The 141,132-nt window shown below is 44.2% G+C and overlaps 5 protein-coding genes across 9 annotated transcripts in view; 1 reads left to right on the forward strand and 4 right to left on the reverse strand.

The window, feature by feature from the left end:
* Positions 1 to 2,593: 2,593 nt before the first annotated feature.
* On the reverse strand, positions 2,594 to 15,163 carry bsk146 (brain specific kinase 146). The gene is made up of 4 exons (XM_012814514.3): positions 14,764 to 15,163; positions 7,299 to 7,566; positions 6,944 to 7,146; positions 2,594 to 6,816 (listed from the first exon to the last, which is right to left on the reverse strand). The coding sequence occupies exons 2-4, from the start codon at positions 7,468 to 7,470 to the stop codon at positions 5,983 to 5,985; spliced, it is 1,209 nt and encodes a 402-aa protein (XP_012669968.2). The 5' UTR covers positions 7,471 to 7,566; positions 14,764 to 15,163; the 3' UTR covers positions 2,594 to 5,982.
* Positions 15,164 to 16,454: 1,291 nt separating this feature from the next.
* On the reverse strand, positions 16,455 to 63,646 carry wu:fj29h11 (protein NO VEIN). Of its 4 annotated transcripts, none has more exons than XM_031560622.1 (47): positions 63,536 to 63,646; positions 62,512 to 62,756; positions 62,038 to 62,298; positions 58,341 to 58,901; positions 57,573 to 58,009; positions 57,071 to 57,196; positions 56,553 to 56,750; positions 56,231 to 56,371; positions 55,864 to 56,133; positions 54,371 to 54,572; positions 53,933 to 54,099; positions 53,506 to 53,634; positions 52,709 to 52,884; positions 52,067 to 52,236; positions 51,196 to 51,420; positions 50,877 to 50,983; positions 50,094 to 50,291; positions 49,585 to 49,696; positions 48,965 to 49,193; positions 48,167 to 48,314; positions 47,477 to 47,654; positions 45,142 to 45,319; positions 44,599 to 44,725; positions 43,981 to 44,100; positions 41,800 to 41,962; positions 41,413 to 41,525; positions 38,830 to 38,983; positions 38,248 to 38,496; positions 37,668 to 37,862; positions 35,587 to 35,765; positions 34,678 to 34,864; positions 33,410 to 33,552; positions 29,800 to 29,987; positions 27,185 to 27,447; positions 26,378 to 26,603; positions 25,882 to 26,062; positions 25,540 to 25,663; positions 25,190 to 25,273; positions 24,766 to 24,954; positions 24,112 to 24,383; positions 23,688 to 23,833; positions 23,151 to 23,235; positions 21,321 to 21,432; positions 20,207 to 20,356; positions 18,314 to 18,517; positions 17,762 to 17,936; positions 16,455 to 17,247 (listed from the first exon to the last, which is right to left on the reverse strand). In XM_031560622.1, exons 2-47 carry the CDS (start codon positions 62,633 to 62,635, stop codon positions 16,668 to 16,670), a joined length of 8,946 nt encoding a protein of 2,981 aa, XP_031416482.1. In that variant the 5' UTR covers positions 62,636 to 62,756; positions 63,536 to 63,646; the 3' UTR covers positions 16,455 to 16,667. The 4 variants fall into 4 exon arrangements, with proteins under 4 accessions (XP_031416482.1, XP_031416481.1, XP_031416479.1 ...); XM_031560621.1 differs by having other exon boundaries at positions 20,207 to 20,353; positions 37,668 to 37,863; positions 38,234 to 38,496; XM_031560619.1 differs by having other exon boundaries at positions 37,668 to 37,863; positions 38,234 to 38,496.
* Positions 63,647 to 64,290: 644 nt separating this feature from the next.
* Positions 64,291 to 67,258, reverse strand: sult2st2 (sulfotransferase family 2, cytosolic sulfotransferase 2). The gene is made up of 6 exons (XM_012814565.3): positions 67,017 to 67,258; positions 65,987 to 66,198; positions 65,594 to 65,720; positions 65,121 to 65,215; positions 64,785 to 64,965; positions 64,291 to 64,695 (listed from the first exon to the last, which is right to left on the reverse strand). Exons 1-6 carry the CDS (start codon positions 67,153 to 67,155, stop codon positions 64,586 to 64,588), a joined length of 864 nt encoding a protein of 287 aa, XP_012670019.1. The 5' UTR covers positions 67,156 to 67,258; the 3' UTR covers positions 64,291 to 64,585.
* Positions 67,259 to 69,387: 2,129 nt separating this feature from the next.
* si:ch211-176g6.2 (ras-associating and dilute domain-containing protein) lies at positions 69,388 to 90,636 on the reverse strand. The gene is made up of 14 exons (XM_042703357.1): positions 90,123 to 90,636; positions 86,923 to 87,243; positions 85,657 to 85,889; positions 84,663 to 85,039; positions 81,703 to 82,401; positions 81,474 to 81,511; positions 81,081 to 81,295; positions 80,599 to 80,711; positions 74,451 to 74,670; positions 74,067 to 74,239; positions 71,798 to 71,942; positions 71,048 to 71,292; positions 70,313 to 70,709; positions 69,388 to 70,002 (listed from the first exon to the last, which is right to left on the reverse strand). The coding sequence occupies exons 1-14, from the start codon at positions 90,236 to 90,238 to the stop codon at positions 69,854 to 69,856; spliced, it is 3,441 nt and encodes a 1,146-aa protein (XP_042559291.1). The 5' UTR covers positions 90,239 to 90,636; the 3' UTR covers positions 69,388 to 69,853.
* A 9,049-nt stretch (positions 90,637 to 99,685) lies between these two features.
* The window catches only part of abcc3 (ATP-binding cassette, sub-family C (CFTR/MRP), member 3), a 47,207-nt gene continuing 5,760 nt past the window's right edge, over positions 99,686 to 141,132 (forward strand). The window contains exons 1-24 of one of the 2 annotated variants that reach the window (XM_012814537.3): positions 99,686 to 100,350; positions 114,174 to 114,350; positions 114,741 to 114,869; positions 115,681 to 115,818; positions 116,986 to 117,111; positions 117,623 to 117,684; positions 117,880 to 118,011; positions 119,191 to 119,433; positions 122,263 to 122,440; positions 125,993 to 126,154; positions 126,527 to 126,619; positions 127,266 to 127,469; positions 128,079 to 128,225; positions 128,584 to 128,671; positions 129,006 to 129,072; positions 130,600 to 130,726; positions 132,102 to 132,278; positions 132,714 to 132,881; positions 133,354 to 133,537; positions 133,933 to 134,044; positions 134,296 to 134,452; positions 135,299 to 135,506; positions 136,462 to 136,772; positions 140,680 to 140,879. In XM_012814537.3, the coding sequence (XP_012669991.1) occupies positions 100,315 to 100,350; positions 114,174 to 114,350; positions 114,741 to 114,869; positions 115,681 to 115,818; positions 116,986 to 117,111; positions 117,623 to 117,684; positions 117,880 to 118,011; positions 119,191 to 119,433; positions 122,263 to 122,440; positions 125,993 to 126,154; positions 126,527 to 126,619; positions 127,266 to 127,469; positions 128,079 to 128,225; positions 128,584 to 128,671; positions 129,006 to 129,072; positions 130,600 to 130,726; positions 132,102 to 132,278; positions 132,714 to 132,881; positions 133,354 to 133,537; positions 133,933 to 134,044; positions 134,296 to 134,452; positions 135,299 to 135,506; positions 136,462 to 136,772; positions 140,680 to 140,879 (3,626 nt within the window). In that variant the 5' untranslated portion in view covers positions 99,686 to 100,314. Of the gene's footprint in view, positions 100,351 to 114,173; positions 114,351 to 114,740; positions 114,870 to 115,680; positions 115,819 to 116,985; positions 117,112 to 117,622; positions 117,685 to 117,879; positions 118,012 to 119,190; positions 119,434 to 122,262; positions 122,441 to 125,992; positions 126,155 to 126,526; positions 126,620 to 127,265; positions 127,470 to 128,078; positions 128,226 to 128,583; positions 128,672 to 129,005; positions 129,073 to 130,599; positions 130,727 to 132,101; positions 132,279 to 132,713; positions 132,882 to 133,353; positions 133,538 to 133,932; positions 134,045 to 134,295; positions 134,453 to 135,298; positions 135,507 to 136,461; positions 136,773 to 138,351; positions 138,666 to 140,679; positions 140,880 to 141,132 lie in introns of both variants that reach the window. The other variant, XM_031561278.2, reaches the window with a different exon arrangement.

Genomic DNA, 141,132 nt, shown 5'->3' on the forward strand with positions numbered 1-141,132 from the left:
GGCTGATGCTATAACACACCAATGGGCTATAGCTGTGATCAAGCAACTCATTTACCTTACCATAGCCTACCACCCAAAATCGATGGAGCAGTCGTGTTTACGTTAATGTGGGGTCACTGGCCGTGGCCTAGTAACTCCATCATCTCCCAATGCAGAGACAATATGGATGCCCACGGATCCTTTAGCCCATATGGGAATATGGGTGCCTCCTTTTAAGTCTCTTTCAAACTTGCCTATAGTCGAGGCTTAAGAAATCTCTAGTACGAGGTACATGCTTTCTTCTACGTCCTGTGTAGTTCACAAAGCTGACTTACAAAGCTGTGTACTTGTCTTGTCCACTTGTTGATGGAACATCGTATAGAGCAACTAAAAGAACTGACTGCACAGCTAAACACTATGTTGTATGGCTAAACACCAGCTCGTAATTTTCTGTCGTTTATGGTCTGTGTATCTGTCTCTCTCTGTAACCATCAGTGTTAATGCTGACACGTCCTTTACTCTCTTCTGTCTGTCATCACCTCTTCGGATGGCTACTCAAGTGGTCATACTAGCCCTTTCGAGGAATATATGCAGTTGTTACACACGCCAACATGACAGACTTTTGAAGTAGGATATTCAAGAACTAAATAATTCCTCTATAAACTGGGGAATCTGCCACAGCATTGTTGTACGTGCAACAAATATCGTATTTCTACCCTCTTTTTTTTTCTCCTGGAGACCAACTCAGATGGCCAGTTTACCAGCCTTGTGGAAGACAAATCAGATGATGTACATAGCCTTTGGTTTCTTGTACAGTTGACAGGAGGCTTGCATGCACTTTTTTCGTGTAAGAGATCTGTTTGAACCGATGCAGGCTTGATACTTGTCTGGTGGGGGTGGGGGTGGGGGTGGGGGGGGGGGGGCGACTAGTGCATATAGGAAGTGTGTTTATAGTCCATGTCAGTGATGTCTGCCCAAATGTGTCCATTGCATAGCAGCACTAGACCAGTGTTTGTGTACCTAATGAACTTTGTGTTTGTCTGCGGGGAAACATAACCGCAGTGAATGTTCCTTACATTTTGTGCCAATGACACAGTTGCTGTCCCAGTACGACGTATGGAGAAGCAAGCTGATCGCTTTAGTTACGGTGACGCCGATCGGGGCGTTGCATTCGGAGAAAGCGGTAAACCTCCAATAGAAGAGCCCTACAGCAAAACAAAGCCATAGGGCTCTTCTTCTAGGAGCCTTACCATTAACTCTGAGTTAACTTACCCTGGTCATTAAACCATGTACCTGGAACCCCCTCCACCCCCCTGATATCCTGTTGATCTTGCTGTGTACAAGCAGTGTGCCATATTGATGTTCTTTGTCATTTTAGTTTCTTTTTACTTTTGGAAATAGTATTTTTGTTTTCTTTCTGTACCTCGTGTTTTAAGTGAGTTACATCACATTTTGATAAGTTTTGAATATCAGCCAAAGTCAGCCACATGCAACTTCTCAAGATTCAGACGTCGTTATTTTTACCAGTGAAACTGAAATGTACCAAATGTTTTACTTGTTTGACTTTGTTTTGTTATGTTTCTTATGTTTTATGTGTCTCTCTCTACCTTATTTTGTCAGAATCTAAAACTCAGGGTTAAACCTCAGTCTCTGATCAGTATATCCTCATTTTCTTCACACCATACAGGACTGGAACAATACTACAGCTTAAAAATCGGTAAAAACAAATAAATTGCATTCTGTTCAGTCACTTTGCATACATGAAAGCTCTATTTCTTGTTTTCCCTCAAAATACTCTAGTACATCACTTTTGCACAGATTTCCTTGCCTTGGCCGTGTGTCAGTGTTATTTTGGTAGTGAGTTGGATTGAGAGCCGACACATTGAAGGCTGGCCAGAGGTACAAAACTGCACCAGCCTTCTTTGCCGTTTTCTGTTTGTGAGCGCGGCTACTTTGAGGTCTGCCATCATTAAATATGTGATGCATCACAAAGTCACAGAAGTATCACTGTAGTACTGCTGAAAGTAATTAAGTACCTCATAATTATGTCAAAATTAGAGAGACCTTTTCATATGATGGCCCTTACAGAGGTCAAAGTGTCGATACAGTGTCAGTATAGAAATCAACAGAAACATCGTCATATCGAGACGGCCGTTTTGTGTTTGTATGAGCACAGCTACTTTGAGGTCTACCACCATTAAGTGTTGGGTTGAGTGTTCCAAATAAATGAAGTATGCTAATCATTCCCACCTATAATCAGACCAGATTAGCCCACTATCTGGTTTTCTCCATATGTCTTAACGAGACCATTCACATTGCCTTTAGGGCTAGGGATTGCCACCTTCCCAACTGTTTGATGCATGATATTATAATAAATATGTCATACATCACAAAGGCGCAAAAGTATCACTGTAGTACTGCTGAAAGTTATTAAGTACCTCATAATTATGTCAAAATTAGAGAGACCTTTTCATATGATGGCACTTACAGAGGTCAAAGTGTCTACAGTATGGTGAAAAACAGTATTGTAATCCACAGAAACAGCCATATCGAGACTGCTCTCATTTGTATGCATTTTATTTGTAAGAGAAGTAATAGATGGCCAACACACAGGTCTTAAAGATTTCACTTTATTTTTGCTTAAATCCGTCAACAGGAAGACAGTTGTATTGCGAAGACAGTTTGACAAGAGTTCTATTGTTGATTTTTCTACTGATTGAAACATCACTGACCCACAGAGCATCTAAAGTCTGTCACTGAAGAGAAACACAATGAAATCACACAACTTGCAGCACAATACACAAAAGATCAGTCCATGAAGGTTGGAGTGTCAATTCTTGAAAATCAGCTGGCAGAAATGGAGAGAAATGGCATTAAAGCCAGGATGTTTCTAACAATTGCTTTGAAAATCCATTCAGTTCAAAAATGATCCTTTCAAATTCCAATCTGTTTTTTTTTTCCCACACTGTTTCACCCATTTATCTAGGTATGACCCACAGTGCCGTATTCTGGCCTCTCGAGTCTAAGGTAGATGCATAACTACCTTTCTCTGCAGCACAAAGCTGTGGCTTGGCCATGTTGTCTTTGTCAAGAGACACATGAAACCCTCTTCCAGCACTCTCTTCACATAAGGCTCCCGCACACGTCCTAGTCATGCAGCTATATCAGGACAACAACATAAAACACTCCCGTCCTCCTTTTCCCCAAGCTCTCTTTTTCTTTTTTTCTTTTTTTGCTCAGAAGCACTTGTGTTGAAGTGCTGGACTTCCTCACAAGCACTAGAGTATTGCAAGACTCGGATAACATCTTATTAAAAAATAAAATAATGATAAAATCGCAGCTCTGATGATGTCCTTGGTTTTGTCAAGACAGTAACACAACAACAACAACATGATACAAATACAACACACTGGAAAACCATCAAGTATTATTATTTTTTTGTCATTATATTTAGCCCTAGATTGTTTTAAGAGGTCATAAAGATATTTTCACTCTGGAATATTTTGCAAGTATTTGTGCTACAGCAAAATTTCACATTACAACAATTCTTGTGTATTTTGAAGACAGATTTTTTTTTTAAATATATAAATGTTTTAGTTGTATCTCTTCATGCAATTCAAAGACGAGATTGTGTACGTCTGAACAATTATTTTCTGTTAAAATCAGAATGAAAAATAAAATAAATAAAAATCGGGCAGCAATTCTGAATTTCCCACCTTTAACGGAAAACCACTAAATAAGAATATGTAAAAATACACTTTTAATATATTTTTGTGAGATAGAAACTAAATTGAAGCTTTGAATTTGTAATTTGTTTTTGTTTTTCTTCTACTGATGAGTGATATAGGCTGACCTTTAATTGGGCAGTTTTGACACCTACTGAAGTACATTATCAGTTGACTGAAATACATACATGTCTGACTAAACATCAGCCTTGGTTTTATGGAAGAATCCTACCAAGCACTTCAGCTTATAAATGACATCATGACATAAAAATGACAGTGACATTTTCATACTAGAACACTGGGTAGAACTAGAATAGCTCCAATGACTTAGTGTCTGAGCACTTCAATGCAGCTTGGTTTCAGTCACCCTGTAGTCATTCCATCTGCATGCAGCTTAGGTCATACAAAAATGACTAAAGCGTCTTCGGTTTTGACGACAATAAACAACCAATCTTCACATTACCAAATTACGTCTTCAAATTTTAACTTAAAAGCATTTGTCAGCAGTTATTTTGAACAGTTTTTCACCCCATATAGGAAGAAAAAAAACTAGCTTGGTACACCAGCTAAGGGCTTTGGACTGGAATTTTCCATTCCATAGCCTCCCTTGTATCCCCCTGGACAGAGCACCCCCACTCACCCACAGCTACTGCTGAGATGGGCTCACTCATGAAGTGGTCATCCTCAGTTGGTCTGACATTGACATCATTTTTTTTTATGTAGTCAAGAACCCCTCGATGGTGTGGTGTGGTAAATCATCGCATCTAAATGGGGACGAGAGGCATCAGAGTGGTCTCGCTTCAGTGCGTGGGACGAGCTGGCTGGCAGTGACACACAGCTTAAGTCTGTTGTGTTTCCACTGGGATGGACAATCATTTGCACTAATAACCCCAAATATAGGGGGACTAAGAATGTCCATGTCACTTCAGATGTATCCGCAGGGATAGATAGAATAAAGTAATTTTTTTGGGGGGGGGGGGGGTTGTAGGTAGGCTCTCTTTGGAATCTGACCCACAATGTAAAATGCTAAAAATGTATAGTGATCTCTGCTTTTGACTGTAAAAATAATGATAGTAATAGCTTCATAGGGAAATAGAAAATAGGTGATGGTTTCACTGTGCACGTAAGCAGCACTTACTTAAGCAATACTAAGTACCATTTGGCGCAAGTGCATCAACATTAGCTATGTACGGCAATAAACAGAAAATAAAAAACCCCTTGGCTAATTACAATATAACCAATTGAAAAATATATATTTCGCTGTCAAATAAATTAAATAAAGCAATAGGAATTAAAAACGCTGAATCATTATGCCCCAGTACATAGTACAAAGTAAACAGTGTCTTTCATACCACATTTTAGGGTCAATGTTAAAGTGCCTACGACACACTTCAAAACATTTTCTTCATCTTTTCTGGTTAAAATGGATGGGCCCATTTCAAATAAAACTACCGTTTTTTAAAGAAATAACTGCATCTAAATTCAAGTTTCAGGAAGAATTTTTGAGATATTCATGTAAATGGAAGGTACATAATTCAACATCCTGAATATCACAGAGAGCTCAAGGTTTCAATCAATCATTAAATAAAACCGTTGTGTGTTTTTTGGCATTGTAAAAATGTGTTGGGCAGTTTTATGTGTTGGCTTCCTAGCATCTTAGATTCTGTTTAAGAAAGTTTTTCCAGCGTTGAATTTTAGCAAACGCCAACATTCTGCCATAGTTTGGACCAGTTCACTAAATTATCCCTGTAAGGGGTCTTTTTTGCTTGATATAGGTATATTGCTCTCAAAAACATTTTTTGCTAAAGGTCTCCATCTTTCGCATTTTCAGAAATTTCAGCTTTGCAACTTTCCATTATTCTAGGTAATTTATGTATTAGAACCTTTCTGTCTAATTCTGCTTACAGGTATGTTTTGTTTGATTTATACAGTTGGAAAGGTGACACTGCCTTCTATCGTCATGTAGTCCCTACTGAGGTTCTATAGAGATATTTATGTCACTATCAGGAATGTTAACAAGAGAAAGCCGGTCACCATTGTGTACCAGGCCATTGTAGCTCGGAGTCCTGCAGTCCCAGATCCCAGAAAGGCTGACTAACAAAATCAGTCTGGAACTGAAGTTCTGTGTCCACTGTGAGAGTTAAAGTTTGGAAATATACGTGTTCATTTTCTGTCCTTTCAGGTATTGTGTGTGTGTGTGTGTGTGCATGTGTGTGAGAGAGAGAGGATGAGTGTTGACATTTGTGTACATGTTGTCCGTTTTGTACACTGAACATCCTTACACGCAAATCTCGATGGGCGTGGTAACCAGGATGCGGCTGCCAGATGTGTTGTCTCTGGCCACGCGCTCGTACCCGGTGGGTGCGACAGCGGCATATCGATGACCCTGTGGTGACCCCGTCTCCATGGTGCCCATCTTGGAGCCTCCACACACCGCAGGCGAGAGCGTCTGCTGCTTCATGCGGTCCACCAGCAGGTCCTCGTCCTCCTCGTCCTCCTCGGAAGTGGAGCTCAGCGCCCCCTGGTGGTTTCCGCTGCCAGCAGCAGCGCCTCCGGCGATCCCGACCTCGGTGTCCAGCATCCAGCGCCGGCCGAAGTGGCGGAACACCTCCTTGACCGAGCAGCGCCGCTGGGGGTCCAGCGACAGAAGCTTCCGGAACATGCGCAGCGCCTCGTCGGTGAAGCGGCGCCACTGCGAGGGCACGGGACCGCCGGAGCGTCGGGCGCGCTGCCAGCGGGCGAACTCCTCGTAGAAGGCGTCGGTGGGCAGCGCCTTCTCCCAGGGGAAGTTGCCCGTGAGCATACAGAACAGGAGGACGCCGAACGCCCACACGTCGGTGGCCGGGTCCACGCAGAAGCCCTCCGAGGGCTCGGCGGCGCCGCACAGCTCCGGCGCCGTGTACGGGATGGTGCCGCTGACACGCTTCACCGGCGAGCCGGCCCGCCGTGTCATGCCAAAGTCGGACAGCTTCACCTTGCGACACTCGCGGTCAAAGATGAGCACGTTCTCAGGCTTGATGTCGCGGTGCACCAGCTTCTTGTAGTGCATGTAGTCCAGGGCGATGGCCACCTGGTGGACGCAGCGCTTTGCCACCGGCTCTGGAAGACCCACCTGGAAGATTTAAAATCAAACCAACAATTGATACATTTGAGCATGAACGTGTGCCTGTTGTTGTTTTTGTCAGGCAAACTGTAAACAAACAAACAGTATAACCTACTGGATGACCAGTTGACCGTACCTGAGGGGGAATGATGTCGAACAAGTCTCCCGCCACAGCGTACTCCTGCGCGAAGACGTAATAGTCATCTGTCTCGAAGGCGATGCCAAACATGTTGATGATGAAGGGACAGGGAGAGAGGTAGAGCGAGATGCTGTACTCCCTCAGGAAGCTCCTCAGCTTTGTAGTTTTTTTCTTAAGGAACTTCAAGGCCATCTTTGTGCCTAATTAAAGGGGGGGTGGGGACGAAATATACATATTAATGCGTTCTTTGATGAAAGGATTGAAAACTCATATGTAACACCACATAACCTATTTCTAAGACACATAACAGTGGGGGCTGCAGGTGTGTGTGTGAATGTGTATGTGTTCTCACCTCTCATTTTGTGAATAACCAGGTCCACCTTCCCATAGGTGCCTTTGCCGAGCTCCCTGATGACCTCGTAGTACTTGTTGACCTCCAGTTTCTCCAGGTTCTGGGCGGTGATGACCTGCAGCTCCTCCACAATGTTGATGGGAGGGCTGGACACCACAGGGGAGGAGCTCATGATTCCGAACGAGGGAGGAGGAGGAGGAGGAGGAGGTGAGGAGGCAGGGGAGAAGCTGGCGCAGATAGGAGTGGAGCGGGTCACTGGTGGCTCTCACTGAAACCACAAAAACACCAGGTCAGGAACCATGGACGACTTGAGGAGGTAGTTAATTAGGCTTGGGCAGACATTACATGTAATAGGGAATATTTCAGGACCATGTGATACAACAAATGTTGCCAAGAGGAATGCTTTCTAAAGGAGATTCCAACTTAACTATTCTCTTGACCACCTTATTCAGTTTGGAGAACGTATTGTCTTCAGTGACTGTGCCACTTCAATCACATCGCATGTAATTACTGGTAAACATGCATTTAGTGAAAGCATCATCATCATCATCATCATCAACATAAGCATCACACGTCAGCGCCTCTAAAGCAAACTGGATGAATGACCTTCCAGACACACTGTAATGAAACACAACCATAATTCCCCAGCCTCAGCCAGAGCACTGCAGCAAAACAAGTAATTAGTCTGAGGCGATCATTTTTCTTGACAAAGCAGGACCCCGTTGCTGAAGCACGCAAACACACACATCTGTGAGGCAAACACACTCATCTGTGAGGCCAAACAATAGACCTATCCTTGTCATCCTTGCATCAAAGAAATCTAGCTCTGCAACGTGTAATTAGTCATGATTCTCATATTCAGATTTCAATCGCACATGACCTGAAACTGGCTGTTCCCTCTCTCTGTTTTGATATGCTGTGTGTGTGTGTGTGTGTGTGTGTGTGTGGGTGTGTGGGTGTGTGGGTGTGTGTGTGCCGTCCCAAATTGTAATTTCACTGTTCACTTTCATTCGGGGCTCAATGATCTGCCTAACAGACTATGCAATCTGTCTCGCTTCGTCAACTCTTATGTAAGCGTCCTCTTCCTTAATATAAATCAGAACGCCAGGAAACTGGATATGCCATGAATTAAATTAAAACAGCATCATGTCCGAATCTCCGAATCCCAGAGCAGGTCACACTGACATAAAGAAGAACGGAAGTGTGGCAAGCACTAAAAAAGCACAAGGGCCTAAAAGGGAGTGGACTGGATGTGGATTGGTACGTCTTCCCTCTCTCCTCCCCCGGAGCAGGGATGTGCGGCTGATTATGGCAAAGTCGCACAAATGGAAAGCCGGAAAAGTGTGGGAACGGAAACCTTCTCAAAATACTGCAGTTGTTTCTGCAAAGCAGTAGAGATACAGAAGATTCAGCTGTGTTTGCAGGTGGTGTGGGCTGAGAGTGTGTGTGTGTGTGTGTGTGTGTGTGTGTGTGTGTGTGTGTGTGTGTGTGTGTGTGTGTGTGTGTGTGTGTGTACTAAGTTTCCTCAAGAGACACACTTGAGCATCACCTCTCTACATTTCCATATATGTTTTTAGTTTTGTTTTATCTGCATCACATGCATTTCACCACCAACACATCCATCCAATAGAGGGGGTGGATTTGTTGAACAGGCGTCAACAGCCAAGTTAGCAGCTAGCATAAACATTTACACAACCCCCTGCAAAGCGTGAAATGGACCCATGACTAAACTAGGAGAGGAGACGAGGAGAGACGGATGACTCCTCGAGGGTCAGAGAAAGTGTCAGGGTCTGGTGTCTCAAAAACAGCGTGTGACGCACAAGAGTTACCCACAACTCAGTGCCTCAGATATTCTTTAAGCAGTTCCTGCCAAAACAGACCCAAAGTCAAATCGCTTTCAGTTTTTAGCTTCATAACGGCCTATTTTTAAGACAGAGGCAGATGGTCAGTGTGCTGAATGAATGGAAAGGGTTTTACATGTGGTCACTGCAGACAAATGTAAAGTTACATCTGGGCAGCATTGTGTTACAAATCAAAGCAAAATATGAAAGGATGAGAAACAATGGCTGTCAATTCAAAAAAAATATGGAGGAGGAAAACAATGGTTTAAAAATGCATTAATTAAATCAACCATCATCTTCAGTTCACTTATGTTCAAAAGTTATTTATGCATGATGGACCTTATGATTGGATTTCTAGAGCTGTTACACTGACAATGCTTTCGTTCACAGGGCCTCTTTCACTGATTAGTTTTGATTAGCATGATAACTGCGTTATCCACAAGCCAGCCGTAGCAATCTGTTTCAGTCTATCTTGACCTGCGGTTTCCACGGCAATTAACCTAGCTTAACTGTACAGTGTGCTCAGGAGAATAAGCAGAGATTAGAATGATGGCCCAAATATAATTCAGATTATGAAATACATTGATTAAAATGAGTGCCATTATTTTCAATCGGATCCAATAGCTCAGGATTAAACTGAATATTCATCTGTGAGTGTGGACATGTTTTGCCAGGTACAAATATAGATTTATAGTTAAATGGAACTGAGTGAATAGCTTATTTTCCATTACATCATATATAACCTTGGTCTGATTTTTGTAGCCAGTGGCAAAAACTAGTGCAGTTCTGTGACTGTTGCTGTTGACATAATCAATACTTTTGATTGGGATCAAATTGCATCGGAACTTTGGAACCCAGTCACGGGGATCACTGTGATCATGGTTTATAACCTCACAGAAATAATACACAGGTGTTTAGATCAAACCCCAAAAACTCTTGGAAAAAAAACAAAAGAAAAGAATCACTGGATCGAAATGAAAAGCTGGCGCGCGGCCAAGTCCTGGGAGAGCGCGTTACGCAACAGTCTGAAAAACCCACAGGTTTCCGAGTCACACAGTAACTCAGGCAATTTTTCTAAAACATCCACACACACACAAGAGAGAGAGAGATAAAAATGACCAGGACCTCAGAAGCCCCCGCTGTCCTTCCTCCTGAGCCTCTCCCTGTACCCGTCTCACACATACACTCTTCCCTCATTAATCAAGAGCTTTATGTCATTCAAAACTGAAGCAGACCTTAGGGGGAAAAAATAGCGTTTTTTCTGTGTGCTGATGGCCACTGGGTCTCTGTTATGTAAGGTCTTATGGAGCCTGTTGGAAAGGTACGACAGGTACTACTGGAAAGAGAAAGGTTGAGTGTGTCGATTTTTTTGTTTGGTGTGGGGGGGGTGTTCATTATCGTGTAATGATTTTTCTGTGTGTCAGAGTTCTGTGTGTGTGTGTGTGTGTGTGTGTGTGTGTGTGTGTGTGTGTGTGTGTGTGTGTGTGTGTGTGTGTGTGTGTGTGTGTGTGAGTGTGTGTGTGTGTGTGTGTGTGAGTGTGTGTGTGTGTGCGCGCGTGCGTGTGTGTGTGTGCATGTAGGTGTCTGTGCTGCTCTAAAAGCAGGCATGAGCACTAGTCAATGATACATGCTCATCACTCTGAATTCTGTCTGAATGTTCTGTCAGCAGGCGGAAAAGGAACATTCAGTAATCAGTACACACACACACACACACACACACACACACACACACACACACACACACACACACACACATCCAAAATGCCACCCAGGTGCTGGAAGAAAGGAACACTCAGACCCTGACAACGAAAGAGAGAAGAAAAAAAACAGCCCTACAATGAAAATAAATGTGAGGTGCAAGCGAAATGTTTAGACGCCCGAAGTCTCTGCAGCGCTCTCTTTTCGAATGCTCACATGCACGCACACCTGCACATCCACACACCCACACACTCACAGAACAACAGACAATGCTCAGGCTCAACATTTCCCTCTCACACACACACACTCACACACACACACACACACACACACACACACACACACACTCACACACACATTCAGACTTTACCGAAGGGACTAATAAGGAGCCTTGTCACGATGACCACAGAGGACAGGAGAGAGAGAGAGAGAGAGAGAGAGAGAGAAAAGAGTAGCCTGCGAGGTTAGCAGCACAGTGATACATGCCTGCTCCTCAGACTGTGCCTATGAATCAACAAAGTAGCCCTGCAGACATAAGCTAAACAGTGGCACCACCACCATGGCTCGAAAGTGTTTCAAAGTCAAACACACACACAAGCACAAGACACATGCACAACCACACGGACACAGACAGACACAAACACACACACACACACACACACACACACACACACACACACACACACACACACACACACACACAGACACACACACACACACACACTCATGCAGAGACATACACAAAAAACACACGCGGAATGGGAGGTCACCGAGTAAGCTTCACAAAGCAAGGTCGACTAACATCCCTGAACAGCGCAGATAAGGCACCACATGGGTAGAAGAAATGCTTTCCCCTCCACACACACACTCCAAAGCTCTGCAGCTATACGCTCTGCATGAGAAGGGATCAAATAATTGCTTTCGTGGCAGTAAACAGTACAACTGACCTACATTTTAAGACTGTGTGGGTGTATGTGTATGCGTGGGTCTGTGTGGGTCAGTGTGTGTGTGTGTGTGTGTGTGTGTGGGTCTGTGTGGGTCAGTGTGTGTGTGTGTGTGTGTGTGTGTGTGTGTGTGTGTGTATGTGTGGGTCTGTGTGGGTCAGTGTGTGTGTGTGTGTGTGTGTGTGTATGTGTGGGTCAGTGTGTGTGTGTGTATGCGTAGGTCAGTGTGTGTGTGTGTGTGTGTGTGTGTGTGTGTGTGTGTGTGTGTGTGTATGTCATGTGTCATCATGTGTATGCTTCAGTCTACGGTAGTCTTATTTGCCTTAGTGTGGGATGTTGCTTGCAGAGCTGACCTCCTCTACAAGAACAAAGGAATTTTATGGTAATATCAGAGAAGGAAAGGATGTCAGTGCATGTCACTCTTGGATTGCAGGCATCCTCTTCAGAAGATGAGAAAATAGTGACCTTAAGCATTTTAATCCCATGTATTCCTTAATTTTAGGGTCAACAGAATTGAAAAGTTATTTGCTTCAAGTTCAAATTAACTTGCATCATGTAGTGCCCAAATCTTATCTTATCTGGCCATCACCGAATCAATGAGAAACATCCCTGATACATCTTTTGATCATTGTGGGTTATTTCTTCCTCAATATCCATTTCCATAATGAGATTTCAGTAAGCTCACTGTTCTGAGGTTGCAACTGAGAGCTCTCCTGGCCTTGAACCCCCTTCCTGTGTCTGGGGAAACTACACATTATTTCGTTAGCCATTTAAGGCACGAAATCCTTCAATTGGATGAAGCCCTCAGACTCCAAACCAAACAAAACAAAACGAGACAGGACAAAACAAACACTATACAAGGCTGAGCCTGTGCAAGTCAAAGCTCTTCAGGTTAGGTGCGTCGGGCGCGTTGCACTGCAGGTCGCTGTCCACCAGGGGCTGATGAGCCACATCGTCAGAAAGCGCTGCCTGCTCTCCCAAATCCAGACTGCAAGATGACCCTCACCCGCTGTCTGTAGGGCCAGGGATGGATTAACGAACGGGCCTACCGGGCCCAGGCCCAGGGGCCCATGAGCTCAGGGGGCCCATGAGCTCAAGGGGCCCCTAAGCCAGAGCCTCTGCGTGAAGTCGCTGTTATGTATCTCTTATTTGTGGTTGAAAAATGTGTATTGTGTTCATTTGGTAATGGCTTTAATTGAGTGTACCTGTGTTGTGTTAGAACATGTGCATGTGTCCCAGGGGCGTAATTATAGACAATGCAGCCAGCGCGGAAGGTTCGTAGGCAAAGCAGACACTGCTTTCTAAATTTTTTCGAACATATGGAGGTCAAAGTGTCGCTGGTTTTAAGCAACAGTGATCAAGGATGATTTTTTTCATGGACTATCTATGTTACCTTATGTTATATATTCCCCCAAAATGGCAAACCTGTCTCTGTCATGGTATTCATAATTTTTAGGGGGAAATCGTCAGTAGCAATCTATAACACAATTATATGCTTATCGTACATACACTATATAAACTATTAAAAAGCCGATTCAATTAAATAAATATATAATTTCTAATTTAATTTGTTATTTTTGTCATATACAGATATGCAATGATGATTGCTGTCCAATGTCAAGTCTCTATTTGATCATGTGACGAGACGATACCTACAAGCTGACTGAGCACAGCCAGAGCGAACGACGCCTTTCAAACATAAAAGTGGTGATGCATGATTTGCTATTTCAATGGACAGGATAGCCAGCCCATTAAGCTTCTCCTGCCCCATGCTGCTCAGGTAGGTCTTCAAGTTTCAATTAGGAAAAGAATCACTCGGCTATTGCCCTGTCACATGTAATGTCAGAAACAATAGCAGGGCAGTGCACCGAAGGTGGATGTTACGTAGTAAACTTTGACCTGTTTACTTCCCCAATACAATAGCCAAAGTATCTATTTCGACCGTTAAATCCAACACATTGTTGGTAAAATATATATATACGCCTAATGGTGCTTGTGTGTGTGTGTGTGTGCGTGTTTTGCGAGTGCACACTTTTTTTCCTCGGGGGGGGGGGGGCTTTAACATGTCCAGGCCCAGGGGCCCGTGGTTTCTTAATCCGTCCATGTGTAGGGCTACCCCCTTTGACCCACTCATACCCCCAACATAGCACCACCTCACCCCCCAGCTGTCTGACTGACCGCGCCCATTCAGCACCGCCGTGCTCCGAGTGACCCTGCATATACCTGACTCATCCAGTCCCGTTCTCCCTTCTCTCTCTGCTGCTGCTTGCTTCTCTGCTCAGCGCCCCATTAGACAGACAGGCAGCTCTCTGCAACCCACCCCACCCCCCAAACCCCCCTCTCCCTCCACGCAAGGACCCAAAGACAACAGTGGCTGCACTGTGGATACAGGCAGAGCAATGTTAGACGGACCGGAGCAGCCTGCAGCTTTTAGAGGGTATCCACTGTATGAATGTATGTGCGTGTGAGAGAGAGAGTGTTCACAAGCAGACAAGTACATGTATGTGTATGTAAATGTATGTGTATGGTGACGTGTGTAGTTTAAGGTTTAACGTTTATAAAGACTACACACTCAACGACAGTCACTGAATATGTACAAGCCTGGTATTCTGGACACGGGCGCAGTTGTAGAGAACAGCGTATGCAGAGCCGCTGGCGGAGTCATGTTGATGTGTTTATAGCATACACATGCATGCAAGACATGAGATCACAACACAAGAGGTAGCCTACTACCGCAATCAGACGTAAACGCATCAGGCTGCATTCTGCCATTGTTGTCACCACAAAGACCCCTTTAACAGAGGCATCAGAGGTGGTCTTATTTTTACATTTTATTCAGAATATGTATTTGAATATTCTCATTATGTGAAGATAAACATCTTTATCATTCCTTCAGTGTAAGGTTAAGACATACCAAAGGAAATGTTCTGTTTGACGTGCAGATTCACAGGGTAATAAATTATAGCCAATACGTTCACTCACCATTCAATCTGTCCACTGTTTCCTTAATGTGACCAAACACGCCTGAAGGATACCGCCTTGGGAGGCTGAAGACGGAACATGTTACAGCGTTTTAAGGTGATTTGTAAAGGCTCTCACATCTGTGTCCTACCGACTGTAGACCAAATCCCGTTAACGACTAGTTGACGGTCTGGAGTAATTTCACTTGTCTCAGCAGCCCGATGGATTTCACCAGCTGTCCTGCGTTCCCCTATTGTCTCCGTATTGGCCCTGGTTGAAAACCATAGCTCTCTAGCCAAAGGTCCTGCCCACCGCTCTTCTCAGCCAATGGGAGCTGAGGGCGATCGGTACGGTACTTCTTTCAGCCAATGGCTAAGCAAAGCGCTCAGCACCATCCGCACTCGCACTCCAGTCTGGGAGCCGCTCTTGTCTCCATACAGATTATCAGTGCCTAATGAGCTGTAGATTAATCCTCTGGATGTGTAAAAGATGCCAGGCCATTTCTACACAAAGGTGCTAAATCACAGAAAGTTGAACAATAAATCAGAAGATGTGAATCGTTATAACAACGGTATTAACACTGACTGTCCATCATAAATGGAAATATCAGATGCCCATACCATAGGCTATGATTTAATTACATTACACATGGGATAGGGGATTTAGGAATTATGAATTGTTCATGTGGAGCGCTTAATTTGTTTCCTCCGGATGAAAGGAACGGGTTGCATCACATGGTTAATTGAGAAGCCTCCGGAACTTTCTGCATTTTGCTTATGTTCCCCCGTGTCTGCGAAATGAAGGAATTAAGTGGGTCACATAGCAACTCATTGAATTTTATGAAATTCATAGCCTGAATGAATTCAGCACACCCGATGCTACATTCATGTATTTTTTGGGCTAAGAGTAAATTAAATGTTGAAATACTTATGTAACATCCCTACAAAACTATTCCTTTCCAATTGCATGGGCCTTTCAAAGCCTTATGGACAACTGCAAATGACACTGGTTTAACCTTAGAACAGCTATGTGATTGGCCAGTCCAAGTTGCAATTAAACCCCTCTAATCCTCGACTTGGATTGAAGATAATCAGTCGCGCACGAAGTGAACTTTTAGCACTGATTACACAAACAGCTCTTCTTGGATGGTGATGGGCGCGCTATCAGTGAGGTTGAGGAATCTGATGTAGTTGCAAGTGATGTAAGACCAATCAAGTGTAGGTCATGCGCTTAGAATCCCTTTGGATGCGTCGGTGCGAATTTAAGGCATCGGAAGTAAGTCACAGTGACGTGTAACGTGGGGTACAAGACTAACTTTTATTTGTCAACATTAACCAAAGCTACATCAGCAGCACAGCAAGTGGACATGCAACGTCACAGCATTGCACTAAAGGGAAGACAGACCAACCAGATAGATTAAAATTCTGAAAATGCATTAAAAAAAAGGTTACCATTATTTGTTTTGGAAGAGGATGTTTAAAAAATAACCCAATTAAAGATGCTCAAAGTCAATAGCTAGTAAACAATGAACAAATGTTACTGCTGGGTACTGGAAAGAACAGCATCCTATTATGAGCCTAATCCCAATTAGCCAATTAATGAATCTGTTATCTTATATGTTACAATCACAGTTGATTACAGAGGTTACTAACAGGCAGTGCAACTTAAAATACGTTTACGTGATGTTGTCTTGCATTACAGTTGAGTAGGAGTACATTACAAGTAAGTATAAAATTACAAGAATTTTTTTTTCAAGTTTAAAAACTGGCCACATGAACAGTGCATATGAAAGGAACAAAATATGTGGTCACTTGTTTTCATAAAAAAAAAGGAGGTTAAAAAAATGTAAAAAGTCTAAGCAATTCTTATCGAATAAATAGCAAAAAATAAAAGGTGCTTCTTTAAAAACACAGAAGGAATGACGTTTACACAAACAAAAACAGCTCCAGTGTTTTGGAATGCAGGTGCTGGGCGAGGTTTCGGATGCGGCAAATGCGGACGCTTTGGGCGTCCCCGGCGCTGTAGACCCGGTAGATGTGGTAGCGCTCCTTCTCTTTGAGAGCAAAGTCCAGCTCGTTGGCCGAGAGCCGGATCAGGTGCCGGTCCTGCTTGGTGGTGGTCTTCACCTCCACGTAGACGACCTCGGCCGAGCCGTTGGCGCCGAACGTGAGCTTGAAGTCGCACGGCCGCCCCGTCTCGCCGTCCTGGTTGTACCAGGTGACCTCCGCGGGCCCGGACGGGCCGTTCTTCTTCCAGTGCGCCAGGAAGGAGTGGACCAGCCGCTCCCCCCACATGCCCACGTCCAGCAGGTCGCCCGGGTCGTCCGTGATCTCCACCACGGTGCGCGGCAGCGGGCAGTCCAGGGCCAGGTCCTTCAGCACGTCCTCGCCGCCCAGCGGGTGGGCCCACACGGCCGAGTCCAGAGCCAGGGGCACGCGCTGCATGTGACCCGCGCCCTGGAACTGACTGGAGATCACCTCAGGAGGTTCGACCAGAGGAGCATTTCTGAAAACCACCACACAAGACACACGAGAGAGTTTAGAGTTAGTCAGAGTCAGAGTATACTCCTTCAGTATATTACATTTTGTCTGCTAAGTTTTGCATACATTTCATTCAGTGAAATTTAGTTTGCTGTAAATTTTGGAGGAACTCTGGGACTCTCAGATGAATGCCTTCATGAGAGGCCTAGGTATCTAAAGATGTTATAAGCATTTGGAAACACATATTTGTAATAATAGAAATGAAAGTGGAAGACTGCAAACATTTGGGGAGCATTAGGCAGCATTCATTTGCACAGCACGTCAGAAATGAAACACTTCCGAGCTTCCTCCTGTCCCGCTGGGCATAGCAGGAGAACAAGCATTAACACCTTCAGATAACCCCAAAACTGTGACTTCTCCCGGGACAATCCGCCACCGGTGCGGAATACCAATGAAGTGTGTGAGGCTGATAATTGCTGTAATAGCCCCAGTTTAGACTAGCAAGTACTAGTCGGCTCGGCGGAGCGCGGTGTTCTTACTGCTGCGTGGACGGGGAGTCCTGCTCGTCGTGAGGAGAGCTGTGGGCGTGGGAGGCGCCGCTGTATCCAGCTCCACTTCCACCTCCACCTCCTCCTCCACCACCTCCTCCTCCGCTCGGCTGGCGCGGAGCCACTTCGGACGGGGAAGACGGCACGACACCCACCGCGCTCTGAGCTGTGAGGGAACGGAAATATTGACGACTGAACGCAACGGGCCGATCGAGCAGAAACACACACTGCACAGTCTGGTAATGATCATAGGTATTTCTGTGAACAAAGTGAGTATTATCCTCCAACATTCATGAACATTGAGCAAATAAAAGTATAACTATTTATGAAACCGTATCAATAAAATCTGTGATTGAGTGGGACTTGGAAGCCTTCTCATTTCTGTAGGCAAAACATAAGAAATTACTAAAAAAATTACCAAATAGTATTAAGACAGATTTCTGCATTTCTTAAGATTAGTAAGAACAGTAATCCCCTTGAATAACCTCTACCACCTCTGCAGGGAAAAAAACTGATCTCCAGCTTCACTGCCAAAGGCCTTACCTGGGGCTTGCGTGTGGCTGCCGGAGAGCCTGGAGCCTGGAAGACCTGGAGGACCTTCAGACCTGGGGGACTGGGGCTCCCCAGACAGGGGCGTGGCCCTGGTGCTCCCCTCCATCATGGAGGGCGGTGTGCCTGTCCACTCGGCTGAGGGGCTGGGTGCGTTTGGAGGAGGCCACATCTTCATCACCGCCTCCACTGCGGGGTCTGTAACAGCATGGAGGACAGAGGGTTGGTACTGGAGGAGGGATGAACCAATCACCTCATTACACACACACACACACACACAGACACATTCATTTAACAAACACACAATAACACTCACACACAGACACAGATTCACACATGTTTACAAGGACACAGATTCACACACAAAGACAAACATTCACACACATCCCCTCACGTCATGTCACATCACATCAATCACACAACACAGTCCTCTCAGAGGTTGTGTGCATCTCTCTGCTGTCGCTTCTCTCACTGCCCTTAGTGGTAAGTGACTGATAAGTTGTGATCGGCCTCAGGACACACAGCTGGTTACCAAGGGAACAGTCTCTCATATGGAACGTGTGCTCCGTGACCTCTTCCCCGCGGTACACCCTCAGGCCATCCTTAAAATGATGTCGGTTTTCCGTCACCCGACCGACTCAATCAAATTGGACCCGACCTCATTTTTTCCCCACTTTGTTTGATCTGCTGTCTTGTTGACAATAACATTCAGTTACGACCAAGTCAAATATTTGAAAGTAATAATTGCCTTCCTGTGTGGCTCTGAAACTGCTGTGCAGGGCTTGCAGTGATGGTTGATGCTGATTGGTTAAACGAGACGTGAGTAGAAGTAGCTCATTTATAGCTCACAGAGTTCAAATGTTAAAGTTACTGTCACTGAATGAAGATGCGCAAAATGTTGGCTGAAATATAGTCTTTAATTAATGAACAGTGGTGCTGGTAGATTCATTTATCAAGTAATTCTGCCATGAAGCCATTTAACCGAGTGTCGACCTTGTAGTAATCCCAGAAATTCTCTGGTTTGATGGTCTAATGTTGGTCCTTTCGCTGGAGAAATATATCGTTATTTTGTCATGCTCAGAATTGATGTCGTGATCAAAGAGCATAGTTTCATCAACATGTGAGAACATAATTTTTGTGTCTACCCGGTGGACACCGTGATTAGGGCTTAATTAGGAAATAATTATATGATATGACAGCAACAACAAGTTGTTTGATAGAATATTCAAAGCTAAAAACAGAGAGCACACAGTGCCTTGTGCTATTTAAAAATAAGCTTGAGGGAAGTATTTTCTGAAGTTATTTTCTACAAAATGTTGGCTTTGAAAATATGGCAGATAAAAAGTAGTAGAGCGTGAAAGAGGTATACACAACATCTTGTTGCTATTTTTTTGATCTATCAAATGCCCTTTACGCCTAACCCAAGGTGAACTCCCTTCCATGTTTTTCTTGTAGTGAGCTACCTTTCATAGTTGTATTGGGGGTCATGCTTTTAATATTCATGTCTGAAGATTATGATAATACAGAGAGAGAGAGGGAACTAGACGAACAGCAGGGGCTTCTCAAGCAAAGCAAGGGCAATGGATGAACAGGCATGGTGTTGAGACGAGGACGATCAGCTAGAGAACTTTGGGCTATGGACGGTAAACGCATTCAAATCATTGTCGGAGCCACTTATGATGTTCCTCCTAACTCTGCAGAACCTCAGTTAGTAGCTGGGTGAAGACAGACCTGTTCGAGTTCCACAGTGTATCATGGTGACAGCTATGACACCCGACATGGTGTTGTAGTGTGTCAGCATGTTGTTGATTTATTGAGTTAACAATGCTCTCTGAAGATGCGATTAAGGAAGCCTTTATGCAATCCGACATTTTTTTAAGGCCTCACCTGTGCCTCTGGGTTGGCCGGAGCCTCCACCGCCGCCGCCGACCGCGAGGGCCGACTGGGGCGGCCAGCAGAAGAGCCCGTCCTCTCCGCCTGCTGCCGGAGCCTTTCTCTCCTCATCCGGTCGGCTGGCTGGCCACGTCACAGGAACTGCTGTGGACAGGAAGTAGCAGGAACGCGTCACTCCGGCAATCATCAGTGTGAAAATTCTCACCCAGTGTTTCGCACAAAATGTTGAAAGGTCACTCAATCCACCACAGCAAAAAAAAAAAATGATTCACTTCGTAAACATGAGAAAGAGGCTACACCTCAAGGTTTCTCTCTCACTCTGTGAAAACAGCCTTCTGTCCAAAATAGCTATTTAGGGATCTAGTAGGGGTCTGAAATCACCCTCACACTTACTAATGTAACTAATTCTCATTACGCTTTTCAAACGAAACACACTTCCCAACTCAGTTCATTACATTGAATGCACTTATCAGGATGATGCTAATTTGTCAGAGGAAGCAGGGCTGGGTGTCGCGACAGCTGAAACATTACTGCAAAGCAGAGGTGAGAAATCTGAGCACCGCTGCATAGCAAACACACACACACACACTCTCACACACACACTCTCTCTCTCACACACACACACTGGCTCCCAGCTCTGGCAGCAGCTGTGCTTTCATGTCAAAGGGTGGGACGTGTATGACGAACAAACCCAAATTAGCATGTCTGCCTTGTCTCTGACGCACTTGTGTGTGTGTGTGTGTTCGAGAGATATGTCAGTCACACGGCGGAAGAGATGAACCCAGGGCAAAATGTCAGATATTCAAACTGAGAGATGGAAAAAAACTAGACAGCACTGTGATGAAAGGAGGGATTTTTTTTCTTCATATATCCAACTGAAGAAATTTTAGGAAGACCATTTGCCATATGGCAAGTCTAGATTGGGGACGAATAGATAAATAAATAAATAAGGTCTATTTGACACATCTGACTGCGTTCACCAGATGATTCCCAAATGCTCGGCTGACTAAGTCGGGCACATCTGGAGTGACCTAAATGATGTGGTCCCGAGCGTCTGCGAGAGGAGGGTTCTGAGGTTCTGAGAAGAACTATTTTTATGGGCACGTACCCGAGGGTTCAGGCTTTGTGTCCACAGGCATAGGGACCTCCCACGGTTCCTCCTCAATGGGAAGTTCTTTAATGCCCTTGATTTCCAGGAACCTCTTCAGCGCGCCTTGGTCCTGCAACAACAAAAAAAGAAAACAAAACAAATTAGAACCTGGGGAATTACTTCTGACTTTGCTTAATCCAGATGCTTCACCATCACTCCGGAAGCCATCCTCTCCTGACTTGATTCACCGACTTCAGTGAATCTCTATCCAGGGGAATTACATATAGCCCAACCTGAATGAAAGCGGGACATTTCATGGGCTTTGAAGTCAGAGCTTCAGGGGAACGCAGTCCACACAATAATCCACTAGACACAAACTGCTGAGAAACATGAGGGAATGTTCACACTAATCACACACACACACACACACACACACACACACATCCAGTTGCCTTATTTTCCAGTCTCCTCAAATAGCATTGGTGGTGCGGATCAACAGCGCCAAGCGGGCCCTTATCTCCAGAACTTCTCTGTGGACTGAGCCCACTAATGTTAGCTCTCCTCTCTTCTGATCTCCATGACCTCGCTGCCGATGACTCACCTGCGTGTCGGTGTCACAGGGAGCGATCGGAGCCCGGCGGTGAGTAATATACACTCACTTCACCGTGGCTGTGCAAATTCTATTCATAGAGAGGCACTAGTTCGCACATAACTGTTTTTTGGGGGGTCTTTACTTGTATTTAATGATTTAAAGGAATCGATCTGCTCTGGCAGTAAGGTATGCCAGTCAGGGTTGGAATGTCTAGCCAGTGGAAGATTAACATAAATCATTTACCACAGACATGAGTACACACACACACACAGACACACAGACACACGCAGACACACACAGACACACAGGCACACGCACACCTTTAGACACATTCCCACACAAAGCTCTCCCTTGAATATGAAGTTTGTGATTGATTGGTTATGCCTCCGACGTCAACACGGAGGATCAAGTGTCCCTATGGTAGAGCAGTGACATCATAACTCACAGGGTGAAAACAGCTCACAGACTTGTCTTGCCTACCTGTCTACCTGTCTTGCTGAATGTATATAACACGATGTCATTCTGAATGTACATAATATGACATTATTCAGCCAATTACGAGGGTTGTGATGGATTGGCCATACCTCCCACTTCAGCAGAGGGGTCATGTCCCGACTGTAAATCAGTGCAATCATAAGTCACGATGAGTGAAAACAGATCACAGATTGATGCCATTCTAAAAGCACTGTCATGTTATATCATCTGTCTCACTGAATGTATATAGTATGACAAAATGCAATCAATTATTTAATAACCCACCTCTACTTGAATAGGAATTTGGGGGGCAATTAAGAAGCTACAATTCTAATGCTAATTAGCTGTGCTGACTGAACAGGTACTGAACTCAGGTGAACTCTGATTACTGCAGATCTCTTATCAAGTCAGGTTAGACCGCTGATCTTCTGGGTTTTTGGAGAGAGATGTGTGGGTTTGTTGTGTAAACAAAACCCTCTGAGCAAGCAATGGAGATGAGATGGATTTGTATCAGTCCATGAGCTCCTCCCGGACAAAAACAAAACATGACCTTGATCTCCTTTACTCTCAGCGACAAGTTTAGGAATCTTTTAGCCAATGTTTTATATGTAAACAATACCACAGTCCTTGGGCTCTCTCGAAGCAACACCTTCGCTAGAGTGAAGGCCATTGTCTAAGAAGTAAGGCAAGATTATCCAGTTGATCATCCAGTTGCCATCCAGTTGATCGTCCAGTTGCCTAGCATTTGCTTTTGAAGGGCCTTCAGCAGTCTGTGTACTTACATTTATGGAGCCCATCAAGCTCTCCAGGAAGGTCTGTAGTTTCTCTGCCAGGGTTCCCTCTGGGCTGAACAGCTTCACCAGCTCCCTGCCATCACAGACCCAAACCCCCGCGTCAGAACCCACACAGAGAAGGCAGTTCAGTTCAAAACCCAATCTTTCTAACTTTCACTCCAGGGCCTGTTCCTTTAAGGACCCAGAGCAGTGGAAGGGTGAAGCTCCTCTGTAACACACCTATCAGTGGTCTCTAGACAGTCAGCTGTGCTGAAGGGCAAAGAGACAGAGACAGAGACGGAACATTGGGTTCTCTGGAGTTGGACTGTAAAGAACCTGCTCTTGGTGGAGCCTGTAGAACCTCATTTGCATGTTGAAACAATTCTTCAAATAATCAAATTCGCTAATTTTGCCAATGTAACCACTACTAAAGAACTAAGTTCTTGTTTCCTGTTATTGACTAGATTAATAAAAAGAACAAAGGACAGGTTTTTGTTGTAACCCAGCCCCTAACATGCCTCCTTCACCGGGGCGATAAAACAGTACCTGCAGATGTCCAACTTGGATTTGAGATAATCCTTTTGGATGTACAGCTCCTTCCTGTCCTTCAGGAGACAGATGACATTCTCCTGCTCATACAGCTCCTCTCCGTCAGGCACTTTCAAGTGGTAATGAATGTACAACTCCCCCACCTGCACACACGAGACGAAAGAGAGCGAGAGAGAGAGAGAGAGAGAGAGAGAGAGACCCTTCACTCAACTCCTTGTCTTATGTAACATTGGGCAATACCTTCATTAGCGCCTATTCTTACTCATTTGTTAAGGCTTGCTATGTAAAATGAAAGGCAATATTAAAGTCCACGATTCTGGCAAAAGATTGTTGATATTTGAGCTCAATAACCAGTCAAATGACATCCTCCCTTCTCTCAAATGCATGCGCGATGAGACAATAACGCATGGTGCGGACGTACCTGCCCAAAGCTGAGCGCCTTGATCTGCTGAGCGATGGCGTTCTCCTTGAGCTCGGCGTAGAGCTCGGCGAACTCCTCGTGGGAGCAGAGGAACTGCTGGACGTAGGGCACGGCGTCGTGCACCAGAGCCTGCAGGGCCGGCGAGGGCCGGTAGCTGACGGTGTGCGCCTCGGTGCTGACGCTCTCCGAGAGCCGCGGCACGCCGCAGATGTCCAGGAGGAGGCCACGCTCTTCCTCGCTGAAGGTGGGCTCACTGCGCGGCTGCTTGAAGGCTGGTGGCGGGAATACAGGGGGGGGGGGGATATCAAACCGCAGCATGGCGGGACATTTGATCTAAATTCTCCTTTGACCGTTTCTAATGTCATGCAGCTTTACGTACACACCAACAGCAAAAAACAACTTTAAAACCTATGCTCGTCTCACACGCACGTTTCAGTAAATTGTTTTAATTTGACCATATCCGTATTTTTTATTTACCCATACCAATGTGTAACTACTAAAACACTCCTAGACAACATACCCAATTCATTACCAAGACCTAAGCAGACTTGTCATGCTGAACCAAAAATAGATATTAGTTTGCACCACTAAACAAATAAGGACATGTGTGTGTGTGTGTGTGTGTGTGTGTGTGTGTGTGTGTGTGTGGGCCACCTGTTGAGGTTCCAGGTTTAGCGCGAGTGGGGGTTTTCTTCTGGGCAGGGGGCAGGTTGAGGAGACACACTTCGGTGTGATCCTGGAAGATCTTCTCCAGGTGTTTGTCGTCTGGGATCATGGGGCTCTGAGCCAGGGACACCCAGCAGCTGCGTTTGGAGGGGAACACTCTCTTGTTCCACAGCATATCTGTGTGAGCCAGACAAAGGGAAGAGCGAAGGGACACGGTGACAAAGAGACGAGAAAAAAGACAAGAGACGTGATTTTGCAGAAACCGTGAAAGTGCTCTTAATCTGGATTGCTCGTAGCATCGAGGCTGAGCCTTTGCTAAGTGGTCTATAGATGCGGTGGTTATTTTTATGCTTGAGTGGCAGCGTGTGGCTTAGGGATGCGAGTTCAGAGTTCGCGGCGAGCCTCAGCTTACCTCTGAGGGAGAGGCAGTAGCTTTGATTCAACTGAACCGTTGGCTCCTGGTCTCCACCGGGGCACCACATCTTACACTTCTCCGCTGGAATGGAAAACAGGAAGTAGTTCATTTCAGTTCAGTTAATGCAACCCCCCCCCCACACACACACAGACATACATCACCCCAAAAAAACACATAGCAATGAAACACATCTTAACTCCCAAGGGACCTAAGTCACTGACTAAGCACAACGAGATCTCCTCCCATCCGATCAATTAGATCGATCAGAAACCTTGCAGCAGCACACCAGCCCTGCCATCCAATACTTTCCTGTGGGGGAACGACCGGCTATTTCTAATGCTACCCACCCAGCTTGGCATAGATGATGGAGACGTCCTGGAGGATGAGGCCTGCGGCCTGGGATTCGGACTCGCACACCAGCTCCAGGAGGTCCACGTACTGCCTCATGGACGGGTTGCGCTCCACACCCAGCTGGAGAAGCAAGAGTGTTTCTTAGACTCACAAATACATCACCAACCTCACTGACCTTTCTTACTTCATCAATTACATTACAATTTCATTATTCTTCACACAACATTCATTATTGCAGTTTATTATGGCAGTCTTTTGTGGACCTCCGAGAATTAAATGATTCCCATCAATTGACATTTGTAGACATTTGTCTGTAAGAAACCATGCGTGAAGCTTACCTTTAAGAACAGAGCTTTCATGTCCGGAATGCTGGTGTAGAAGATTGCCAGAACTTTAGGTTCTTGAAGACCATTGCTGGAACGGACCATTTCCTTGTATCGTTGGAACATTCCGGTAGGGTCGTTCCAACAAACATCTTTTAGGTGGTAGAACTTGCCGGAGCACCAGTTGTCTTTCATTCTAAAAACATCAACACAACCATAATGTATTTGTTTCTCATATCTAATACATGTATCTTAAACGGAATTACTAAATGTATAGTTAAATATACACACAATATACACTGTCTTACATTACTGCATGGCCTACAGAGAATAATATTGTAATATATTTTTGCATGAGCATCAAGTCCTCCTTAAGAATGTGACTTTCGTTATGTTCCTGGTCCTAGTTTCACCTTGACTCTAGTCTATAATCCCCCCCACACACACAGCCACACACTCTCTCTCTCCTACCCCTGATCATTACCCATAACCCCTGTGACCCCCAGCTGACCTCTCTGACTCGACAAACACGGCAGGGGTGTGCTGGAGGAGCTCCTTGAGCTGGCCTGGGGGGCAGTTGGTCTGCAGGTAGCTGTAGACGTTGCTGATGTGTTGGACGGTGGTGGTGAACCGCGGCTCCTCCGCCCCCTCGGGTGGCGCGATCTCGGCTGAGGCCTGTGAGCTCCACCTCTTCAGGTAATCAATCATCTCATCCACGGACACAGTGTGCTTCATGCCTGGAAAATATACCACTCACCATTACAATTCACCGTTCACCATTCAAATTTACCATTCACCATCAATATTCACCGTTTCACCATTAATATTCACCGTTTCACCATTAAAATTCACCATTAACCATTAAAATGTACCATTCACTATTAAAAGATTGAACAACTGAGAGGAACATTTTTCATGAAAAACGCCTGTGAGCCTTCATGTCAGTCCCCATCCTGATTCAACACAAGTCACATACTGAAATCTTGATGCTATGATTCATGCAAGTCTACAGAGTTGAAACCATCTACTGTCACTTGAAAACAAAACTCAAAGTCTTTTACACTCATCAGTGCAAATATCCTACAATGGCCCTATAAAGCCAAGCTAATACTCATCAATATATTCAACCCCCTGATTGGTCTATCCAATCAATAATGTAGAAGGCATTGACTCTCTGCACATGAAGGCATCCTCTTACTCTGACATTCACTGCCCTCGTGTACACCACCTACACAATACACACATCATCTAAAATATTAACATCCCACTTAAAAGCTAACTGCTTGGGCCCACTGCCAGTGCATTCTGGGTAGCGTACCGATGGCCCTGGTGAACTCGCTCGGGGCCATCTGCACGTAGTCCACGTGCGCCCCCAGCAAACTGTGCACCTCCTGCGAGTGGAGGTAGACGGAGCCTGGGCAGCGGTAGGCGGTGGCGGACCGCTGGTCGTCCTGCTGGGCGCGGAAGGTGGGCACCCAGGGTAGGCAGGTGAGGGAGATCAGGAAGGAGGAGCGGGTGTCGCGCAGGGAACGGCCATCGGCATCAACAACCTGGGCACTGAGGTACTGGGAGTATTTCTCTCTGAGAGGGAGAAAAGGAGGGCAAAACTGCATGTTGGTGCTGATCTGTGTGTGTGTGTGTGTGTGTGTGTGTGTGTGTGTGTGTGTGTGTGTGTGTGTGTGTGTGTGTGTGTGGCACTGTCTCTCAAAATTAGAATACTGCCATTACACATCAAGATAAGGAAAAACTATGATCATATTCAAAGGCAAGTGTCTTGCTCCTCTTGTCAAAGGGGGGGGGGGGGGGGAGATCACTGCCAGGGGGAGATACCTGATGTACAGACTGCATTGTCAATCACTGCTAATCAGGGTTTTTATAGCCAGGCTATGCAGAGAGTGCGTGCCAAAGCCGGGAGCTCTGCATCAGGATCACAGAGTGATGAGAGCGAAACGGAAGGGCACAGCACAGCAGTGTGAGTCATAGACAGCTGAGAGAGAGAGAGGGAGGGGGAGGAAGAGAGAGAGAGAGAGATAGATGGATTGATGGGGGGAGGGAGAGAGGAGGACAGAGGGGGATAGAGTGGGATAGAGAGAGAGACAAGAGGACAGAGGGGACGTAGAGGCGGACTGGTGAGGACACGTCTAATGACAGGCGAGCTGAGGCTGCTCTTTTGGGGAGTTATCAGTTGGGGGGTGGGATGGGGGGGGGGTTGCCACTTGAAAATCTGCTCATTCCAATCCCGGGGGGAAACACTTTAAAACGACTAAGGTGCTTAAAAACTAACGTTCCAGCGAGGCTCGTTTTCAGCCATCCAGACATCCCTTGCTGCTACGGCACGACAACGACCCTTTTAAACGTGACACAGGGGTGGCCGATCAGATTTCAGCGAGCCGACGCACAATTAGAAAAACAAAGAGGCAAAGCAGAGGGGGGTGGGGGGGGGGGGGGGGTAGTGCGGCATTCAGTGCTGTGGTCTCACAGTGACCCAAACAAGGCAGCATTTAGCATCTTCGAAGCTAATGTGATCCTAGCGGACAAAAGGCCCTCTGCCCAGCCTTCTGGTGGAATGTGTCGAGACAGAGGTGCAGGGGAAACTGGATGTGGACTCAGAGAGGAGGGAATGAAGAGAGGAAACAGAGAATAAAAAGGGAAAAAAAGGTAAAACAGATAGAAGCGAGAGAAGCTAAGAAAAGGCCAAAAAGACAAAAGGACAGACACAGGGAAAGAGGACAAATGAAAGAGAGCCAAAGGACAAAATGATGCCAAATCCCAAGTGGACTGGGTGGACTTTAGGGCGAAGAGCACTGGGGCACATGGTGGACAGGCGCAAGAGTAATCCCTGAGGCCGGGTGCAAGACCACTGGATTTCCAGATACACACCCTCTGTGGATTCTGGGTAGGGGGGCTAATGGAATATGTGTGTTTGTGTGTGTGTGTGTGTGTGTGTGTAGAGGGGTGGGGGGTAAGGGGGTAGGATAAGGGCGGATTAAGGCAGCTAGCCGGCAGACTGCAGGGGTATTTTGTCTGAGGATAACAGGACCCGAGTGCATTTATAGTTTTTTTTATTTATTTATCTGTTTGTTTGTTTGTTTCTGCCGGTAGCATAAAAGCCTCCAGCCGATGAGTAGGATGGTGTGGGATGTGTGTGTGTGTGTGTGTGTGTGTGTGTGAGTGTGTGTGAGAGTGAGTGTGTGTGTAGTTCAGGGCTGGGGCCTGGAAGGGAGGAGTGTTAGCAGTTAGCAAACGCTGGACAATAGCAGCCATGAAGGGTTTGGTTGGTGGCAGGAGTTACAGAGCTGATCTGCTAATCCACCCCCTCATGATGGTGCTCCAGATAGCCGCTAGAAGACGGCATCCTACACTCCAGCACAGAATGGTGCCAGTTACAATCTTTTAAGCTACGTTTTTTAAGCTAGTCTCAATAAAGGTACTTTGAAGAACCACTTCTTGTGATCTTGTGGTCACTGAAAAGATTTCGCTTTGAAGGACTCCTTGAGGGATATAAAGAACTTCTTCAAATGAAGGATTCTTTGACGCGAAAGGGTTTCGCTCCTTGACAGTACACAACAAGTAGCTTGGAAGCGCTAGGAACTGATGACTACAAACGGAACACACAATGTAGCTCGGCAGCAGAGAGACAAGAGTAGAGCTGACATCTTGGTACTTTCAAGACTATCTAAGGAGGACCACACATACTCCTCCTGGAACACACACACACACAGAGTAGACACACGCAAACACACACACACAGAGCGCACGCACGCACCCACCCACCCACCCACCCACACACCCACACCCACACACACACACACACACACACACACACAAACACCAGTGCGCGGCTAATGCCCCGTCACGCGCGGTGAGATGCGGAGGAGAAATGCAGCGTGGCACATAATCAATAATGTATATGCTGCTGAATAGCCCAGTTACCCAGTGTCCCAGTTCTTGTCCAGCAGGCTGAGCAGCGCCTGCCTCTGCTCCAGCTTGGCCTGGGCCGACAGCTCCTCCGTGGTGGCCAGGCCCTGGAACTCCTCGCACTGGTAGTCCTCCAGCGTGTACACGCCGCCGCCCGCCGGCTTGGGCCACAGTCTGCCCTCCTCTGCCCATGGACTACAAGCCTTTGGTAGAGACAGAGAGGGGAAAGGAGAGGAGTGGAAGGGAGACAGAGAGGGAGACAGAGAGAGAGACATGGAGAGGTAGGGATGGAGAGAGAAAGAGAAGATAGGTAAGAAACTCATTAAATCTCATCTAGGGAAACATGTGTCATCTTTAGCCTATAGCTGTGTCGAAAGACTCCGGTGAGATTTGGCTTTTTTTTTTTCATCGCAAGCATGAGGCAAGAAAAGAAATATATTTGAATGTGGTTCTTTTCTTTTCTTTTTTTTCTCCGTCTCATGACAGCTGTGCTGATGCCGATTGCTCACTGACTGGCTGAGGGACTGGGGGGGGGATCACGCCTGGGATGATCTCCAGGGACGCCACATGCTCCCCATCAACACCAAACACTGTGAGGTGAGGTGAATGAGCAGCAGGTGCGGAGGTTTGTCAAAACTAATTTAGGCTCCGGCAAAAACAAAACCAGGCAATCCCCCCAATCTGTCAACATCACATGACACCAGAATGACATGACCTGTCACATGACTTGACATGGAAAAACAAAACAAAAATAACAACACATTCGCCATCAACAGGTGAACAGTCAGAATAATCCTCCAAATCATCCCGTGGGTGTTCCAATGAACCTGGCTTTGCTTTGAAAGGCATTCGGTCAACAGACCACCAGTTATTACTGAGAAACCCATAAACCCTGAATCAATGAATAACAGTGTCCATGGGTTCATCCTCCTGTGAGACACACTGCTGGGGTGGGGGGGGGGGGGGGGGGGTAACCTGTTTGGCATGTCACATGGCAGGGGGTCCCTCAAGCACACCGCAGTCCCAGATTATAGGCTTGTGCCGTCACGTTTGCCATCCGGCTGGATTACAAGATGAGGGCATTGTGTGGCACAGTTAATGCCGTCTTTGTTTTCCGGGAATGTGCTGGCCAATGCCTGTGCTTGGGTTCTGGCAAAGCACTTAATATTATGCAATGGCTAATAAATGAGATCCCTTTCAGCAGCGTGGCTTCTCTGACAGAGAGAGGGGATGAATTAGCGTTTCGTTCACTGTGTATGAGTGATTAGCGTGCGGCTACGGCTCTTGGCTGGCCACCTGACAAGCTGTCTGGACGAGCCCCAAGTTGGGCATAATGGTGTGTGTGAGTGTGAGAGAGAGAGAGAAAGAGTCCCTCTTGTTCCAAAACCCTTTGTCACATCTACTCAGCCCGACAATCTAGCAACAAATCTTGTTTTCTCGTGGTTATTCCATTGTCCCCCCCCCCCTCTCTCTCTCCCTCTCTCTCTCCCTCCCTCTTTCTTTCTCTCCCTCCCTCCCTCCCTCCCTCCCTCTCTCACTCTCTCACTCTCTCTGTAGCAAAGTTCAGGTCTAATGTCTCCAATCTATATGCTGTGTAATGGGCCAAATTCTGTGTTGCACTGTTTTTGAGCCAAATTGACTCCCCTCTTTCTGTCTACTGGATGTAGCATTTAGTAGACAATGTTTATCTTTGGAGTCAAGTACTCCCAACAAGAGAAGGAGCTGTGCATATGTTTACATATTTTGACAGGGCAAACTAAACTGTGTGTGTGTATGTGTGTGTGTGTGTGTGTGTGTGTGTGTGTGTGTGTGTGTGTGTGAGAGAGAGAGAGAGACAGTGATATATAGTGAGTGCATGTATGTGTGTGTGTGTGTGTCTGTCATTTTTTGATAGGGCAAACTAAACTGTCCATGTGGAACAGCAGTAGGTTGGAGCAGGAGGGGCACATTGTGACTCAGGTCAATATGTTTAAGGCGTTAGCTGAATTAGATAATTAGAGTTGAATACTCCTTTTTAGTCGGACTGTTGGACTTTTTCTTCTGTGGTCTGTTGATAATAATGGTAGTCTTTAGTTTGTCTGGTGATGTGAGATCATGTATCTGTTGTTTGCCTGGTGATGTGTGTTTATGTGTCTGTTGTTTGCCTGGTGTTGTGTGTTTATGTGTCTGTTGTTTGCCTGGTGATGTTTGTTTATGTGTCTGTTGTTTGCCTGGTGATGTTTGTTTATGTGTCTGTTGTTTCCCTGGTGATGTGTGTTTATGTGTCTGTTGTTTGCCTGGTGATGTGTGTTTATGTTGTTTGCCTGGTGATGTGTGTTTATGTTGTTTGCCTGGTGATGTTTGTTTATGTGTCTGTTGTTTCCCTGGTGATGTGTGTTTATGTGCTTGGTGCTCCTCTACTATGGTGTGGGTGGAGTTGGGTTAGGGCTAGGGATGGGTATCGTTTGGTTTTTATCCGATACCGGTACATAACCGATACTTTTAAAACGATACCGGTGCCTAAACGGTGCCGGAACCGATACTTTTATAAAAAAAAAATAATAATTACAAAACAAAGCGATGATTGACGACATTAAAGAAAGGCTTTTTTTATTTCCAAGGCAATTTTTTTTCTTCAAATTGAACCATAAGTTAACTGTTAAAGTATATTATAAATATAAATACATACAAAACACTTGGCTTCCAACTACAGCTTCCAACTTTTTAACTTCAAACTATGAACATTATATTAACTGTAAACAACAGTTTATAGTATACTTAAATAAATATAAATAAATACAAAAAACAGCTTTAAACTTCTTTTGCAAAAATATGAGCATATTTGCCTTTGGAGTCAAAAATGTATTATTTTGTTTGCATTTATTTCATGAAATTTCACCATTTTATGATTTGTTTATACCTATCTTTTCTATCTTGTTTATAGTTAATCTTGTTACTTGAACACACTGAGTACGAGAAAATGTGTACTGCCCCTTTAAGAGACTACCGTTGGTAGTTTAGCTGTCATCTCCGTGTATTTTTCAGTCTTCGGTTGCTGATCTGCCTTTGAAACTTGCCTTCTCTCCCCTCTTTTCACGCAATTATTTTGTTGCATTTGCTGCACGTTGCGTTGTTTGAATCTTTTTGTGCGAAATACAGCCACACTTTTGACCGTTTACCTTTCGGTATTTTCTCTCTTTCTCTCAACATTAAAAGGTTAATGGCTAGTTTTGTTTGTGCTTGCCTGCTCTTCACTGTCATAAGACTGTTGCTATGAAAACACCAATGAGCGTGAGCGACACAGGACAAAGTTTACATTGGGAGCTGGGGCAGTTTTACATGTGCCCCACAGAATCTGCCTAGCGACCGTGTTCAATTGGCTCAGGCACCGAAATGAAGCACCGAAATCTGCGTTGCATTTCGGTCCGGGTAGGTACCGGTTGTATTGGAACCGGTTCCATATTGGTACCGGTTCTCGGTACCCAACCCTAGTTAGGGCTCCATAGTAGCCTTTTTAGGAGTCCTTCATGATGATCCATGTGATGGTTCCATAAAGGGGGTTTCAATCAATCAATCAATCAATCAAATCAAATCAAATCAAATCAAATCAAATCAATCAATCAATCAATCAATCAATCTCTCTCACCAGCTGCTGTGCACTGAGGGTGCGCCTCTCCTTCCTGAAGATGAGCAGGTCTCTCACGCCCAGGGCCATCAGCAGCTCCCTCCAGCCCGCCACGTCACGGTCCGCCCGCAGGTAGCAAGGGTCAACCATCACCCAGTCCACACCTGAGCACAGGAAGAAGGAGAGAGAGAGAGAGAGAGGGGGAGGGAGAGAGAGAGAGAGAGAGAGAAAGAGTGAGAGTGTGAGTGGGGCAGAAAAATAATGGACAATAAGATGGAGATAATTGGGTGAAATTGATATACGGGGGAGGAGAATAAAAAAAACCCAAATGCACACACTCACCTGAACACACACACACACACACACACACACACACACACACACACACACACGTACACACACACAAGGCCAATTTGAAAGCCCCATCTCTACTGTCCACCCGGAGCAGGTCAGGCGTCCCATTATTCTCCAAGCGGTGACCCATTCCTTCAGGGCTTACATAACCGTCAGCATTCTCCCCTCACTGTTCATGCCTTCTTGGGCCACTACAAAAGGCCGAGCAGAACTTGGAACTGCTGACTTGGTTCTGCGGCCCGATCCAGGGGCTTTGAAACAATGGGTGGGCTTTGACTGAGGCATTGTGTTCCACAAGAATGCGGTTAGTAGGGAACGGGCTATGAGAGTCGGCCATCTTACATGATCCCCCCACTGCACTAAACTGCTAAGACAGCAGAGCAGGGCTCACCATCATAGTAGATCTGAGGAGTGGTGTCCAACCATAAAAGCTGTTGAATACACCTCTCTGCCCTCATGCAGGTATTCTATGAGCTGCAGTTACATTATTTTACATTATTTAAGGCTTCAGAGCTTCAAAGTGTACCAAGCCCTTACACAACACAACACAATTCAAATGATTTAAAAAAAATTGTCAAACAGACAGTTCAAGTAGAATTTCATAATAAACTCTCTCAAACTCAAACACACACACACACACACACACACACACACACACACACACACACACACACACACACACACACACACACACACACACACACACACACACACAGAGATATATAATAGTAAATGTCTTGAGCCCAGCAGCAGAGAAATTTCAAACTGTAGCTTCATTGTTGTAAGACTGTCTAGGCCTCCATGTGCGTTTCTATGTACTTTATGAACAAAGCATGTCCATGACAGTGCACACCACATGGGCACGATGGAGTTAATATAATGATCACCAAACACGTGTGCAGTGCAGAGATGAGTAGTGGATATGGGCAGTTTACCAGGCAGTTTGGTGGGCAGGTCGATGTTGCTGTATTCTTTGGAGAAATGCACTTTGCCCTGGGCCGGGCACCGCAGGCCCCGGTTGGTGAGCACGGGGACGGGCGTGGTCAGGCTGCCGTACTCCTGCTCCCGGACGTGCTGCTTGATGAACAGCAGGTAGCTGACAACCACGTCCTGCGGCTTTGACTGGGGAGGGGTGGGATGGGGGGGGGGTGTAGACACAGACATAGGGGCAGAGTGTGAGTATTTCCCATGACGCATCAGCGATGTGTGCAAATCCCACCCCCTCCCCTGCTAAAGATTCAGCTTGTGATTGTGACAGTCCTGTCTCATAAATGTATTCATGGAGGTGAGACTCTAGGACAGAGGGAGAGAGGATGGGAGGGAGAGAGAGAGAGGGAGGGAGGGAGGGAGAGAGGGAGGGAGGGACTGGCTGTCTTTGGGAGATAGACTCTATCGTGTGCATCAAAGTGAGACTGCACCCATCTCAAAGTCCAACTCCTTCGTGAATTAGTTTTCAATGTGTGGAGTGAAATCTTTAAATCAGAGTGTGCATAAAAACTTTGTGTAAAGAACGGTTTGTGTAAGTGTGCAGTTGTGTGTAAACATTTTGGGAATGCTGTGCACTGCAAGTGAATGGGCAGTATATATGGCTTAGCATACGTGTGTGTGTGTGAGTGTGAGTGAGAGAGATACTGTGTGTGTAAAAGAGAGAAAGATACTGTGTGAGAGTGGTGTCTGTGTCTGTGTCTGTGTCTGTGTCTGTGTCTGTGTCTGTGTCTGTGTCTGTGTCTGTGTCTGTGTCTGTGTCTGTGTCTGTGTCTGTGTCTGTGTCTGTGTCTGTGTCTGTGTCTGTGTCTGTGTCTGTGTCTGTGTCTGTGTCTGTGTCTGTGTCTGTGTCTGTGTACCTTCCAGGCGTCGGCGCTGAGCGCGGGGTAGATGTGCTGGCGGAGCACCTGCTGGGGCTCCAGCTCGTGGACGCCGAGGCGGCGCAGCAGCTCCCGCACCTGAGAGTTCCCCAGACCGTCCAGACTGGACAGCAGAGCAGGAGCCACCGTACACAGGTCACGGTACAGAGCCTCCAGACCTGACACAGGGAGAGAGAGAGGGGGGGGATGAGAGAGGGGGAGAGAGAGAGAGAGGGGGAGAGAGGAAGAGAGATAGAGAGAGAGTGGATGAGAGAGGGGGAGAGAGAGGAAAAGAGAGAGAGAGTGGATGAGAGCGGGGGGGAGAGAGGAAGAGGGAGAGAGAGAGAGTGTGGATGAGAGCGGGGAAGAGAGAGGAAGAGAGATAGAGAGAGGGGGAGAGAGAGGAAGAGAGAGAGACAGAGAGACAGAAGTGTAGAGAAGAGAGAATAGGGGGAAGGTTATATGAGAGAGAGAGAGAGAGAGCAGGGGTGGGAGAAGTGAGAGGAGGAGAGTGAAGGAGAAAGAGAGAGGGAACGAGAGGTCGAGAGAGGGAAAGGGGTACCAGGGAAAGAGGAGTGTGGGTGAAGCAGGAACAGATAAAGAAAAGGAGTGACAGAGAGAAAGGGGGAAGGTTGAAGGAGGGAGAGAGAGCAGGAAGGAGGGAGAGAGAGCAGGAAGGAGAGAGAGAGAGAGCAGGAAGTAGGAGAGGGTGGAGAAGAGTGGGGGAGAGGGAAAGATAATGGGAGACAGACAGATGAAGAAGGGATGTAGAGAGGCAAGAAGAGAGGAGAAGATAACGGAGGTGAAAGACAGAGAGAGTGAGTGATGAGGAGTGTGTGCGAGGACAGAAAAGACAGAAGACAGGGAGAGACAGACAGAGACGATCAATAGGACACAGCAGAAGACACGGAAGAAAGTGAAGAATCAGGAGAGAAAGGCAAAGGGAGAAGTCAGAGAGATGAACCAGCCACGGCACGGAGGGCGGCACAGGCAGAGAGGAGCCGAGCACTGACACCAAGACTAAACAAAAGCTTTATGCCTGCCTGTGTGCGTGTGTGCGTGTGTGTGTGTGTTGTGTGCAGATGATGGGTTCTGACCTACTTCCTCCCGCTGGCAGTCTCTGCGTTCACCTGACAGTGAGCCAGCCCATCTCTGCCCTACCACCTCCTCCTGAGCATGATAACGCCTGATGTACCAGGCTTCGCTCAGTCACACACGCACACACACACACATACATATACACACAAACAGAGAGACACACACGAACCTGATGTACCAGGCCTCGTTCACACACACACACTATCATTTGGTTCTAAAACTGCAAACACAGATTCACGAGCGCGGCGCGCTTCACGCTACGGTGCCGGCGACAGGAAACACTCCGGCTGCATGAAAGTTGCATTGCGCTGCTACTGAGCCGTTACTTATTCATAACTCGCCTTCCATTCATGAACTCTCTCTCTCTCTTTCTCTCTCCCCCTCTCTCTCTCACTCCTGTTTTCTATTGAGTTTTTTCCCCCCTCTTTTCTTTTCTGTCTCCCTCTCTCTTTGTTAGGGTGATGACGCAGGTGTGTATGCGAGAGCGAGGAGATAGAGAGAAAGAGTGCGTGACTCAGTGGGGTTTATTCTAGAGGAGAGTGTGTTGAAGCGAGGCCCGAGAGACGGATGTTTCCCCCGTCTGAGTACAAGGGCAGTGAAAAGGGAGGGGAACACACACACACACACACACACACACACACACACACACACGCGCACACACACACATGCACACACACCCACACGCACGCACAAAAGCCTCCCTCTGCGATGTTCTCAGTCTCAAACTCCATTAGGTTAAATTTGGACTATCTGACACTGTGGGTGGTTTTAAGTTTGGGTGTGTGTGTGTGTGTGTGTGTGTGTGTGTGTGTGAGCAAGCTTGTAGATTGATGCATTTGTCCATGTGACTGTGTACGTATGTGTTTGTCATTATGTGAGTGTATTTGAGGACATGTGTAGGTGTTTGTATTTCTGTTTTTTGTATTTATGGGTATATGTAAGCGTGTGCGTGTGTGTGTCTCCAAGATGGCTGAGCACCGTACCTTTCTGGACCTCCCCTTCCTCACTGAGGGGGAAGAAGACGCCTCCGCTGCTCAGGGTCACCAGGCGCCCGTCGGCCAGAGGGATCACGGGAAGGTCCTTGAGCCCCTGGAGTGAGGCGTGGGCCTCCCCGTACTCCTGCTCCTGGGCACGGTAGTTACACTGCAGCAGCCTGGCCAGCTGTCTCATGTGGGAGTCTAGGAGAACAAACATGGAGGTCATCATTAAAGGGTCCAAGCACCTAATCGTTATCAATTATCATCAAGCATTAGCACCACCAACATGGTGGACACAAAATCTCTAAGGCTTCTAAGCCAAGGGCCAAAAAGGGAAATGCATATAATAGCTAAACATACTGTGATAATTGGTATAAACAGTTACATACTTCCCATGAAGTGATACACTTCTAAATGGATACATCTAAAGATATGATTATATTGTATTTATTGTCACTGACCATAATCATTTTTGTTATTAGACTGAACTTATCATCTGAGCTTCTTCTAGAAGTGATAGAAGTTTAACATCCCTAAAACCTGATCGGAAAAAACACCAGAAGCCCACCGATCCGTCTGTCTGTACCTGACAAGGGCGCGGCGTTCTGCACCAGCTCGCGGGCCATGGCGCAGGTGACGGCCGCCACGTCGGCACCGCGGAGACGCCGCACCCCCAGCGTGGCCAGCAGGGAGGGGGGCAGCTGCGCCTGCAGGTGGGGGTGCAGGTAGGAGAGCCGCAGGTGCGTCTCCAGGTCCTCCGCCCCGATCACCTCCTGGATGACGGGGTCCTGGCACACGGCCAGCTCGGAGGGCTGCTTGTACTCCACTTTACCGTCTGAGCGTGAAAAACAACAGGATGGATTAGGACTAGGAGAGTCAATTAAATCACGTTTTTTCTAAGGAATGACCTAGAAAATGATCAAAGTAGGAGGTAAACACAGTCGGGGCTACTCATTGTTTTTATTCTATTTTATGTACTTTTCCTTTTGCTGTTATGTATGTAAAACACATTAAATTGCCTCTGTGTATGAAATGTGCTGTATGATAAATCGTCCATTCTGACTATGTATAATTAACAACAAATGCCACATCCTGACTAGCTGTCTAACTCAAGTCAAAAATAGCTCCACCCATCCCCACACAGGGGTGGCAGAGAGAGCAGCTGTACCTGTGCCTATTTTGGCCGGTAGGCAAGCTCTGCCTTTGAGGAGCTGGAGGATCTGATTGGCCACCGGTCTAAAGAAGTCTTGGATCTCGTCGGGAAGCGGAACGAACTGCAGGAAGTAGCACAGTCCTTCCAGACCGCTGAATTCTGGGTGTTTCTGTGAAAAACAAAACAGAGAAGACACAAGGTTTGATTGTTATTGATTTTAGTAGGTAGCACTCAGTTTGATTCTTCCTGATCACAGTAGCATGTGGTCTTGAACTCTACATTGCAACCTCACCAAAGATAGATAGATAGATGGATACTTTATTAATCCCGAGGGAAATTTAGGTCATCCAGTAGCTTATACACTTAACTCACAAACACACATACATAAATCACAGTAAAAAACAATACACATAGGGAGAACATGTTCACAGGGAGTGAGGTGTATACAGATACAGGATAGATCTGGCCCTTTATTACAGTGTGCATTGATTGTGACAGTGCTGATGTCCACGAGGAAAGTAGTGCAAAGAGTGCAGAGAGGTAGTGTTCATGTGCTTGTGTGGATAGTGCAAAGATAGAGTACTTGTGCTTGTGTGTGTGAGGATAGTGCAAAGTGATATAAATAGTAATGTCTGTGCAAGGGGCTAGTATAGCCAGTAAAAAGATGGACAGTGGGATGGGATATAATGAGATGCGAAGAGGTAACTATTAAAACTACTGGAAGTGGCGTTAGCATTTCTCGCTAAATTTCTCCATAGTTAACCACCATTATATTCCTGTGCTTTGCTTCAACATGGGGTGCAAAACATGAAAGAATTGGTAGGCGGAGATGTAAGGTTCCTGACTCTTCAACACAACTGAACACTTTGTGCTGCAATTGTCATTACTGATTACAAACTCCAGCACAGAGCCAGAGACAGTATATATATATATATATATATTTGACCAGAGCATGTAATTTGTGAGGGCTATTAGAATGCAAAGCCAGCTAGATTAAGTATTCTACAAGGAGTCTGGCTTACAGTGGTTTTGAAAATACCTCACAGTTACACACAGCTGCTTTTTAAATAAATGCAACTTGATGATTGCTGCTGCATAACACACATAAATCACATAATATGACTCCAAAAAGAAAAATGTAACTGCATCACTAGTGTCTTAAACAACTGCAATATTCTTAAGGCTTGTGGTTGGCTATTTGTGATAACATTGCAAGAAATGATTAACGTTCAAGTACAGTGGCTTGCAAAAGCATTCAACCACCCCTAAAAGTCATCATAATTGTATGGTTTACAAAAAACACAGATTACATAGATTTTCTCAATCAGCATTTCCATTGGGATCACTGGTGCGTTATATACAAGCTGTGGTATATTTCTAAAGGCTAAATACGTTATTTGTCTACTCAAATTAAATCAATTAAAAACTAAAATATTCTGCTTCCATACGACTTGGTAGAGAACCCCTTTGATGCGATAACAACCTGAAGTCTTTTGAAGTGAGTAGGTACCAGCTTTGCACATTTTTCTGCAGGCTTGCCCCCCATTCTTCTTGGTAGAATGTATATAGAACATCTAAGTTGATGGGATGGCCGTCCTGGACTGTAGGGCCACATATTCTCAATAGGATTTTGATCTGGGCTTTGACTGTGCCATTCTAGAATGTTCACTTTACTGTTCTACTGGTAGATAATCCCTCTCCCAATCCGTAGTTTTACATCAGACTACAAAAGGCCTTCTTGCGATATTGTGTAGAATTTATTTCCATTTATTCTCCCCTTCATTTCTAAAAAGTGTCCCCACTTTAACCACCCATAGGTAGTGCCTAATTATGCTCAGTTAGGGTCAAAAAAGTGACACCTCTGTATCATTTGCAAAGATGTTGTCATCTGCCCTAATCTGGAACTCAAAAGCACAGGGGGTTGAATACTTAAGCAAGTAGTAATATTTTAGTTTTTAATATCTTTATTTGTAATGTTAGCAGATGGCCGAATACTGCCTTTGGAAATAGGGTAATACAGTGTTAGCAATGAAACGGCTGATTGGGAAAATATGTGTAAGCATCTTTTGTAATTGTGAAAATGGTGATGGCTTTCGGGGGGTTGAATACTTTGAATATTTTTACTTTGAATACTTATTATAACTATATACAGTATATATACTTTTTTAGGGTGTGGTATTGTGCTTAGCTTCGCGGTTGACTTGAGTTTGATCCCCAGCAACTGCTGGCTCCCTTTGTCAGTCGCTTTGGATAAAAGCATCTGCTAAATACCTGACCTTTCCCTTTACTTCCACTGTATACACGTGTGCTACACAAAGGCAACGCTTGAACAATGGCGTGCTCTCAACGCAGCTTACAGGCGGTATCTTTTTTGTTCCTTTCGAACCCTACCGACTCAACAGTAATTACAGGTGACGTAATGTCATTCATTATTGATGTATCTGACTCCGGCTTAAAATTAACTCAGATTCAACCACCAAGGGTATATGAAGGATGTTCGAGTTAATTTAGTTCCTTGTGATCATTAAGCCTTAGGTGACAAGGGCAGATGAGGTTCGGCAACCACAGCGGCACGGAGAAGACACGCAGGTTTCTTACGCTGAAGACGTCCATGGCCTCCATGAAGAGCTGAGGCAGGTTGGAGCGCAGCCACTGATTCCAGGAGCTGTCCCTGTCCACGTCCTCGCGAGAGGACGGGATGTCAAAGTCCCCTGCAGAAGACATTCGAAAGAAATACTTTAATGAAATAAAAAAACAACACTATTCAAACCCAACTGCAACTGTGGAAATGGTTATTCTAATCCTCTAATTAAGAGAGCTTCTATCTGTGGCCACAACCAGACACGTCTTGGATTTTAAGAAAAGTGACCTTATTCAAATGCCAACACTAACTGTCAAACTGTACAAACAGCTGCACAGATGTGCATGCCTATGCCGATGCCTGACCAATATGTGTGACCTCGGCTCTCCATTGTGACCTCTGACCTTGGATGATGAAGCGGAAGCCAAAGCTGCGCAGTGGCAGGAAGGCGAAGACGCTCTGCTGCCGCGGCTGGAGAGGGATGTCGGACGAAGATGAGGATGAGGACGCAGCGTCGCTCAGGCAGAATGCCATGGCCAACTCCGTGGACTCTACTTCCTCTTTAATCTGAGGGCCAGGAACAGAGAGAGAGGTTAATACATAAACAAATGATTCCCTCAACGAAATACAACAGAACAAACAAACAAAACAGACATTTAGTTCCCCACTGAGGGGAACTGCATCCCCAACCAGATGGTGATGATATTCATAAAAGAAGAGCACTCAGAAGTATAACATGCCACCCTCCTCTTTATTTTGTACTCATGCATTTTGGCTCACATCGCCAAGAGAGACATGAAGCATCTGTCATAACCAAATGAATTTAGGAATAATAATTTAATACAAAAAAACAATAACAGTCTGTGTGCTGTTTTCTTGTTTGAAGAGCTGAGAAAAAAAATAAGCACTCTATTTAACCCCAAGAGAATACTGCTGTGTAACAATGGGGCCTAACAGATATATATATATACCTGAAACACTTCACATATGGTCTGATGATGGTATAGCTCCTAGGGTTAGACTGGAGTTGGAGATGTATATGGAACTCGTACAACAAAAGAAAAACACTTGGGAAATCTATCCAGGACTATCTTGACATAGCGTGAGTGAAGTTGTCAATCGGAAGCTGGGTGACTGCACGGGGAAATCCTCTCTCTCCTGAAAGGCTCCCTTTTAAGATGGGACTTAATTAACCAGTGCTAATTTGATAGCATCCCTGAACACCTGAGGTGGGGGAACTAAAAATGGAGGCAGATAAAAAGAGAGAGAGAGAGATATAGAATATCATACTCATGGTGAAAAGGAGAAAGATGAGCGAGAAAAGTGTGAGGGGAAAATGGCAGCGGCTGCCACAGCACAGTTGTTTTTCCTCCTTCTTTTCTCTTCCCCTCTCTCTGCAAACCCTGTGACCTGAATCGGATGCTTTGGTGTTGGGCGGGGGTGGAGACGGTCCCCAACCCCTCCAGGCGCTAGGAATTAGCACGCTACAACTTGCTAATAAGCCACGGCGCATGGCTGTCTGGAGAAGATCAGAGAACGAGAGAGAGAGGGGGAGAGAGTGAGAGAGAGAGAGAGAGAGAGAGAGAGAGAGAGGGAGAGGGAGGGGGAGCGCACAGAGCCGCCTGTGCCGTAGACTGCGGAGGGCTTACATAATGACGGTAGGGCCTCAGAAGACACGGACATGAAAAGGCGAGAACGGTCCTGATGTGAAGAGGCGAGATGGAGAGAGAAGGAAGAAAGAAAATGGATAAAGGAAAGAAAAACGGGGCCGCACTGAACAGGTTGAAAGCGGAGCAGCAGATTCTAAAGACTGGTTTTCTTTCACCAGTTAGTTATTAGAAAGAGGATAAGTGGGGCTTATAGTGGGGTGCGTGTGGGGGACAGGGGAAGGGTCGTCTTGTGGATTTTTATTTTACTTCTTTAATTAGTTCACTGTTGAGTCCCTATTCTGATTCTTGATCTGTTTCAATATTGGTGTATACAAACGGCAACGCACTCACACAGATACCACACAACATATCAAAATAGTCCTGGGTGGATTCCCCAAAGCCTTTTCATTCCACATGTTTCTCCACCACAGTCAGAGTGCAAGCGACTCTACCATGAGACCATATTTCATGTATTTCAGGTGAAGTGCTCCGACACAGTCCTATTGTTAGTAGGCTCTCTGTGGACCAGCTGTAAACAACACCCCTTGCGGGCGTGTGTCTGTGTCTCTCTGTGTCTGTCTGTGTGTCTGTGTGTCTGTGTGTCTGTGTGTCTGTGTGTCTGTGTGTCTGTGTGTGTCTGTGTGTCTGTGTGTCTGTGTCTGTGTGTCTGTGTGTCTGTGTGTCTGTGTGTCTGTGTGTCTGTGTGTCTGTGTGTCTGTGTGTCTGTGTGTCTGTGTGTGTCTGTCTGTGTGTGTCTGTCTGTCTGTGTGTGTCTGTCTGTGTGTGTGTGTCTGTCTGTGTGTGTCTGTGTGTCTGTCTGTGTGTGTCTGTGTGTGTCTGTGTGTGTCTGTGTGTGTCTGTGTGTGTCTGTGTGTGTCTGTGTGTGTCTGTGTGTGTGTGTGTGTGTGTGTGTGTGTGTGTGTGTGTGTGTCTTGCCTTCTTGGGGTGGAGCATGTTCTTGACGACGAGCCAGCGCTCCAGGCCACCGGTGTGCCGCACCTCCAGGATGTTGTGGCTCAGGTCCTGCCGACTCATTGTCACCAAGCGCCCCTCGGTCTGGGGGTCAGCACAAAGGTCAGAGGTCAGGCATGCGTCAGCACAGAAAATAGCAACACTAGCAACTAACAACAAAGAGTGAACAGTGTTAGGAGTTAGTAGCAGTTAAGAGAGTTTGCCGACAGATTAAGTCTATTGTTTAGTCTCTAAGGTAGAGTTCTCAGTCCAGCTGAAAGGTTGTTGATATTTGGGCTCAACAGCCAATCAAATGCCCCCTCCTTTCCGTGTTTCTGAAGCGACACTGTTGATTGGTTGTAACAGTGTTATGGCTCGGTCCAAGCCACTTTGTTTGTGTCCCATTAACAGAACCAGGACCGCGCACGAACACCAGAGTATTTTTGAGCTCATGAACTGGTTGAGGAATGTGAGGAAGATTTCACTGAATCTGATGCAAAGTGTATTGGATCATAATCAAGGACTGCACCTTTAAAGACCCTGAACATGGGGAAAACTACTGGGTGTGGTGGCATCTGTGAAGCTGTGAGCGGTGTCGGTCACCTGGTTGAAGATGGTGATGGAGCGCAGGCGATGGAGGAAGAGCAGGAGAGAGGGGTGGACGTCGCGGAACAGGTTCTTGGTCTGGAGGCTCTCGGAGCGCAGAGGGAGCAGGATCTTTGTGGTCCAGCTGTAGCGCGTTAAACAGGGTGAGGTATTTGTTTACCAAACGAATAAATGTAAACGTAAACATAAATGTAGATACAGCCTTGAGGTTCACATGGAACCACTCCTTAGCTGAACATAGAACACTATTGTGACTGGACTGGGCTAGACTATAATGTCAGACTATATAAGACTATTGGGTTCTGGATTACTGGACTGAATACAGTGAATTTGGTTGTTTGCACAAATAGGCATTGGCGGCAACAACAATTTACTTAACACAATACATTGCCTTGCCTCAACCATTGTCTATTGTCTTAACTGGAGAATTCCAAAGCCACTGGATGGTAAAATGGCGAGGCAATTCAATTGGGAAAAGCTCCCTCTAGTGTTGTATGTTAGTAATGCACGGTGCTGAGTGTAACGGGCCAGTGATGTCACCTCTTGTGACAGATCTCTGGGGCGTTTGCAGTCACGGGTCGCTCCTCCTCCACCCAGTGGGGTAGGATGTAGCCCATGGGGCCGCTGTTCTTGTCAAAGCAGACGTGGAAGTCGTTGGAGTGGATCTGGGGGCAGTCCGTCACTTTGAACACCGACTTGAACCCGATGCCCTTCTGCCCTGCGAGTGAGACGAGTCACAACAACTCAGTCAGTAACACCTCCGTGTAAAGACCACAACATGTTAATCGGAGAGCAAACCTCTAAACGAAAACAAACAAACAACAAACACGACCTTGATGAATGACTTTACAGATACTAATTCAAAATATATATTAGGTACAGTTTATGACAAACATGACAGGAGTACAAATGGGGGAAGAAACCTTCAAATAGAAAAACAATTCCCTCAACAGTGATAAATGTGGAAAACAAACCAATTGCCTTAGTGTCTTAGTATCACTTTGCTCGCTGAATATATACACACACGCGCATACACACACACAGATATTTTTCTGGCTGTCTGTGACAAACAAGCTGCAAGGCCTGCATTTCTTAGGGCAACCCTTTTGCCAAATTCCATTTCCACTGCCAAGAACCAAACAACTGGGCACATTTTTGCTCAGGGAAACGAAACTGCCAGATTACATTCTGATAGAAACAGATCACAGGCATGAAACAAATGGTTTACACATTTGTCTTTCAAAACACACACACACACACACACACACACACACACACACACACACACACACACACACACACACACACACACACACACACACACACACACACACACACACACACACACACACACACACACACACACACACACACACACACACACACACATCCATCCCCCTCACCCCAAAACACAGACACAGACACACAGACACACAGACACACACACACACACACACACACACACACACACACACACACACACACACACACACACACACACACACACACACACACACACACACACACACACATCTATCCATCCCACCTCACCCCAAACACACACCCACCGACACACACGTACAATGGGGGCCTCTATGAGCTATACTGCAAATGGAGTTAGTATTGTTCAGACATCAATCCCAGACCGCCTGCTTGTTCTGCGCTGAATAATTAGTCTGAAGGTTATCTAATGAAGCTTTCCTCACGGTAGGGCCTGTGGTGACCAAGCAGAACCAGTGCTGCACTGAGCTCCACACACACACACACAGTGGGTGAGGGAGTCTGTGAATGGGCTGCACACACTGACAAGCACACCAGGCACTTCACAAGGACATCTGCTCCGTTTCGGAGGCTTCTCCCAGAATGCATGAGACAGGCAGAGAACCACAGAGAGAGGGAGTGAGAAAGAGAGAAAATGGGAGAGAGAAAGAGAGAAAAGGGGAGCAGGGAGAGAGAGAGAGAGAGAAAGAGAAATGGACAGATTGTTACTTAATTAATTTACATATAATGGCAGGGTTTTACAGGAAAACCCAGGACAGAGAATTTTTCCCTCACCAGCCAAATGCTCTAAAATAAGCCTGATTCCATGATGTCAGTATCATGGCTTTCTCTGGGCCTACTTTCAGTGGAAAAGCCTTCTGTAAACAAATTCCCTGTCATCTCCATGTGAACACGAATCAACTTCACAAACAACAAGAGATCATAATCACAGACAACTGAACAGCACTGATGGCTCTGCCCAGTGTGCCAGGAAGCTGAAGCAGGGGTACTGAAGCAGGCCTGGTAAATATGTATCCATACGTGTGTTTGCCTGGTAAATATGTATCCATACGTGTGTTTGCCTGGTACCTATACATCCATATGTGTTTGCCTGGTACCTATGTATCCATATGTGTGTTTGCCTGGTGCCTATGTATCCATATGTGTGTTTGCCTGGTACCTATGAATCCATACGTGTGTTTGCCTGGTACCTATGTATCCATACGTGTGTTTGCCTGGTACCTATGTATCCATATGTGTGTTTGCCTGGTACCTATGTATCCATACGTGTGTTTGCCTGGTGCCTATGTATCCATATGTGTGTTTGCCTGGTGCCTATGTATCCATATGTGTGTTTGCCTGGTACCTATGAATCCATACGTGTGTTTGCCTGGTAAATATGTATCCATATGTGTGTTTGCCTGGTACCTATGAATCCATACGTGTGTTTGCCTGGTACCTATGAATCCATATGTGCGTTTTGCCTGGTACCTATGTATCCATATGTGTGTTTGCCTGGTACCTATGTATCCATATGTGTGTTTGCCTGGTACCTATGTATCCATATGTGTGTTTGCCTGGTACCTATGTATCCATATGTGTGTTTGCCTGGTACCTATGTATCCATATGTGTGTTTGCCCTTGGTGCTGCGGCCCACGTCACAGATGGCTCGCACGTTCCTCTCCAGGAAACCACACTCGTTGTTCAGGATGGTGATGCAGTCCTTCTCGATGACGAACGCCAGCGACGGCTGAACGTCTTGAGCCGAGGGATAGCTGTTGTCATCTGCATTCTGGACACACAAGGAATATTCAACTTTAATGTCTGGAAAATAATGCCAGGCTAATAATGAATGGAAAAAATAGGTTATACAACAAAGTGGCATGTAATTAATTTGACTACAACAAGAATTATACATTTATAAACAACAGTAACTACAATGAAAGCAATGCAAGTCAATGTGGCACAGAGAATGCATAAATATTAACATTTTAAGGAGACGACTTTATAGTAAGATAAGACCAAAGGCAGAACACCAGAGATGCCCAAAAGCAATGAAACAATGAAAAGGGTTCAGCCCATTACTGTGAAATGTTTCTGGAGCAAGGCACTCAACACAACAAAAACAAGGACACAACTCTAATCATCTTTTCTCCGTGATTGACGTTGCCTATTATTCAACACTGGAATCAACAGCCTAATTCCATAAATGACTCGGACAGGACAAACACTTCACGTGAAAAGGGAAAAAAAGAAAAAAGGACAGAAACAATGAATGTTCAGTAACGTTCAGACGTGGCAGACCTGAATGAGCTCCAGGACGAAGTGTGTGTCTTTGCTGTAGAGCTCGGTGGAGAGGCGCTGTAGGCTCCGGCCCAGACGCTCCTGGTGCACCTGCATCAGACGCTGGCCCTCCTCATTCAGCTCCACGCCCACCCCAAAATCACTCCTCCTGGAACACACATACACACACGCACACGCACACGCACACGCACACGCACACACACACACACACACACACACAGAGCAGACACACGCACACACTCACACACAGAGCAGACACACACACACACACACACAGAGCAGACACACACACAAACACACACACAGAGCACACAAACGCACACACACAGAGAGTAGACACACACAGAGCAGACACACGCACAGAGCAGACACACACACAAACAAACACACACGCACACACACACACACAGAGCAGACACACGCACCCACCCATACACAGAGCAGACACACGCACCCACCCACACACACAAAGAAACACACATAAGACACAATGGGCACAATCAGCTGGGACCACAATGTCAAAAGAAAACCGCTGCACTGCACAAAGGTGAAAGGTGGAACATTCACCATTACAGTTATTATGCATTCTTGTCATCGTCCTCTTTATAATCATGGTCATAATCTGCCTGAGCACCGGGTAGAGAACAAGTACATGTACTGGGTAGTGTCATTACGAGATGCACTGGTGACGTCTTACAGTGATCACAGGAGACCGTTATGTAACAGGAAGCAATGCACTGAAAGGTTTAAGCTCATAAGGGTTAGCATTAGCGATGGTACAGGCTTCCGTAAACAAACCTGATGTCCTCAATGACGGTCCTCTGCTGGCTCAGTCTGGACGGCTCAGGCTGCTCCTCTGGGGCGCCGGGCTCCTCGGCCGCTGCTGCCGCCACTTCACCTGGCTGACCTGCAGTCAGGTCGGCATGGCCCTCCTCTGTCTCCTCGTCGTTGCTCAGGTCGCCGCTCTGGTCCGAGGCCAGTCCGAGGTGCTCGTTATCACTGTAATCCTCGAGGTCGCTACTGTAATCTGCAGAGGGCATAGTAGTTGGTGGAGTCAAGTTTCGGATAAATACTAAGTGTTCTGCTTATTTTCCCATCATCCAAATCTGCCATTCTAAACGTTGGCTGTTCTACATAGTCAAAACATCTTCTTGTAGTAGCATCTAGAGTGATGAAATATAATTTAGTGGAAATCAGTGACAAGGATCATTTGAGCGGCGACAAAGTCCATCTCAACTGATAAACCCGATCTTAAAATTCTACTGAGTGAAGATCTTGCCAGGAAAAAAAACATGTGTACTAGTACTAGTCTGCAATGAGACTATTTGTCACTGTGTTTTACCAACATGCTTATGTACTGCTTCAGCTTTACTGTTGCAATCAGTGAGGATGTATTTGAGATAAATCTGGCTGTCTACCTGAGTTGTCAACGCCATTGAAGTCACGGACGGAGTGTTCCTCTGAGGCGTCGTCACTGTCAGACAGGCTGGCCTCAGAGACTTCAGCATTCAGGTCACTGGCCACCGCAGACTGCAGCGAGGGGAATGGAGTTTGGGCATAGAGATGAAACATTATACAGTGACAGACATGACTTAAAAACTACTCCATCAGAATCCAACATCCAATGTGCTTGTTGTCCAAAGATGAGCCAAGAATAAAGTGGGAAAAGCAGTGTGAGGCCTATCACTGACCCCTTTTGTGGACAGCAGTGTTTGGATACATTTACATTTTACATTTACATTTACATTTAGTCATTTAGCAGACACTTTTATCCAAAGCGACGTACAAGGGAGAGAACAATCAAGCTACGCGCAATAGAGACCTAGTCTAACAATAAATACTATTTTACATAAGAAATAGAAAAAAGTGCTGGAATGTAACTACTGCAAGTGCAAAATACAATCTAGAAGATCTCAGAGGGTTGAACCTGTTGGTGGGAGACGGCATCGGGGGCTTTGGGCGCGAGCAGTTTGGAGTGGTAGTCCCTCGCCCACTCGGTGATGCCCAGCAGGACGCCCATCTGGTGGAGTCTGTTCAGGTACCGCGGCTCAGCCTTGGCTCTCTCCAGGAGCGTGCCTTTGGACATGGACTGGCCCAGAACCTTGGATAGAGGCTCCAGAAAGATCTGGGGGGGGGAGAGAAGTGGCATTGTACAAGGAGATGATGAATGGTTTACTCCAAAGGGGCGATATGAATTTGTTCCAAATCACAGAGTGCTTATTGATGCCTGGCCAATTCAGTTGGCTAAGAAGGAGCTCAATCTAAACAGGAACAGAGGTGCGTGTAATTAACACCCATTGCAGTGATTTCAACACATTCTGGCGAGAAGAAAAAAAAGACATTTTGAAAAACAAGCCACCCTATGCCTGCCCAAACATGCTATGCCTGACTCAGTGTCCCACCCTTGCTTTCAACACAACTCTGACACTACATCAGGAACACTTAACAAAACAACAAAGTTTTGACCAGCTTTGCTTAATTTAGACTCCGCTGATGGATTTACACTTCAGTTATTTTTGACAGCACACTCTTAAATAACACCGTACATTTAGCAAAAGAGAGTTAGCGGACAGATTCTTGTGTTCACCATGTTAAAAGACATAAACAAACACCAGAGCTTCTACATTATACATGCTGAACTCTACTAACTGAACATCAGCTATGTTCAGATTTACACAGAGGACAAAATAAACAGTTGAACGAGGAGTACCTGTTGCAGTAGGGCTGTGCAGATTTTCGTGGGGATTCTGACCATGCATTCTAGAACAAACTGGGCCACTGTGCTGTAAGCCTGACCATCTTCTACTTGAGCAGAATCTGCAAATTGTTTATGCATAATTCATCTTCAGTTTGTGATTCAGAAGCGTACTTTTGGAAATATCACAGAAAACTGTACATTTCTATTTTAAGAACCATGTTTATTGCATGTTATTCTATTTTAAGAACTATGTATATTACAATGTCATGTACTCATATGCAATCTCAATTGTAATCTAATGAAAATAATTCATGGTTCTGTGCATTCCTACCTTCCCTTGCCACAGCTGCAGCTAGTGAACTCTCCATGTGATTGGCCAGAAGGGCCGTGGGGGCGTTCAATATCCCATCAGCCACCACGATGGACACCAGGTGGCCGGCCGTCCCTGTGGCGTCCAGAGTCTGCACCGCTTCTGCAAAGAGCCTGTCGCCCGTGGATCTGGTCACCCGCAGGAGCACGCCTGGCTTTACCTCCAACGCCATCAGGTCTGTGTGGGCTACACAGCACAATGACGACAACACACATGAACAACAACACAAGCATTATCAACTTCTATTGTCGCTGTTTGCATTTGACCCGTAGTTGATTTGTAATGGTGGACGTTGTTTTGGTACTATGCCGCAAAATATTTTAGACGGTATTTATTCCTCCTGCTGCTTCTAGTTTTGTGACGGCACGGCGTAGACTTTTCTTGTATTCATCACAAATCCCCATGACCCATGCCTTTCTACACATCCTCCCAATACGACATCTCCTAAACTGAGACACACAACATTGCACCACCGCACAGAAGTGGAATGAACAACAGAAGACTAGACAAACAGAATGACAGAGACAACAAGACGCTGTATAGCGTATCGCGCAAGCATTAGCGTAAGTGGATCAACCGCGAGATTCGGATCTGTGCTCAAATGTAATGGGTTCTTCCTTGGCCCATGCTCAACCTGTCCAAGTTTCATGACAATCGGGGGTTTAGTTTATGCATAATCCTGCTTACAGACAAACAGACAGACAAAACAAACCGTACCAAAAACATAACCTCCTTTGGCCGAGGTAAAAATGTCACAACACCAGCTAATCAACACACACACTCACACCGATGCACAAACATAAAACTAAATGTAAAAACGCTAAAGACTCACCGCAGTGCCTCTCGATGAACTCCTTGAGGGGACCCAGGCTGGGCAGGAACACCAGCTCCCAGAGGCTCCACTGCTCCAGGTCCTCCAGCAGAGGAGTGGACAGCAGACAGGACACGGCCTGCTCCCGCCTCACCGCCCCCAGCATCCCCACCGACTCGCACGCCCGCTCCCTGCGGAGGGAACGCCAAACAGTCAGACACACAGAAACCCACCGTGACAAAAGCCATGCAGTTTTTTTGGCAGCCAGACAGTACCATTTTAAGGTCTGAAAAGAATCGCCTATCAACAAAGTGGCCTTTGAGAGAGAGGAAAAAATGTACCATGTATGATTATTAGCTGTTCAAAGGAGCCAGGAGAAGTCTGCTTTTCTGAGTGTGAACATGGGATTCACATTTAGCTAGGCTCTTTAGCAGACTCCGATTTAATTCCTACCTAAATTAGGTCTGCCCCTACTGTAACACATGAAGGTTAATCCCCATATTCAGGGGTATTTCAATATAGAGACACAGTTACAGATTTGGGTTGCAACTATGTCCTGCAGCAGGGTAGCCTTAGTGGAACAGAACAGAACTGGGGGATCATGGTCTCGTGATGCAGAATATACAGAAAATAGAATATAGTGATCTGGAGCTTGGTTCTCACCCGGACCCTTTGGGCAACAGCGGGGCCTCGTAACGCACAACGCTGGGGCCCAGCGGGTCGCCCAGGCTTCTCTGGCGCTGGACGATGGTCAGCAGGGTGCCGAGCGGGCCGTAGCCCAACTCCCTGGTGTCCCGGAGGCCGTAGTGACTCCTCAGGGACGCCTCGATGAACGGCAGCTGAAGCAAGGAGGAAAGACCCCGGGTCAAAAGGTCAGACAGGACTCGACGTTAACAAAATAGTAAGGTGTTTTACATCATGGAGATTCAAAGATGAATCTATCAGTTTCACTTCTTTTACAGAAAAGGATGGAATTGTGAGGGTGAATGAGCTCTAAGGGTGTAATTGTGAGGGTGATTGACCATTTGTAGAGCATAATGAAGACCATTTCCAGTGTCCATGTAAATATGGCACTAAAAACTAAAATTAGTTGCAAAGGAGACAAATGTGCAAAATTGGACTTTTTCCCTTTTGACTTTGACTACTCAAATAACTGGGCCATTAAATGATCCAGTTGGCCCAAAGCTAGCCTCCCTGTCACATCAGAGATGTCTGGAGCACACATGTAAGAGCGTGGGCCTTAATCCGGTTCTCCAGTTATTAGCCTCTGCAGTTGAACCTAACAAGCAGGATATGCATAATATCACAACCCAAGCAAGTCAGTCGTAGGAGCGTTCGATGTTCAGCCTTCATTAGTGGAACCAAGCGATGTAAACAGGCAGGGGTAAACAGTCAGGGGTAAACAGGCGGGGGTAAACAGGCAGGGGTACACAGGAGGGGTAAGTGCCTTTGAAACTCACTCTGCTGGGATCTCCCTCGCCACACTGTGTGATGAACTCAAACACGTCCTGCTGGCTGGGCCTGAAGCCACATGCGCCGGAGCCCTGGCTGCCAATGAGGATGGCGCCCCCTACTGTCTGCTGCAGGGTCTACAGACAGAGAGGGGTGAGCACACAGCAGGGGGGGGGAGTATGACCAGAGGTGGCCCATATAGCCTGCCATCTTCACTACTATGATTAGATCTCAATTCCATTTTTAAAAGATAAACAAAGTACAAGGAATGATTGCGTATCATGTATGATTGTATCAAGTATAAAAAACAAACTATGCTAATGTCGATCGGTTGGAAACAAAGTACCTAGTGAATACGTAAATTAGACTTGAACACTAGCCAGTTGTGTAAGTTACTCTCTATCCAGCTCGTGTGATTATGATTTTATGACTTGCCTCGGAGTGCTTGACCAGGAACTCCAGGAAGCTTCCCTGGGCGAGTCGGAGGAAGGCTTTGACCTTGAAGTGCTCGGCCATCTTCTTCTCCAGGTTGGACAGGTAACCGAGGGTGGGCACACCACACAGCCTGGCCACACACTCCTGGAAGTACTGCTTCACTGCAGCTGAGGCGCCAAGAGGGAATCAGGGGAAAAGGGGGGAAAAAAGCATTAAAGATGCATTGTGGGGGAAAGGGTGGTTGTGGGCAAATTCTGAACATGTGAAACATTAAAATGGACATTGGATCAACACTGTGATGATCATCAGGACACAACCAAATGAGGAGAAAATTATGAATTAAGGTTCCTCAACCTACATTGACAATCAATTTATATGTATGTGACAATTTACATGTATGTATTATATTGTGACTACTGGACTGTGGGTCTCACTCACTTTCAGAGGGAGCCATGATGGAGATGCTGTCATCCTCCTCGTCCTCCTCTTTCTTCTTCTTCTTCTTCATGTCGTTCTTCCGGGATGTCTCACCGGCTGGTAGGTCATTAGGGGCCTCCAGAGATCCGCAGCAGATGGCCAGCTGGAACAGGCTCTTGGCCAGTCGGTCGTCCTTCACGGAGGACAGGAAGGTCTGCACACGCTGTGAACGCCAAGGAATCGGAAAACAGCAGCAACTCGTCTCAGTTAATGACAAAAGTTCTTTGCCCGGTTTCCAGAAGTTGCCCATATCCATTCCTTTGTATCTTCCACAACATGCTGAGACTAAATATAAACGTGTGATCCCCAGAAAGGAGGGACTTTCACTGAATGAATATATTTGCAATAACTACTGGGTACTGCTTACTGCAATGCTGTGAACTTTTAATCAAACTCTTTATTAGACACTATATGGCTAGTGTATCAGGAATGTCAATTGCGAGCTTTACAATTCTTGTTTGATTCATAAAAATATAAATATAGCTACATCATGCACGGAACATAGCCGGCCCGAATTAAAGTGAATAAAAAAAAGACACATTAAGCATTTACTTAATCCCTGAAAAACTGTCACAGGGGTGAGGTGGGGGTTTTGGGGGGGGTAAAAAATAAATCAAGTGATGTAAGCAAAGCAGACGCGCCTCGATTACAGCTGGGATTAGAAGATTACGAGGCCTGGCATCATATTAACGAGCCCCGGGAACCAAATACTTTATGAAACCTGCTTGACAGAGAGGAGACGATAGCCTTAATGGTGTTAAGCTAAGGCAAATTATCGGGGAGGCTTTCAAGCTCAAACGCGGCGTGAAATGAACGGGCTCTGGTGGTGACACTTTGGCAGGGATAAAGAGGGGCTTAGTGTCACCCAGGCGGACGCCCCACAGCCGGCTCCCAGACAGCAAGTGCACCGCCAATGGGCCAACGGACGCTAAAACTTCCCAAAACTGAGAGGGAAGAGGGAACCTTAAATAGGTGAGTGTCTAGGGAAAGTGTTTCCGTGGGATTGGATGTCCTGCGACTCAGCATTATAAACTAGTAGAGAAGCCTGGTGGGCTGAGGATGAGCTGCATCACGCAGTTTTACAAGACAACACTATGATTCTGACTATGAGTCATTGGAATAGTTTGCTCTAGTATGTTGTATTTAAGTGTGTTCCGTATCTGGTAGTACATTTTGCCATCTCACAAAAATACACCACTGCTACTTTTGAAGAAGGGCAAGTCAGTGCAGCAGAGGGTTTAAAGCTTGCACAGTGCATTTAGGGCCAGTGCCTGTAGGGCATGGGGGATCATCTATAACGAGACTGTATCGTAAATAACGCAGCTTGCAACAAGATCATTTCAAAATACTGGTGATCAGATCTGGTCTCAAGCATCCTGATGTGCAATTGTGTTTAACTCTTCCAAACATCAGCCAAAATCTCCCCCCTTGTTTCCCTCGGTTGGCGTGTGCACCTTGATCATGGTGGCGCTGAAGATGCCCTCAGCGTTGGTGAAGACCAACATCACGGCCTCGGCGGCGCTCATGCCGGCGTACTTCTTCCTCAGCTCGCGGCTGCCGAACGAGGAGGAGGAGAAAAACTGGGCGGATCCTTCCGCCGGTTCCATCAAGCTATTTTTGATCTTCCAGAGCTTTTCCTGCACCTCCTGCTCCAGCTCGAGCCGCACCTGGTCTCTGGCCTTGTCCATGAGATTGTACATGGCTTGGGTCGCCTTCGTCAAGGTCTAGGAGGGAAGCCAGATCACAAATGTTACGGTTGGATTGAAATGTGGTCATATTAACACTGTGACAATTTCATTCAAAAGCTAAAATCAACCTTACCGAAATGGGCAGCCCAAGGCCCTGAATGCGAATGCCCAGCGCGTAAGGGGAGTCACAGTTGTACTGATCAGCGAGGTGTTTCATGAACTCGGCGAGGTCCACCTTGACGCCTTTGCATTTTTTTCGGAATGCTTGGAGACTCTTTAAAAAAAAAAAAAAAAAAAAAAAAAAGAGTTAAAAGACATAAACATTGTTAATGAAAATTCAAGTGATCTCAACTGGTTACACGCTGAATGACATTTTTGTTTCAAAACGAGTACTAGAAGTTTAGCGCACAGTGTAAAGACTTCAGGGATGTCACCAGTTACCATAACACACTGACCCTCAAAATGTCCACCGTCTCGATGCGATGTATGTCCTCATCCTTGGTGTTGGCGTCCACTTTGAACATCTTGTGAATGAGCGGGTTCTTGCACAGGGGGCCGAGGTTGAGCTCATCGAAACGCTTCTTGTTCTGCAGGCCAGCCAGGGCTTGGCCCAGCTCGTACAGCGTGCACACAGCAGATACGGCGTGCATGGACTATGTTCAAAAACACAAAACGGTGATATTCAACAGATCGTGCAAATCATGGTTATGCCGTGACGGTGTTTACCAGCAGTTTAAACCAGCTGTAAGTCGTACGCATACTGCAAAAAGACAGACAAACCACTTAATTTCACAAGACTTGAATCCATGAATATGAACAGGGAAATACTTTTGAAAATATATTTATTTTATCATTTTGTCTTAAACAACTTATTCACATGAAAACATCTTTAAAACTGAGGACAATGTCTATCGTTTAACTCTGAGGACAATGTCTATCGAGACAAACAGCCACTATAGCCCCTCTGTCTTACCTCAATGAACATGTTGATCTCTTTGATGGCCCGCAGCAGGTTGTTCACAGCCGGTAAGTCGCGGTGATAAATCCTCATGGACTGCAGGGAGTCGATTTGCAGGTACTCGCACACCTGACACACAACCTGGTCAAAGACAAATAAACATCTTACTTACAGGATTTGGTTTTGGTTTTTGGGAATTTGGTGAAACTCGGGTTGCGACAAGAAGGGGCTGCACCAGAAGCCTTCCTGTAAACTCCTGCAGCTAGTGGAAACAGCACCACTTGGGAAATGTCTTTGATTGATACCTGGTTTCAAGAAAGGTGTGTTTTGGATAAAAGCATCTGTTATATGATTTAATGCTACATAGTAGATGTCTTAATTCTGATTATGGTTTGTTAATTAGTTGTCTTTTTGGAAATGTTTCACAGTTTTAAATAAAGTTTTAGCAAACCCATTATATCCGAATTTTTGGAAATCAGGATTAAATTGTCCCCCTCCAGTTTCTCAGCAGTCTCACCCTCTCGACAGTCACCAGCTCTCCTCTGGCGGCGAGGGACCTGATGACATCTTCGGCCAGGCTGTCCACGTCGCTGGGGCTCACGATCTTCCTCGAGCGACGCTCTCTGCTGCCACCGCCGCCCTCGAAGGCCTCCAGGGCCTCGGCGGCGCGCACGTTGGCACCGTGCCGCTCCCTCAGCTGGGCGTGGTAGGCATCGTGGAACGTCACCGAGCTCTCCCGTTCCCGATCCGGGGTTGACGTTGTCCGCTGCCGCCGGCGCTCCTCAGCCTTGGACGGTGTCGCTGCCCCCAGTGGGGGGAAGTCGCTGCTGGCCAGGCCGTCCGGCGGAGAGGCCTCTTTGGGCTGGACCAGCGGTGGCTCGTCCCTCGCTTGGCTCATGGAGCGCGCCCCGGCCCAGGCCACCGGGCTCCCCTTCCTGCTTCCCTCTGGCGTTGCTGGAAGAAACATGTATTATTAATAACCATTAAATAAATTAAATAGTTATGACCAGGTATAATTTGACCATACAGAATGTCACTCAGATTGACGATGTTTTTTTGTAATAAATAAGCATAATTCAAATGACGTCAATGACACAACAAAATATAGAATCTACATAATATACATAATCTCAGCTTTAGTACAGCCAAGATTTTTTTCAGTATATTGTTTGAAAGAAAAACAAGCTAAATTAATATTCATCTATTTTAAAATAAATCCCTAGACATAACTTAAACCTTAAGACATTCACTGGTGGAAATCTGGCCCAATTTCTATTAAGATTACCAAAAAAGCTCAGTGATTCTGGTTCCCCATTGGCTTCCTTTGGCTTTGAGGTGGCTGCCGGCGGTGTTTTTTGCGTCAAGCGGTCATAAAGCGGCACGTACAAACTCATGGGCAGGGGTGTGCCAAAATGGAGGAAGTAGCTGTTCTGCAGCTGAACAATGGACGTGGCCGCCACAGGGTAGTGTCTCACCACCTCCCCAACCTTCTCCAGCAGCTGCTCCTCCTGGGTCAGTTCGGTGGGCGGTGGGTCGGGGCTCTCGCCGAATCTCGTGTGTATCGCCGGTTTGGGGTCTTTACCTGGCGGTGCTGCGGACGCGGCTGGAGCTGCGGGGGTGGTCGCGTGTCGGTTAATCCTGTGGGAGCGGTGGAAAACGACCTCGTCCTCCACGACCAGCTCTGCCATGGAGCCCAAGAACTTTGGCATGCTGGTGAATCCGAGCGTGCTCAGAGTCAAGTTCCGTTTGTACTTCTGGTTGTAGGACACTGCCAGTTTTTTAACTGGGATGCCTTCTGGGTGTTGCCTTACCAGTTCTATTACTTCCTGTTGACCTGCGGCCATGTCTGCAAAAGGATCAAATCTTTAAAGGTCATCTCTGGGATACATTTTGTGACAAAAAAGGATTTAGGAGGGTGCCATGAAGTCACAAAAACACATGAAGTTAAGCTATATCGCACACAATGCTAGGGTACACATTACAGACATGTAACTAACTACATTCCTATAGCTGTACACAACTATAATGATAGCTAGTTTGCCTCGCAAGTCAAATAAAACAACCACAATACCCAGGAGGCTGTATTCACATAAAGTAAATACCCACGAGGTAAAAAGCCTGTATATTATTATATCTGACCAGTCTGATCAATATGTAAGGTTAAAAACATAATACACATAAACACATCATAAACAAATGCAATATAATGATGGAAATTCGCCTTGACTTACCACAAATTGCAACTCTCACTGCCAGGTACGGTAAACAGTAAACTACACTGAGCAACTTGAACTGGCTCTGTCTGTGTTTACCCTTCCTTTTAAAACCTTGTCTCTGGCAATACACCACTGAGAGCTTTGACGTCAGTTGCTCTCAAGAAATGAAAGTGAAACTAGTTCTGAACAGTCACCCGTGTGCCACGCTGGTCGGTCAAAGAACACAGAGGACATGAAGGTACCTCATTCACTCTCCTTTTCCTGTCAGATATTTTCAACAATCCTGCTGATTTCCTCTCACCACAGTTCAGGTTCTACTCTACATCCTGTGAAATCAAGTCTCTGGCTTCAGGGCCTAGTATTGAGTCAAAATGTGATTTATGTAACTCTCTCCGTGGTGACTTGTTCTAACATACCCTAGATTTCATAAGTGCAGCGGTCACTAGGCAACAGGGGAAAGCAAAACCGAGAGTTAGGGTGATTGCAGGACATTGCTGTAAGTTTCCCTTTCCAGCACCCTCTGCTGACAGCAGCAGCTGTTGCCAAGGAAGTCATGTGACTGTGACTTTAGAACACAGAGAGGAGAGGAGGGTACAGATATCTGTAAGATTAACATAGGCTGAAGAAAAACAGCAAAAAACAGATGGTCAAATAGCCAAGAAGACAAAAATCAGTTGTATGCCATTGTACACAACTTCTCATAAGGAAGATAATCACTTGAGTCAAATCTCTTTGTTTTTTATTTTGTTTCTGTTCTCAGTATCAGACTTATTGAGACATCAAAATGATTCAGGGTTTCTTTGGGGGGGGGGGGGGGGGGGACTTTTCTAGCCTTTAAATAGACATAACAGTACCATAATGAAAGTACCATAATGACTTGGTAGAATTGTACACATTAGAAACAGGCTGCAACTTGCCTGAGTTTCCTAACTGAATGAACAAGAACATATATGCAAGACTGCAGCTGCACAGAGACAATCCCTTTTTGCAGTAGCCAGGTTAGGAGGCAGCTGGAGAGACTGCGCCAGAACATGGCTGCATGTCCGGGTGGTCTTAGCCCCTGGGTCCTAAAGGCCTGTTCACACCAGCCATGTGGGATTCTACAGCACCTCTTCAACTTTAGCCTGAGTCAGGAAAAGGTTCAGGTGGTGTGGAAGACGTCCAGCCTTGTACCAGTACCAAATAAAGCCATCTCCATCTGCCCTAAATGACTATAGACAAAATGTGCCCTGACTTGCCCCATTATGAAAGTCGTGGAGATACCGTGTTTGACTCATCTCAGACCCCACCTCTATGGACCCTATCGGCCTGCCCCTGAGGTTGGAGACGAAGATTCCATAATTTACCTGCCGCACCGAGCGCACTCTCACCTGGACAAAGACAGCAGACAGCACTGTGAGGACCATGTTCTCAGATTTCCCCAGGGCCTTTAACATAATCCAGCCTACGCTGCTACAAGAGAAGCTCCTCCTGGATCATCGACTACCTGACAGACAGCCGACAGTTTGTGCGGCTGAAGGGTTGCGTGTCCAAACAGGTGATTAGCAGCACTGCAGGGGACTGTACTCTCCCCTTTCCTCTCCACCCTGTACACCCTGTACTCCACCCTGTACACAGACTTCCAGTACATCTCAAGTCATCTGCAGACATTTTCCGATGACTCATGGGGTGTGTTAGCAGTGGTCAGGAGACTGTGTACAGGGAACTGGTGGACTGCTTTGTGGCGTGGTGTGGGGACAACCTCTCCTCTTGAATGTCACCAAGGACTAAGGAGATGGTCACTGATTTTAGGAGAACCAAGAATAAGTTGAACACCATTTCCATCGTGGGATAAGAGGGTGAGGTGGTGAAGGGAGGGATACAAATACCTTTGCAACACACTGGACAGGAAATGCAACACTGAGGCTGTCTACAGGAAAGCACAGAGCAGACTCTACTTCTTGAGGAAGCTTAGGTTCTTTAATGTGTGTGGCAAGATGTTGCACATCTTTTACCAGTCTGTGGTTGGGACAGCAGCATCTGAGCCACTGACACTAAGAAGAACTGACTGATGAAGAAGGCTGGTTCTGTACAGGGACTACCCTGAAGTCTTTGGAGTTGGTTGTGGAGAGAGGGATGTTGCGCAAACTGCTTAACAAAATGGACACAACTTCACATCCCCTCCATAGCCTACTGGTCAGACAACAGAGTGTCTTCAGTAAGATGATCCTTCAGCTTCGCTGAAATAAGGACCATTACGAGAAGTCATTCCTGCCCACGGCAGTCACCCTGTGTAATAATGCACTCTGTGTGTGATATTTGCAGTCAAATTCTATGGTTGATTCTATTCATTTTTGATCTAGCACTGTAGTGTATGTGTATATTGTACTGTATATTGTGCGTTTCTCTTACCTACTGCATTGTGTGTTATTTTGTCATTTATGTCTGTCGTTGTGATTGTGTGAATTGCTATTGCATCAGAACAATTTCACTTTGGGGATGATCAATAAAAAACCCTATCTATCTATAGTAAATTATATTTTGGTGTGCAAATGTTTAGGCTAAATCAATTAATGAGAAGCTTGATCTTTCCAGGAAACATGTACTTCATAGCACAATAATGACTGGGAAGAAATGATAATCAGTCTAAAATGCCCAATGCTCAGATCACCCAGTGTAACATAACATCAAAATGGCCACCAAAACGAGTGAGCATTTGCTTGCCATTATGATCAGATGATCGTTCCACTGTGTGACTGTGTGCGTGTGGCGCATGTCCCGTCCTACCTTGACAAGAGGAAGGATTCTGCAGATGATGGACTCCTGTTGCAATTTTGATGACATTTCTGTCTCCAATCCTCTCAACACACACTTCATCCCCTAAAGCAGTGATGAGATCCTGAAATCCCACCAAGCCATACTTTGCAAGGACGAGCTGCTGGCCGTAGTGACGCTTGTAAGTACTGACGAATTTGGCGATGTTCACTCCTTCAGGAATCCCGCAAAGCATATCCAATACATTCTCTTTAAGTTTCTGCAGGGAGGGACCTGTTGAGATAAACCACAGCTTGTCAGAAAACATGTCCGCTGAGTTTCGACCTACTAATTATGTTTTTTTTATACAATCAGTTTTGTTTCATAAATATACTGACAATACAACAGATTCATATTCATATTGCATTCATAGATAAGCCTGTCACCCTGTGAGGCAAAATGGACTCAGACTGGGATCAAAGTAAAAACCTCTAGTTTCTTTCTCACTTGTTTGTGCTGTAGGAGTGGGCACTTGTCCCCCAGTCAATGGGCTAGCCGCACTGGAAGATGACATTGTGCGTGGGCTCCTTGAAGTCCTTGGAGAAAAACCTCTAGTCTGTCTGTCCGCCATGGTCTTCAAGAACAGGTCAGTGGTTTTTCAATGGCCAGAAAAGAGGGTAAAAGATGCCCTTTGCAACATCGGCCTTCTGGTTGGGGGGTCATGGGGATATAGTTTGCATTCGGTCACCATCCTACCATCAAGCAGGGTAAGAGAGTGGTTAGATTCAAATATGCACAGTAACATGCATAATAATACGTGCTCATAATCATAATTTGGATTTCTGCTCTAACGTGTACAATAACGTGTCTAACCGCACATCATCATAGCAATGGAGAGTGCATGGGTAGTTTGATTACACAAATTGCATTTAAGTTAGGATTTTTTTTACACTGAAAGGCCTCATCACTTACATGCGGTATTCAGCATTTCACCGTGTCTCAAATCATATCTAATGGGTTATTTTTATGTAAATGTGTCTTCGTGTTAGCTTAGCTAACGTTAGGCACACATTTACTCCTTGTCAAAAGCAACGAAACTTTTTACACCAAGCCTTCGCCTGGGAAATCTTTGTTGCGTGGCCATATGAAGAATTAAAATTTTAGAGCAATTAAGTTAAGCAATACACTGCGCAAGTCTTAAGCATTCCTCCATTTATTTTGGTTGGAGGCAGCTTTCAATTTTCAGCGAAACTAATCTCTTTGAAATTGCGGATTATATAATGTACACAGTACGATTTAAAGTAATGCCAGCCAACATAGCTAGACAGCTATCCTTCCTGCGTCAGTCTTGAGGAGAGAAAAGTGGGTTAACATTTTGCTATCTAGCTAGGAGTTTCATCTAAGCTAATCATTAGCTTGCAGGAGGTTATTGAGGAGTTTGAGCCTATATTTGAGCTATACTGTTTAAGACAGCAAATGGTTGCATATTCACATTACAGTATCAAAAAAAGGTGCGTTAATAAAGGAATACCTCAACCAGAAATATTGGCGGGCATTGCCAGACAGCCTTTCATTGCACGGCTGATGTTTTGCAAGTCTGCTGAAGTCAAATCCCCTCCTTCATATACAAAACAATGGTAGCTCTGGTGTTTTGACTGGCAAACCGTTCAATTTTGCATTAGTTGTCGCCATCTTGCGGAATGGAGTGTCTCAGCGGCATCGGAGGCCAAGTCGGCCAAAGATTCACACTAAAGACAGACACCCTCTCTGGTTTTAGCTAGCTGGTCTTGTAGACCACAGCCTACCGACAATCATACCAGTGGTTTGTATGTAATTAGTTTTTTATGTGGGTGCTGTACTATGTTTAACCTGCGAAAAGCAGGTGATTCATGTTTGACAAATTGCAAGGTTTGAATGATAGTAGGCCCACCAAAAGGAACACATTTACTTTAAGAAAAGAGAAACATTTGAAAAAAAAAATAGAAGACAGAAATTGTACAGCAGGCTAATTTCTTTACCAGAACATGACAATGATGTAGACCTAAATTGAACAAACTTGTGTCAATATTTGCTCTGACCTTTACTTTTCAGAAGACACTGTTCCCAGAGCTATGGAATGTTGAAACAGCAGTGGTAAGCACCATAGACATATATACATTCATGTATATATGTCTATGGTAAGCACCGCCATTCCACCTCTCTGGAAGAAAGTCTTTGTATTTTCCTTATCACTAATTACTCCACCAGGAAGCAGACCACTGATATTAAATACTACCACAGACAACATATTGTTTTAAAACTTTACTTTTGCATTTGGTACAATACAGTTATAACAAGTGCATAACAGTTATAAAAGGCTTTTAAAGGAAGCTGAAATGACAAGCATAAGAATAATTCTTCTTTTCCTGATTAATTTGGTCATGAAAGGCACAGGAATGATGAGGACGGATAAACTGTATTAGAAGAAGTGACATACATTGTCCTCCTAAAGCCCCTCCTCAAAGCTGCCATGTCTCAAATCATCAAAGCAAAATGAGACACTCATATAGATTATGGGACGACTACCATAAGTATGGCAGATTTAGTCCCAAAAAAATTTGAACTTCACATCTTTCATTTTCTCCTTATAAACAGTATCAAAATGATCTGATTGGGTTGCAGTCAGCGTATTCTTCCAGTCTCCAGCAGTGCCTGGAAAAAACATCACACACAAACATGCTTTTTTCTCTTTTTACTCAATATTGCCTTTTGCACCTTAAAGATGGCACCACTGTCCTTACCTTTCCTCAAAAACTCTGACTTCGTTTGGTCAAAGAACTCCGTTGACACCATGGAATAGTTGGACATCTTGTTTTTTTTCATGTTTTTGAATACACAGTGATCAGCTATCTTTTCAATGATGTCTTGGCTCAGAGATTTCCCCATAAAACAGGAGAGTTTACGGACAGACTCCTTGAGATCCTGTTTCAAATCAAGACAAAAGGGACAATGCACGCCAAAAGAACTTATTTACCTGTACGTAAAACAAGAATCCCTTGCCATGTCAAAATTCAGGAATAGTGTGTAATGCCACTGTAACTGTACTGTAAATGTAACTACCACACATATCAACTTACCATTATCATTTCTTCATAAAAGAGGTATAAAATATGTTCCTGGTCTTTGGCATGTATCCATCCATTCACATGGTCAAACCAGGACCCAAACATTACTGTGTAGGGGGAAATGGTTCAGTATCTGTATTTAATACCCCTTGGAGTTTTTTGTAAGGGTATGTTTAGATTTGATTTAAATAAAAAAATGTTTTACTACATTCCTTTTACTCTCATGTTATTATTGCTGAGGTCTTCTAGAATATAATCATACATGCCACTTTTGTCTAAATGTTTTTAGTTAGGGAAAATATACAAAAACATCAAGGCATGTCAGACTACCTAAAACAGGCTCGGACTCAGTAGTACTGCAGTAAAATTTCTAATGAAGGTGCCTTTGTTTTTAACCTTGGACTTTGAAGCTACAGCTATTGGCTTGGCCTGATTTAATAAATGAGTGGCTTGGCATGGGTAAGATTTACATAAAAGTCCCACACCTTTTCCATTTAGGAACGTATCCAAGAACTCGTCCACTGTTCCTGGATTCACCAAGAAGGAAGCCATCCCATAATAATGGAAAGAGGAGGTGAAGACATCCTTTGGGTGTCGCAGGACATACAAGACCTGAAGGGATACACATTTAGAAACACAACCAAGCCATTAATGCATTCATGCAAAATGTATAGGAGTAATACATCCTAATGTATAGGATTCTCTTAGCAACTATACCTTTGTCTGAAGGTGCATTCAAGCATTAATGCATTACGGCTAGGATTAATTCATCTTAATGTACAGGATATTCTTAGCATTTACTACTCTGTACTTCACTTACTTTCCCTGTAAGTGAATTAATAATATTATATATATATAGGGTGCTCTTAGCACCATACTTTAGGCTTGACTTTGAAGAAGGAGTCTGGCATCATGTGGTAGTGGTAGTGAGTTGCAAAAATCCGAGGAGAGGGTCTCTCGTCCAGATTCAGGACGTTCGCTCTGTGCTCCTCCAGCCATGGCACTCTGTCCCAGTTTGGAATGGTCTCTACCGGGGTGAGGTCCCCCTCGCTCTGGATCAGGGGAACGATCTCCTGCATCCATGTCGTACCTGTGCAAGCATAAATGGAAGTATGTTTCAGGCTAGATACAGGCTCCTAAAATAAGCTTCAGTTTTTCCAACCATGAAAATGATTTTTTTTAATGCTAGGGGATTGTGCGTTATTGAAAGCTTCTGATTCGTGCTCCTGGAATGAACCTTGTAACTCTCTTTTTCTCCCTCTCTCTCTGCTATACCACAGCAGACTTGTTCCCTGTGTAAATATAGGGACTGAGAAATTACTGAGAAACCGTGTTGTAAAGCACCTGGAAATAGTGGAGCAATCTTGAGCCTCAAATGGAGTAGATCTGCAGCTTTTTTTATGCATTTGTTTTTGTGGCATAAACATATCATAAGTGAACTAATAGCTAATTCTCTTATATATATATATAGACCTAGAACATGAAAATAGGAGCACCACTTCTGCAAAATCACAAAAGCATAAGGCTGAGTAATGTAATGTAATTTTATCATGACTGATGTCTTGTTTTGAACTGAAACCTGTTTTCAACCAATTCATATAAGGGGCCGTAGACTGGACATGCCAGTCTATCAACATCGGCATTCATGATAGCATGCCCAAACGAGGGAATGGTTTGCCTGGTAGATCACGTACTTCTTACACTGTCTCTTCCATTTTTAAGGCTGACGCTAATATTTTGCAACAAAGTTATGAAGACACAGATCTTTACATAGTACCGATGAGAACACTATTTTCAAATGCCCACAACGGTACGTTACGATTAAGTTAGCATGCACTTAGAGTTGCCTGCTTCTTTAGACGACTAAAACACAAGGTTCAAATGATATGGGGCTTTGACATAACCCACCTGATTTTGGATAGGTGACGATTAAAATGTCATCCTGGCGAAAGTTGAACTCCTCGTAGTACTTCAGGCCCTCAGGAGTGTGAAGAACTTTGGGGACATAAACTCCCTTGTACATCGAGTACAACTCAGCTTCGGTCATGATTTTGCACAAAGTTACTTGTAACTGCGCTGTTCACACAAGCCTTATCAGAAGTGGACTTCATAGCCCACAGCGTTGGCGGCGAGATTGTGAGTACGCGTGCGCACGGAGGACATTCCTCACATAATTCACGTGTGACATGGCCTTTTGGACAGCTACTAGCTTGCCTGGCCCTCCTCGCCATAAACTTGACAAACCTGACTAAAATAATCACACATTAAAAACTATGTCTCATGCATTTCAAGTTATACCTCTTCGAACAAAACCAGTCCATATTCTCAAATAGCATTTTTTTGTATCTCTTGGATACGTCAGTACCTCAGTATGCATTTATGTTTGCATGACGCCTTTAGGCCTCCTCTTGGGTCTACATAGCATCTCCATCTCCATTTGTTGATGCTTCCATTTCAGAGTAATTCTTCTGTAAGAAGGAATGGCGCTAGAGACATACTGCAGGCTAAATGAAGTGTAGCTTTTGTGTCTCCCTCTGTATGTATTTTGTACTTCATTGTTTTCATGACATTGTAATAGTGTACTTAGGGGTGGAGACCTAAACTATAGTTTGTTTCCACATTTATTCATGTGTAAATAAAACACCATTGTTGTGCTGAGGGCTATGCACTGGGTAGCCTGTTTTTGGAAGACACCACTCATTATCAATGTCAGTATACTGCTATCTGACCTTGTACCTATGGTCCTTGGTTTGCATATGTGAGCATATTTACACCACACAACATAAAGCATTTGCAGGGGAGACAAACAATCTGACAAACAAGCAAACAATACTAAAATTTAATCACGGTAATCCAAGAAATAATCCCACTCATGTAATCCTATTTTCATTTTTTGATAGGAATGGTTTACGATTTCATAATTTCTCCTGTAAACAATTGCATGGTGTATGTGTAGGTGTGTGCAGGCTGCTTCCTACTGCAGGATCTCATGCATGTCATCACTCAGTGCCGTCAATAACAATTTCAAATATTTTTAAACAAACATATGGGGTGGCTATTCTTGTGTCCCATACTATCACTGTTGGTGAGAGGTATTTTTTTTACTTCCTATAAACAAGCATAGGAAAATAAACAGTATTGAGTCAATGGGTGGGTAGATAAGTCATTGCTGAAGGCCATTTTAAGGCTATTACCCTGAAGCTAGGACAAAGTATGCAAGCTGTTAAACTGGCTTGTCTAGACAGACAAATGCTCAATCCCAATATTGGCAATATTGCAATACCCTGTCCTTAAGGCAAAAATATTATCAAAAAATTAATAATTAACAAATGTTCTCACACAATGATTAGACAATTATAAACATGATACAATCAACCAGTTGCACACATAATACATTCATAATAAAATCATGATTTTTTTTTATTTATTTTTTTATAAACATTTATAATATCGTAAATATTTTATGTACAATTGCTATATGGTCATAAGTGTCACTTTGAGTCCAGCTACTGTGGTCTTTGTCAGCTCATGCAGTCTCTTGATGTCCTGCTTCTGCTTTGTCCACTCCATGTAGATCTGGCCACTAGTAATCGTGGTCTTTCACCTGACTTCTGAATGATATCCCTACCACTAAGAAAGAGAGAAAAAAAAGAATAGGCCTATAAAGAAAACTCTCAGAACTTTGTTTAATCAAAATTGTTAATCCAGTGATGCCATTGTTGGCAAATTGTTGACCAATGTTGACCAATGTCATATTTACACCATATCGACTTCCTAGTGCATATCACACTTTGCCTTCAGAGATGTTCCACTCACCCATGGTAGTCCATCCCCACCAGACTGACTCCGTTTACTGACAGTATTCGGTCACCAGGGCACAGTCTGTGGCTCTGTGCTGCAGAGGACCCTGGGAGAATAGACCTTATGTAAATCCCATCTATCTCCAGTGGGGTTTCCTGTGATAGAAGACATATTGTGAAATACTGACTTACTCCAACAGATACTAACCTACTACAACTTTCAATCACATGAAATAGGCTATGAGCCTACTACAAATACCAACCTACCACTAGATGTCACTGTTTACTAAGTTCAGTTCAGTTCACCGTACACTTCAATATAACTGGGTCTTCATGTCTCAAAAGTGACATTAATCAATTTATTGTAGTGTTACAGATTTTGTCATTGACATTATATCAGTTTTCAATGTGGACAGAGACACCTATGTATAACTTTGTAATTGCTATGTAACTGTTTATCATCATTGCTTATCCCTTATGACATTTTCAATTGTTCTAAATGATGTTCTATTTTCAATCCTGCTCCTTAAGCCCTATAGATATAAGAGTATTATATCTATCCGTATTCCAAACACAGTTTTTTTTTTGTCAGTGTGATCATAATGCTCCTGATTAGTAATTTAGTGTAGGCAGGGGAAGATGAAGGACATGAAACACCAGGCCCTAGTAACAGGAATAGTTTTATGGTGTCACACAGTGCAGTTCTCAGTCTTGACAAAAACCCTAACTAACCCCATCTAACTATAACCACACTATACAACTGTTTTCATTTTCATTTTAGAGACTTGAAATGTATGTTGAAGGGCTGTTTTAAAACAATGGTGAAAAATGAGTCTGTGGGAAATAACTCTGAAAAATGATCCGTGGAAAATATCTTGGGTTTAACCGTTCAGATCAAACACCCGTTCAATTTCGAGAGGGGGAAAAAAAAAGTAGGAAGCATCATCACTCATTTGCACACTCAACTGTTCCATTCACAAGGGCGAGGCCGAGACCACACACTCCCCTCTGCAGCTCCACTGAGAACACCTCCTCCTCGTCTTCATCTTCGTCGTCTTCCTCCTCCTCCTCATCCTCCACTTTCTTAGCAGTGGCTGCACATTGAAAAAATATTCACAAACAGTAACATTTCAGATGCCATACAGAAATGAGTAACTTTTTAAAGCATAGTATGTAAAAGAAAAATCAGACATGCTTCATTGTTTCTAGCATTCTGCATTCCGTGGCTGTACTTCACAAAGACAGAGAGGACAGTGGAAAAAGGAGATATCTTCTGAGAAATGTTACCATAAAACCTTATGTTACCATAAAACCAGCTGATGCTTTCTCTTTCATACATGCAGAATATTGTTTGTACAGATGTGATCCAGACCTCGGCGAAGAGCAGCGACTGAATGTCATTACCTTTCAAGTGTTTGCCTGCGCTGTGGTTGTGGCCGGCATTTTGGCGCTGTAGATCATTCTCCTCTTGGCCATCTGCCTCCACCTCCGCCGCCGCCTCTGCCTCCGTCTCAGTCAGCCCGAGCCTCTGGGGTGTGCTGGGCGGGGTGAGCCAGCACACCGGGTCCGACGCCAGACCCTTACTGCTGCAGCTGAGGTTCTCCTCAGCATTCTGGACCTCCGCGCTCATCAGCTTCTGGTTCAGAGGGGCGTTGCAAGAGCCAAGCTCAGCAGAGACCGCCGCATCTGGTGATGAGTTGCGGTGATGGGGCAGCACAATCTCCGCCTGCCCGACCTCCAGCTGTGCCATGGGAAGAGACTCCATCTTGGTGACCTTAGCCTCCATGGGCACTACAGTGTCCTATACAGGACAAGCACAGCGGTTCAATTTACATGTACATTTGTTCATTTAGCTGATGCTTTACCCAACGTACAGTACAATATATTAGATTCTTAAAATATAGTACAATATACAGTACAATATATATACAATATACAGTACAATATATTAGATTATTAATATATAGATTATTATTCATCAGTATGTCTGTTCCATGGGTCCCATGAACTTGGTGTTGTTAGCACCTAGCACCTCTACCAGTTGAGCTAAAGGACAGCATTTTTCATCAGCTCTCTATTACTGCCACTGACACACGTATGGATGACTGTGGAGACGCACTGCCACTGGCTGCTGAGTACCTGCGGGAGCCCAAGGTTGATCGCCACACCACCAGGAGGGAGGTTGTTGATGAACTCCTGCAGTAAGTTGACCTGCGCCGCCAGCCCGACGTCTCGGACGGGCCTCCTCAGCTCCAGCTCGACGTCTCGGACGGGCCTCCTCAGCTCCAGCCCGACGTCTCGGACGGGCCTCCTCAGCTCCAGCTCGAACCCGCTGCAGGGCAGCACCAGGGGCGGGTGGTTGTCCAGACTCTCCAGGATGTCCACTGTGAAATAGGGGTGGTGTGGAGATAGGAGAGTAGATTTGACCCATCAAGGACACCGTAAGCATGTCAGCATTACAGCTTTGTTTACTCCCATCACAATCTAATTTAATTTATTATTAATGCATTTAGGTGGACTGCCTTCTATGTATGGTACTGTTAATTCACACACATCAGTTCACTTATTCACATCAGTGTGTCTGCACTTTGAGTTGATCAATCCTGCTCTAAAGTGGTATGACCGCAGGCACAAAAAGAAAAAAAATCACAGAAAGGTCACATTTCAAAGAAGAATGACCACGGCTCCATCTAACACATAGTTTTCACGAGAGCCCCAGCTGCTTTTGAATACAATCTCCAGCCCAGCCTTAGCTTCCTCCGCACAGTGACTAGGCAGGTTAGACAAGGGACAGAGGGCCATCTATCTGCAGCTGAGCTCGTCTGAGCACCTTTCATGAGATGAAACGGCGGACATGAAAGCCTCCCATAAAGACTAATGGAGCCTGACCGGTTGTGAAGGCGGCGTGGGCCTCGGACGCACAAGGGGTCCAGGCGAAGGGGCCAGTCCTGCCGGGGCTGTACTCCCTCAACATGTGGTGGAGTTGTGCAGGGCTCAGCTGGGCGAACTCCATCCGCAGGGAACGCCAGGTGTCCTATGGAGAGATAGACAGACAGACAGACAGAATGATTTCCGATCCCAAGATACTGTGGCAAGGAAGTGTGTTGAAGTGTGGTGGCAACAGGCCTCAAGGCTATGTTGGCATAAAGCAGATTGATGTTAAGATGTGAACCAGCCAGATGAGGAGGTAAACACTCTATCACGCCATATCAATCCATGTCATGATCATCACGTGGGAGGACAAAATGCCCTCCACCCACACAATGATGAAACAGGTTGTTTATCAGGTGGTGATTCACACAACACAGGGCTTATTTGCGCACACGGTTAATTACAGAACAGATTAGAAAACATAATCATAATCATCATTTTTTTTTTTTCATTTAGCTAATGTCATTAGCGGTCTCTATTTGTCTCTGTAAAAGAAATGAAATCAATAATTGACTTACAAAAGATTGAGGCGAACAGTAATGTTTTCACGGTGATGGTATTATGGTCAGGGGGGATGGAGGCTTTATGGGGCTGATGATCCTGCTAATGGAAACGGACAGAGCGAGTGGGAAAGAAGGAAACGTCCTCCTAAAATGTTCCATTTCAGTCCTTGCATGAGTCACCAGGCAATATCCCCCCCCCCCCCTCTTTCTCCCCAGCCCAGAGGAAAATAGGAAATTAAGCCTGGGAACAATGGTATTTTATCACATATTATTGTCTTAATTAGAAAAGCTCCAGCCTAATGTTGTGTTACGGGTGGTGTGATGTCACGAAAGCACTGTGGCCACGGCTGACCCCCTGGTTTTTCTTCTTTCTTTTTTTCTTTTTTTACGGGAAACAATAACAAGAGGGGAAAATCATTGTTTTTGTTCATCAAAGATAATAGAGTTTGGGTAACAACTATGCATTGGGCAATAAGCCTGATAATCTGTCCTCTATTCCTGTCAAGATGTAACAAGCCTGGCTGGACTTTTTCTCTTATAATTGCATGATAAATCAAGCAGCCGATAGAGTTACAGCATTAGTTTAACAAAATATACCTTTAAAAAAACAACGGGTATCTTATCCAATCAGGATGAGGTATGCCATCTGGAAAAACATAATGTACAGAAAAGGAAAAGGACTACAAGAAGAAAGCCGCACAGAATGGAACACATAACACGGTAACATCATGTAACTCCAACATCCATGAAAGCATCTTTGTGTCCCAGTGTCTTAATCCCTTTGATAGACCATACTTCCTGTAGATCATTCCTAAGGAGCACACCAGCGAGCTCTTGATGTGTCCAGAGATAGCTGAGTGAGGGGGGCCCTTGCAAAAACCGTTTGAAGGACAGGAAATCTGCAATTTCACTAATCTCCTACATACTGCGGAGCCCAAACGCCTTCGGAAGAGCAGCAGCAGCAGCGGTGGTGGCGCATTCTTTTCCGGTTTTTGGCCTCGGAATTCCTGCATGTTGATGCTGAAACAATAACATCTGGAGGGTGATGCATGTTACTGTCTATCGGACTTTGAAGTTGTCTCCTGTCCGTATCAGCTGGACTGTTTGGGAAAATAGTGTGTTTTCCACCCGAGAGCCTCGGAGGGAGTTGCAGTCAGGGCCAGACAAAAACCATGACTGCACACAAGTGCTTTGAGGAGGTTACTGTATACCTTTTGATTATTCCAAACACCCGCTGCACTCCTTGTCTCTTGTCTGTGAGGCCCCTCTAATTCTTAACCTTCATTGTGTATGTTTTAAAGGATATCTTTACATGGTATTTCCTGTTCTGTCTCCCTAATGCATAGAGGAAATAATTGTAGAGCACTTTCACCTCCTCAAAAGTCCACACTGAAGCCCTGGTTTTAAACACGGCATGGGACGCAGAGGTAGAGGCAACCAAGGATATGAGGATACACAAAAGGATATTAGAAGAGAGGAAAGATTGCATGAGGAGGAAGGGACGAAGAGAAGCCAGAGAGGTGAAAAGAGGAGCACGTTGTGGAGCACTTTCACCTCCTCAAAAGCCCAGACTGAAACCCTGGTTTAGGTACGGCATGGGATGCTGAAATCGAGCGAAAGGTTAGGGAGGAAGAGAGCCAAAAAAAAGAGGAGAGGAGAAAGAGAGAGAGGAGAGAATCCAGAGGGGTGAACAGAGGAGAGGAGCAGATGCTAAAGAGGCTAACCTGCAGAAGATGTTCCTTGGGCGTGGCCAGGAGGTTGACTGCTGTGGAGAGCTTATTGAGGCAGCCAAGAGCCAGTTCTCCCAGTTCTGCTCCATGGGCCCAGTCCATGAGTAAGTCCAGGTTGGCTCGGATCTGGACCCCACGGGACCACTGGTAAAACGTTCCTCCAGAACCTGCACAAGGAGACAAGTACTCTGAAGTGAATGACATTTCAAAAGAACTGTTTGCAGAATTGTATACAGAACTGTGCCTTGTCAGAGCTTCCAATCAGAACTTTTCTGTCAGAACTCATCTACCTTCAAGAATTCGAAGACGCATCTTAACATTTGATCAAATTACATTCCTAAAGAATAAAAGCCCCCTCTCGGGTCTCCAGAGACATACCCCTCTCCATCAGTAGGTTGAACAGAAACGCATTGATGAAGAAGAAGAGGTAGGCGAGCAGCTGCGAGCCAATCTCCCAGTGCACCTGGAAGTCCTTCACTAGCTGTAGCGCCCTCTTGAGGACGTCCAGGAGACTGCTGATGTCTTCAGGTACCAGAAGCTGGCCACTCTCTGAGAAAGGGTGACTGTCCAGCACGCTAGGTAGTAAAGGGTAAAGCACCTGATCAAAAAAGGGAAAAGAGAACGTTTTGTTGAGTAAGAAGATTTTTTTTTTACTTGGTTTGTGTGGCAGTACAGTACAGTAGAATAATGAAATGTCTGGATGTCCAGAAAATAGACACTTCTTGAGCGACTTTTCTCCAAACAATGACCTTGTTCAGCTTGTAAGGTTCTTTGAATGGGATCTTTCATGCTAAACACTGGTATTGGAGAGAGAGAGAGAGAGAGACAGAGAGAAAGAGAGAGAATTTCACAAATAGGTGTCTGTCAGACCACCAGTTCATCCAGTTTCATTATTCAAATACCGAATATGGGACACGGAAATAGTTTAAACAGTAAAAACAAACACAGGGCCAAATTCCCTATGAGCTCTGTAATGGAAGCCATTGGACATATGTTCACTGTCTTTGTTGAGGGTATTGTACTGTAGAATGAGCTATCAGCTAGCAGACAGGGCGTAAGAGGTCTGCTGTCTGTTACTCCTCCCCAGAGGGGCCTACCAGAGGATGGTCTGACGCGGTGTTCATGAAGAATGCCTCTGATAAGATTACACAACTCATGCCACTTTCTCTCCCCCCCCCCCTCTCTCTCCTGATAGGTAGTGTTCCCCTCCACACCCCTCCCCCCTCTCTCTCTCTCTCTCTCAATAGGTAGTGTTCCCCTCCAGCCCCTGAGAGAAGGATGCATTTGCTTCTGTCATCTCCCATCACAGTGCATCCATCGCTCAGAGTTCATGTCCTGCATGTGGCCTGACATGGACTGTGTTTCAGGATTTGTGCATCGGTGAGCGCAATCGCAGGAGAGACAGGTTTAAATTGAGGACAGATAGACAGACAGGCAGACAGAGAGAGACAGAACGAGAGAGAGAGAGAGAGAGAGAAAGAGAGAGAGGGGCAGACAACACCAGAGCACACACAATAACCAAACAGACAGCAAGTACTCTGAGTGTTGAGGAAAGGTTATAGAGGCCAACATCACGTCATCAGACATGACATGAAAGCATTTTAGAGGTAAATATCCAATTCCAACCAATATTTTAGCTAGTAGAGCTACTCTATTGGCAAAGTGTGGAATTCTAGAGGACAATTTTTGAGTCCTAACCATCATCACTGAAAGTCTTCCATTAGTAGCAACTCTGCACACCTAACTGAACACACTCTTGATTAGCTGAACACACCTGATTTAACTAACCAACAACATTACCATTAAACTGCCTTCACTCAGGTGGGCTTATAGCAGGGAGAGATGGGTGATATGCAGTGGTCTGTCTGTCTGTCTGTGTGTGTGTGTGTGTGTGTGTGTGTGTGTGTGTGTGTGTGTGTGTGTGTGTGTGTGTGTGTGTGTGTGTGTGTGTGTGCGTGTGCGTGTGCGTGTGCGTGTGCGTGTGCGTGTGCGTGTGTGTGTGTGTGTGTATGTGTGTGTGTGGGTGTGCGTGTGTTCAGTTGCAGAATTCCCCTCTGGAGACCCTTCTTCACAAAAAGCACATGCAACCCACCTCTGAAAATAGGGATCTGTGCGAAATGCAGAGATCATATCATGCATATAGGCACACACAAGCCATAAACATGGGGAGGTCAGAGAGACAAGTATGGCTCCGTGAGAGACCCTGTCTGTGCCGACCCCATTTGGGCAACCCCCGTCTGTCTCCTTCTTAAGGGTCCTTTATGTCCCGCGTGCCAAGTCACGACAACACCAGCTTTGTTCGAGATAATTCCACCCTGGACAGCGACTTCCAACCCCCCACACTTGGCACCCATCACCCATACCAGCATGTGTGCATGTGTGTGTGTGTGTGTGTGTGTATGTCTGTGTGTGTCTGTGGGCGTCAGTCAAATTCTGAGAGTACCAGCTCTGTGACCATCACAACTGTACCAAGCTTCACTTTTTACGTCCCTTATCATTTTTGCCGATGTATCTAACATGCGGGATTATATGGCTAAATATGTTGGCTAAAGTGCAAGGGCTGTGACAAAATAAGACTCTTAACTGTGCATACAGCACTCGGCACTCGGCTGTCTCTGTTCTTCACAGACCAGCTCAAATGAATGAGTGATTTTTCCTGGTCTGGGAACATGGCGCATGAACCAAAAGCAATCTGCCACATGTTCAGTGCCTGTCCTCCTTTTTTAATGGAAGGCCAAATAGCTTCTGTTGAATTATCAGTGGTACAATCAGCACACGCGTGTGTAACTTTGCTCTTCTGGGAATCAAAAACTAACAAAAACACACAATCATGTTTTTTATATGTTCCTGGCAGGTGTTTCCTTTTCTGATAGATAGGATGGTCCGAAAATCCCCCACATCGTTTCGTGATCTCGATTTTTGTTATCTTAGCTTTTCAAACAAAAACGAGTTTCACTACTGTTGTTTGTTTTTTTTTAAACTGAAAAGTTAAATGGGGTAAAAAAAAATACACTCACTTTTGAAAACACGGTTGAATGTATTTTCACGAGGGCCGACAAAAACAAGGAGCGGCATTCAGTTTAAATTGTCCGCCATGGCCCTAAAAACACACTCCGCTCAACTAATCGACTGAATAAACAACCTTGTCGGCCATCTCTACAGCCTCTTTCTTCAGTCACCTTTCTGAAACTGGGCCCACACGGAGTAAAGATACAACCTCAAGAACCTCCAACTAAGTCTTTGAAAACTCACTCATTTGAACACACTCATACTTCTGCTCTTTCATAAAATAACCGCCATTTCCAAGACCAATGGGCATTTGAAACTCTCCTATGAATTTCCAACAGATGAGTTACATCTATCAGTCTTGCTCAATCCATTCAATGGTAGAACACATGGAATTAACACACTATTTGGAATGAACGAGCTATATAATCAGCAATGCAAGAATCAGTATCTACAAGTCACATTAATAGCAGACAGAGAGAAAGCATTTATTCTCTCCTCATGCCACTGAACCAATCTGTGAGTACAAACTGATGTGTTCCGCCTCACCTCCCTTCTCCACTGTAACCAGTGCTTCACATCGTTGCCTGTGGCGTGGCTGGCAGGGTTACTACAAGCGGAAGACTCCGTTATGAAAGGAGAAAAGAGACAGAGGAGGCCCACAAACTCATAGTCGTCATACAGCATGCAGAAAGAAACCATGTTTTGAAGGTAGGAGCTGAGAGAGATAACTGTTGGACATGCCACAAGAAGGAGTAGACCATGTAAGCCAAATTTGGTTATTTAGAAGTCCAAATATTATTTCGGGGCTGACTCCTGATATTGCTTATCTCTAACTCAATATGTAAACATGTACATTAACATATGTGCCTGTGTATGGTAAGCAGGGAGGTCTAAAGCAAATATTTGTTCACTTCTAGTTAAACAGCTAATATGAATTTGCTAACTTCAGAGGAATTACTCTCAAAGCAAATCCTTAAGCAGTAAATCGTCTTAGAAGAAGGTGCGGTCTGACAAGGCGAATGAATCACGACTGGCAAAAGACATCCCCGCACACAGTTGGGGAGCTCTGAATGAACAAACCTAAATACTCGCCCGATGGATTTATACACAGGGTCTTACATCCAGCTATTAAAGTAGTGGTTTTCTCATGGCCAGCTGTCAGACAATGCAACCATTTACTTGAGGAGTATTGAAAACAGACGGCAGTACAGACACGGCACGAAACCACAACTACCAAAACCCATTGCGGAACCACAACATAATACCGCTGCCACTGCCGCCCATTTCACCGCAGTGAAACTGAATCACTCAATGACCTGATTTCATAATATCCACCTAGGCAGTTTTTCCCCCCTGGAGGAAATGAATGGGAGGTGGGATTTTGTGTAACACTTTTGTGCAATAGCAGATGCAGAATCTGCTGAGCAAAATGAGCGTGTTTGTAATCCATCGTGAATTACACCACAGAAGTGATGTGATTAGAATTCACAATGCTTATGTCTCATGGGCAAAAGATAAAAAGAGTAAAGAGAGTAAAGAGTAAAGGAAGCAAAAGCTCATCTCTTGATAACTCATAAAAGAGAATGAACAACCGTTCATTCATTAGGAAATACATCCTAAGGCTGTTGAGTCAACTTTCAACTCCTTATCCTCCTTATTCGAGTCCTCATCTTGTGTGTTTCTGTGACCAATATTACCAACACAGACCCAACACTGAGCCAATGTGTTCATTCTGGCAAAAAGAACTCTTAGGAAGACCTCATCCCAGCATGCTGAAGAAGGCGTTTAAGTCAAAACGCATTGGTGCTGTTTTACGAAACCTATAATGTAACATAAGCAAGTTTGGCCTTGTCACTTTCACCTTCAACTGAACTTACTACAGGCCTAGCACCTAAAAAGACTAAAAGACTGTCTTATTAAAGGGAGTGCAGCCTGTTTTTCTGAAATGTTTAAGATCTCATTCTGGGCCGTGATTTCTATGGTTTCGAACAGCGTTGGGCTCTGGGCTGATGCTGAGTTCACTGGCCTTTTCCGCACGGAAAGGGCTCTCGTGCTGATGAATATCCAGTGTTCTAAACACGCTACATGACTCACTTGGCTTGAGTGAGACCACCATACCACCAGAAACATTGGCAGAAATATCTAGTTGGGAATAACCAATTGGGGATTGTGTTTGCATAATTGTGTGTGTGTGTCTGTGTCCAGCAGGCCCTAATTAAATGTGATTGAGGCGAGTTAACTTTCCACCGGCAGTGCCTGACAGTGACGCTGACCCACTCCCACTAGGGACCAGACAGAGATGCCTCTCTTTCCAAATCCACTTCCTTCCTGGGCAGGAAACAGACGTCAAGAATGCCCCCATCTGAACAAAGACAGATCTGAACATATGGCTAATATCCAATCTGGACACCGGGTACAGGTCTGCGTCACTATCTCCATCCCCTCCTGGCGCGAGTGTTGTTATCACCGCCACCAGGATTGTGCTACTGCTTGGGCCAATCCCAATTAACCCCTCATGTGTACTGAGTGAATTGTTCCCATTGCTTTTACCCACAATTGTATTTAGGTTTTTAGAATTCCATGCAATTTCATCAGAAGCATGTGTAACAGAGTTAAAAATTAATTATTTTTCCTTTACCTGACACCTCTGTATATATACTGTATATTGGTTAATAATACAGGAACCCAAGATTCACTTATTTAAATAGAATGAACCTATAGCTATTCTCCCTTAACTTTTCTGCTAGAAAAGGTTGGGGGAGCGCTACACGTGCTTACACGCTACACGTGCTTACACGCTACACGTGCTTAATGCTAAAAGGTCTTTGATCCCCAAATGTACCTTGATGTTCAAAATGAAGCCTAATTAGGTGTCACACCTTTGCCAGAACACTGTGTTTTGTACCAGATTAAACTCATGTGGTGTGTGACACCAGTTATTATATCTTGCATCCTATCTCTGCTAGTTTTTGAACAGTTAATACTCACTGCATAAACCGGGTACATTGTGGGACTTTGTAAAGGGAGCACAGTTTTCAGTGTACTGGGACGACTTTGGAAATGGGACAGCCATGAAAAGGCAGATTCCCTAGTGGGTCCACTGCCTAGGGAGCTCTGGAGCACATCGAGACAGAACTCCACACTCATCAGGAGCCACGCCAGAACATCTTGGTCGCTGAGACAGATCTGAGTTTCCTTTGGCTAGTCTAATATTTAGTTATGTTTGGCTCGACGAGACCATATGTCTCGCAACAAAAACCCCTGTCCCTCGTCTTTCACGTCAGAGAGACTGCCTGGACAGCGTCTGGACAGCGATACCCTCACCCTGGGTGGGATCCATACCAGAAACCAGTCGGACTCTACTTCTAAGGCAAATATTCTTGTACATAGAAAAAAAAAGATCAATGAAACTTAGCATTCATATAATACAAGTTCAGAATGAGAAACATGTATATCTAACAGTGCTTATAAATCCCTGTTTGAAGAAACTGAATTGTGGGAGAATTGTCAGACTGACCTTGGTGATGTAATACACACACTGCTGGAACGTAAACATAATGACCTCCTCCAGGACCGTCATCGCCTCCTCGCTGGCTGGACGCACGGCAGACAGATGCATCTCCAGCAGGGCTGTAGCATCACAGCCAAACACAGACAGACACAGATATTCATATTAATTACCTTCATCCATAATGTAACATCCCCTCACAGCATAGCACAATGTTTTCAAATGTATTTCAAATAGAGAACATTTGTGCATTCAGTCATAAGAAATTAGGCACAAGGTTAAATTAAGGTATTGGTGAACATATTTGGATTTCAGAATTCAGTGTTGATAAAGTTGTTCTATGTAAAAGCATACATTTAATTGTATTTAACCCACAGCAAATAAACATTCTATACATACACTGTACATCAAAACAAAAACATGTAACATGAGGCATACTGAGCAGGTCTTCACAACAGTAACTCTAATGGAAAGGATTTGCAAGGCTTCACCAATATGCTCCTCCTCCTCGTGTCCTTCCTCCCTGCCATAATCCAGTTCCTCGTCCGGTGTCAGGCCATGCAGGAGCCGAGGCACTTCCTGTTGGATGAAATGGAGCAGCTCGATCGAGTTTGCCATCCACAGGACCAGTGGCTGCAGACCTGGGACCAGTTTGTCAATGGTCAATGGCTGCAGTTCTTCTGGGTTTTGACAGCCACCACTGGCCCTGAAACAACAGGTCCAGAAGACGGGTTTTTCGTGGGTTCAATCTGTTGTATATTAATTCAGTAGAGCTTCTTAAGGTCAATATGAAACAAATGAAATCTGCAAAAATAGAGAAATAGGAATTTTTTATGGTAAAAATCCCTAAGCAACTAGGAGAGATAATGATCTTTGTGTCTCACATTTCTGGCTGGATGGCAGCAAGCTCCTTTGCACATTGCTGTAATGAGGCAAATGAGAGGACTACGGTTAAAAGAAAGAAGATTGACATAAATAATAACATAGATCATTTAAAACACACCAGACTAGCCTTAGTTGACCATGACTGCCTATATCTATGAAACAATAATGAGAATAAATCTGTGTGTATGTGGGGGGGGGGGTTAAGATGAGATAGAAGCTTATACCTACCCATACTGTTGTCTGGACCTCACTGGCGATGCGTAGCAGTAGTTTTCGGAGGGTGGCTGTGCTGAAGTGCACTGCCGACCGCTGGAGACAGAGGCACAGTAGGAGGGCCGCCGTCAGTTTGGGCTCTCCGCCACGTTGGGCCGCCACAGTGGTGAAAATCTCCCTCAGAATGCTCTCCTCTTGCTCTGGGTCATACACTAAGGAGAGCTCCTGGTCCTCAGCGCCCATTAGGCAGGGAAGGAGATGGAGTCTATTCCCTAGTCTCCTGGAGGTGGTCGTCCCAGACGAGACACAGCTGTTGCAGAGGGGCTCTGCTAGCGGAGACCCGGGCATCTGTACTGGGATCAGTTCGGAGTAGGGCAGGCTCTCGGAAGCCGTGGGATCTTTGAACATGAAAAGGTAGTACTCGCCCAGGCCTAGAAGGTCGCCGTTGTGCAGCAAGGTTTCCTGAGTTATGCTAATGCCGTTCCTCTTGACCAGAGCTCCCTGGGAGGGCTTTAGGGAGGTAGCGTAAGCCCCTTTGTCGCTCTCCAGGTGTGAGGATTCAGGCCTCACGTGATGGATGCCGCAGTGCTGAGGCTTGATGTCTGGGGCCCAGAGCGAAACGTCTACTGTCAGGAACTCCTTCTCACCAACAGCTAGTTTGGTACTGAGGCCGAACACAGTTCTTTCCCCGTTAATCGGATAAATGATAAAGTCCTGGGCGGAGGAAAAAAATTGGAAAAGATTGAACCGGTAAAACAGCAGACATTTATTTCACTGGATTTGCAAGTTTAATCATTTCTAAACAGTTTAAGATATTAGGCTACCGGGACATTGATCCGTAGCTGGTTCAGAGGACAGACGACGCTAAATAACAGAGACAGCCACTCACGACTGTTCCTGATTATTATTTCAACTCAGCGAGAGACTGAGTGCTGAGATGCCTGTCTGGACCAGCTGAATGGAATCAGTGTTCGGAGAAACCCGGGCGCAAAGTTTTGAAGTGCCGTTCACTTGAGATCGAGCTTACAAGCTCCAGAAATGCAAGCGGGCACAATGATGGAGAAAGCGCCGAACATTGTTCCTGCATGGCCATATCCAGGTTACACATGTCACGGTCCAAGTTCAATTTCACAGGGCATGCTGGTATGTGTCTACTGCCTTTTACAACAGACGTGTTCACAAAAGGCACTGTGCAGAGAGCCAGCACTGGCATCCCCGCAGGAGATGCTGTGGGCCGGTCCACAGGAACCTGAGCAGTACCCAGAGATCAGTCTGGAACCTCAGGGGAGGAACCAAATTCCTTGTTAAGGCCTGGAGTTCCCCTCCTTCGCTTTCCATTGTATCTACTATGGGAAGTTGTTAGCCGTTAGCTTCTCTTAGATTAGACCCAGAGACTGAAGTGTGTACCCCTACAGGGGTGTGTCAGCGCCATAAGGTCAACAAGACTCCGGCCAATTTTTTATTAGCCCACATGCAGTGCTCTCTGGGATAACCTTATAGGGTGGACCCGGTGGGTCAGATGAATCAACAGATGACAGGACGACCTCCAACAATAATATCACGTTCATCATTCCAGACTGATGGAACAGTAATTTAGTTAAGGTTACAGGAATGTGTTGATATGCTTGAGTGACTAGTGCACATTGTTTTTAGGCTTTTCTGTGTTCTGTCTCTTCCCATTTTGAAATATGATGGCATACAATATGTATTTGTGGAGGTCTACCTCATAGTTCTGTAATGAGAGTGATACATGCTTGGTAGTAGTTGTTGTTTTTTAAAATTCAAAAGCATGTCTGTTCAATATAGCTATATAAAACAATGCATCTCTTCTAGATCATTCCAGTCAAATATAGAAGAATTAAATATCTGGAGTTTTATTTTATATTGGTGAAATTAAAAATTCTGCAGGTTAACAAATGTGTTCCCTCAGTGGTATTCCAGGTCAGGCAAGTCATGGCTCATGGCTGTGTGTGTGCGTGTGTGCGAGTGTGCGTGTGTGTGTGTGTGTGTGGGTGTGGGTGTGTGTCCGTGCGTGTGTGCGTGAGTATGTGCGTGGGTGAGTGTGTGTGTGTGTGTGTGTGTGTGTGTGTGTGTGTGTGTGTGTGTGTGTGTGTGTGTGTGTGTGTGTGTGTGTGTGGGGGTGAGTGTGTGTGTGTGCGTATGTGCATGCTGATCACTCATTGGTCAGTGCTAATCTGCCAGGAAACAAGCCCACCCTCTGAGTGGGGTGCCCTGGACACACCACTTCCTGGACTGTGTTTTTACCCAGCTTATTTCTGCACACATGGGCATTTTCAGGAGATTTGAACCACCCCCACCCACCTCACACACTCTCTTTCTCTCTCTCTGTTTCAAATAGGATCAGGATGATGAGAAACATGCACATACTGTAAAGGAGTCTTTTCTGGACTCACCACCGTGTACACGGCATACTACAAAAAAATTGGTGATACTATTTGGCGATTTTTATAGATATGAAATCGAATTTAAGAAGTGATAACAACCTATGTTGTCTCCTTATCTGGAAAAGTATTTAAATTCTACTGCTTTTGCCTGTCTAACAGGAACAAATCTGGATATTACATGAATTTAGCGGACTGTATTCATCTCGGCTCGGATGTTTTGCGATAAGTGGAGTTTAAAGCCTGGCTCAGACTGGCGTGAGCCCAGATAGGAGCGAAATGTTATCACTCACGGCCATATGGCAGCTTTGGAAACCAGCAGTCCATCTTTTTTCCCCCCGTTATCAGAGGGTTGCCATTGTCACAATATGGAGCATTGATAAAAATCTTCACACCAGAAATTCCAAAACAACAGAAGCACTATTGTTTGTTGGTACTCAAAGTGACAGTCAAGGAGGAGGCAGAGAAGGAGAGCGAGCAAGAGAGAGAGAGAGAGAGAGATCAAGGAAGGAATGGATGAAGGGAGGGAGAGAAAGACAGAGAGGTATAGGTATAGAGCAGGTCTGTCCTTACCTGTCTGGGGCTGTAACCCTGTAGAAGCAGGAAGTAGGGGAAGTCGAAAGGCGGGTGAATGGAGTACTGTGTACCGTTGTCGTCACTGCTCTCCGTCTCCTCGCGCTCGTGACCGGGACAGTAGGTGGCTTTGTAGGCCTCGACCCCGGCACCAGCACCCTGCAACGGGGGGCTGCTCTCCCCCGGGGACGCTTCGAACCCAGGGCTGTTGGGGCCGCTCTCGAGCCCGGGGTCCTCCGCCACGATGTTGGCCTCGCTCCGGCTCCTCCACAGCCCCGTGGCGCTGTCCGTCTGGCTCCGGTGCCTCGTCATCTCCAGGAAGACGGACTTCCCCCGTGAGCGGGTCTTCTGCAGCTTACGAGCCTGGGCATTGAGTCCTCAAGACAAGAGAAGGTGAAAAAAAACCAGTGAACATTTCCAGCAGGGAAAGCTGGACATTGTAATTGTGTTGTAACATCCAGCCCTTTTGGTTTTGAATGCCTCTTGTCTTTAATAACAGTGACCATGTTTCAAGCCACAAAATTAATTTCAGCTTGAGGCTTGTTCTACACTGTTGACCCACATGCAACACAGAACACTGGAGGAAACTGTAAGTGAGTTTTTCCTTAAGAGGTGGTTAAGCAGTGCCAAGGTCAACAGGGGCATGAGGGCAACAGTGAGCATGGAGTAAACACACTGCTGGGAAGAGAAACCATCAGAGGCAGGTTGGTTGGTTGGTTGACATGAAAAAAACAAGATATCTTGTTCAAGGCTTATGCAAACTTAGGAACCTTTCGTCAATAAATAAATATTGTGTGAGCTCAGAAGGCAGCAAGCATGAATCATGTCTTGCACTCAAAGGGCTTCAAGAAATGTGGGTTTTTTATTGTTGTTGTTGTTGGTGGTGGTGGTGGTGGTGTTGGTGTTGGTGTTGGTGGTGGTGGTGGTGGTGTTGGTGTTGGTGTTGGTGTTGGTGTTGGTGTTGGTGTTGGTGTTTGCATTAATCTTATCTTACCTGCGGTGACAGTGTCCTTGTCTTTGGAAGTTCTCTCCTCCACACTGGCGCGCTTCTGAATCTCAAAGCGCCGCGCGTAGCCTTCCTTGGGTTTCCATAACGACTGCAGCAGAAGCGGCTTCTCATTGTCACCTACGACTCGAAGGCACTCTGCTCTCCACTGATGGTTCCCAACGCAGCCAATCACGTCGCAAAGCACGTACGCATCCGCGTCCTCCTTGCTCAGACAGTATCTAAGTGATGAGAGCATAAAATGGGGTACTGATGACTCAGTTGTGGTCAATTAGCAAACCTATTCTGATACAAAACATGAACTGCTAAAATAAGGTATTGGCTTGAATAGAGCATTCACATACAACTTGAGTGGGAACAGCTGTACTTGATCATATTGTTTCTTTCACTGGCAAGTAAAGCTATTATAATCAGATATAGAATTGTCAGCTGGTATTTCTCAGAAAGGCATGAATTACTCATTGCAGTTGCAAAATCCTCTTCCTCGTGTTCAGAACCAGCATTCTACCATTTTCCTGGAAATCCTTTTTGAAGTTTTTGACTTCATATATCATGTCAAGACACAACAAATCAAACCCAGTCAGCACAACAACTTATAAATTCATAAACAATGGCGAGGCCTGGATAGTATGTGCCTGAATGTGCCAGTCTCTCTCTGGAGTCTTTCATATAGTGAATAATACAGGCTATTAAACTAACAATGGCAGCCCCTATAAATCCAGTCTGATATGATTTCTTCTGTTCCCTGCTCACCAAAGGGGGAAAAAACTGTCAGACCAATCCTATTTAATATCTGGTCACATGGCCTGAAAAGAAGGGAAGAATTCTGAGTCTGGGATGTATGGTCTCTGCCAGTATGGTTAGCATTCCCAGAGGAATTTCCCATAGTTATGCTGGAATTTTTTTCACCATTTCGGCTTGTGCTCACATACATTTAAAGTCTCTGTCCGGAGCACGGTGGTTGTTTCTCTGTTGTTTTTCTTTCCACCAGAATGCTATTAAACGGCATCCAAGAATAAATCTCATGGCTTTTTTTTTCCGGATATTTGAAACAATTTGGTTTGTGTTCAATTGAAAGACAGTCAGGGAATGGTTCCCCCTACATCTAATGGCTACATTGGGAGTTCAGTATATCATTTCAGTGCTGAAAAAACTCAACTGTAACTGTAACAAACACATGCTGGAGAAACATGATAGAGAAATGCATTCCGCTAAAATGTTAAAAATCATTCATGAGCCAGCAGTGGGTCTCACCTCTCGAGTGCCTCTTTGACCAGCTCCCTGGCGCTGGAGTGGGTCGTGGCCAGCACGCTCTTGTAGTTGGCCCCTTCGCAGATCTCATTGCCAAAAATCTTCAGAATGCCCGGCGCCGTCACGTGATTGGACAGCTCGGAAGGGTCCTCAGCCACCAGGCTCTCCTCCCCGGCCGCAGCGGCCATGCCGTCCCCCCGGACCAACGTGGAGACGCTGCGGCTGAACACGGCCGACAGACGGTGGCGGTGCTGGCGGATCCTGCTCTTGGCCGGCTGCCGCTGACCCGTGTTCTCCCCTGATCTGCTGCTGCAGGAGCTGGACCTGCTGAGACAGAGAGTGTGGGTGGCTGGGTGGCTGAAAGGGGGGAGCCCCTCTGATGCTAATTGAGCCGGTCCCACTGACAGTAATGCCAGCCGACTCACCCCCTCACACAAAGTATTCCACACGGCTTGCCTCGCCTCACGCTACTTCTAGCAGAACTACAACTAAAGCCTGCTGTGTTCTGTCTCTTTTGAAAGGAAGACAATGCGACTGGAACTTTTTTTATGAAGAAATAATTGTTTAAAATATCATTAAAAAAACTAAACTGTTTAAAACATGTGCGCTTTTGTGCCTTGCTGTGCTCGCTCTCTGAATAAATCAAAGAATAAACTCAAGATTATTTCTGAACAATCCAGTAATCTTCTTACCACTTAGCTCAGTGGGACAAGAGCCCTTTTTTCTTTTCTTAAACCCCCCTTCATTCTTGTGTCACTGAATTAGCTAAAACTCTTTCCCCTTCAAAGTGAAAATTCATGAATACTTTTCTTAGTTTCTTTTTTATTCGGTATATTGTCATGAAATTGGTGAACAAACCAGTACACACACACTGCCTTGACACGTTTAACTCTAAAGTAGAATAGCATTCACTAGCCCATGGGTCAGCAATCTTAAACAATGAGGTCGGAGATTATAATGTTCTACTGTGGCTGTTACAAAACTGCAACAAGTTAAACAGCCAGACAGGTTTGAGGGTTGGAATATGGTAATGTTGCCCCCTTTATCAACCACAAAACATTTTTATTGTGATGTTGTAGACTTATAACTATCGTATCTTATCTTATCTGTCTATAAATCTTATCAACTGAACAGGGAAAGTTTTAATACAAGAATTATGAATGACACTGTTATTTTATGAATGAATCATAGCTTGCCTGATTTTCTAGAATCTCCTTTAACATTCTGGAATCTATGACTGTGTCGTCTGTAATAATGACTCCTAAAACTAAAATCCAATCCAATATTTTCTGTGGGAATAATAATAAATAATAAAGTGGGATATCTTAAATGATTACGTTTCTGGCACTAATAGACTAAAATGTTTGTTGTATATCTTATTCTGAGAGAAAATGTAAGGAACTATAGTTTGTGAATGTTGCAGCTGTACACTGATAGGGTGTGAAGCAGTACCTGTGAGATACGCTCTGTGGTTTTGCGACCTGTCTGAATATGAGGATAAGTGTTAAGTGACTTCATAATAGATATATTTTGTGCTAAATATATGCATTTGGTGAAATTTGCATGTATACATAAGAAACAATATGAGCTTCATTGCATAGCTGTACCTGGTATTTATTATTAGTTTTGGCGACAATATGTTTGAGTATTGACATTTATAATAAGACATGGTTATAATAATAGTTTAAATACAGCAGAAAACAGCGACCATCGGGGTCCAAGCAGAATGTGTGAGCTGCCCCAAGTAGTGAACGGTTGAATGATTTGACCGTGAAAAAGTGACCATCTGAATTCTGTAAATGTGACATAAGGATCTAAAGACAAAATGCATTTTGAAGATAGACCAAACCATGTGAGAAGAACAGAGGAAAACATGTAGCTTGTTGTAGAGGCATCTTATGTCTGATTTGTTTGAAATTGGGTAAATTGCTTCTTTATGCCATTATGAATGAGCGTACAAAATCTCATCAAGATTGGTCAATCACACAGGCATGTATTGGCAACTGAATTTTGATTGGTAGCCATTTTTTTCAGCATGCCAAATGGAACTGAAGGAGATGTGATCAAATGTAGCAGAAGTTTAACTATACTAAAAAAAGAAAACGTTTTTAGATTCTTGAGATTTTGAGTTAGTTGTAGCTTCCCCTGTGGACGAAATTCTCTGGCGTGCATCCAAAGAATGTGGTTGTGATGCAGGGTGTGAAATGTCATGAAGGTTGAACCTTTACATCACAAGATATTGTGGCACCACTCCACAAATGAATCATAATGAGCTACGGGAATCCTAGAGGCCAACTTGCCATGAAGATTTCATAATTTTTTGCAAAACGGTTTTCGAGATATTGCCCAAAAAGTGCTTTGAGCCTACCACACTTCAAGGGGCGCTGGCACAAAGAGAAATGCACACCTAGGGACACAAATCTTATATTCCATAGGTGAGCTCCAACCACACCAAGTTTTGTGTGGATTGGTGAAGTCTAAGCAGACCTATATGATATCGTTGAAAAAATTGGTGAAAAAAAGTACGAAAAAAGTCTGACAAACACTATATGACTGCCCAGCGGTGGCCATAATACAATGGCATCAAAAAGTAATTTCCACATGTATATTACATATAATTTCTTTCCTTGCCAAGAGACTTTGACGTGTCAGCTTGAGAATTCTTAAGGACTGGGTCAGGTGTCCACTAGATGCTGCTATTTTGAACCACCAATCAGTAATTACAGAAGTAATTGTAACAGCCTGTCTAGATCAGACATTGTTATCAAGCTCAGTGGAGATCCTGGGAAACATCCTTCCTAAAGATTTCCCATTTCCTATATGTGGAGTCTTTGTAGTTACAAGTGAAAATGCATTTCTCATAACATCACAATTTTGACTAAAAAGTCTTTGCAATGTTCCATGAGTGACTGTACCAAATCAGTTCAAGTTCAGGTGGGTGATGAAACTGCTTTCTCTATCACATTTATAGAACATGTTCAGCTAGAGGTTGCGTTTTTAAGAACTTGTGTTGCTTAAAAAAATCAAAAAGTTAAAACTGATAGAAAAGCATTAGTGTGCATATTTGGAAAGATCCCAGATTCCTAAATTCTTCAATTCCATAGTTTTCTCTAAATTGATTTAATTGTGAGTCCACAAGAGTAATTTGCCATTCTTGATTTAAGAAGCTTAGCCTATACACGATGTGGAAACGCATTACTCACTGTATTGATCCGCTGCTTTGATTTCTTCCAATCTTCACAAAACTGAGCTTGCGAAGGCTCACAGGTGATACAACCGCTGCCTTGGATGCTCCCAAGATTCGTCCCTCTGAGGTCATGCTTTGGATCGGAGTGGCCTTCTCCCCTCGAAGGTGCCGCTACTTTCTAGCTGGTATAGGTAACGCCTTGTTGCGACTGAAAAGAGTTCTGCTAACGCATTCCTAAATTTCATGAGGATACACTGTGATGCTGTGTGCACATCGCGTCGTTACACTAGGAAACGATATACTTTATCTGAGTGCCCGACTTCTGAAGCTTACTATAAAACCTGCCATTGACATATTGCACGGGTGCTCGTGCATTTTCAAAACCCTGAAAACTTGACATTCCACGCCTCATATTTGGTAATGACGTAGCCTACCTGCGTGTAACGTTACACTACCTCGGAGGATGGCTCTGAGTGAGAATTTAAATCAGTCACGGTTCTCTATAGAACTGCATAGAAATCCGGCGCGTCAGTAAAGTTGGAAGAACTCCGGTGCGCTGTAGAGTGCAACTTCAAGACAAAGACAAAATTCTGTCCCAGTATGGAAGAGGTGTTTGGCTCTTCCCACTGGCGGACTAATCATTCACAGAGTGTTGCGGTTATGCCACACTCCCTCTAAAATATGTGAAACAGCTGGTTAACTTTACGTCAACACAGCTTATATTGCACGGGGGAGTTTGACTTCTGTCTCCCTATACAATGTCACTGTAATCTTTGTAAAATACTCCCCCTTGTGGTCAGTGCTTTATTAATCAACTAATTGTCTTTAACCTTTGTAAATAGTACTTCTGAACGTCATTTATTTATTGATTATCATGTGAAAACCTTGAAAATTGTACTTGAACAAAAAATGTTGATGGGTCTACTCAGAAGTCTTAATGTTCAGTTTAGGTTATATTGTCATTATTATAGGTTATAAATGTATTTGTTTATATATTTCTATATGTCTATTGGACTATGTTTTTTGTTTACTTATGCATAAACCTAGAGATAAAAATGAAAAGAAGCGCAGGCCGTTTGTTCTCACTTCATTTACCTGTGACACACTCCTTAAACAGCAAATGGCCTTTTTTTTACTCATTGTTTATTGATCCAAGACAGTCAACACAAGACAATAAAAATAAAATAGTTATAGTTACATTAACATCCATGACAGACACAGCAAAAGGAAAACTCCTCAGCACACATATCCATACATATAACACAAAAGAAAAACATAAACCGAAAAAAAGACAAACATTTGTTAAAAATAAATAAATACAAATTCAATGGGAAGAAAATAAAGGGGGGGGGGGGCTATCCATGACTGACATGTTGGGACGGTAGGCTTCAGCCAATTGACAGTGATTTCTTTTGTTGCTGCCGACAGGAGGATTTGCAAAAGGTAGAGATTGTCTCTGCGTTCAAAACCCGCAGGGACAACTCCCAATAAAGCAGTTAATGGATCCTGTGGTATTTGTTTAAAAAAATATCATACAGGGCTAAGTAGATATCATCCCAGTATTTCTTCAGTTTCTTACAGGACCAGAAGGTGTGGATGAAATGTGAATCTGTTTCCCCACAATTCCTCCAACAGCCACGGGTGGCTGATGTTCCACTCCTCCCTGTTATATGTGGAGTCCTAAAGTATCTATCTACCATTTTCCATTTAAATTCTCTCCAACTGTTGGAGCAGGTAACCCTATGCGCCTCAGAACAAATTTCCTCCCATGTTTCTTGTGAGATATCCTGTTGAAGCTCAGTTTCCCATTTCATTTTGATATACAGTGTGTTATGTGCGTCCATAGTCATGAGATTATTGTAAAGACAAGAAATAGTTTTTTCACACAAAATACCCAGTTGTACTCTAATACATTACTGTTCTATTGCAGATGGTGTGACATTTCTGATCTCAAGTATCTTCAACTTTGCAGTAAAAGAAAAACGTAATGTGTTGGGCAGAATGATAATGAAACTGAAAAAAAAAACCATTGCTTATCAGCTATAATGGCCATTTTTTATTTATTTAACCCGTGGTGAGATAACATCGACCTGAAAGGACAATGCAGTTTAATCAGAGTAAATTTAAACTAACAGACTAGTTTGTAATTGACAAGAACTGACACGCTTCCCATTACAGACAGCTAGTGGACCAATGAACTTCTCGAGTCCAGTATCCACGGTGGCCCCCAGAGGGCGTGTAATGATTGTAGAAAAACCTCCAGCTTGTAAACACTCTCAAGGCCACCAAAGCACTGCACGTTTATTTGTCCCCAGTTGTGCAGAGCCTTTGACATTACTACTATTGCATTATTTGTCATTTAGTAGATGTCCTTATCCAGAGCGATTTACAGTGAACGAATTGCAGGGATAGCAACTCAAGTGTAAATTGCCTTGCTCAGAGGCAGAATTGAAACTCACAATCTTCCAGAGTTCTATTTGGAACCCAAATCCCTAACCACTACGACCACCACCACCCTTGAAATATAGGAGATTTCTCTTTACCTTCCACAGTGACCTCCATGTTAAGATGCAAACAAGAAACTCCAAATATGCCAGATATGTTTAGGTTTATTGTTATTACGATTTGCTGTATATAATCCTCCACTGGGAAAAAAGGGTGTATTCATGCAGTGTCCTGAAAGTAGTACAGAAACTAATGGACAGGGATCAGTTAGTGAATACAAGGTCCATATGCCATATGCTTAGGTATTAATGGCAGTCTTCTAGTTTTGTTTCACATAGCCTGTTTCCTATTTCTTTTATCTTTCACTTTATGAATGAGTAAATCTGAAACCTATAAATTGTAAATACACCGCTCTGGAAAAAGACCATAGCAAAAATGTCAGTTTCTCTGGTTTTACTATATACATATAATTAATATATATAATTGGCATATATTCCAAAAATATTGTCATATTTGCAGAAAATGAGAACAGGTCAAAAAAACTAAAAAGATAACCCTAATTTTCAATCACAGCAGACACTTGGCATCCCCTCCGCCAATCTTTCACATTGCTGCTAAGTTCTCTCCCAGGATAACCTTGTATGTGGCTTGATTCATGCGTCCTTCACAAAGACAAATCTACCCGATTCCTGCCTTGCTCAAACACCCCCAGTTCATCACCGATCCTCCACAAATTCCACAGTGGGTGCGAGACACTGTGGGTTGAAGGCCTTTCCCGGTCTTTATCTAACCATTAGACGACTAGGTGGCGGGCAAGGCTGAAAGTCGGAGTCATCAGAGAAGATGACCTTACACCAGTCCTCGACGGTCCTTATAGTCTTTCACAAACCTCAACCTGGCTTGTCTTTCTTTTCATTGAAAAAGAGCTTTTTTCTGGCTTTGCACAACTTCAGCCTTTCCCTATAGGAGCCTGTTTCAAATCGTCCTTGATACACACTTCACCCTTGAAGGGACCAGCATAGGTCATAAGAATATGCCATAGTCAATAAGTCAATGATATTATACCTAGTCATAATTGTTACTTTTATTTGGATTTAACTAGCCATGAGTGGACTTTGCTTGGTGAATATTCTTTGTCTCTGACCTGGGTAGTGAGGTGTGATACTAGACTCTCACCCCCCCCCCCCAGGTCGAGACAAAGAACCCTGCATGCATGGCCCATTTGAATAGACGGTGACACCCCTTAGATATAGTGTATTTAACAGACTGTTCCTCAAGGAATAAGTCAGATATGCTGAGGTGAAGTTCTGTGAGGGAGGATGGATCTGAAAGTCTCTGTCTCACAAATGGTCGGCCGCCATTCTTCAAGAATAAACCTGAATCCTGACTGATCAAACTTAAGACTGAATCTTCAATATATGGTATAAAACTAATTACCATCACCCTGCAGTTGCCGCTTGCCATTCTTTTTGTAGGTCACTTGATGTCATCCTACGGTTGTTGAGTGACATCTGAATGAGTCGGCGATCCCCGATGTCCGCTGCTTAACCTTGTTCTTCTGAACCGCCATCTTTGACATTGTAAGCATGGAAGCAACCTGCCGCTCACTGTATCCCTCTGCCAGTAAAGCCAGAATTGAACCCTTCATTTCCTCAACTCTTCTTCTTTTCAACTCTTTTTGTTGATACATTTTTTATTTCAAAGACTTTTGAGGTACTGTACCACCACTGTTTTTTTGCCATCCAGCTGCTCTTATTGACACTATTTTTGTTTGTAATTTGGGAGAAATATTGTCAGTAGTTTATAGAATAAAATGAAAATGTTCATTTTACACAAACACATACCTATACACAGTAAAACCAGAGCAACTGATAATTTTGCTGTGGTCTACATTTTTTCCAGAGCTGTATATTTCAAATGTATAGCTTTCAGATTTACTCACTCATAGTGATGACCACAGCAGTGTTTTTTATACTTTTCCTCATTAAATAAGATTAGGTTCAGAGGCCCCATGCAGACGAAGCCTAGTTTGCCTGAACCCGGGTTCATTTTTCACACAACACACTTTTTAAATCGCGTGCACATGAACCCAGCGAATCCGATTGACTCAGCTGTAGTACATCCCCCACGCCTGTTGGTGGCGCTTTGGTGCTACAGACAACTGAAGAAAACGGAGAAGAAGACAGGAGCATGTGTCGGTAGGAAAAACGTATGATCAAAGAAAGTGTATTAAAACCGGATGTCGTCACTTTAAGCCGGTCTCTGGTTGGATAAAGCTTTTCAACAGAAATGGACAAGGACCTTTGATTTATTCTGTAGGAACCATGCCGATGCCTGACTTTTAATGTTGTGTGACATTGTTGAAGTTCAAGTTCAACATTAATAGCGATTGAATTACCCTTGTGTGTAATCGCTAGCGGTAAATAAACGTTAATAACTTGAATGACTGATTAAGGATATATGTTACACATCACAAACACATGTAATCGATGGGTTTTGGGGGAAATGAGGTAATTGGTTAGCTTAAATTGCAGTATCTTAGGCGAGCTAATTTACCTGGCTAGCTATAGCGGAATTAACAGTGCTAGCTTTGTGTTTGGTCATATAGCTTCGTAAAAGTTCGGTTAACAAGTCACTTGTGTGTTTAGTTGTATGACTTCGTAAAAGTTCGGTTAACAAGTCAATTGAGCATTAAGCCACCTGACTATAATGGGTCTATTCATATCAGCATGCTAACGTTAGACTTATTAGCAGCGAGGCTAGCTAGCTACTATGTGTTCCAATGGATTGTTGGTCTAAGCATTAGCTTCAGTTAAGACCTACGTGTACCACATGAACAACTAAACGAGTCAATGTAGACATATACAAAGTTGTGTAGATAGCTTTATTCACATAAGCCGTATAACTTCACAAAAATAATAATAATTTAAAGAAAACCGATCGTTTGCATGCCAGGCGATCAACACAACTTCTCAACTAAAAAGTAAAAGTCCTTGTCCATTTCTGCTGAAAAGCTTTATCCAACCAGAGACCGGCTTAAAGTGACGACATCCGGTTTTAATACACTTTCCCTGATCATAAGTTTTTCCTACCGACAGCATGCTATCAAAGTAACATATGACAGTAGTTGAGCTCCAGCTAGCAACTTTTAGCTTAGCCGCATAGCCTACATTTAATCTGCACAGTAACACATTATGGTGGTTTATAAAATCAGTGGAGAGAGCAGACTGTAGGTTAAGCGAAAAATAATTATATTTGTTATTGATAATAAAGATATTAGAACAGTGCAACAAAGCAATGTGCAACATGACATGTCTGAGTTGTTTAAATGCCTGTGCTTTATGGAGATGCTGAGCTTGAGCACGAGAGACCACAATGCAAGTGCTGTGGATCCTGGATGTTTCATGGTTTACAATTGCTTCCAATTTCATGGTTTTATTACTAACAACAAATGTAGGCTATTGTTGAGGGCTTTGTCCTTCACGTACTGTAGGCTACCTCTGAAGTAACGTTAACGCTAGCTAGTAGCTATCGCTATCGTTGTCTGACAGGACTAAAGCTAACGTAACATTCATCTGTTTTGAAACTTCCGTCTATAATAAAAAATCTTTTCACGTCAGATTTGCTCATATAGGCTATTGCTGACACTTTTAAAAACTGGTTTTTGAAAAATGGTCTGATGCAAATAGATTAAACAGTGATAGATTAAAGTGTGGCTTGTTAATGTCATCCCTTTCCTAACAACAGATAGATAGATACATTTGTATTAATCCCGTTAGGGAAATTTACGTGGAAAAGGAGCAAGGTAATAGGAAGAATTTTTTTTTTTTAAACTGGAGAGCTGTTATAACTGGCTGCCAAACTCACTGCGCCATGGCAACCCATTCAGTTATCAAAATAATGCTGGTTGTGTCCGTTGTTCTGGCTGGTCTAATGATGCGATCACGTGGGGCAATCCGATTAGGTATGCAGATAGCGTGCAGACAAACACCAACCGCAACCGGATTTCGAGTTTACTCACTTTGGACCCCCGATTGGAGGGAGTGCAGATACAGTGTGCGGATACAGTGCGTTTGTCTGCACGATAGGGCTATCCGGAGACGGGGTTCTCCGGGTTCAGACAAACTAGACTCCGTCTGCATTGGGCCTATGGGCCTATATAATCAGTGCCTCGTTAAGTAGAATGAGGTGTGCTTGTGTTGCACTTCAGCAGATACGGCAGTGAAATGGCTGCTTTACATGTAGAGATGCTGATTTAAGGAACATTTGGAGAGGTCTCTTAATTTTTTTCAGAACTGTAGTTAACTTGTGGTGTAGGCAGAACAATAGAGTCTACCGGAACAGATAAGTTCATGATAGAGGAGACAGCATTTGTGGTCGATAATCTACATAATCTTGACATTTGTTGTGAAATGTCATTTTGTCATTAAAAGTCACTCTTTACTGATAGTATGCTTCTCCATATAATAGAAATCGTGCTTCATATGGTTTAATTGTTTGACACAGTCATGGTTTGTGAATTACAAGTCAAAACAAGTTTTATTTCTATGTATATATTTGAAGTAATATTAAGTAGTACCTAGTAAATTGAACCATTTTACAAATATTGAAGTAAAAGGTGAAACTGACCACAGTAATCGAGTGAACATCATTCATCAGCGCTTTTGTCTTCAAAAATGTGTAAACCCATTCCCAACCCAACAATCATAGCCATCTAAACACTTTTTCTGTCACTGCATGTGGTATTGGCTATAATTATAGGATCCTATACCTTTTTTATACCTAACTTTTGCATGCTATTATTATGCTATTTCATGCAAATCATACGACGACAGTTTTACAGCAAAAGGGATGTCTGATAGGAACTGTGTATTGGATCAGATAAAGTGGACAGGCTGTAACAGACTTGAGCTGACTGGAACTGCCATTCACAGTTGCCTGCTTGCACCTTGTTAGCGCACACCGAAGACACATCGCAGGTCGTTGTTAAGCCAAGGCAGCAGTGTTCTTTTCACAAACAGTCAGCCTCAGCAGAGGATGGGAATACTGTTCCCCATCCTCCTTACACATAAATTGTCTTAGAAATATGGAACCATTAACATATCTAGGCAGTATAACATCAAAGGCTGCGTCCACTGCTAAGATGAGTGTGGCAACGCTACAAAAGCTATTCAGTGGCCATATTCGTAGAGCAGAGGTTATCCCCCCTCTGTTGAGGAGAAAGAGAGAAGAAACGTTTAATTATGGTTTTGCCACTGGATATTTCTGATGGAGCCAAGGCAACTCTGATGATTGGAGATGGTCAGACTGCAGTCTTAAGTGGTCCAAATCAGAGTTATTTTGCTCATGGTCAGTCTGAACAGTCATATCAGACTTTTATGTCACTCTAGTTCAACATTCGTCATAATTCTACGCTGGCGGGAGTCACTCTGGGAATACAAACATGGAAGACAGTTCAACTGCAACCAATGCGACTGCAACCAATGCTCCACAAAAAGCCATTCCATGATCAGGAGGGAAGCCTTGAGAATGGACTATAAGCATCGAAATGCTGTGGAGGAAAGGACGTGGAAAATAAGACACATTCCACTGTGCTGGCTGTTAAGTATAACTGCGCATGTGCGGTTCGGGGCGGGGAGTTTAGAATTGAACAATGCCTGTGATGCATGTGTAAAAAAGAATTAGAAGAGTTGTCAGAAGCACTTTGGCAGGAGAGACTTTGGCCCTTGCAGATGGCATTGACAATGCAATATTCTTAGCTACACTGTTTTCAGAACTTACTGTAGGTGACTGCAAGCACAGAGGTCTACCTATTGTATGTGTAACTGACAATCGCTCACTGCTTGATGCTGTTAAGTCTACCAAATCAGTTACTGAGAAGAGACTTCGTCTTGAAATCAGCAATGTCAAAGAGCTCATTCAATCTGGAACCATTCAACACATCATGTGGTCAGCTTCCAAAGAACAGCTTGCTGACTGCTTGACAAAGAAAGGAACATCAGCACTTGTCCTGTTGAGGGCTCTCAACGAAGGTGTATGGCAACTTAAAGAATGAGAGGACAAAATAACAAATCAAAGAGACTGATGTGATATACAAACAACATGTTTTTCTTTGTTTAGTGAACAGTTCAGTTAAAATAAGGAACTGAGTGGTTTTTTCTTTTTCTTTAAGAAAAAGGGGGAGTTTGTTAAGTATAACTGCGCATGTGCGGTTCGGGGCGGGGAGTTTAGAATTGAACAATGCCTGTGATGCATGTGTACTGAGAGCTCCAGTAAAGTGATATATTTAATATACCTTTTGTTGTCGTCTATTCGAGTTAACACTGGCCCCCAGTGTGGACCACTACAACATAATAATAATAATATTTCATTTAATTTATAGCGCACTCTATATTCATCTGAATCTCAGATACCCTCATAACCACTATCCCATGCAGATACTACCATAAGATCTTCAAATTCTGCCTTGGAATTGGCCGTAAGCAACTGGTCTCTTTAAGCCAGGATTTCTCCTTGTCTTTACATGCAACAATAATGCAGCCTCTGATGTTGTGATAATTATTTATAATGATGTATAAAGTAGTATACTTCGGGAGGCTTGTGTCAAGATATGTCCATTTCTATTGTATCTGTTTTAAGACACCTTATACAAGCGTGAGCCTCTTGACATTAGAAGGTAGTAACAATGTTTCCCAATTATAATGATAACAATGCAACTTTACAATTAAAGCTGATGCTGTTCACTATATCAGTCTTGAGCGGAATACTATAAAGGCTAAATTCTCACATTATATTTGTGTTTACATATAATAGGGCTGTTGTAAAAGCATAACCAAAAGCCAGTAACTCATTGAACTCCATACATATGTGCACAGTACAGTAGACTTTTTGGAGGCAACAAGTGGATTTCCTTACTTTGGGGATTTAGGTCATTAATCCTTAACACCACGTTCTTACAAAATGTCAATTTAAGATAGTTATTTAATTTTACATTATTTACATAACATTATTACATTTAACTGATTCTTTTTTAAGTGTCTGGTGGAATGATGATGGCTATCTCGATGCAGTGACCAACACAGGTCCCTGCAGTATTCTTGGAAGTGTGGATCTACCCCGTCGAGTCCAATCCCGTCTGTTTAAGCGTCTCTTTGCTGATGACAGGCAATATCCTAGGCCTATGTGCCATTGTCATCCAGGATTCAAACCGATCTTATCAATTGAAGTTTGGAAAGTATAGGTAGGCTATCTTTCCCTTTTTGGGGGATATTGATTGCATATGTGGGAATTGTGGGAAACAATGCCAAATAAGGTAGGCCTACTAGTTTACCTGATGAACCCACTGTGAACGTGTGCTCCAGTGTCGACAAAGGAATGGTAAACGCTTCCTTCTGAGGCGTGACCAACTGTATGAACTCGGGTAGTGGGCGGTCCGCCATGTAATGACAACCTCCGAATGACTTTTCTGTCGTCCACGGCGAGGGAAAAGAAGCAGACTCCAACGTCACACGCGTCGAAGGCAAGGAGGAGTGTCGGGGTAGGGGCACAGTTACCCAACGCTACTAAGTGGTCGTCCGTTTTCCAGGGCAGTCTACTTTATATGAGCTTGTATGTGTCGGCGTCGATGTATGCGTGTGTATGTGTGTGCGGTTGAGAGTGTGTTTCCTCTTTTTGCGGAAGAAGAAAACAGGATAAAACATTCGGAGATAGCCTAGACATTGCTTACGACAAAAGGAGGTGATCCAGTGAGGTGCCAGAGTCTAATGGAGCATTTATGTGGATCGAGTCGTCCGCTCTGGGTAAGTTGGATGGCAAGTTAGTGTTAGACCAACTCATAATATCACAATGATAAGTTAAAAGGAACGCAATGTTGTGTATTTGCTGTATCTAACCAACCTACTATAAGTACCCTGTCATCTTACGTGGGTTATTGTAGGCTAAAGCCTAACTCCTCGTCTAACATCCATTCATTTTATAATCTACTTATGAAACCGGTTCATAACTGACTTGGCAACCAAAACGTGGAAGTTGAACATGAAAATAGACACAGTTTGGATGTAAGCTTACCAACAAGAGGTTAACATTAGTCAGAACAGGTAAACAAAACCAAACAAATCCCTTGATGAAGTCGACCCAGCAACACAATTCCAGCTCTGTTAATTGTTTGTTGCCTGCCACCGCGGGGCAAGGAGCTAAGAAGAATGTAGTACTCAAATAATGTTGCACATGAATTACCACCAAGAAATAATGTCTATTATGAGGCTAATTGTATCGTGTCATTGGCGCCTACTGTAGGCTACCGGTGAAATTGAGTGACACGGGTAAGTTGTGATTGTGTGTAGGCTACCCTGTTTTGATGAGAACATTGACAGTGTAGAATGAATATAGAATAGGATGATACGAAGTCGTTCTCTTTCCATATCAACTGCGAGCCAAATCGGCAAATCTCCTAATAAAATCCCCATGGCGACCTCTGTTTGCTAAGACTTTAAGCATCTTTTCCATAGACTATAGCCAGACATTTTTACGTTTAATATATGCTGACATACATACATAGGGTAATTGACATACATGCACAGCTTAAACTACGTCTACTGCACCTGACCACGACATGCAGTTGAGAATTTTCTACTGTTAATAAGGTTGTATGAGGTAAAGCCCTCCCTGTCCGTGCCCTAGTTACCAACATCGTAAGCATAGAGACCAGAGAATTCTGTCTCTAATTCCCCAACGAGTTGTTCTTCGACTTGCAATCAGCACAAGTGTGCGCATTGTTATTGACAGTTTCAGTAATAGCAGCTTTCAACCTCTTGAACATATTTCCTGCCTTATGGTAGCTATTATGCTGGTTACAGATACACCTAGTTAACTGCATTGTGCATCGTTAATTAAGTGTTAAACGCTAAAAGATTTGACTCCTTGCATATACAATGTTTTAGGTCACCTATGCTAGGTTTATTGTTTGGAAAGTATTTCACCATTTTGATGCTTAGGCTACTGTTAATGATTTTAATGAAATTATATCTAAAGGGGGGTAAAAAAGTAATTTTGAATGAACTTGGACATACTGCCTTTACATCTTGATCACCATCAAAGTATATAGCCTACTCTGACGAATTGGCTACACATTGGGTGGTGGACAAAGTCTGTAGAAGGTTATTTTTAATTTCACCCTGAAAAGTTCTGTTAGACTACATGTTGTTATGTCTTTAATAACAGTCCTCCAACTCAGACCTGAGACAACATATGTATCACAAAAGCTAAGCGAACCAATAAGATATTATCTGCATGTCTGAGGTTCAAACTAAAAACTCTATGAGGACCATTCCATAAGTGTTCAAATAAGTAACCATTACACATTGTTGTTGTCGAACATCTGGTTGGGTTTGGGTTAATGTTTTAATGTTTTGTTGGAATCTAGTCCACTAGTACATTTTCTATGAAAAATGTACAACAGGTGAAATTATTTCATCTGCATTAGTGATCTGCTTTAGGCCTAATTACAGGCAGATGAAATACATAGAGTCCTCAGTATAATGCAGCATGAAAGCAACATTATTGCCATTGTTAAGGTATGTTTTCGTCGGTAGCGTTTACATTCTCCAATTCATTATGATGGTATATGGTCAGGGGAAGATGTGACATGGTGACCCCTATTAAATGATGGTTCTACAAGTTATCTGTGTTTCTAAAATGCAACGTGGTTCTACTGTCCGTAAGATGTAGAACACTCTTCTTTTCGCCTAATTGTCTAGGTCCCACTTTAAACATCCTGCGGCTGTAATAAAGCTTTAGGGAAACATGTATAACTGCTACTACGCCCTTTTTACTGTGTAAGCATTTCAAGTACATTACCATCAACAGGTGTGACCAGTAAAACATAGCAAGGGTTCACCCACCAAAGCTGCCTGAGAAGTCAAGTTATGAAAAATACCGATGCTTAGAAACTTTGAAATGAAAGCAGTTAATGGATTCTTCATTCCAATATTTGAAATATTTGAAAAGACCCCCCCACCCCCTTTATGGCTCCTACAATGCAAACCATCCAAGAGATCTCAGACCCTTCACCAAGTAATAACCCCACAGAGGGTATTCTAATCAAATTTCTACAGCAAAAGGGCTGCTGGGTTAAATGGAATTGTGGGTGGAGATGTCTGGGGCACATGAGAGTATTGCCCAGATTCATTTCTACAGAATAGTGTTATAAAACATGGAAGCCGTGGGCCCTAACTATAAAGTCAGGCCAGCGAGGTTAAATAGCTTCAAGCACACTATCCTAATGCTTTTTTATCACAGTGAGGCAGGGATAATCTTTCCCAGGAGTTGATTGGGCTGTTATGACAGGCACTGTCTCAGTGAAGCTCATATTCTCTATCCAGTACAGGTCGATTGGGTACTGATTGCTTTTCTGCAAAGTGAAAGTGTTCTTATTGTGGGGAATTGCATAGTAAAAGTAGTTCTGTTTGGTCTGATAACGGTTCCTGAAATGGAAACGAAACATAAAAGAGCTCATTGTTTCAGATGTGAGGCTATTTCTGTCATATGTGCCTGGGAAGTCATTGCTAGTCTGTCATGGACTGTTAACATAAAAAATATAAGGATTTCACTCTTTCACAATTAAGGAATTGCTTTCATGGTTTCATCAAATGTGATCTTTTCTATCCTGCTTTGTATATATTTTGTGAGATATTCATAAATTCTGAAAATATTTCCTTTTGTTTACGTTATGTTTAGCTTATAGTTTTAAGTGAGAAAGCCTAACACGTGTATGTGTAAATACCCTATACCCTCAAATCCTCAAAGGACAGTTAAGTTTACCATTAAAAAATCACAGTGAAGTTTACCATTAAAAACCCTACGCAGCAATCCAACACAGTTTTGACAAGAAGCTATAGTGCCATGTTCTGTATACCTTTAAGGACACCTTCAGCTATAATTTTACCAATAGGCCTTTAAGCAAGCTCTGCTCCACTGACTGTTTAGTGGAGCCTCTCTTTGAGTTGAAAGGACATTAGGCCTATAATCCAGTAATAACAGGGTAATGGAATATATGAGCCCATTGCAATTAATCCCATTCAGATTCGGGGGTTTGACTCTATCTGTATTGAAAAAGGAATCTCTTTACTGATCCATTGTGGTTCAGTGGTGCAGACACAACCAGAGAGACTGAGATTGGGGAGGTTAGCATGACTAGCATGGAGGTGAGGGACAAAGTCTTTGGTCTTAAAGATGCGAGTGATGATGTCATTTCATGTTAACTTCTGCCAGCCTTGACCAATGTAGGGATACACCCCTATCCCTCAATATGTGAGGTGACACAAGTTGATTTCATGACAGGGATGCCCATCACTTTGGAAGATTACCTGATTGCTTAATGCCATCTGACCAACACTAAACATTTGATTTGACCATTCAGATTAGCACAGAAGGACATAATATCTGTGGTTGTCCCTGGTGCGACACCTGAAAGCTCTCATCTGTTCGTCTCGTTCTCATGTTCTATGCAACCCGCGACGTGCGTTCCATCTTTGGGTCACCTCGTGCACCAAAACAGAGTAACCCGGGCCGCTGCTCGCGGCACATCCCCACTGTCTGTGTCAGATCACATGTTGCACCAGCTGTGTAAGGGGGACGCCTTAAACGCTTGACTAGGCTTGCTCTCGCCATTTTTGTGTGTGTGTGTGTGTGTGGATAGAGAGAGAGAGGAAGGGAGGCTGACAAGACCACGGTCAAATATGCATGGAAGCTTATTATGTTCTTTCGGGTACTGTTTGAAAGCCCAGCAGGTTCCCTAGTAACTAGTGAAAAGGGCTCAGACGCTGCTGTCTGGCTGGCGGGCTGTGGTTCTTAAGCAAGCTCATTTTGCTCCCCCTCTCAAAGGCTGGGGGCACGTAAGGTAACGGGCAAAATAAATAAATAAATTGCGCCGCATCCCTCTCTGATTATCGACGGCAAGAGCTCTTTGTGCTCGTGATGGCAGCGGCGCTGGTCAGCTCCCGCTGAGCTGTGTCATTTCACAATGTTCTCAGGGCAGCACTTTTTGAGTGGCCATCCATTGCTGTTTGATGACATCGGCGTAATCAACAACCAATGGTGGGACTCATGATAAATGCACTATGATGCATAATAAACACACTGCTCTCCATTCATTATTGATACTGAGTTTTCAGTGAAGTGTGTCCCTGTCTCTTTAGTCCTTTCATGAATTTGTTCATTTTTCCCCATCTTCCTAGAAATCCATAACAAAGTTGAAAAGCTACGCTTTTTCCTTGAGTCACTGGAATGCCCAGAGGCTAGAAAAAACAGCTATTCAAATGTTCAGGCCACTCTTTGTGTAGCTGTGAAGAGATGTGTTATGCCTTTCTTCAGAGTGATGATTGAGATAAGATACATTCAAGGCTAAATCCACGGCTTCAATCAGATTCACGGCATTTCTATGCATTTTTTTACAGGGTTATGTTTGGGGTTGGGTTACTTGGTAAACCTATGTGGCTCCTAAATGTATGTTGGAACTGTGTTAAGTGTATATGTATGATATGTGTGGTATTGCAGATGCTTCATCTAGGTGGCTAAACTCCTAGTTGATTATTGGTGCTGATTTAATTAATCAGGGCGTATGACAGTGCTGGATAAGGATTACATTACATTGGATTGAGCAGGCACCTCGGAGTAGACACTTGAGAACAGCGTTCTTATCTGAAGAGCTCAGAAACAACATCCTGTTAATGTTCTCAATGTTGTTGTGTTTAACATGTCTTACAATGCCTTCTACAATACATTTAGGAGGAATTCATTGTGGAGGTGCTTGTGTCCTAATTTTCGAACAAGTGCAAAGTGGTTTTACTGTGGGTGCTTAAGGGATTATCACAGAAATTCTTCTACACTGATCATTACCGTACAGTAACAAGGACCCAAGCAATTAATGGCAGCCGCCGAGTGTCAATTTAGGTGAAGCCTTCACGTGTTCCAGTGGGTGTTTGAAGCCCTGGCATTAAATCATTAATTTGTGGCTTGAAGTCAGTCGGGTGCAGCCGCTCACCTCACCTCACCCCTTTTACTCTGGCACGTTGCTAGGAGGCCGTCTGTCCAGGAGAGGTGGAGGGGTTCACAGTCTGATACAGACTGATGCACGGACAATAGCATTCATATAGCATTCATAGGACAGTAGCATTCATATAGCATTCATAGGACAATAGCATTCATAGAGCATTCATAGGACAGTAGCATTCATAGGACAACAGCATTCATAGGACAATAGCATTCATATGGCATTCATAGGACAGTAGCATTCATAGGACAACAGCATTCATAGAGCATTCATAGGACAACAGCATTCATAGGACAATAGCATTCATATGGCATTCATAGGACAACAGCATTCATAGAGCATTCATAGGATAATAGCATTCATAACGTTCATCGTCTAGAGGGAGATGGCAAATGCTGTGAGAACGAATGTATTCATATTACTGCACTCGTGTCACTCGAGGCTAGTTCGAGCATATAACAGCTGCCGTGCCAAACATCTGAACAGCATAGTGGCAAAAGTTTGTTTGTGTTCAGCAATTAGATTAGGACACGGCCGGGAGAAATGGAGCTTCTGTAGTCAGAGGGAGAGCTAAAGGCCGTCATTAGGATAACTGCAAGCTGTTGAAATTGATGAGGAGATCTGTGGCGATCTGATCCCAGTGCTGATGGGTTTTGAATCTTATTTCAAGGCACAATTTAAATTATTGTGTGTGTCATGCTTTGCCAAGGGAGAGTAGGTTTATGGTGATCTATTATCTATGCTTGTGATGTTACAGACATCTCGTACACATAGAAAGAAAATCATCTTAAGGCCATAATTTTGCACAGTCATGGTGTGTCTTGCTCTTTTCGTTCCTGTTTAAACATCATGGTGATGGATGAAGGTTTGAACAGACACACAGACAGCACATCATTTGAGTATCCCTTATGTATGCAGTGAGTCACTGGCGACTAGCTCAGCTTCCTGTGACTCAAACAATGACAAGGTACATTTCAGAAGCATATTGAGAGGTAAGAACAGCACAGAGAAAATGATTATTATGTAATTAGTTATTATGTTATTATATATCAATGCAGAGGTATTATGGCATGACCAAGCAAAATTTCAGTTGACACCTTTATCAGTGTCATTGTGTATGAAGTGGGAAAACACTAGCTATTGATTTTGAACTGATAGCATTTTTATTCCCAACTGTTTTACAGGACAAAGACAACCTCACAGGAAACACATAACGTAAACACATTGCCTCTTATCTCCCCGGTGACAAGCCTTTTATCAGAGCATCAGTCCTACATGTCAGTAGGCCCTAGTGGTTAGGTTAGGACAACCAAATTAAAATGTCAGGTATGACAAATACATTAAGCCATTGAGATTATTAGCACTCTCACTGAGTACATAACAGGTGAAGCCTTCCTCCACAATATTTAAATATTTGCTCAACCTATCATTGTGGAAAGGAGAAAAAGTGTAAACAGCGGAGCTGGAGACCAAAGCAACAGCGACTGCAGCTGATTGGCCCGATCAGATTACACCGGTGAGGTCCTGTTGTTGGCATTGGCGTTGGCATGGCGTTATCTAATAAGGGACTTAAGAGTTGGAGTCATTTAAAAGGGATATTTCCCCTGCGTCACACAAGATTTGCTTAGTCACCCTTAGTCTCACCACTCTACACCCTCCCCTACCTCGTCCTCACGGGAGTAATGCATTCGGTCTGGATCAGCCTCCACTACCTCGTTCGCACAGGAGAGTAATGCATTCGGCCTGGATCAGCCTCCTACTGAATGCGGGTTTGTTGAGCTGATACAGCAGCATGACCCACAGGCCACAGAAAAAGGGTTCATCTGAAGGCTACAAAATCAATTATTTTAGCTTCTCTTTTACAGGTCGGAACCTAATGTAGGAGACCTCGTTGTACCAGATGCATGGTGAAATTGTTTCACAGAACTTCCTGTGTTCTTCCAAAGCTGTTTGTATCATGTTAGTTTTGGCAGTGACACAGCAAAAACAGTATCCCGTAACCTCAGACAGGCAGTCACATGAAACAGTTTCATACTTAAGGTAGAGTTACAAAAAAAGTAACTCAGTAAGGCTTGTTACAATGGGTTCGCATAAATTGTATAAGTGAAATTACATAGAAAGTACATTTGAAAAGGTCACCGCTGTGTACCAGAACACACCAAAAGAGAGGTTTTGGGTTAATTTTGTTATTTTCAAGTGTTTAACATATATCCAACCTTGGTTGTAACAGAGAAGTTGTTTTGCAGAAGTTCCTGTATTATTGCAGACCAACAGGTTTCATAACCAATTAGTTTCAGCATGTTTGCTGCACAGTTTGCATAAAACACTTGAATTTCATCAGAATTTTAAGTACACACACACACACACACACACACACATACAAACACTCATATACACAAAGCCAAATTCGCACAGTCACATGCACATGCACACTCATGCACTTTCATTTCTCCTTTAATTCTAATCTGAGGTGATTTCCCACCGGACATTGAAGTACAGAATCACGTGCTGTAGAATCCCTCTTTTCAGCATGATATGATGTATAATGCATCCTTTTGCTGAGTTTGCATGCTAGCTCTCTATCTAGGCCCACAGAAGAATTGGCATTACCATGAAATAGTGTAATTTCAAGGTGACCGTTTGCCCTCTGTTTTATTGAAGGTGATTCCGTGTTTTTTGGAGGCAAGATAAAACTCAAAGGCAAACGTTAACTAATTATTTTGATCCATTAAGTACATCAAGCTCATATCAATCAAGAAATGTAAATGTAATGGCTTGACCAATGCTACCTATCTCTGTCTGTATGTTTCAGGTCACAATATGTGTTACTGTCTCAAGGAATCAGGGACTGTTTGAGGGCATATAACCCCCAATATCGTCAGATGTCCCCAGCTGCCACCACCTCCCTACACAAATAAATCAATAATCGATAACGTATATTTTATTGTATACCTTATGGATTAATTACGAATCACAATTTCCGATGGCTTCCTAATCCCACTAAACAGACTAAAATCAATGACCAAATTAGTTGACATCAAATTTAATTGTTGATTAGTTGGTGAGCCCATCACGTGTGTTTTTCGTGCTGAATCGGAATGCTCAGACATGTAAGCTACATTAAAGGGAAACTTCGGGATTTTTTAACATGGGCCCTATTTTCCCATCTGTTTGGGTCAAAAATGTTACTACGGAAGAAAGACAATTAGAAATCGTTTCAATATTGAGTTAGAATGCTATAACTGGCAACAACTGCAAAACAGCTATACAATGTAATCCCATGTGGCATGCATCAAAGTAAACTGCTTGTTTACACCACTGACAGGCTCATAATGTTATTATAAGTGTCTGACTACATAGAAAGGATCCCTACAGAGATAGACCTGAGTCTGTTTACCTTAATAACTGTAAAGAAACTGTGTGTGAATGTAATGACTGAAAAATGACTGACTGAATGACTGACTGAAAATGACAGCCTGTCTACCTCAATAATTGTAATGAAACTGTTGAATTGAACAATGTCAGACACCTTCCCATGTCTGAAGCGGTCATAAAACTTCAAGCCGGGCCATAAAAATCGATCCCTTGCTCGAGTGCTTCCTGTCATTTCATATTACAGTTCATACAGGCTAATGGCACAGACTGAACAGTGGTCAACCCCCACACCTGTTGATAGTAAAAAGTGAATGCCACTTCAACACAGCCTCCTAGTTCTGCTCTATTGTTATGGCTCATTGGGATGATAAAGCGTCAGCATGTGTTCATGTTTTGCCTCCATGTCTCTGAAAGTTTAAATCGGTGGCATTCATGGAGGGAGAGGGGAGCACAGAGATGCCATCAGTGCAGAGTAGGGATGGGCAGGAACCTGAGTCGAGCGTGTGTCGCAAGTCTCCGAGTCGATACTTAAGCCCACGCTTCAAGGCAATCAGCGGCGCCTGCGGCCGCATTCGCCTACATCCGCTCCTGACTGTGGCACGTTTCCAGCATTTCGGACCCCCCTCGACATCAGTCATCTGGATTACATTATGTGAGGGCTGTTCTCTCTCTTTCTCCCCCCTCCTTCTAGCTATAAGATCGTAATTAGATCTTTTCTAGACCCTGTGGCTGCTACCCTCTCCCTCTACTAGGTGCATTCTCCTCACATTGTTGTGGGCAGCATATGAATGTAACGGTGTGTGAGACAGTTTTATGAAGGCAAAGTGTGTTAAGATGTTCCGTGCTAACCTTACAGCAGACCTACTATATGCGTATTTGACTGCGGACTAAATGTAGCTCACACTGTACGTATATCCTTACGTGTCCTTTCGCACAATGTACTTACTAAATTATATTAGTTATATTAGTATACGTTGTTTGGGTTGGCAGCATATAACAATGTGTACTTACTTAAGTGTTTAGTATTATTAAGTAAGTAATGAGTATGTAACTCATAAGCATATAACTCAATATAATGTGGGACCAAAAATATATTGGTTATTCAAACGAATATTGATGCTTGATGTTTCGTCCCTGAATGACAGCTCAAGCTCTGGTTGATTGTTTTCATTTAAGGTTATTTTGTAATGGAAAAGCCGCTGTCATCTTTGGAACTCCACAGGGAACACTTCAATAAGTGCTTTTGCTTGTATTGTGAGTGTTGTGAGTCATTGTTGTGGGTGATGGACGGTTGGCACACTGCGTGGGATTACTCGGTTGTTGCACTTGTTTGATAGTTGGGCAGAGGTCAAAATCCATGAAGCAACTCTTCACTCAAATATTTCTTTGCCTGCTTTAAATGTATCTAATCTCAATCATCATTCATTTATACTTTCATTGTGTCATTTATCTCACCAGTCAGTCCTGTTTGAATGGTGTGTGGCATTTGTAGGCGGCATGTTCTTTAGACCTCAGTGTAGTAAAATGTAGTATTTCTATTGGCTCGGACACACCTACATATACTATCCGGTCACATGTGAGTGACCGGCTTAACTTGAATGCCTGAATACTTTGATGTTACCTGTAAACTCTCAAAGGAAATCGCCTATATCCTCTCTCGGATAACCAACCTCTCACCTTTGTACACACCGAGTCTTAGAGAGCTGTGAGAAATCAATCTCAGCGGCCCCACCTCACCTGTCGTCACACCCCTGTGGAAATCGGCGTGTTTGCCAAAGGCAGGATTTGTCTTGCACGCCTGTGATGAGAAAAAAAGGGCTGAATCAAAAGAATGGCGCGGAGGAATACGTTTTGTTGTGGTTCGGTCGGCTTGTCATTGCACATGTTAACAAACAAAAAGACCCAATGGCCTTCTGTGATGTGTGACATATTGGCCATATTGCATATTGGGTAAAAGGATAGAGAGAGAGCTAGGAAAAGGTAAGGTTTTCTGAAAATCTAGATGTTTCAGGTAAATAACCTTCAATAATGCATTTCAAGCGGGGAGAATATATGTGTATTATATCTGTGTGTGTGTGTGTGTGTGTGTGTGTGTGTTTGGAGCGAACATTTCACATTACCACATTACCACATTACCACATTTCAATAGTTGTTGACATTCGATATTTCCTCAGATGACTTTGTCACTTTCCACATTTAGGGTAAAAATTACACATGCAATTCAATACCGCACTGCACTGAACGATAAGTTATCTTTTCTCTCACTCATAGAGCAAAACAAACATCTCAGAAACCTCTCTGCTTCGGGCTTGCCAGGTTGTCTATGCCACCATTTGCATAAGGCACCCGTTATAGAATACATACAGGAGTGTAATGGGTGACCTTCAGGCCAACTACAGTCATGGACAAAAGCTTAACACTACTCTTCGGAACGCAGCTATTGCATCATTATTGATTACACAGGATTGTGTCATCCTATTGTCGTCCTGTTGTTGCCTAGCACGCAGTAAACACATCACTACGCCGAATTTCGCTGTGTTTTGCCCTTTCTAAAAGCCAACAAAAATTGGGGGGAAAAAACTAAAAGCATTACTCATGGAAGTCTAGACGTCCGAAAATTGTGGTTCTTCACCAGGAAGGATATTCTGAATGAGCAAAGAAGTATAAAGTGTGGTGAGACTGCCGTTCACAATGTGGTTGTGAAATCTGCGAATTCAAGGACTTGTTCACACAGAAAGAGCTGTTTCGGCAGTTTTGGCATGGAAACTTTTTGGAAAGTGTCCACATCTCTTTCTCTCTTTAAAAAAAAATAAAAGTGTGTCATTTACACAATGAGTCCATCCGTGAGTCTTGTGATTGTGTGTTTACGCCTGCACTTCCTGCCACCAGCCCAGCCTGGGCCCTTCTCTGAGCTCTCATATCCTGTCTGAGCAGGGAATCCATAGAATTCATACACAGAATTACACAAAATTTAAAACTGGCGTGGGAATGGCTTTTAAAAACACAACGCTAGAAGACGGGGACTTTAAGGCTTCAAATGGAATTTCTCACTTAGTCTCAAACATTTACTGCTATTATAAACACACATACATGCAAAGATCACCCTGTTTCAGGGACTCTGCACAGTCAGTCAAGGCTCATTAGGGATATGTATGGGGAGCCTGTATGTGCTTGTACATGCCTGGACATGAGGTCTTGCCCAGAGTCAGTGCCCAGAGTCAGTGCTCAGAGATGACTGATGAGGTTTCAGTAGGTCCATTAGGGGCCCCTGTGGCTCTCTGTGTCTGTCGCTAGCTGTGGTTGTGGGGAGCAGATTCAGATCTCACTTAGTCTGGAGCTGCTTCTCTGACACACACACACACACACACACACACGCACACAGAGACACTCAAGCACATACACACACACATTCATACACACACACATACACACACACGCACACACACACGGGTGGTGTCAGACAGTGGGTTACACAGGCAGCTGTGTTTATCTTTTGATGTGCATTTACAGGGACGGGTCACGTTTCCTCTACACTGCAGTGTGCTGGGGGGAGGCAGTTTATCATAAGGAGCCCAGGCCGGCGTTCCCAAGATGGTAGCCCTTTATAGTTGATAAACACGAGCACTAATCAGTTCACGTGGCCCGACAATCATTTGGCGTGTTTACATTTACATTTTGCGTTAATGGATGTTGCACTCTTTTGAATGTGGTGCAAATAGATTGTATGTGTGTACATTTGATAATTGGCACACGTTGAACATTTTTGCTCACTTGTAGTGTGTTCATTGAAATAGGGCAGTGCAATATTTGCACTCATGAGTAAAATGATGGTGGATGCAAGCGTTGTCTGACCCTGGGAAATGTAGAGATTTTTTTTTATTCAGACTTTGCCACAATGGTCCTTTAAAACATTGGCTTGGCCCTTCTATAAAAATGAATTTCATGGGAATATCAAAAAGAAATGTGATGTGACCAGATGTGTTTTATGAAGGTCAGGAGCAATGAATGAACGTATAATTTTGTGAATGGCGTTGTCATTTATTGCTACCTAAAATCCTGTTTTTTATAAACAGTATAATACTGTTTCTTTATTGCGATGGCATTGGTAATTCCACTTGATATTACAATAAGGCAATGAGATATGTGTCTTGAGTCCTTGAGGGGACATTTAGCATTGCTCATAGTGGTTGGTTTCTTCATGTTTACAAGATGTGGTCCAACGTTCTTCGTGGTATGTTGACTTAACATGGATGATTTAAAGAAATGGGTTTAAATTGCATTGTATGCACAGCTCTAGCTTGCCCCCCCCCAAAACCCTCATTAGTGTTGATCACAAGGTCAAAACTTGTGATGTAGATTTCCTTAGGTCTTGTGTGAAAAGCTGCTTAAAAGGTTAACGCTGTTTGTGGTAAGGTGCATGAACTGCAGGCAAGGTTAGGGTAAGGCCAGTCTAAGACCAGCTGGAGAGCAATGAAAGCACCTTGAAACAGCAAGGACCTTCTGTATTAAAGGCCTCTTTTATTTAACCTTTTGATAGCCTATCCTCACAACAGCAAAGGTATGAAGGTTTAACTTCAACTGAGGCTGTTTGATGTCAGTAAAGTTTTATATCCACAGAACTGGCTCAGATATTCTCAATATATATTCAGGAAATGATTCCATTCCAACAGCTGAAAAAAATTCTTTATACAAATATGTATTTCCAAGGAAATCGGCAGGCATCCATTCATAATGGATCATGTAAAGCATGCAGACCTGAGAGAGGGAAGTACACTGAATTGGGAAGTAGCCGCAGATATGGGAGATTAGTTTTATGGCGCATGGTACAGAATTTGCACAAACAATATGCTAGCATGGACTTTAAAAAGTTAGCCATGGCACTGTACGACCGCCATGCTTTTCAAATGTTTAATACAAATATGATTTGTATTTACCTATAAGACATGCATCTGCTCTCTTCATTCAGGTATGTTTTTGTGTGTGTGTGTGTGGGGGGGAGTTAGACACCAAACACACACGTACCCACTGGTTGGCATTGCCACCCATGAGAATGCCACTTCCCCAAGGGGATGGCTGTGCAGTAAACATGTTGAGAATCTTCCATGTCGCCATGGTTGAAGTTAAAACCAGTGGAAGTGACCATCTCTTTCTCTCTCTACCTCTCTCTCCCTCCCTCTCTCTCTCTCTCTGTCTGTACAGGAGCCGAATGAGACCCTGTACACAGACCAACCCGACCTCTCAGAATGTTTTCAGATGTCCGTGCTGTCATGGATACCCTGTGTCTACTTGTGGTTGGCCTTCCCGTTCTACGTCCTCTACCTCAAGAGGAACAACAAGGGCTACATCATGATGTCCATCTTAAACAGAGTCAAAACGGTAAACAAGGCACATTTAAGCTGCTCTGTGGCGTGATGATCACACCATATGTATATACACATCCCAGAGGCATGTTGTGTAACTACAGAAACCTCCATCTCTGAGACTCCGAGGAGTCCGAGTCTGAAGTCTAAGAGCCTCTTCATCTTGTATCCACACATATTTAATCTTAGATTTGATGTCTGACCTCATGCGACAAAAGACACATTCCGATTCCACCCTGTCTTTCGTGTTTATCAGTCAGCGCTTGAGAGCCTTGTAGCCCTCCAATTCAAGGCCCAAGGCCTTGTGGATTGTGTATTTTTGTTAGATTTATGGAGAGAGTCTCTCTGTGCATCCGCTCACATCCATTACCTCCTTTGGCCTCCAACTGATCTTTGTCTTTTGCAGATATTTGGCTTCATACTGTGGATAGTTTGCTGGACGGACCTCTTCCACACGTTTCACGAAATGCAGCAGGGAATTGGACCCAAACCCCCCATATTCTTTGTCACGCCACTGGTGGTTGGCATGACGATGGTGAGTATGGAAACACAAACTGCATCCGAGTTGGCCAAGCTCCCCCCTGAAGAGAAAGCATGTAGCGAGTGGGATATGGTCTGTTAATATTCCACGTATGCTGCAAATTCCAGCTGTCATAGTTACCTTTTGTTAGCGTACTTTGTTAATAGTTAACGCCTCTGGTGTGCCGTAGCCCTGTGCCGTAGTGCTGAGAGATTAGCATGTAGCCTTTAGGGGCTCTGTGCAGTAACACCTGACACTGTTTGTTAGCTGTATGGGCCCATTGTAGCATGCGATTAAGCAAATCAGCCATCTCTGCGGTGGGACTGGTGATAGATCTGGCTGAAAGATACAGCAGTACGTGTGCAAAGCGCTGCTGTCTAACCTGTTTCAGGAAGGGTAATTTGTTTACAGGTTTACATTATAGGTTTCACCAAACCTCCTTCCTGGTTAAGTTCATGGAGGGGAAAGCAATTAATTCAGTCATGCTTGATTTGTATTTTTGCTTAGTTTACATAACATCGCTAAATGACATGCTCTGTACAGTAAAGATTAGCATGTTTTGCTCTGCTTGAAGTCCTGCATCATTTAGATGGAAACCAGATAGAAATTTGACACAGTTATAAAACAGTTAGGAATTTACCCGCACACAGTATTTTTTCGGGGCTGCCATTTCTTGTAATTGTATTTCAAGAGGGTATACTCAATCCATGTGTCTCTGGCAATTTCATCCAGAGACTTTGCTTTGATTGAATTTAGCTTTACATTAGCAAAGTAGCATCCAATTTCATTCACCATTTCCCCCTGTCTTTTGTTTGGTTTCCTCCAGCTCCTGGTAACCTTCCTGATCCAGTTTGAGCGCCTCAAGGGAGTCCAGTCCTCGGGGGTCCTTTTCATCTTCTGGGCGTTGTCAGTGCTGTGTGCTATTGTGCCTTTCCGCTCCAAGATCCTCCAGGCGTCTCACAAGGTGATTGCCATGTGGCAGACTGCTGGCACCGTATCATGATCATCTGCCGTAGTCTCATGTTTTTGGGGCATCTCGTGTCTCGTGGCTGGGTCAACAACCTGCTTCTGTGTTTGCAGCAGCGTGCCCAGTTAGCACCAGTGTGCAGGTGCTTCATAAAAAGGGGGTCAAGTTAGAGTGCATCTGTTCATTGGCACTCTGGAGCTCCTGAGCCCATGTTCTGAGCCTGTAGCCATGTTCCAAAATAGAACGTCGGGAAATAAATCCCATATTCCTCAAGAATTTCTATAGCTTTCATAGGGTGTTGGGGGATCCAAACGGACATCCTTGTTCTGTGGGGGGAATGATACTGAGTATTTACAGTAGGTCTTTCATGTGTTCCCTGGACCTTTCATCTCCGTTGAGAGCGCGCTCAGCATCGAAGGGACCATGTGAGGTTACTGACAGTATCAATTTTTCATCTTTTTTTTTTTTCTCCTCCTCTTGGTTTTCCCCCCTTTCGGCTTTCTTTTGCCATTCTTCCATCTCCCTCTGTTTTTCATGTTGGTCTGTCATTCCCCCCTCCCCCTCCCTCTCTTGCTCCCATTCCCCCCCTTCCTCCTCTCCTTCCCCTCGCTCCCTCTCTCTCTTTCCTTCTCTCCATTCTGAGTGTCAGTGCAGTCCTTCGGTGAGTGAGGAGGTCAATTGGGGACAAAGACTGCTCAGCGCGGAGAATAGTGGTGCCGTTGTCTCGGCGCACTGCTCCTCACTTCAGCTTATCTAACCTAACCTACAGGGCCCGTGGTGTCAGGACACACTCTTTTAAGGGGGGTGGGGGGGGGAGGCCAGGGGGGTGGGGAGGGGTGAGGTGCGTTCAAGGCCACCGGCTTCAGTAACCGCTGATTTTTAATCAGATCTGTCCAGTCAACTGATTGGAGAGGCTCAAAAATATCGACGTGTCATGAGAACGCAGTTTGATGGAGCGCTTCGGCGATGGTGACCAAGACGGGCTCTGCCTTTAACTTGATTTTCTCATTTGACCGTGGCACAGATGAGGCTGATTGCTCTATATTCAAACGCATCAGCAAGACTCTATAAATACAGATCAGACCTAAAATGACACGGAGGGCTTAAATGGCAGCGGACCTTGTGATGAGCAGAATCGTTAATTGCCCATTTTATTTTCTTCAGGAGGAGATTGCAGACAAGCTGCGGTTCACCACATTCTACATTTACTTTGGACTCATCCTGGCTGAACTGATTCTCTCCTGCTTCAGCGAGAAGCCGCCCCACTTCTCCGATGTGGTCACAGACCCCGTGAGTGTGTGTGTGTGTTTGTCTGTTTGTGTACTGTGTGTGTGTGTGTGTTTGTGTGTGTGTGTGTGTGTGTGTGTGTGTGTGTGTGTGTGTGTGTACTATGCATGTGTTTGTGTGTGTGTGTGTTTGTGTACTGTTTGTATGTGAGTGTGTATGTATAATCGATTAGGTTAATTATTATCCTATTTCCTGTTATCCCCAGAACTGACTCGGGTATTCTGAATATAATCATGAAACACACATGGAACAAAATCTGCAGAAACAATATGCTAGCATGACCTTTTAAAAGCTAACCATGTGTACATCTTTCCTGGTTTGGTTCAGAAAATGCCTTTGATTTAATTTCATCTGGATTACTTTGGATTACTGGATTACTACCATTCACAGAGTGATTACTACCATTCACAACGTGTTGATTTAATTGTCCAACATTGGGAAATCCTGCTATGACTGCCATATTATATTTGTATACTTCTATGTTGTATAAACTAGCATCCTGTTCTCTTTGTAGAATCCTTGTCCTGAGTATAGTGCTGGCTTCCTCTCCACCATGACGTTTTGGTGGTTCACAAGGTAGGATTCTTTCACTCCATGTATTTCCATTGATCTTGAATTATTCATAGCTCTCTTTAATGCTACACCATGGAGACCTCAGGAATGTACTGAATCTTATATTATATTTATGTTCCATAGGTCCTTACTGTTACTGAGAGCTCCTCTCCGGCTTCTGTAATAAATGCCTTTGCCTTTTATTTCCCTGTGTAATAGAATGGCTATCCAGGGTTACAAATCTCCCCTGGAAAGCAAAGACCTGTGGTCTCTCAACAAGCTAGACAGGTCAGAGGGCATAGTGTCCAAGCTGCTGAACGAATGGGAGGTGGAAAAGGCCCGAATACAAAGGTACAGGTCACACCACACTGTCCAGTCTGTTTTGCAAAACAAACCCCAAAAGTCCATTTACTCTGCATGTGGTATTCGAGTTTAAATTCACACATTAAAACGAGTTTAAAACTGTGAAAACAACCTTTAAGACAACACTGTTAAAACTTGTGAAACTAATGATGTCCTCGTATAGCTGAAGAGGTCTTGAGGGCAAATCAATATCACAAACATGTAAAATGATATGAGTATGCACAAGGAACAAAAATGATGCTAAAAAGATGAATTCGATTCAAATGTGTAGTTCCCAGGAGATAGATTCATATCATGTAGCATATAATTTGCTATTCTTGATCAGTGTTAATATTATCTTTGAATAATATTATTCTCCCATGAACTTCCTCTTTGTGATAAGGCGTTTCTTAGATATGCTTCCTGTTTTAAGTGAACGATAAAAGGTGTGAGGGTCACCCACGGTTAATGTCTTGAGTTGACTGCAGTGCCCCATATTCACATGGAGTAAGATAATGAAAAAACATTGAACTTCATCGTCTTTGTTTGTTCTTATTCAGTTGGACGTGAAAGCCAGTGAAGTACATCAAAGGAGGTAGAGGGGCTTGTAGAAACAAGCTTTAAAGCATGTGTGTGTGAATGGGGTTTAACAGAGAGCCTTGGCATTTAAGCCACTCGGATTAATATCAAGATCGCATTTGAGCAAAACACCCAATCAATAGGGGGTTCCTGCAGCCTCACAAAATGGAACCCACTGTACAAACAGAGGTCTTTTTCTTTGCATGCTTGACCCATGAAATGGGTGTGTTCCCTTAACTTCAGCCCACCGCATTGTTTTACCCTCTCCCTCCTTTCTTTCTCTTTGAGTTCCTTGTGGTGTTATTTCTTGGTAGAATTGAAGGGGGGGGGGGGGGTCTTCCTACTTTCAACAAAGTGTTGTAACTTGAAACTGACAAGAGGGCTAAGCTTATTTAACGAGAGACCTGCATATATATATATATATATATATATAAAAACTCATGTTGTTAATCCTGTAAGTCATTCCTCATTTCAAAATAAAACAAAAAAAAATCAGCGTTGCTGGTTTCACATCCCTCCGCAAAAAGTAAGCAAGAACTTCAAAATGAAAGTGCGCGAACTGAAAGGCACTCTTGTTCTTGTCTTTTCGCGCCACCCTCTCATGTGCAGCCAGCAAGACAAGCAGACCCAGGCCCTGTACTCCAAAGTGCCCTCGGACGGCACCAACAACCACGTGGCCTCCGGCAACGGAAACCCAGAGGAGGTGGAGGTCCTGCTGTCCAAACAGAAGGCGTCCCGCCAGCCCTCCTTCCTGCGCTCGCTGCTGCGCGCTTTCGGACCCTACTTCCTCATTGGCTCGGCCTACAAGCTTCTACAGGATCTCATCACCTTCGTCAACCCACAGCTCCTTAGGTAAAGCACAAGCTAACTAATGCAAGTCTCATATGAACCAGTGTCTCATATAAAGTATGCAGTGTTCAATATAAAGCACACTGATGGTGATCATTATGAAGTACACTCATACATTGTACACAGGAACTATGCAGTACACGATATAAAAACACACTTATATAAAGTACAGTGTAAACAGTATAAAGTATGCTCATATTAAGACCACAGAACACAATATAAAGAACCTGCACATACACATATGTAAATGTATATGTTCAGTGGGAAAAATAAGTATTTGAACCCCTGCTGATTTCGCAAGTTTGGCCACTTGCAAAGAAATGTGTGATCTATAATTGTAATATTAGGTGTATTTCAACAGTGAAACAGAATATCAACAAAAAAATCCAGAAAACTGCATTTTATAACATTTATGACTTAATTTGCATTTGATGCAGAAAAAAAGTATTTGAACCCCTAGCAAAACATGACTTAGTACTTGGTGGAATAACCCTTGTTGGCAAGCACAGACGTCAGACTTTTCTTGTAGTTGGTCACCAGGTTTACACACATCTCAGGAGGGATTTTGGTCCACTCCTCTTTGCAGATCCACTCCAAATCCTTAAGGTTGCGTTTTCAATGGGAGGGAATGAGGGAATGAGGTTCAAGCCCAATATTCCACGTTACATGGCCCCATCCATAGTCCCCTCGATGCAGTGGAGTCGTCCTGTACCCTTGGCAGAGAAACAGCCCCAAAGCATAATGTTTCCACCTCCATGCTTGACGGTGGGGACGGTGTTCTTGGGGTCATATTCAGCATTCTTCCCCCTCCAAACGCAGCAAGTCGAGTTGATGCCAAATAGCTTGATTTTGGTCTCATCTGACCACATCCTGTTTCCCAATCCTCCTTAGAATCATTCAAGTGTTCATTGGCAAACTTCAGACGGCCCTGTACATGTGCTTCCTTGAGCAGGGGGACCTTGCGAGTGCTGCAGTACTTCAAACCATTGCGGCGTAGTGTGTTGCCAATGGTTTTCTTGGTGAATGTGGTCCCAGCTGCCTTGGGATCATTCACAAGCTCCCCCTGTGTATTTCTGGGGTTATTCTGCACCTTTCGGATGATCACCGATACCGCACGAGGGGATATCTTGCATGGAGCCCCAGACCTAGAGCGATTGACAGTTGTTTGGTGTTGCTTCCATTTACGAATAATCGCACCAATAGTTGTCTGCTTCTCACCAAGCTGCTTGCCGATGGTTTTGTAACCCATTCCAGCCTTGTGCAGGTCTACAATCTTATCTCTGACGTCCTTGGTCAACTCTTTGGTCTTGCCCATGGTGGTGAGGTTGAAGGTGTGAAGTATGATTCTTTGGACAGGTTTCTTTTATACACGTCACCAGTTGAGATCAGGTGTACCTTGTTAGGCCTAATGAGGACTAATCTGTGTGCTTCTTGGGCACATAACTGGTCATTGGGAGCCAGAATTCTTGCTGTTTGCTTGGGGGTTCAAATACTTATTTTCTGCATCAAATACAAATAAAGTCATAAATGTTATACAATGCAGTTTTCTGGATTTGTTTGTTGATATTCTATTTCTCACTGTTAAAATACACCTACCATTACAATTATAGATCACACATTTCTTTGCAAGTGGCCAAACTTGCGAAATCGGCAGGGGTTCAAATACTTATTTTCCCCACTGTATATAGATGTGTATATACTGTATGTATGTATGTATGTGTGTGTGTGTGTGTGTGTATATATATATATATATATTTATTTTTATTTATATATATATATATTTATATTAACATATGGATATACACATATTAAGTGCTCTTATATGAATTATGCCACGTAAAACACAAGTATAAAAATTCGTTTTTATATGTGATGGATGAGTTGCCCCAAAGAGGGAAAGTGTTTCCAGACTAGGGAATGCACACTGACCCACATTTCCCTAAAGAGCAGCTATGACTAATATGAAGAAGGGCAAACCAATCTCTTCCCTCACTACTGGCTCTACAGGTTTGTCTCAGGCACAGAGGGGAGAAAGTTCTTACCGTTCTGTAAATGTCGAATGTCAGTCTATGAGAGTGTCTGGATGGATATGTTTTTGGCCATCTTTCAACTGATGTGGAAACCTCACCGTACAAATTGAATCCATTCATTCATTCATTCAATGCAGGGTTAAATTATTGAATCGAATACTTCTCATTTGCAACTTTAAGCCCATGGCCTCTATTTGCACATCAGATTGCCTTCTGCTTTCAGACGAGCATGTAAATACACCTGTTGTGGTCACTAAACAGTGGTACACTGAGGTAGCAGCATTTGTTTAAGGAAACATAGAAGGAAATTATGTGTTTTTTTATTAGAGATGCCCTGGAGCCATTTAAGTTCTGTTCATCCTTTGTCTTCGCTCCTGGCGCCAGCTCCCGGCAACGTCTAGGTTGTTTTGCCATGCAAAGAAGCCATGCAAATTTGTTACCACGACTTTTCAGGGAACATGGACCAATTTGAATGTAGTGAGCCCTTCAGTCAAGTAAATACTTTCCCTGTTTGACAGCCTATCAGTCATATGGAAAAAAAAAAGCATAAAATGAGTGGTGCTAGCAGCCTTACGTTCTGGTATATTTTCATGTCGAAAGGTCATCTGTCGTATCCCATCTCGATAAAGAAAACAGAACGCAACAAAACACCACTGTGATATTCGAAACTAATGCTCTGAGTCCTGCCATCTCATCGAGTCCTGCCATCTCATTGAATGTGTTTTTTCCGCCATCTCATTGAATATGTGCCATGTCCCTAAAACCAGTTCGGTGAACACATTTGGTGTTTGTCTGTCAACAGCTCGCTTATCTCCTTCATCAAGAAAAAGGACGCGCCATCATGGTGGGGCTTCGCCCTGGCCTTTCTCATGTTCGGCTGCGCCATCTTGCAGACCATCATCCTGCACCAGCACTTCCAGTACTGCTTCGTTACCGGGATGCGGCTCCGGTCCGCCATCATCGGAGCCATCTACAGAAAGGTAAGAGGCCGTGGCACTTCATGATGAGAGGACACAGTCTGGACACAGCTTGTTTAAATTCTGTGCTGTCAAAAAGGAACAGGAGCCAGGCTGGCTTCCTCCCTATAACCAGCCCACAACTTGCTAAACAAACCGTTCACCTCTTCCTCCTTGGTAAACATACCGTTCACCTCTTCCGTTCTCTAAAGGTTAGAAATATGTGAACCAAGAGGAGCCGACTGTGTACCATCGAGGGTACTTTACAGTGTAGTGCCACGGATTACGCCAGTTAAGTGCTGTTAGGTGTAAATGACATTGAGAAACCATTGGTATTTTCTTTGATAAGGTGTTACTTTGACCACTGCTGTGGTGGTTGAGGTTGGTGGTTGGAGTTCTTCTAGTGGCTGGCTCTTGAGAAGAGCTGTAATAAGACTTTAGGGGGAAACTTAGCTGTGTTATTCAGATTACTTCATGCTCACATTATTTCACTGCTGCACAATGCACCAGACACATTTGAGGATGTTCATGTCTTGTCACATTAAATATTGAGCAACTCATTTTTGCCACTTGTGAATTCCTTTTCACACTTAGACTTGAACCTGCTATCCCAAATTGACTTCCTGATTTGTTAGCACTTAACAATAGCTGTATTGACCTTATTCTTTATCTAACATTAGCTTTGTTTTGTAACCATTACATTAACCACGAGAGTGCTGAATAAAACCTTTAATGCACCCACCCAAAGAGCCAAGTTTGTGACAAGTTTGTGACATTCTCAGGCCCTGTGGTGGCAGTTGGGACACTGGGATAGTGACGAAAGAACGTTTTCTTCATATTAGTGACAAAACAGAGCAGTTTGCGGTTGTTGGAGAAGTGTGTGGTTCATTAGCAAACTTTTGCAGTCTGGCCTATGTCAATGCACGGACTGGTGCTCACCTTTGCTCATTGTTCAGTCATCGTTGGACTGGGCTGAAGTCTCTTTTTCTCTCAAATGAAATGTCAGACCATTTGGACATACATAGACCTAAGTCTTTTGGACTTAAGACCTAACCTGTGAAGCGTTTAGGCAGGTGGTGCAATTGCAATGAGTGACCGAGAATTCATTATTATGGCTATCTATACCATCGATAAGACCTTCTTGCCTGGTAAATATGAATTTAACTAGCTATTTCAAAGGTGGAGAAATTTGAGAGGAGCATGAATAAGCAGTTAGGTAATGGCTTGGGGTGCCAAATTGTCTAAATACTGTAGCATTGTATGTAAAAGCAATTTTAGAGTTGCCAATGACTAGCTTGGTGGAGAAGTTCAAGTGCTCAGGCCAGCCTATGACATTGCCTCAGTCTAAGGATCAAGAACACTGCTCCAACGGTGAAAACAAGGAAGAAGTGGAAACCACGGTAACCGGTTCAAGATGCACAAGAGCATTACAGCAGAGGGATATCATTGGGACGGTACAGTGGAGAGTGGAGGAGTAGGGTTTGGGTTTGGTGGCAGTAGGAAAAGCATGGGGTAAGATTACATCACTGTAGAGGAGGCAGATGGTAACCAGCTTTGTTCGCGAGCAAGAACAGGAAACTAGATAAGCAGCAGCAGCTTCACAGGCAACGCAAGGGCAATGGATAAACTGGTGGTGTAATGTTGAGAAGAGGGAGATCCGCTCGAGAGAATTGTGGGCGATGGATGCTGATGGAAATTGATATTACCATTAATTTATATACTTACCATCGCATTGCAAGTATGTTCTCCTGTGTGTGTGTGTGTGTGTGTGTGTGTGTGTGTGTGTGTGTGTGTGTGTGTGTGTGTGTGTGTGTGTGTGTGTGTGTGTGTGTGTGCCATGTGTATTGACAGTCTGGGCACACCCCTGGGAAGCCACAACCATGGCCTATGCTAAGTAGGCCTCATGAATGTATGCTCTTGACACCCCAGCAGACATCCTGCCTGCCTGCCCTAGGTGGAGGGATACACATCATCTGTCCACCATCTTGCCTTTGTGTGCGTGTTCCGGAACCTTCCGTAGGAAGGTCACCTCCCCTTCCCAACCTTGACCTGTGGAAACATCCCCAATGTTGACCTATCACCCCCAATGTAACCTCCCATGATTGACTGGTATTTAACCTGTAACCCTGTGATGCCTCTTTAGTCTTTGCCTGCCTCTACCTGATGTTGGAATTGACTCCCTGCAGGAGCACCTTGAAATACAAATCTTTTATTCGCCTCGTGGTCTTTTGTCTAAAAGAGTGTCGGCCTGAGAATTCCCGTCAATGCTAACCGCAGCAAATTCATTGTTGGAGCCACTTGCATGATATGCATTGTGGTGTCTCATCAAAACATATTCTGTCTGGATGGAAAACTAGCTTGACCCAGGGTCACTACACATGGAGACATAATCAGGTTTTAAAATCATTGCCGTGTTTGTTTGAGAATAAACAAGTTGCGGTTAATCCTTTGCTGGTTAATGACACCAGGCGCGTACAAACAGGACTGGCAAAGAGCAAAGTGGGGGATTTGAGATGATGTTGGAAGGCAACTTCAAGGTCCACAGTGTATTGTTGTGACTGCTATGAGATCAGACATGGTAGTATTCTGAGTGTGAGCGCATTGTTTACTTTGAGTTAATGATTCCCTTTGAGGATGCGATTGAGTAAGTCTTTGAAAGGAAGAAGCTAAAGTATAAGGAACTGGTAGAGAAAGTGAGAGAACGAGGTTGGCAAGTGGAGATTGGTTAATTTATTTTGCCGCCACTTTTCTCTTACTGTACACATAGCAAGGTTAGCAAGACAGGTAGTGTTTTGTCTATACGAGGCGAGTGTGTGTGTGTGTGTGTGTGAGAGAGAGAGAGAGAGAGAGAGTGTGTGTGTGTGTGTGTACCTCCTGTAACAGTCTAGTATCATATTACAGTTACCTTCTGATAGCTGAGCTTCTTATGCCTTATACTCTACTTCACAATTCCACTCACTCAAACAGATTTTTCTGTTACATAGCACCTATTAAACCTTGGACCGGGGACATGAATCCACCGTGTGCTAATTGTGGCCTTGTCTGTCTTTTTCATGCTTTTTGTTCATATGCCGTTGTTGTGGTTACAGCAGATGTTGTCATCTGAGAATATCACAATGACTCGCTAATTAATGAGCAAAAGTGCAGAAGCAACATTCCCCAAGAAATTGTCTTTCTAAGCCAGCTTGACGTGTCTATAATGTATTGAATTGTATTATGTATTAATATATTGAATTGTAGATGGTAAATTTGCAGTGGAGGCCAGTGGCGGTGTCTCACATTTTGTGTTAAAAGCGTGTGATTGATTGCACTGATTAAGTCTGAATGGTGGGAGAAAAGTGCTGACAGATGTATCAAAGGAGACAACATTTCTCCCTTGACTTCTCCTTAAACTGATTATTGAAGGGAGGTGTTATTGAATTATGTGAAGAATTTTGGATAAATGAGGGATCGAAATGAGTAAGTATATTACAGACTAAATGAATGAATGAATGAATGAATGAAAAGTGAGAAAGAAAGATAGAAAGAATGGCATTAAAAGGAAGGTACTAACTATAAAAACCGTCTGTCTTCTAGTCGCTGGTCATCACGAATGCGGCAAAGCGGTCATCGACAGTGGGTGAGGTGGTGAACCTGATGTCTGTGGACGCCCAGCGCTTCATGGACCTCACGACATTCCTCAACATGCTGTGGTCCGCTCCGCTGCAGATAGTGCTGGCACTCTTCTTCCTCTGGCAGGTACAGCCCACAAGGATCAGTACCGTACCAACGTTACTTACTGTATGTCTCACAGAACTACCTGTGTCCCACCCATATCTCACCCGAACTACCTGTGTCCCACCAATATCTCACCAGAAATACCTGTAACACCTATATCTCCCCAGACCTACCTCTGTTCCACCAAAACTACCTGTCTCAGTATAACTACCACTGTCCAACCAAAACCAATACTGACTGTATGCCACTCCTCTCCACTCTCCCTCTTTTTCTCAGACATTGTTATTTAATTCACATTCACTGATGAAATTCAATGAAAAAAAAGCCTGACACTTGTTTTAATTCCTTCCATATAATGTAATGTAATATAGTGTTTGTGTTTGTGTCAAGTAGAATTTGGGGCCGTCTGTCCTGGCTGGAGTTGCAGTGATGGTTCTGCTCATCCCACTCAATGCAGGCATTGCCATGAAAACCAGAGCTTACCAGGTAATTAACTTTTCCTACAACTCAGCCCTTTGAGTTTTGGTGAGAGAAACTTTGTGAGGCCATCCAGAATTCTGCCACTTGGTGATGATGTTGATCAGTGAATAGACTGTCATTGAGTAGTGTTTCATCATGTAGGCCTAGCAGATGAATCTTTTCAGATGGCCTTCTGTGATGTTTAAAAAATGCATCAGTAATTTACAACAGCAAAACATTGAATAGTGGGACACTTTGTTCATGGTCATTTGTACATACAAATGTACAAAAAATAGCACAGTTATAAAACATACTGCCATAATCCCATTTGCAAGTTGCTATTTCATCTCACTAATACAATTTAGGCAAATTAAGCCATGCTTCTCAGAAAAGTACCTCTTGTGTAGCAAGATCAACCTGTATGAAAATAAAATGTGATATAATTCTTGGAGTAATCGCTCAAAGGGCTTAAGCACTTGAAAGGCGATAGCTGATAGGTGGAATATGGATAATTTGTTTTAAATGAATCATGTGCTACAAGCTTTTGCCTGACCATTTTAATAGTTCTGTATAGCTTTAATGGTCTACTGTGGAAATATTTTTCTTTTCAAAATATACTATGAACAAAGAATAGTTTGTGAAAGTTTTTTTTCTATTTTGACTCTTGTAACAGGTTGAGCAAATGCAGTACAAAGATGCCCGCATCAAGCTGATGAATGAGATTCTGAACGGCATCAAGGTGTTGAAGCTCTACGCCTGGGAGAAGTCCTTCCAGGAGAAGGTTCTAGAAATCCGCCAGAAGGAGCTCAATGTGCTGCGCAAGACCGCCTACCTCAGCGCTCTCTCCATCATGGCCTGGACCACCGCACCCTTCATGGTGAGGACATCCTGCATGCAGAGACATTCCGTATATTTCCCAAGTCAACTGGTTTAAATGCGAAACAAACACGAGCAACCAGTCGACCGTATGTAAATGTCAATAATCAGATTTGACTTAAAAGCGCAAGCCCCTTTTATCTACGACTGACTCAAGAGGGCAAAGCAGTTCACAAAAGTTAGGCTTAGGAGAAAAGAACGGGCCCTCGAGCAGTTTATGCGCTTGTGATTAGGCAGCGGGAATGAGCGGGAACAAACCAAAAAAAAGGGTTAGGGTAAGTGGAATGTGCCTTTAGACACACTGCTCCTCCATGTCTAACAAAACACCAGGTGTTCTTCAGATAAGTGGAGGGCCTTATCTGGGAGTCAGGTTTCAGAGACCTCCGATGTCTCACTGCAGGAGTATTGAATTGCCTCAAGTCACGTGTTGGTGGTGTTTTTATAAACAGAAGAAAAATGTGGAGATAAGGAGACGAAAACTACTAAGTGGTGACCCTGAAAAAACGTGCAAGCTTGGTTTGTGATTTAATCTAAACCGTAGTAGTAGTCACTCTGTAAAGACACCACATCTCACTGTTCTTTCTTTTCTTTTTTTGTAATGTCTTTTCAGGTTGCCCTGACATCGTTCGCCGTGTATGTGATGGTTGATGAGAACAACGTTTTAGATGCTCAGAAGGCCTTTGTGTCCCTGTCTCTGTTCAACATCCTGAGGTTCCCCCTAAACATGCTCCCCCAGGTCATCAGCAGCATTGTGCAGGTAAGAGCCTCTCCCCCTGCACTGATCCGATTTTTTTATTTTATTTATTTCCAAAACCCTCTCACCGTGTTCCGAACAAACCCAGGAGCGGGCCAAGTGCTTCCAAATAGAGTTCAGTTTAGCCTTGGATGTGGGTGACCTCATTGGAGGGAGTCTGTATACATGCAAAAGGTCTGTTTTGTTTAAGGAAAGGAAGGACTATTTATACAACTCTGCACTCACTCTGGTCAGTATCATCTTCATTAATCATCTAAGATGCATCACTTGTTGTTACTCTCTCTCCCTCTATCTTTCTCTCTTTCTCTCATTCTCTCTTGCACTTTCCTGTTTTGTTTCCCTTGCTGACCCCGGTGGACAGGCCAGCGTGTCTCTGAAGCGAATCCAGGGTTTTCTTAGTCACGATGAGCTGGATCCTGAAGCCGTGGACAGAAAACACACCAGCTCAGGTACGCACCCCCCCACCCCCCCAAACACACACACACACCCTCATGCCCCCTCACCCTTTTGTTCTGGCTTACATCACGTAACCTGAAAACCTCCCCTGACAGGTTAGGATTAGTCTCCACTTTTTGTTTGTTTTTTCCCCTCCTTCTTTCTTTTTCTTTTCTTGGGCTGTGGGTTTCTATTTCTGTCGAGTCATTGTGAGTGAGCTCTCGTATTAGGGAGGAAGGGAGGGTCTACAACAGACAGTTTGTGTTTATGCTGAGTCATTGCCATTTTAGTGTCTCTTTCTCTCTCTCTCTTGACTTACAAATGGGACAATGTGCTGTTCACTTTCAGAATTTGCTGTGACCGTCATCAATGGCACATTCTCATGGGCCAAGCAAGACGCCACCACGCTTCACAAGTAAGAGCTCACAGACCATCTACCAACCCCACAGCCCATCCATGTACCCACTTACATATAAAAACCATTAAAAGTACATTTTCATTCACATTTTATTCTTTTACCTCAAGTGACATTTACCACAAGTTATCACAGTACAGTACCATACAGATATACATTTGACTGGGACACTGATACATTTTCATCAGTGTATGTGTTCTTGGGTATAGAACCCATGATCTTGATGTTGTTAGCATCTCGCTAAAAGAGTAAAAACAGTATTACAAAGCAGTGAAAAAATAAACGGCAATTAAAAGGCCTGACCTACCACCTACTGGCCTGAGACTCATTTATGGTACTGATACATGCCCGCGAAACAAGCGAAGCGAAACACCATTATTTTCCAGAGGAAGGCATAGACATAGATGAAGAAAAGGGGGCGAAGCGAGCAAAAACAGGAAATAAAAGTTTAATCCTATGCAAATGAGGAGCGAATTTCAGCCTGTTGCGGCCAATCTGATAGGTTGTTGTCGTCTCTGGCAGTTTGAAAACTGCAGGACTATGGCGTTGTTCGTTAAATTTGCTCTAAAGAACAGCTTGGAGGGCCTTGTAAGGGGTTGTTGTTGTTCCCGGTATGTTAGATATTTAATCCTGGGCTTACTTTAACAGCATGACAGTGAAGACAAGTGACTGGATAGCCTACTTGCTGGCTAGCGTGCTAGTTCAGTCCGGTACACCATTCCCACATGCCACACCCACCTATGACACACCCACTCCAAGCGAATCGAGCACAGAGCACAATAGAGACGTGTTGATGATGCGTTCAGTAGACACATGATAGCATTCTTTGTAACACATTTTACAAACCCAGTTTTGCAACTCTGTATGGAGGACATGGGTTAAAAAAGCAAGCAACTCGGGTGCGGTTTGTTTGCATTTACCTGACACTAATTAAATCAATTTGAATTAGTCCATAAATCAAATTTAGCCAGGAATCAAGTAGGAACTAATTATGGATGGCTTATGAATGACTCTCCCTCTTGTACTGTCTAGCCTGGTTGGAATGGTTTTTTGCATTTACATTTACATTTACATTTACATTTAGTAAGTTAAGTTTTCATCAGTAGCCCATGTGTGCTCCCTCCCTCTTCCATGTAGACTATATGTCTGTGATGATGTCTTGTCTGTCTGCTGTCCTAATGTTTGTTTGTTTGTTTGGCTGTTGTCCTGATATGTGTCTATTTCATGCTCTAATGTGATGCCATCTGGCTGTAGTCCCAAATGGATATTGTCAGTCTGTGGTCCTAATCTGATATCACTGGTCTGTAATGCCTGTCTAATGTCTGTGTAATGTCCTTGTCTCTAGCCATAAGGTCTCACTCACTGTCACCTACTGTGATATTTCTGTGTCTGTAGACCTAATGTGATGTTCCTATGTCTATGTGTAATGTGATAGTTCTGTGTCGCTGTGATGTCCATGTCTGTATCCCTACTGTGATTACGTCTGTGTCTGTTGTAATAACGTGATGTGTCTCTGTGTCTTTCCAGCATTAACGTGATGGCGCCCCAGGGTTCGCTGCTGGCAGTGGTGGGACAGGTGGGCTGTGGGAAGTCCTCCCTGGTGTCAGCCCTCCTGGGGGAGATGGAGAAGCTGGAGGGACAGATCTCAGTGAAGGTGTGTGCAGCCAGACCGAGTCAGTGCCCAGGGAGCACGAGGAGCGATGGAAGCAATGCCCTTGTGGTGTCATTAGTTTGAAATGAAAGTCACTGGTTGCTGTAATGTCAATTATACACTAAGCACGATATCCTCATAAGGCCTACCAAGACACTGTGCTTTCATAATTGGCTATTAAGACAACTAAAATAGCCTTTTTATGGTGTGATATAATTTATATGGATGCGTTAATCAAATTGATGTCCATTTTATCCATTCTCATACAAACTGAAGCAAAAAGCCCAAGCGCAGTGTACACCATGCTGCTGTCTTAATCTGTCCTAAAATCTTGTTAGACTGTTGTGAGCCGTCACAAGACAGTGGCAGCCTTTAAAAATCTAATCTTCAAAGCGCTCTCTCTCTCTCTCTCTCTCTCTCTCTCTCTCTCTCTCTCTCTCTCTCTCTCACCCTCGCAGAGGTTAAAAGCCTTTTCTCTTTAGTGGTTGTAGCTGGATTAAAGGCACACAGGGACCCCTGCCAGCCCTTTGACAGAGTGCACAGCTATTGGGAATCCAGGAGCTAAATTGAACCAAGCTGCTCGGGAGCGAGGGTTATTTTTGTTCTCTCTGCACAGTTGCCGTTGCACCGGTGGTCACAGGGAATAGAGATTGCCAGTGTCTTTTTGTGTGGATTATGGGGCAGAGGTGAAGGAGGCGTTTTAAGAACTTTAGTTTGTTTAATTAATCAATCAGTTAATGGATTAATTGAAACAAAGTAGGAAATCCTATAATGAGCTTGAGGCCTGCCACACTATGACGTTGGACATGGCAAACCAGGTGCATCATCTGAATTTATGACCCTATAAGTCTACGCAACCAGTTGGAGCGCATCTGAAACCTTGTTTCCACTGTTTGCAATGCAAGCAGAGCACAACAGCAATCTTAGTATGCGTGTAAGCATTATTCACTTAAAAAACTGTGATAGTCAATTAATGATGATGGTTATAGTGGACTGACAGTAAGTAGCTGGAAGCTTGGCATGCATCACCGTGGAAACTCACAGAGGCCACGGAGCTCGACTGTTTCAATCACAGTCCCAATGTCTCCCCTCCTGCTAACCTCTCTCCTCTCTCTCTCTCTCTCTCTCTCTCTCACCCTCTCCTCTCTCTCTCTCTCACCCTCTCCTCTCTCTCTCTCTCTCTCTCTCACCCTCTCCTCTCTCTCTCTCACCCTCTCTCTCTCACCCTCTTCTCTCTCTCTCTCACCCTCTCTCTCTCACCCTCTCTCTCTCTCTCTAAAACCTCTCTCTCTCACCCTCTCCTCTCTCTCTCTCTCTCTCTCTCTCACCCTCTCCTCTCTCTCTCTCTCTCTATCTTTCTCTCTCTCTTGGTCTTCAGGGCTCAGTGGCTTACGTGCCCCAGCAAGCCTGGATCCAGAACTGCACGCTGAGAGACAACATCCTGTTTGGCAAGCCCTACATGGAGCAGAAGTACCGATGCGTCCTGGAGGCCTGCGCCCTCGTCACTGACCTGGAAGTGCTTCCCGGCGGCGACTTGACTGAGATCGGAGAGAAGGTACAGAACGAGGAGGAGGAGACTCAGTGACTTCAAGGAGCCTGTTTTTGTCTCCGCTGTCCCAGTCATGTGCGTGTCAATCAAATGAGCACTTGAGTGGAGAGGACTAAAAAACACTATTGTGCCACATTTAAATACAGGCAGAACCCACTCTAAATTTCATGGAAGTTGTAGTAGTAGTAGTTGAATTTCTCAGTGAATTTTTTATATTTGATTCATTAATTAATTATGAACCCAACACTGGATCACAGAACTATAACCTATGTGTGGTACTACAAACTATAAAATAACTGCAACCCCTCAGCTACAGGGTGTAATGTTCACCATATCAAATGCAGATTGTGCCTTATGAAATACTGTATATGGAGCTGATGATCGCAATGCTGATTCTTGTTACCATCTTCGCACAAATGTAAATCACCCGTCCTCCTTTAGGGCATCAACCTCTCTGGGGGCCAGAGGCAGAGGGTGAGCCTGGCGAGGGCGCTCTACAGCGACGCCGACGTCTACCTGCTGGACGACCCGCTGTCGGCCGTGGACGCCCACGTGGCCAAGCACATCTTCGACCACGTGATCGGCCCGGACGGGGCCCTCAAAGGAAAGGTAACGTCAGGATCTTCAGAGGCGGTGTTTTTTCTTCCCTCAGATGGCCCCTGGGCTGAGTGGAGAGTTTGAGTAGTACTGGCCGATTCCTCTAAATTGGGTTTTAATGGCTCATTACAGGGTAATAACCGCACATGAGTGCTTGGCGGTTCTTAACTGCTCTTGAATTACTGGGTGTTTTTTTCTTCAAACTGTAGCTAGTGGAAGGAAGTGCAGATATCTGTTATAGGAAAGGGTCATGTAAGGCAAGCATTAGTGCAGTGGTAGCTGATAGTTAGATATCGTTAATGTAGCTGATAGTTGGATATCGTTAATGGACTAAGGACTACACTAAGTATGGCCTTGTGTATTATGTTTTGAAGTGCTTAAGATTTCTAAAACCAATAGAATTGAATACAATGTCACTAACCTAATTATTTTGTATGTTTGTTTGTGTGTGTGTGTGTGTGTGTGTGTGTGTGTGTGTTTACAGACACGACTTCTGGTGACGCATGGCATCACCTTCCTATCTCAGGTTGACAACATCTTGGTGATGATAGACGGTAGAGTGTCTGAGACAGGCTCCTACCAGGACCTGCTTAGGCAGAACGGAGCTTTCGCCGAGTTCCTCAGGAACTACTCTCTTGAAGACATTATAGAAGATGATGACGGGACAAGTACGCTTTTAGTCCTCGGCCCCCTTGTGTTTGTGTGCGTGTGTGTGTGTGTGTGTGTGTGTGTGTGTGTGTTTATTGTCTGAAAGTATGTGTTGCAGTGTAACAGGTATGCTAAAAGTGGGCTCTTAGGTCTGTATTTGCTCAATACGTCAATAACAACAAGCTGGTCCAGTGAATTGAACACAGCAAAAGTATATTAACACCTTAATGAACTTAAACGTGTTTGACTCTTATTTGTTGTTCCATATGTGTCGTCTCTTACGATGGCTAACACAGAGACGGGTTATTCTCCTGTTCTTTCGTCATACTGTTTCACAAAGCTGAAGTTAGAAGTGAGTGAGTAATTGTAAGTGAGCTCTTACATGACGGCTCTTTCTCTTCACTTTGAAACCCAGTGGAGATGATCGAGGAGGAGGAGGAAGCATTTCCCGACGATGCGCTCAGCAACCACACAGACATGGTGGACAACGAGCCAGTGGTAAACGAGACCCGTCGGCAGTTCATGAGGTATTTATGATCAAGGAGTCCATGCGTGTTGATACTTGCATAATTATGTTTCCATTTTAATTGCTTTATCCACAGAACCCTTTTTTTTTTTTAGGTAATCGATTGAATGTAAATTTTTTTCAGAACATTAGAACATTAGAATAAAGATCTGTTGAGTGTCCTGAAAGAAAACCCGGTGAGAAAGTTCCTATTACCAGGTTCTGATAGTTCTCCCATTCTGAGACCCTCCTCTCCTCGCTCACCCCTGGCAGGCAGATCAGCGTGATGTCCATAGACGGGGAGAACCCCAAGACCAAGTCCATCCGCAAGCGGCGCTGCAGCGAGCTCAAGCACGCGGAGCCCACGCCCGAGAAGAAGGGGCCCAATATGGACAAACTCATCCAGGCGGAGACGTCGGAGACGGGCAGGGTGAGCAGAAACAACAGCCACCCCAAAACACTTGGCCGTTGCCACGTGACCGAGGAGGAAGGGATGCCGTAGGAGCGCTGGGCTCGATCCAGAGACTGAGTTGATTGACCTCGCAAAGTTCTTGTTAGCCAGGGGGGGCAGCATAATTGGCTTTTGTAAATCCTGAATTTGAATTGACATCAGTGTTGAGTGCAGACTGCCCAGACTGTGCGTGTGTCATTCTTTAGACTCTCTCTGGTAATCACTCTGGTAATCACGCCGTCTCGCCATCTGTTCAGCTGTCTGTCCATCCACCCCAACTGCCACACACACCAACTGAACAATTTGTTTCTTTGATAACCATAGAGTCTACAGTTTATCTTCTGCACAATTTATGCAATTCTTTCATTTAACAGGAACACATTGATATATATTCCCATTCCTAAAACTCAAAAGAAGTATGTGAGGTTCTAATGCCTCTAATTTGGTTTTTAAAATGCTTCTAAATAATATGAAGCCCTAATTCACTATCATGAAAAGGGCTGCATTGGATAGTTACATGTTAGCATGTATCACACATTTCACAACTAGCCCTTTTACAACCCCTTAACCTTAACACGGGCGTAGACTTTAATCGCCTAACCTTGCCTATCTCAGGCTCATGGTGTTTAGTACTTAACTTGCACTTACAGCAGTTACATTCCTGCACTTTTTTTCTATTTCTTATGTAAAATAGTATTTATTGTTAGGTCTCCACTGCTCGTAGCTTGACTGTTCTCTCCCTTGTACGTCGATTTGGACAAAAGCGTCTGCTAAATGACAATGTAAAAAAAAATGTAATGTTGTGTGTTGTCCCCTCCTGTGCAGGTGAAGATGAAGGTGTACTGGGTGTACGTGAAGGCGGTGGGGCCTCTGCTCTCACTCTTCATCTGCTTCTTGTACGCCTGCCAGAGCGGGTCGGCCATCGGCGCCAACATCTGGCTCACCAAGTGGACCAACGACGCCAAGCTCAACCGGACGGAGACCAACGTGGACATGAGGGTGGGGGTGTACGCCGCGCTGGGCATCACACAAGGTAAGCGCTTGCGTCCGCCGGCGGTTTTTAAGGAATTACTTAAGGAAAAAGGCAGCGCTTCATACAACCACAACCGATATAGGAACTCAGAGAGTCACAGAGAGTGTAAAATATATAATATAAAAATATATATTAAAAATACTGAAATTGTTCAAAAAGACAGCTTGAAGAGGCTATCAGTTCAAGGCATCTGCAGTCTTATAGATGTTTTCTCCTTTGTGCGTCGCTTTGGATAAAAGCGTATGCTAAATGACTAAATGTAAATGTGTAAATGTAGATGTGGTTACCGCGGTATTACTACTGAGAGCGGCGACGTGGAGTGAGTGAAGCAGACTATAGACATCTGACACATCTGGGGTGTTTACACAGAAGGCCCAGCTTAAGGTTTAGCTCAATGCTCAATGCTGGAGAGCCCGCTGAGACTAATGTGAAACTTTAAGCCCGAGTTCACGCTGTGTGACGGAAACGCAGTTTGAGACATGTGAATCTCACAAGGATCACTTACAGGACCCCACATTTCAGCCAGATAAGTAGCACTGCACTTGTTGTTGTGGCATGTATGTGTGACCTCTGAACTCTTGTACACGGATGCCTAAATACATTGAATATATTGATAGTCTCCACACAAATAGATTTACTGTTTGTTTCATGTTAAGAAATGTAATTGTAATGTGTGTGTTAGTGTTTGAGTTAAAGTGGAGAATGATGTGTATGGGCTGAAATTGAATTGCCAATGTGTGTTTGTTCGTACTGCAGTTATGGTAGGACCCCTAATTCACCTCCACCTGTAGTATTTGCTTGTGTCGGGATTCCCTCTCTCCCACTCTTTGACTGGACCTCCCAACCTCTCCCGTAATAAGCCACAAGTAGCTATCCTCACCTCCTCTCTTCCTCCTCTCTCTTCTTCCCTTCCTCCCTCCATCTCACACACACACAAACACACACACACACACAGGCGTCCTGGTCATGCTCTCCACGCTCATCCTGTCACTGGGCAAAATCAAGGCGGCGCGCAAGCTGCACGGCGCGCTGCTCGAGAACAAGTTCCACACGCCGCAGGCCTTCTACGACACCACACCGCTGGGCCGCGTCATCAACCGCTTCTCCAAGGACATCTACGTGATCGACGAGGCGCTGCCTTCCACCGTGCTCATGTTCCTTGGCACCTCCTTCAGCTCGCTGTCCGTCATGATTGTCATTATTTTCAGCACGCCCATCTTTGCCGTGGTCATCGTCCCCCTAGCTCTCATCTACTTCTTTGTGCAGGTAACAAAAAAACACACCAGAAGAGGGAGAACTGGGAACCAAAAAAAGAGGAGGAGAAAAAAAAGTTCCGGGTTCCGATTTGGTGTTGTGCTGGTTCTTTCTTTGATTCTTTTTGTTTCTTTTTCGCAGTTTGAACGCTGGCCTTGTTCATGCGCAGTATGCAATTGGGCCTTCAGAGCTTTCTTTCCATTGCAGCTGTGTTTCCTCGTCATGGCAGGACTCTTCCTCACAGTATTCACACTCCTGACCTGTAGCTCTCTCTCTCTCTCTCTCTCTCTCTCTCTCTCTCTCTCTCTCTCTCTCTCTCTCTCCCTCCCTCTCTTTCTTTCTTTCTCTTTGCCATGTTCTTTTTCTGTTGATCTAGCGGGTTTATCTCACTCTATCTCCACACAGTTGCACAACATTCTCAGCGACTCAGCAGCGTGCCTGTTTCCTGCCCACTGCAAGCCTGTCTGCTTTGTCCTTCCCCTCTGTACACACACACACACACACACACACACACACACACACACACAAATGCACGCATACATGCACACACACACACTTGCACATACACACTCACTCTCTCATGCAAGCACGTGCACACACACACACACACACCACACACCACACACACACACACACACACACACACACACACACACACACACACCCACAAAAGAATGCACGCATACATGCACACACACACACTTGCACATATACACTCACTCTCTCATGCACGCACGTGCACACACACACACACACACACACACACACACACACACACACACACACACGCACACACACACAGGTGTGTACACATACGCACTTGCACTCTCACACACTAAGACAAAGGATGTGATGAGCTATACAAAGACTATGCAACGGTGATGGTAGTGTGCTGTTCTGTGACGCAACAGCATCCTCTGTCTGAAGTAGACTGGGACTTGGACATGTGGCCCGCCTTCTTTTTGTAGAATGGTGCACTGGCGTCTCCTAGTGGCTGTTAGGTAGAGTTGCAGTTAGGTGTTTGTGTGTTTTCACTTGTGTAGTTTAGAATGGTCTGTTTACACTTATATTGTTTCAGGTGGAGGTCTAAGGAGAGCCTTTTCACCATATGTTTTTGTTTGCAGTATTGCACACCGCATGAAGGTTTCAGAAATGAATGGGTTATGGAGAACAGGAGGAAACCATGTTTCATGTGGCAAGTCGCCACAGCCTCCCTCTCTTTGTTTCAGTTTTAACAGTGAGTTTCATCTCGAGCAGATTCAGCAGACCTATTCCACCACCCCATCACCCCCCCACCCCACCCATTGTCTCTCTCCACCACCCACCCACCTCCCTACGCTCTGACCCGTCGCCACCCACTCACAACTCTGGAGACGCAACCCAAGAGACGCTCGCAAATAAACCTTTTTTTTCCCTCCCAAAAAAAAAGAAAAGAAAAAAAAAGCAAGCAACCAAAAAATCGAGACAAGCAATTAACCCATCCTTCATCATTGTCTCTCGTTCAACCCCCCCCCCCCCCTCTCTCCTTTTGACCTCCCCTCCCCTCCCCCTTACTCCTGCCCCCACCCCCCCCCCCCCCCCCTACAAACAGGTTTGCTGATTCTGGCCAACTGTTTACTGTGCCGGGCCTACAGCATGTTGAAGGCGTCGCGCGACACCCACCAGCACATGCTCCAGGGCGTGCTGCGCGCGCCACAGTCCTTTTTCGAGCGCACTCCCACCGGGAGGCTCCTGAACCGCTTCGGCAAAGACGTGGACACAATAGACACGCTCCTCCCAGACAATATTGATATCTGGATGCGGACTTTCTGGTACACAGTAAATGTGCTGATCATATGCTCTGCCCTCACCCCTCTGATCCTCATAATCATAGTGCCGTTAACGGTGTTCTATTGGTGGGTCCAGGTAAATGGGAATTTACCGTCTGCTAACTCGTGTTTTTTTTGTTTGTTGTTGTTGTTGTTGTTTCTGTTTGTTAACATTTGACAAGCATGCTATATAACATTATACGTGTGATCATGTTGTGTGGTTTATGTGTGTTGTTTTTTTTTTGTTATGGTACGTCTTTTTTTCTTCTTTTTTTATCACTGTCCTAGTGCCACAACCATAGCATGCGATTTCTAGATTTCTTTTCTTTTTTTTTAGAGTAGAGTAGAGTAGAGAGTAGAGTCGAGGTTAGTAAGGAGTGAACCCTGACTTAGCTGTGAGAAACTGCTGTTCTTTCACCAGACCTCCATCTGAGCCACTACACTCACTCTTTGTGTGGTGCCTTATTGAGTGTTATGCTGATCAGTGACCCCTAGTGGTCAGAATTGGAATCTGCACTTGCAGTGTAACTGCCGATAGTGGCTTCACCTTAACTCTCAATCCCAATTGGGAAGGTCGTATTTATATTTATATGGCCGGGAGGTACTTATGTTTTCGTATTTTCGTTTTTAATTTGTTGTTTCATAGACATTGCTATGCTAACTCCCTGGTTTAAAGGACAGTGTAATGTAGTTGTATTAGGCTGTATTGTTTGTATGAGGACAGTTTGTTCAGCAAGAACAAAGTGTTGTCATGGACCAGTATTTTGATGTTCGGGTTGAATATGTTTCTGTGCATCTTGCCTTGATTCATTTGGCATTTGAGCTTAGTACCATTTGATTGCAAATGTGTCTATGTCACTAATCCACGTCAGGCAGAAGCTTATTTTACCTGGAGGCCTTTCTTGTTCCCTGGCTGCCTAATCACATCATTATTAACTAACAGTGAACTCAGATTGAGAATCTTCTAACTGAATCAACTGTCAATGTATAGACCCAGTACAAAATAGTATATATTTTCCCAGTGTATAACCCCAGGAGTGTCATGGGGGCTTATAGACAAGTATATCAAGTATATACTTAACTAACCATAACCATGATCAAGCACAGTCAAGTACACACACACACACACACACACACACACACACACACACACACTTGACACTCCACAAGCCTACTGAGAGAACACACTGATCATAAGCTTGAAGCTACCTTGATTGTATGTAGGCCTACTCAGCTCTACTCTCCTCCGAATGGGATTTGCTGGACATAGAGATGTGATGTACTTCTACTGATGATTAGTTAGTAGTTCCACTCGTACCTCAGATCTTAGGAAGGTAGGTCACTGAACTGAAACGCAGACGGATTTGATTGAACACTCCTACCTCAACTCCATAATGGTTTTATCACCTCATTGCTTTTCTCTGATGGGTACTCTTAATATTTTAGTAAGCAACTGTGCCTCTGCTTTTGTCTGGCTTTGTTTTATTTGATTTGATTTTAAATCATTTCCAAATATTTCCGCCGTTGCTTTCAAACACTTTTTGCATGTTTCCTGCTGGGTCTGCTCTTTGGCCATGACACTAAATGTTAACAATTTCTTCAAGGCAACAAAAGCGAGGGAATGTTTTTTGTATTTTGTTCAAATTTACTAACTGTATGAATTGCCAGCTTATAGTGCTGTAAAATTCATCAATGGTAATTATATGGTAATTCATCATTTGTATTTTATGCCATTTCAAAATATTTATAATTTATGTTTAAGTATTATAATTCTGTTGTACCATTTATGATTCATTTTATGCTTTGAGAAGGACTTGAGAAACCATCTTCAGAGTTGAACGTTGGACCTTATTTTATGCATGGCCCCTAGAAACCCTTTTACCTAGCTGTTGGATGAGACAGACAGACCTCAAATTTGCCGGTCATGACGACTCTGGAGATGGTTCCTCTCTGAGCCTTCTTTTCACTGCGTCATATCTGTTGTTGATCTGTTTAGCTGTTTAGCTGTGAGTGTAGATCTTACACAATGAATGTCTCTTTCTTCACATCCCTCCATCTCCCCCATCCCCCCATCCTTCCCTCCCTCCTTCCCCACCTAATTTCCTCCATAGAGATTTTACGTTGCCACGTCGCGGCAGCTTAAGCGGCTGGAGTCGGTCAGTAGGTCCCCCATATACTCCCACTTTTCCGAGACCATCACGGGTACGAGCGTGATCAGGGCGTACGGGCGACACATCGCCTTCGTGCTCCTGAGCGACAGCAAAGTGGACGAGAACCAAAAGAGTTACTACCCGGGTATTGTGGCCAACAGGTAGGTGTGGACGCACTCATGCCGTGGGTTTCAGCAATGAATATCATGATGAACTGGCCGCTTGGCTCACTCCATAAAATTGCAGAATTTAATTGCAGAAAACAAAATGACAACTACCTGGGCTGAATTGAGATTTGATAACTGTGTTGGACAAAGGTGGACAACACTCTTATATATTCAAGTAAAACAATGCAACATTTTAGATACGCAAGTCAAATTAGTGAGCTCAGGCCCTTCACCAACGAAGATGCAA

Source organism: Clupea harengus, chromosome 23, assembly GCF_900700415.2.
Source record: "Clupea harengus chromosome 23, Ch_v2.0.2, whole genome shotgun sequence".
NCBI lineage: Eukaryota > Metazoa > Chordata > Actinopteri > Clupeiformes > Clupeidae > Clupea > Clupea harengus.

Coding starts and splice junctions, on each gene's coding strand:
- sult2st2 (XM_012814565.3), bottom strand. CDS start 67,155: ATGACCGAAGCTGAGTTGTACTCGATGTACAAGGGAGTTTATGTCCCC. Junction 66,199..67,016: donor CGTCACCTATCCAAAATCAG/GTGGGTTATGTC, acceptor ATGCTTGCACAG/GTACGACATGGATGCAGGAG. Junction 64,696..64,784: donor GTCAGAGTTTTTGAGGAAAG/GTAAGGACAGTG, acceptor TGTTTTTTCCAG/GCACTGCTGGAGACTGGAAG.
- bsk146 (XM_012814514.3), bottom strand. CDS start 7,470: ATGAGCTCCTCCCCTGTGGTGTCCAGCCCTCCCATCAACATTGTGGAG. Junction 7,147..7,298: donor GGTTATTCACAAAATGAGAG/GTGAGAACACAT, acceptor CCCTTTAATTAG/GCACAAAGATGGCCTTGAAG. Junction 6,817..6,943: donor TCGACATCATTCCCCCTCAG/GTACGGTCAACT, acceptor TAAATCTTCCAG/GTGGGTCTTCCAGAGCCGGT.
- si:ch211-176g6.2 (XM_042703357.1), bottom strand. CDS start 90,238: ATGACCTCAGAGGGACGAATCTTGGGAGCATCCAAGGCAGCGGTTGTA. Junction 71,943..74,066: donor CCAAGGAACATCTTCTGCAG/GTTAGCCTCTTT, acceptor ATCTCTCCATAG/GACACCTGGCGTTCCCTGCG. Junction 71,293..71,797: donor CCACGCCGCCTTCACAACCG/GTCAGGCTCCAT, acceptor CCTATTTCACAG/TGGACATCCTGGAGAGTCTG.
- wu:fj29h11 (XM_031560619.1), bottom strand. CDS start 62,635: ATGGCGGACAGACAGACTAGAGGTTTTTCTCCAAGGACTTCAAGGAGC. Junction 58,010..58,340: donor AGAATCACTGAGCTTTTTTG/GTAATCTTAATA, acceptor TGTTTCTTCCAG/CAACGCCAGAGGGAAGCAGG. Junction 41,963..43,980: donor ACATGCTCCACCCCAAGAAG/GCAAGACACACA, acceptor CCTGGCCCTCAG/ATTAAAGAGGAAGTAGAGTC.